This window comes from Stenella coeruleoalba (genome assembly GCF_951394435.1).
Source record: "Stenella coeruleoalba genome assembly, chromosome: 15".
Lineage (NCBI taxonomy): Eukaryota > Metazoa > Chordata > Mammalia > Artiodactyla > Delphinidae > Stenella > Stenella coeruleoalba.
In genome coordinates this window covers 22,189,507-22,305,298 of record NC_137161.1, presented here as the reverse complement: position 1 = coordinate 22,305,298, position 115,792 = coordinate 22,189,507, and the positions used below count along the sequence as shown (strand labels likewise).

The 115,792-nt window shown below is 39.8% G+C and overlaps 1 protein-coding gene and 1 pseudogene across 8 annotated transcripts; both read right to left on the bottom strand.

Annotated features, from left to right (window-relative positions):
* Positions 1-14,318: 14,318 nt before the first annotated feature.
* Positions 14,319-15,869, bottom strand: LOC307198732 (glucosamine-6-phosphate deaminase 1-like; annotated as a pseudogene). Its single transcript has 2 exons — positions 15,188-15,869; positions 14,319-14,808 (listed from the first exon to the last, which is right to left on the bottom strand). The product of its transcript is annotated as a glucosamine-6-phosphate deaminase 1-like (transcript).
* Positions 15,870-21,713: 5,844 nt separating this feature from the next.
* On the bottom strand, positions 21,714-97,363 carry RBL1 (RB transcriptional corepressor like 1; the record flags this gene model as incomplete). 7 transcript variants are annotated; one of them, XM_079945876.1, is made up of 22 exons in its annotated part: positions 97,161-97,363; positions 93,979-94,112; positions 84,927-85,127; positions 84,615-84,679; positions 84,387-84,515; positions 84,115-84,275; positions 78,676-78,725; positions 77,870-78,056; positions 76,874-77,040; positions 71,785-71,897; positions 71,491-71,594; positions 66,420-66,557; positions 64,432-64,611; positions 61,684-61,816; positions 57,397-57,663; positions 55,610-55,821; positions 43,007-43,183; positions 38,432-38,503; positions 36,474-36,564; positions 27,405-27,553; positions 25,043-25,207; positions 21,714-23,553 (listed from the first exon to the last, which is right to left on the bottom strand). In XM_079945876.1, exons 1-22 carry the CDS (start codon positions 97,314-97,316, stop codon positions 23,383-23,385), a joined length of 3,222 nt encoding a protein of 1,073 aa, XP_079802002.1. In that variant the 5' UTR covers positions 97,317-97,363. The 7 variants fall into 7 exon arrangements, with proteins under 7 accessions (XP_079802002.1, XP_079802003.1, XP_079802004.1 ...); XM_079945877.1 differs by having other exon boundaries at positions 64,432-64,596; XM_079945878.1 differs by lacking the exon at positions 66,420-66,557 and having other exon boundaries at positions 64,432-64,596.
* Between the last annotated feature and the right edge of the window lie 18,429 nt (positions 97,364-115,792).

Sequence of the window (115,792 nt, the reverse complement as noted above, 5' to 3'; positions counted from 1 at the left end):
GAGAGGTGACCTTGCCCTCCTCTGCACAGAAGGGCCAGGCCCAGAAAAACAAACCTTTAAACCACAGAATATTTTGAGAAAAAACAGACAGTTTTCAAGACTTGTGAAACCAAAACAAGGGGAGAGGGGTCAAAGAGACAACAAAGAGCATTTAAATGTGAAAGACGTATTTATACTTGGAAATGCCTATTTGAAAATTTGTGTTTATAAGACTTGTGGGAAAATCTGCCCTGACAGCAAGGTTTCTTGGGCAGTAGAAGGTGATATAAGCAGGGTTTTAAGTTTAATCAGTTGGGTTTGTTCAAAGCAATTGCTTTTGAGAATTTAATTTTTTTTGTTTTTCCTTGTTAAAGAGTATAATTTAATGCCATATTTATTATGTTTCCCCTAATCTCCTACTTTGTAGGGGCCCTAGATCTTGCACAAGGTGGTTTCTTGAGCAGGGTCACATGGCTAAGTGACAGATCAACATTCAAAGCTGACTCCAAAACTTGGGTGGTTCCTAGTTTGCCACTTCACTTCCACTTGGTCCTGGTGATCCTATTCCATCCAGTCATTCCACAACGTGGAAACAAATGCCTACTAGACACAGGCCCTCTGCTCTGGTTGTACTGAGAGAAATGACTATTCAAGCTCTCCTCTGATGTCAGTCTCACCATAGTTAGGACTAGAAAAGATTCTAAGTTCAATTAATTTAAGGCCCATTGCTTAATGACCTTGACTACCCCCAGCAGTTCTTCCTTGCCCTTCCTTGCTTCTACCCACCCAGCTGAGTTGGGCAATTTTACCTCTGGCAGTATTAACCTTGTGGTTTTACATCTCTGCACAACTTCCTCTTAAACAAGTGCCACTAGTTCTCAGTGCCACCTACCACCAATCCCTGGTTCTTTCCTTGAATCTGACCTCCTCAAGACATTCTTTTTTCCATCTGTCAAAATCCCAAAGCAAGCCAAAATTCTTTTTTAAAAAAGTGTTGGTTTTCTTGTCTGATAAAAATAATGCTCAAGAAAGAAAACTTGTAAAACAAAAGGTGTATACACACACATACAGATCCAAAGATCACCTCCTGGTGTGTGCCCCATAAGTCTTTTTCTTTTTTCTTCATAAGTCTTTTTCTGTTCGTAGATGTAGAAACTTGTCTCCAGATCTGTCAAGGAATTCTTTGAAAACAAACAAAAAAGAGACCTGGCAAAATGATAATAGCTACCATATTTGAGTACCTACTATTGATCTTGGATGGCCACAGCCTGCAGCGGCTTGAAGCAGGGTTTCGATTCCTGGTCAGAGATTGAGGTTGGGCAGCGGCAGTGAGAATGCTGAATCCTAGCCACTAGACCAGTGGCCAGGGACAAGGACCTGGCCCTTCGGCTTTGCAGAAATAAATTCCCACCATACATGGAAAGTAGTGAAACAAAGTGTTTAGTAGGAGGAAAAAGAGTACATGTGGATGGACACATGGGCAGACTCAGAGAGAGAGTCGCACTCCCGTGGTAGTTTGAATCACTCTTATGGGGCATTTCTTCCGGGTTTCCTTTGGCCAATCATCTTGCTTTTCCTGGTTCTGTGCCTGTATTTGGTATATCTCAGGGTTTTCCCATGTGTGCACACGCATCTCTTAGCCAAGATGGAGCAGGAGCATGCAGGAGCATGCCTGGTGTTGAGAAATAGCAGAGAGGCCCGTTTGGATGGGCAAAATGAGTAAAGGGGAAGAGTTAAGCGATAAAGTCAAGGAGGGTGCAAACCATGTGGGAACATGAGGGCTACCGCTGCAAGCAGCTTTGAGGTCCCATCTTTACGGCTTCACATCTAGAGATGAAAGAAAGCCTCTGCTCCTCCAGTTCCAACATAAGTGAATGACTTCAACAAGTCTGATTGCATTAATTCCTGGACCAATTGCTGTGTTATAAAATGATTGACCCAAACAGGTCACATGTTACCCATTGGGTTAGAGGGTAAGGTCTAGTATCAGGAAGAAGAGAATTGGTTTTGGATAAACACCCCAGGTGTTATTTAAAAGATTTGGAAATGAAGCCCAGGGAGGTGAAATGATTTGCCAAAGGTCACACACATGTGTTAAGTGCTTTGGGATTTTAACCTAGGTCAGCCTTGAAAACCATTGTTCTTTTCTGTAACTAGAGCTGGGTACAAGTTCTATTGCTTTTAGGCAGTCACAGAGAGAGGCCATCCCATCCTATAGAGTTTTGCTTGTGGTGACTTCCTGGGCGTGCCTCAATGTTTGGGGTGGGGTGACCATGTATTTGGGGGTTGGGATGCTCAAACACATGAGGGAGTGGCCAGACTTCAGTGGGGCACTTCTGAGTAAACATAGTTGATGAATCCTTTTAAACTCATTGCTAAGAGCCAATCTCAACACATATTTCAACTCATATTTTAGGAGCATTGGCTCCTAAATTCAAATGGTAGTTGCATCAGCCAGGCTGATTCCAACATAGATTTGCTTGGGAGCCCCTAAGATATGACAAAAGGTGGATTTGCCATTGCTATGGTTAGCTCTCCTGAAATCATTAGGAGGAAAGCTTCTGATAGAAGCCAAAACTGTGGAACAGACTTTGGGTTTTGATGAGACTATTCAGCCATTTGATCAACCAACCCAAAAGTGTACCCTATCTCTGCACTTTGTGAAAGGAAAATCAAAATGCAGTCAGTATCACTAGGAGAGCTCTCTAAAATGGAGCTGAGAGGCCACTGAGGAAGTGGGATTTTTGCATGTCTCAGCCTGGATGAAATCTGAACTTCGGCCACTTATTGTCTTAAAACAGTGATCCAGAACATCTGCACAATGTTCTAGAAACTCAAGATACTTATGAGACCCTTACCCTAAATAACCTGTCACAGTCTATGATACTTACCAGACCATTACCCTAAGTAATTCATGAAAGCTGTCCCTTAAGGATGAATATTTCCTTTTTGCTTGAGAGCCAAACATAATTCTTACAACTTTAAAAACCTTGTAGCTTTTGCCCTGATTCTGTCTGTTCCCTGGAACACTCTTTTGGTTTTACCTGAATCTTAGGCATCGCAATTTTTACCAAATTGCGATGCCTAAGACCCCAAATAACACTCTTTGTGCTGTACGGCCTTGAAACTGATTATTGTTGGACATTACATGGTGTCAGAAGTGGGAGCCAAAGTGACTCACTTCTACCCATGGAGCTGCTGCAGGCACAAGTAAGGCACCTACAGGAGTCCTTTGTACTCAGTCATCTCTCAGTGGTCTTGGGTCTTAGGGGTAAGTCTTCTTGGTTCTGAACCTCCCAATATGGTTGAGGTTCTGAGCCTTTACTTGGGTGTCCTCTGTTGCTGGCTTTATCTGGGAAGGGAATTGTTCATCTTGGTGAGTACTCAGTTATGGGGAGTTGGGTTTCTACAGGCACTGCCACCATCCAGAACTCCAGATCAATTTATGTTTAAAACTTATGGGCCTTCCTCTTCTAAATTTCTTTCGCATCGGACTAAAATCACCCACAAAACTTGAAACTCTGTTGGTCCACTTGTGGCTCATTCAAAATTTCTAAATTAGTTTGTGTGCTCAATTGGAGAAAAGCTATAGAACAAGACAAAGAGAATGGGAAGCATATTTCAATCGGTATTTTGAGGCCTCCAATTGTAATAATGAATCCACTATTGCTTCCCCCAGAGAAACTAACTCTCAAAAAATTTCCAAACTAGAAAAATCCTCTGAGGCTTCTGAGAACTCTCTCTCTCCAAATCTGCTTTTTTCTGTCCCTCTGAATGTCCGCCATAAGGCTCTCCTTTCTATCCATCTCTCTCTGAACTTCCTTTTTTATAGCACTGAGGTTGATCCCCTGAAGAAGACCATCCATACTGCCCATCCTGTAATGGCAGCCCCTTTTAAAGCCAGGTCCAATGAGGACGGCACCAACACCATCACATATACCCCCTGGACTAAGGCATGTAAATCCGCCCTTCAAGCAGTATTGATTGGACGTGCTAAAGGGAACCAACAACATTGCCTGGGCAAAACATAAACATTTTTTGACTTACATCTCAGTTAGAAATCTCCCTAATATAAAGAAGCAAATTGAGGATAAAGTAGTTGGATGGGTGGATCAGCCTGTGATGTCATTTGAATTATACCTTATGAATCTTTGTGAAACTGGAAATGCAGTTCTAGAGACAGTTCACAGTTCACCCATTTCTTTTCATCATTCCCCACACCTCCCTTATTTATCTCAAAAGGCTTGTAACCTCTCTGGGAACTCTTATCTAGACCATCTCCAATTCCTAAAGTCGGAAGAAAAAAAAAAAAGAGAGAGAGCGAGCGTGAAAAGGACTTTTAAAAACACAAGGTGCTATAGAAGCACCTTTGCCCAGAAATCTAGTTCAAGGAAAATTTTAAAACAAAAACTGTAAGGCCTCTGTTTGCATCTGTCTGTATGTTCATGTGTGTCTATATATAAATATGTTGTGGCTATGTGGTATGTTTTCTTTGGATGGTATCGCTAAAATTAATTTGTAAAAGAGTTATATGTAATTGGCTTAAAACAAACAAGCAGTATATAAATTAAGTATACTTGCAAAAATATAATAGAAACTAACTGAAATGTTTCTCAAGTTCACATGATCTGGGATGAATCTTTAGTAAATAAAAGCTAGTTTAAGTTTGTTGGTTAAATTAATACAGACATATCTTTAGCATTAGCAACATTAAGTATAACACTTTTTTTTAAAAACATTATTTATTTATTTATTTATTTATTTGCGGTACGCGGGCCTCTCATTGTTGTGGCCTCTCCCATTGCAGAGCACAGGCTCAGCGGCCATGGCTCACGGGCCCAGCCGCTCCGCGGCATGTGGGATCTTCCTGGACCGGGGCACGAACCCGTGTCCCCTGCATCGGCAGGCGGACTCTCAACCACTGCGCCACCAGGGAAGCCCCCTATGAAGTCTTTAAGTGTTCCTTTGGTTAAATGGATAACTAAGCATTGTTTCCCAGTGACCTATGATCCTATTTGACTAAGTGTTTTAACACCTTTTAGATATTTTTGACAAACTTCCCCAAATTGAATTCTAAATTAATTCTTTTTTTTTTTTTTTGCGTGGGCCTCTCACTGCTGTGGCCTCTCCCGTTGTGGAGCACAGGCTCCGGACGCACAGGTCCAGCGGCCACGGCTCACGGGCCCAGCCGCTCCGCGGCATGTGATACCCTCCCGGACCGGGCACGAACCCGCATCCCCTGCATCGGCAGGCGGACTCTCAACCACTGCGCCACCAGGGAAGCCCTAAATGAATTCTTTTTGACTTAGAACTAACTTAGAGATATATTTCACAGGGTCTCTGAAATATCTCAAAGGTTTGTTCTTTCTCCTTGTAAAGAAAGAGATATTAAACTAATTAGGTATATTTGATATTTTTAAATTATAGGGGAAGCATTGTCAAATAAGAAGTAATGTTAAGACTTCTTTGTGTTGTGTCTGTATAGGTATTTGTTATAAGTGTTCCAGAAATTGTGTGAAATTCCTGTAAGTCTGATATGTCCTGATGTAAAATGTTGTCTGTCATCAAACTGAGGCTAACACTAAAAGAATAGAGTACAAGGGAAATGCCCTGGCTGACTTTCATGCAAAGTCAGCAGCAACAGAATCTGTGAATATTGTGACACATGTAGATGAAGTCCATTCTGCTTCTACAGAAGAATTGACCCCTTAGTGCCAGACTTTCGCCATCCTGATAACTTGTAACATGGCAACAGCCTGCTTCTGAATCAGATAAATTAAGATGGGTAAACAATGGCTGTAAATTAAATTGACAGTGGGGGCTATGGGAAACCCAAGACAGCTGCGGCTCCCTGGCAAACTCATTTTTTTAGTCTTTGCACTCCTTCACCTACCATAGCGCATTTACGATGACTAATCATTTAAGCTGCTGTGGCCCAAAGTACTGCCTTTGGTTTTGCTTAATCTCAGGTCCACTCCCTCAGGAAAAAATAGACTGGTGACTATGTCTATTGGAAACTACACCTTCACAAAGATGTCCTCCAATCTTGTTGGAGGGGACCTTTCCAGGTATTGTTAACTAAACTTGTGCTGCTAAACTTAAGGGCATTGACTCATGGATTCATGTTTCTCATTTAAAGGAGGCACCATGTCCTGCTTGGACTTCACAACAGTCTAGAGACCTGAAACTGAAATTAACTAGACAAAGGCCAGGATAATGAAGCAGATGACATCCGTTGTAGACAGCTTTCCCAAGATTCAGGACCAGATGAATCATCTAATGTCATCCACTTAATGAGCCATATGAAAAAGCAGATAACTGCTATGAATGATCTAATACCAAGTCTTGGAGAAATACTAAAAGGAAAAATGATAGCTAGACATCTGGAGATGATTGACCACTCCTGTAAGATTCTAACTATTGAAGATTTATGAACTTCTCTTACTTTGAATGCCACTGAGGACTTGCTTCCTATATGACTCATTGTTGCTCAAATATGGCCATAAACTTTCTAAAAGCATACCTTTCACACAGCCACCTCTTTCCCTCCTCTGTGGGACATGACTCTCTGGGAATGAGCCTCCCCAGCACAGAGGAAGTCGAAGCCAATGACATATAACCAAATGGTCGATCATTGATGCCTCCCAAAGAAAGATCTTGATCAAAAGGGGGAACATGAAAGAAAAATAAATATGGAGTAGGTATTGCTAAGAGAGGTCTCTAAAATGGACCTGGGAAGCCACTGAGGAAATAGGACTTATGCATGTCTCAGCCTGGATGGAATCTGAACTTTTGACCACTTATTGTCTTAACACAGGCATCCAGAACATTTGTCAGAAACTCAAGATACTTATTGACCTCACCCTAAACAAACTAGTGACAGTCTATTCCTTAAGAACAAATGTTTCCTTATTTGTGTCAGAGTCAATCACAATTCTCACCAGACAACTCTAACAACCTTGTGGCTTTTGTCTTTATAAGCCCTGACTCATTCCTTCTTCTGAGCACTCTTTTGGTCTTTACCCAAATCTGTGTCCCCTGAATTGCAATTATTTTTTTAAAATTTTTATTTATTTATTTTTTGCTGCGTTGGGTCTTCGTTGCTGCGCGTGGGCTTTTTCTAGTTGCAGTGAGCGGGGGCTACTCTTCGTTGTGGTGCGCAGGTTTCTCACTGCAGTGGCTTCTCTTGTTGCGGAGCACAGGCTCTAGGCGCGCAGGGTTCAGTAGTTGTGGCTCATGTGCTCTAGAGTGCAGGCTCAGCTTTGGCGCATGGGCTTAGTTGCTCCATGGCACATGGGATCTTCCCAGACCGGGACTCGAACCCATGTCTCCTGCATCGGGAGGCGGATTCTTAACCACTGTGGCACCAGAAAAATCCCTGAATTGCAGTTCTTTTTTTTTTTTTTTTTTTTTTTTTTTTGAATTGAATTGCAGTTCTTAACACCCCAAATAAAGATCTTTATTCTTTGCAGCCATGATACTGATTGTGGTTTGACAACTTCCAACTACGTGAGCCAAGAAACTTTCTTAGTTCCTAAGCCAGGTTGAGTTGGATTTTCTCTTTTGTGTGTGTGTTTTGTTTTTTTTCTATTTATTTTTTTCATAAATTTATTTATTTATTTATTTATTCATCTTTGGCTGTGTTGGGTCTTCGTTGCTGCGCGTGAGCTTTCTCTAGTTGTGGCGAGTGGGGGCTACTCTTCATTGCGGTGTGCCAGCTTCTCATCGCAGTGGCTTCTCTTATTGTGGAGCACGGGCTTCAGTAGATGCAGCACGCAAGCTCAATAGTTGTGGCTCATGGGCTCTAGAGTGCAGGCTCAGTAGTTGTGGCACACGGGCTTAGTCGCTCCGCGGCATGTGGGATCTTCCCAGACCAGGGTTCGAACCCGTGTCCCCTGCATCGGCAGGCAGATTCTTAACCACTACACCACCAGGGAAGTCCCATGTGTGTGTGTTTTGAATTTTTGGATTTTTCTCTCATTTATAGCCAAAAGCATCCTTGATACACAACTTCAGCATCCAACAGGACTCTGTTTCAGATATTCAGTGTTATCTGGCTGATTTTTAGCTTGTAGTGACACTTGTATCCAGTCCAGTCTAGTCAAGTCCTCAACACTCATCCCCTACAGTCCCTAGTGAATACCACTGCCTGTCAGCCAAGTTCACAAAGATCATTTTCTCTGAGAACGTCACTGTGCCACGCAGTGAGTGGATCCATGGTATTACGGACTGAATTGTGTCCCCCCCCCAAATCACATGTTGAAGTCCTAGCCCCCAATGTGACTGTATTTGGAGACAGGGCCTTTAAGGAGGTAATTAAGATTAAATAAGGTCATACAAGTGGGGCCCTAATCCAATAGATAGGACTGGTGTCCTTTTTTTTTTTTTTTTTTCTTTGCGGTACACGGGCCTCTCACTGTTGTGGCCTCTCCCGTTGCGGAGCACAGGCTCTGGACGCGCAGGCTCAGCGGCCATGGCTCACGGGCCCAGCCGCCCCGCGGCATGTGGGATCTTCCCGGACCGGGGCATGAACCCGTGTCCCCTGCATCGGCAGGCGGACCCTCAACCACTGCGCCACCAGGGAAGCCCCAGGACCGGTGTCCTTATAAGAAAGGATGAGATAGCAGAGATCTCTTTCCCTTTGTGCACACAGAGGAAAGGCCATGTGAGGACACAGCAAAAAGACAGCTGTCTGGAAGCAAGGAAGAGAGATCTTATCAGAAACTAATAAACCATGCCCTGTGGAGTTAACAGAAGCTGATAACTAATAGAAATTGTTGAACTTTTTACAGAACAACACATAAGGGAACAGCTTGTTAAAACTGCCTTCATTGATTAATTTCACTTTCATTTTCTTTCTTTCTTTTTTCCTCTCTTTAATTGCACACCTTCCAAGCTTCACAAAGCCCAGTTGTTTTACAGGAAGTTGGAGTCAGCTCCTGCCCAGTATGAGCCAGCTGGGCATTGGTTGGGACCACCAGCCCTAAAACTGGGCCTGCACAGCTGTCCAGTGAAGGGCCTTTTGATGTTAGAGGGCTGGAAACCTCCACCCTCAGATCATGCTAAGCACCTCCATTTTGAATATGCAGAAGCATGTCACCCAGAAGCACCTGTGCAGAACACTGATTACCTCACCTTTTTCCCTACCTCAAGTCACCTTTCCCCATACCTAAGACTGTTACCAAAATGAATTTCGGTCCACTCACTTGCCGTACAGCAAAACCAATTTACTGACACCCGGTTGTCATGAAGGAAAGTACAGCTTTTATTGCAGGTGCCAAACAAGGAGCATGGGAGGCTCATGCTCAAAAGGCCCAAACTCTCCACTGACGGGTTTCAGAGAAGAGTTTTTAAAGGCAACTTTTGGGCCGAGGGCTGCAGGATGCATAGCTTTCTTCTGATGGGTGGATGGTGAGGTAATGGGTGGCGTTCCAGGAATCTTGTGCTCTGCATGAAGTCACCATCCTCCACTTGGGTGGGGGCCTTAGTTCCTATAAAACAATTCAAGATATGTATCAGATTGTTATGAATATCTCTTGAGGAGGAACTAGGACTCTGTTTTATTGCTGCCTGTTGTCATTACTTTTCTTACTTAACTGCTTTTCCTTTGTTTTTGCATTCCCTCATTTCTCTAATTAGTATCTGCTTGAATCTGCCCTTTGGATCTCAGGGAAGGTCTAGGAGGCTGAAGCCTTTTTCCTACATATGAAAAGTGGGGGACATGGAAGGGCTTTTGTACCCAGGAGGGCACTGCAGTGTCCTGCTCAAGGTGGTTTCAAGACCACCTTGCTTATCCAATAAATACTTCAATCCTCTTGCCTTCAGGGAGGTGGATCTGAGACTTGTTCTCCCATCTCCTTGCTTGGCTGCCTTGTGAATAAACTCCTTCTTGGCTGTAAACCTTGGCATCTCAGTGTTTGGCTTGCTGCACATTGGGCAAATGGACCTGGTTCAGTAATGCTAACTGTGCTAGCACCTTGATCTTGGGCTCCTAGCCTCCAGAACTATGAGAAAATAAATTTCTGTTGTTTAAGCCACCCAGCCCGTGGTGTATTGTTATGGAAGCCCTAGCAGACTGATACACACAGCCAACATGTTTGTACTATGTGACAACTACTCCTGAGTTGATGGACTAAGGTTGGGCGTTTTGTTTGTTTGTTTTTGTGGTACAAGGGCCTCTCACTGTTGTGGCCTCTCCCGTTGCAGAGCACAGGCTCCGGACGTGCAGGCTCAGCGGCTATGGCTCACGGCCCCAGCTGCTCCGCAGCATGTGGGATCTTCCCGGACCGGGGCACGAACCCGTGTCCCCTGAATCAGCAGGCGGACTCTCAACCACTGCGCCACCAGGGAAGCCCAGGTTGGGCATTTTGACTTAGTGGTTCCCAGTCTTTGGGCCCCAGGCTTCTGCTTCTGATGACTATGGAGCTGGTTACAACCAGGAACCCCTGTGCTATTGGATATCATGCAAAATAAAGTCTCATATATACTTGTCTATTCTTCCACTCTAAGTGTGCTATCATTAACAAAGTAGATATTAATTCAAATGTTAAGGAAGGCTTTGATGTTTTATTATTTTTTTTAATATTTTGGCCGTACCACACAGCATGTGCGATCTTATTTTCCTGACCAGGGATCTAACCTGTGCCCCCTGCAGTGGAAGTGTGGAGTCTTAACCACTGGACTGCCAGGTAAGTCCCTTGATCTTTTAAAAAATATTCTTTTTACATAGTAATCCTTCTCATCTAAAAACGTGACCCTTATCTCAAGGAGAAGGTCTGAAGGCATTCTAGTGTTTGGGACTTGTTAATCACTGTGATTAACAAGGAAAATAGTTTCAGAATTTTTATAAAGGTGGGGTTTAAAGCCAGTAACCTGGGTGGGACTGGAGGGTTGTCTTTGGGCATAACAAGTATATTGTATTTCCCTATATTGTGAGTTAGAGTACACCAATACACATAGTAGTATTTAACGTGCTCTTATTTACATTGTTTATAAGACTGAGAAAACCTCAATTATTCCTACTAGTGAGAAGTATAATTTACATGGCTTCAAGGTGGCTTCAGGGAATTGAACTTTCCCCTATCTACTGTGCTCTGAGTATCTGGGAATAAGCTCGCAGTAGGTTCTGAGAAGGAGAGCAGTGTTCCTTGGAGAAAAAGACCCTTTTCAGTGCCACCTTGACTCAATCTTCAGGACATTGGTGAAAGCTGGTGCTAAGGCTTCTAAGGTGGAAAGTTTAGGGAAGATGTATTAAAGGCAAGTAATCTAGGGCTCCCAGGAGGCAACTGGGAGAGAGGGTTTGGAAGAGAAGGATTAAGTGAAGGGAGAAGATTGTTATTGGACCATATTAATAACCCCTCCGCCCCCCCCCCAAAATATTTGTTGTAAGCAACTTTTTGAAAGGAAATCTTTCAACAAGCTGAGTTTCCTCTGTGTGTGATGCATGTGAGAAGATCTGCTCCAAAACAGAAACAAGAAATGAGAATGTTTCACATGGCAAAGGAAGAGAGAAGCTTAAGGAAGACAGCCCAGGACTTCCCAGAATACGGAGGATATAAATCTGTCAACTCAAGATTAATATCAAAAGACACAGTATAGCTTACAGATTAAGATTGAGCTGTAGTCCATCTAAGGGTGAATGGATAAACAAAATGTGGTCCTATACACACAATAGAATATTACCCTTAAAAAGAAGGAAATTCTGACACATGCTACAACATGCATGAACCTTGAGGATATTATGCTAAGCGAAATAAGCCAGGCACAAAAGCAAAAATACTGTATGATTTCACTTACATGAAGTATCTAAAGTAGTCAAAATAATAGAAACAGAACGTAGAATGGTGGTTGCCAGGGGCAGGAAGGGAGGGGAAAAAGGAAGTTGTTGTTTACTGGGTATAGAGTTTCAGTTTTGCAAGATTTTTGAAAAAGTTCTGGAGATTGGTTGCACAACAATGTGAATGTTAATGCCGCTGAACTATATACTTAAAATGATTAAATGGTAAGTTTTATGTTATACATATTTTGCCACACAAAACCCCCCTAATTTCATTGAATTAAAAAAAAAATTGGGGAGCCAGAGTGCTTGGGTTTGACTCTTGAGACCTTGGGCAAGTTACTTAAAATCTATGAGCTCTAATTTCCTCCTCTGTAAAGTTTTGTTACAGGGCTTTATGAGAATTGAGTCTGGCACATAGAAAATGCTTAATACATGTGAGATATAATTATTATAAAAAGCAACCCTGGGGGCTTCCCTGGTGGCGCAGTGGTTGAGAGTCCGCCTGCCGATGCAGTGGACACGGGTTCGTGCCCCGGTCCGGGAAGATCCCACATGCCGCGGAGCGGCTGGGCCCGTGAGCCATGGCCGCTGAGCCTGCGCGTCCGGAGCCTGTGCTCCGCAACGGGAGAGGCCACAGCAGTGATAGGCCTGCGTACCGCAAAAAAAAAAAAAAAAAAAAAAGCAACCCTGGGACTTCCCTGGTGGTCCAGTGGTTAGGACTCTGCGCTTCCACTGCAGGGGGCACGGGTTTGACCCTTGGTGGTGGAATTAAGATCCCGCATGCCGCGCAGTGCGGCAAAAAAAACCCCTCCAAAACCAAGACAAACCACCCCCCAAAATAAAAACAAAAAGTGTCCCTAAGCCTCTTTCTTCAATTCACGAATTTGACAAATGTCAAGCCCATACTTCCTTCAATGCATCATTCTGCACTTTGGGAAAACTACAGAAAAAATGTTCCACCTACATGGAGCTTAATTACTAGTGGTGGATTCAGATAATACATGAGTAGATTATAAATTCTGGGAAGAAAAATAAAACATGTTAAGAGTATAAGAAAGGCTGGGAAGTGCTGTGACCTGACACTTGAGCAGAACGCAAATGAAGTAAGGAGCCTGTGGGGTACTCCACTGTGTAATGAATATCTAGTATTTTAACAACCTTGCATCATAATGTTATAGATTAAATAATGCCTAATTCTTAACTTTGCGAACATTAGACTCACTAAACAAAATTAATTCCAAATGCCAGTATCTGAAACAAATTCAGCAAAGAAATAACAAAATTCCAAAACCTTTTAATCTTTCCTGTATTTTTTTTCTTGAAAATACTAGATTTAAAAGAAAATGTCACATTGTAAACAAGTCCAGTGATCCATTAGCTTAAAACAGAATGACAGCACAATCACATTATAAAACCTAAAAATGAAACACTGGTACCAAACACAGCAGTTAAAGAGAGGCCTGAGCCAGGCTCTGAAAGATCTTTCCCGGAAATAGAGGCAGCAGCAGCTTCAAAGAGGCACAAAAATTGGAAGAAGGAGGAGGCAGCATTCAAACCATCAAGGCATAAGAGTACCAAAAAAAAAAAAAAAAACAGAGCAATAGACTCATCTTGTGAACAAGAGGTGAAGGATAAAAGGGCAAAAGCATACTTCCTGATGTTCTGGGAACATCAGACCACGCCACATGAACCCAGGAGTGTTAGAAGGGCAGTTTTTTAAGTGGGGAAAGGATATTAGTCAACTTTAGAAGCACTTGGGTCTGCTTCTTGGCACTCAACTCTCAGGGACACAGGAAACACGTCACTCTAGTGTTGTTTCTAAACTCATAATTGAGCTGCTTGCCCTGACCCCATCACCTTGGCTGAACATAACATCGAATCTTGGCTGTGTCTGTTGCTCCCATGGATGTCCTACTTATGAATGAATATGTATAAGAGAGGTGCCACGGTGAGACCTTGGAACAAAACACAGGGCTCTCTTGGGAAAAGGGTTTCTGTCTTCCTCCTGGTGCTGGAGGGTCCCTGAGGGATAGGAGTTTGATGTGGCTTGAGGCTCCGAGTTCATCAGCAAAACTTTCTCTTTCTCTTTAGCCCCACCCACCCAAATCCTTCCCCAAGGAGGCCTCTGAGTTCATGGAAAGGCCAACTGAGAGAGCAGAAAAAAACAGCTGGGGAAAGAACGTAAGGGATAGTTTTCTTCCTGTGGCACTTGTTACTGACCAGAGTGACTACTTCCTTATAGTGACTTTAGACATTGAGAGAGTTTGTTCCTTAATCTGGAACACTGATTCTCAGATAAGGGGCAGGCCTTCCCAAGAGGGGCTCTTAAGACTCTCCGAAGCGGTTTTGTCCAACATAAGCCCCAAACTCTCTCTCAACTGAGATCAGTATATGTAATGACAGAAATTCCTGATGGGAGTATATTGTACATCTGAACAGTGTTAGAGGCACAACAAAAAGCTAAAAACCCCTAATCTGTGGGACAGACGTCAAAATTATATAGTGATTTTTTTTCTCATTAAGTTACAAATAAGTAGCTAAATTCCATGACTAGACTCCACGCTGAACAGCCAAGAACGACAAGTTCACCCATTCAACTAGTAACCACACTAGATTAAAGCAATACAATTCTGTCCTCCTAAAGACAATTTCCAGAAAGACCCGCCTGTCCCAGTGAGGTAGTTGACACTAGGATTAGCACAGGCTAATCACTGTACGGTTTCTTAGAAGACTGGCTTTTCTCTGTTCCTTTCTCTTTCATAGTGCACAAGGGGTCCACCAACTTGTTATGAACAAGCATTAAGCCTCTGAAATACTTGACAGTCTTCACTTTCAACTCTAGGGTGGCATCCTCGTCGCACATAAACACCGTGTGGGGATGCTACTGGAAGGCAGACATATGGTTCACTCCCTCCTCCGTGGCCTTATACAGAGCAAACGCCTTGTGAGCACCTGAGATGAAGATTATCATCTCTCTAGCATCCATCACAGTGCCCATGCCCACCATCAGGGCCATGGTGGGCACCTTGGTGAGATTTCCATCAAAGAACCTAGCAAGGGCTTCCTTGGTGTCTCAGTGGTTAAGAGTCCACCTGCCAATGCAGGGGACACGGGTTTGAGCCCTGGTCCGGGAAGATCCCACATGCTGCAGAGCAACTAAGCCCGTGCGCCACAACTACTGACCCTGTGCTGTACAGCCCACAAGCCACAGCTACTGAGCCCACGTGCCACAACTACTGAAGCCCGTGTGCCTAGAGCCTGTGCTCTGCAACAAAAGAAGCCACTGCAATGAGAAGCCCGTGCACCGCCATGAAGAGTAGCCCCTGCTCGCTGCAACTGGAGAAAGCCCATGCACAGCAACAAAGACCCAACGCAGCCAAAAATAAACACATAAATTTATTAAAAAAAATATATATATATAAAAAGAACCTAGCATTGGCCAGGATGGTGTCCATGGCCAGTGTCTTCACATGGTCCTAGACAATAGACTGGAGCCCAACTCGTAAAAGGCAATGTGTCCACCAAGGCCGATGCCTCCCAACAAACAGCTCAATCCCTCCCGCAGCCTTGATCTTCTCTTCAAAGGCATCACACTCAGCCTGTAGGCCAGGTGCATTCCCATCCAGAATGTGGGTGTTTTCTGGGTGGATATCAGTGTGTTTGAAGAGTTGTTCCACATGAAGGCGTGGTAGCTCTCTGGGTGGTCTCAAAGAAGGCCCACATACTCATCCATGTTGAAAGTCTTCACATATCTGAAGGACAGGTCTCCATTCTTATAGTACTCAATCAGCTTCTTGTAGCAGACAAGTGGGGTGCTCCTAGTGGGGAGCCCCAGGGTGAAGTACTTGTCTGGCCCTTGGCTAAACTGGATGATGCAGTTCCTGATGTATTTGGCCACCCACTCACTGGCCTGAGAAGAGGGGTCCAGGATGGTGAGCTTCATCTTGTTGAGGACACCTCCTGTGGTGGCTGTAGAGACTGTGCTAATCTTTCCTTGTTTAATGATAACATAAATAATTTATTGGAACACAAGCATTAAAATTGTCAGAAAGGTAACATTTAGACATTGCAAAGATGATATATTAAGTGACATATATGATCCATTTTTACCTTAAAAATACAACGATTTTTTCAATATGCATTGAAAAAGTCTAGGAAGATTCATATCAAGAGGTGGCTACAGTGCAGCCATTATGGAAACCAGTATGGAAGTTCCTTAAAAAACTAAAAATAGAGTTACCATATGATCCAGCAATCCCACTCCTGGGCATATATCCAGAAAAGATGAAAACTCTAATTCGAAAAGATACATGCACCCCAATGTTCATAGCAGCACTATTTACAATAGCCAAGACATGGAAGCAACCTAAGTGTCCATCAACAGATGAATGGATAAAGAAGATGTGGTATATATATACAATGAAATATTCCTCAGCCACAAAAAAGAATGAAATATTGCCTTTTGCAGCAACATGGATGGACCTAGAGATTACCATACTAAATGAAGTAAGTCAGACAGAGAAAGACAAATGTCATATCATTGATATGTGGAATCTAAAATAATGGTACAAATGAACATATTTACAAAACAGGAACAGAGTCACAGATGTAGAAAACAAACTTATTGTTACCAAAGGGGAAAAGGGTGGGGCAGAGGGATAAATTGGGAGATTGGGATTGACATATACACACTACTATATATAAAATAAACAACAAGGATTTACTGTACAGCACAGGGAACTATATTCAGTATCTTGTAATAAACTATAATTGATAAGAATCTGAAAAAAATATATGACTGATCACTTTACTGTACACCTGGAACTAACACAGTATTCTAAGTTAACTATAATTAAAAAAAAGGGGGGGGGCTGTAATGTGGAGCAAATGGACCTCTTACACACTGCTGGTGGGAATGCAAAATGATCCACTTTGAAAAAAGACGTGTATATCTTACGAAGTTAAACACGTACTTACCATTTGGCCCAGCAGTGCAACTCATAAAGGAATAAAAGAGAAATAAAATTATATGTTCAAAGACTTGCATACATATGTTCATAACTATTAATAGCCTCAAACTGGAAACAACCCAAATGTCCATCAACTGGTAATGAGATAAAACAAATTGAGTATAACCAAGGTATGGAAAATTGCTCAGCAATAAAAAGAAATATTTATACATACCACATGAATGAATTTCGGAAACATTATACTAAGTGACAGAACTCAAATACAAAAGATTACATGCTGTGCATACATATATTTATATGAAATTCTAGAAAAGGCAAACCTATGGTGACAAAAAGCAGACCAACAATTGCCTGGGTAAGTGGTAGGGAGGATATGCAGAGGGTGGGGAATATTAGAGGGAAAAGAAAACTTTTTAAAGTGATAGAAATGTTCTATATACGCATACCTCAGAGATATTGCAGGTTCAGTTGTAGACCACTGTAATGAAGTGAGCCACACAAATTTTTTTGGCTTCCCAGTACATACAAAAGTCAGTTGTTTTTACACTATGCAGTAGTCTATTAAGTGTGCAATAGCATTGTCTAAAACAACAGTGTACATACTTTAATTAAAAAATACTTTCTTGCCAAAAAATGCTAGCCATCATCTAAGCCTTCAGTGAGCTGTAATCTTTTGCTGGTGGAGGGTCCTACCTTGATGTTCATGGCTGTGGACTGAGCAGGGTGGTGGTTGCTGAAGGTTGGGGTGGCTGTGGCGAGGTCTTTAAGACAACAGTAAAGTTTCCCACATCGATTGACTCCTCCTTTCACTTGAACACTTAGAGGCCATTTAGACTTATTACTTGGCCTATTTCAATATTGTTGTGTCTCAGGGAATAGGGAGGACTAACGAGAGGGAGAGAGACTGGGGAATGGCAGGTCAGTGGAGCAGTGAGAACACACACAACATTGCCATCTTATATGGGTGTGGCTCATGGCACCCCAAAACAATGATAATATCATACGTCAAAATCACTGATCACAGATTACCATAAATATAATAATGAAAAATTTGCAATATTGTGAGAATTACCAAAATGTGACAGAGACATGAAGTGAGCAAATACTGTTGGAAAAATGGCGCCAATAGACTTGCTTGATGCAGAGTTGCCACAAACCTTCAATTTGGTAAAAAAAACGCAGTATCTGTGAATCACAATAAGGCAAAGCACAATAAAATGAGGATTGTAGTGGTAGTTATACAATCATATATAATTATGATTATACAAACTATACACTTAGACTGGGTACATTTTATTCTATGTAAATTATACCTCAGTGAAGCTGGAAAAAATTCATTGTAATATAAAACCTAAGATTTACACAATTTTCTTCATGTGAAAAAATAATAAAAATTAAAAAAAATTTGAACAGGTGACCTCTGGTTGGTGGGAATATAGTTTTTATTTTTTGCTTACATATATTGAATGTTATACAATGAATGCTATTTTCCATAATTAATCAATTATTTCTTGAAGTGATGATGACCTAACTGAAGTAAGTAAATAAGCCCAACTTGGTTTGGTGAGACAGCGTCAGGGTGGATGTTTGAACCTGGATCTCTATACTCTTGGCCATTATACAGGTACATTCCAAGCTTCCCAGATAAGAATAATAGCCTGGGATGCTTAACAAAACTGTTTGTATACTACACTTTTAAATCTGCATAGTTAATAAGTCCTCAAAGGTGATTCTTACCACGGGGAAATTTGATGGAACCATTGCCTACATGCAGAATCTGAAACCTCAGGAACATTTTCTTTTATATTAAGGGTCTGTCATTGATGCCAAATAATCCCACATGTGTATTAGTTACCCCACCTGGAATCTATTAGCATTAATCTTTCCTGGAAAGTCATCTTCCTTATGAAGCTATCCCTAACTGGGACCCCATGCCTGCCCAGAGTTGGGTGACCCTTGGTGGTTCCTTTTCTATCCCCGTTACCCGTACAGTAAAGCATATAGCTCTTCTTGCCCAGGTCTTTACTTAATTGGCACAACTGACACTGGGGCTGGATAAATTCTTTGCTGTGGGGGCTGTCCAGTGTACTGTAGGATGTTTAGCAGCATCTCTGGCTTCTACCCTTACACACCAGTAGCACCAACCTCCCATGCCCAGTTGTGACAACCAAAAATGCAAAAATGTCTCCAGTCATTGACACATGTCCCTGAAGGTGGCAAAATTAACCAAGTTAAGAACCATTAACTTGTCTCCCGTGTCAGTCTAAATAAACATCTTCTAATCAATCCTCTGCATAGATTCCAGATTTCTAAAACTTGCAGTTCAAAGCATAGTCCTTAGCCCAGCAGCACTGGTGTTAGGTATAAGAGCTTGTTAGAAAAGCAATATCTCAGGCCCAACCCCAGGCTCTGCATTTTTAACAAGATTAACAATCCCTGGTGATTCCTATGCTCTTAAAGTTTGAGAAGAACTGCCAGAAAGTCTCTAACTTGCCTGAGGGTTAATATCACTTGGAACAGAGGTTAACAAAATTCCTAAGTCCTTCTCCTGGAGATTTCATTCCATTGGTCAAGGGTGGGGCCTAGGAGCCTGCATTGTTAAAATGTGTCTCAGGTATCCTTATCTTTGGGCAAGTTAAGGAACTGCCAAAATAAACATTAGGGAATTCCCCGGTGGTCCAGTGGTTAGGACTCGGTGCTTTCTCTGCTGGGCCTGGGTTCAGTCCCTGGTTGGGGAACTAAGATTCGGCACGCCGTGCAGCTTGGCCACAAAAATAAATAAATAAATAAATAAATTCAGATTTTGTCATTATCCACATAAAATTAAAACCTCTGGGCTTCCCTGGTGGTGCAGTGGTTGAGAGTCTGCCTGCCGATGCAGGGGACGCGGGTTCGTGCCCCGGTCCGGGAAGATCCCACATGCCGCGGAGCGGCTGGGCCCGTGAGCCATGGCCGCTGGGCCTGTGCGTCCGGAGCCTGTGCTCCACAGCGTGAGAGGCCACGGTGGTGAGAGGCCCGCGTACCGCAAAAAACAAACAAACAGAAAACAAAACCTCCTCTGTGGCTCCCCATGACCTGGAGCAGTGGTTCTCAACCTTAGGTACTCACCTAGGGAGTACTTAAAAATCCTAATACTAGGTTGTTCCTCAAACCAATTAAATCAGAAATCTCTGGGGTAGAAACCCATTCACTGATGTGTGTTTTAAAACTCCCCAGTTGCAGCCAATGTTGAGAACCACTGGAAATGACCAAGCCTGAGCTCCTTAGCCTGGCTTAAAGCCCAACTAGAAAGGTCCCTTTCTAGCTCTGCTTTGCACTGCACTTTTATATATGTACACTTTACTCCCGCCTCACTAAACTATCTGAAATTCCTACACCTATAGTACTTTCAAGTCTCTGGGACTTTCTACTGGTTATGCTGTCTTCTACTGCCCTGGCAAAGAGTTATTCATCCCTAACGACTAAATTACCACTTAGCCCCCACTTTAGAGTTAATCAATTAGTTAATTAATTAATTAAGGCTGTGCCGCACAGCACACGGGATCTTAGTTCCCCGACCAGGGATCGAACCTGTGCCCCCTGCGGTGGAAGTGTGGAGTCGGAACCACTGGACCACCAGGGAATTCCCTAGAGTGATTTTAGATTTCCCTGACAAACTCATTCAGGCAGAGTGAATCATTCCCTTCTCTGTGCTAACACCATCCGTCTTTGTGTAGACTTGTATTACTATATTTACCCCAGTATATTAATAGGCTACAAATATTATATCTTGAGGACAGGAACTATGCCTGGTTCACCTTTATATACCTAGCACCTAGCAAAGGGCCAGGCATACAGTAAACAGCCAATAATATCTGTTGACTTAGTGAAAGTACTGTAAGCAACAAAATAAAAACAAGCAGGATATTACCTTCTTTAAAAAAATTTTTTTTTGATTTAACATAATCTAACTACATAAAAATCTTAATTAGAAAAGAACTTTTGTTGGGAGGGAGACGCAAGAGGGAGGAGATATGGGGATATATGTATACGTATAGCTGATTCACTTTGTTATACAGCAGAAACTAACACACCATTGTAAAGCAATTATACTCCAATAAAGATGTTAAAAAAAACCAAAAAACTTTTAAGCTGTGATCCTCAAATGAAGAAATACACCTGAAAGCACTCCTAAGAGAGAAGCCTTTTCCTTGATTCAGAATCATAATTTGGTCCATTCCAAGGCTTTGAAATAATTGTTTTTTTTTTTTTTTTTTTGATATGCAGGCCTCTCACTGTTGTGGCCTCTCCCGTTGCAGAGCACAGGCTCCGGATGCGCAGGCTCAGCGGCCATGGCTCACAGGCCCAGCCGCTCCGCGGCATGTGGGATCTTCCTGGACCGGGGCACGAACCCGCGTCCCCTGCATCAGCAGGTGGACTCTCAACCACTGAGCCACCAGGGAAGCCCTAATTCTGTTTTTTTATATGTGTCTATGGCACTTTTTCAATTTAGGTGAAATTTACCTAACATAAAATTAACTATTTTAAAGTGTAAAATTTAGTGTCATTTAATAAATTTACAATGTTATACAATCACCACCTATATCAAGTTCCAAAATTATTTTCATCACCTCAAAAGAAAACCCTATACTCATCAAGCAGTCATTCACTCCCCATTCTCTTCCTAGCTCCTAGAAAGCACCAGGAACATTAACTTTTAAGTTACACTAAGATATTTAAAAGATATAAAGCAGATAGTTAAAGAGATACAGATTCTAGATGGTTGCACAATTGCATCTCATCACACAGAAGAGCTCAAGTGTAGTTTTTTCAATAATCTCAAAAAACTCCAGTATTTTATTAACCATTTTATGTACATTGATATTCAGTCTTGAAAACTGATAAAAACATGTCCAGAGTTTCTTATAAAGACAACGTACAAATGCTCATTTACATTCTGCACATTAATAACGATGATGAAAATGACACAGTATTCATAGCTACATAAAAATATATACAAGGATTCAAACAGACGATGTTATTTGGCTTATAACATGTGTAGATACTACACAAAAAAATGAGGATGTAATTTTCAGAAAAGTAAAATGTGACCAAAATCACTTTTCGTCTTAAAATTTAAAAATAAAATTCCTAACAATCATAATTACTAGTTCATACTCAAATCTCAGACTAATTCAAATTAGCCACGGTTAGACATAGGTTAAGTTAAATATATATATATATATATATTTTTTGCGGTACGCGGGCCTCTCACTGTTGTGGCCTCTCCCGTTGCGGAGCACAGGCTCCAGACACGCAGGCTCAGCGGCCATGGCTCATGGGCCTAGCCGCTCCGCAGCATGTGGGATCTTCCTGGACCGGGGCATGAACCCGTGTCCCCTGCATCGGCAGGCGGACTCTCAACCACTGCGCCACCAGGGAAGCCCCGGTTAAGTTAAATACTTGTTAAATATTTTGCATTTAAAAAAATAAGGTCTGTGGTTTAAAAAACATACATTTGATAAGATTTTCTCAAAATTAATTAAGAATGGCTTATCCATGTCCTTCCAGATTCTGGAAACTCACTAGAAAAAGTGAATACCGAACAGCTGACTCTTTGGAAAGTTGCACCCCAAGCCCCGGAAAACACCCTTAAGGGGCCCAGTGATCAAACCCTAATGGGAAACTCATAATGCACCGATGATACTGAGAACAAAGAGGGGGAAGTAATATGGCATGAGGTGACATTAATGTGGTTTTGAAAAAGGTTTCAACTATTCTTAGGGAATCAATTATACATTGAGAATGACCAATCTCATGATAACCTCAAAAACAGTATCTCACATATTATCATGGTGCTACCTCACTAGTAGGAATATGGTTTCTAACAACTCTTTTCTGTATTTTACTCTACTGGCTTGAGAAGCAGCTTCCTATTTTGAGAATTATATGACATGATATAATCATACATAACTAAGTTAATGGTTTGGAAAACAAAATGATAGTAGTTTTAAAAAGGAGCAAGTATCTCTTTTATCAGGTTGTGACACCAGGCTAAGAGGGCTTAGGGCTGCAAAGCAAGGAGTGGGGGTAGTGCAGGGGTTCAGGTACAAATCTGCTTCTGCTCAAGGAGAGGAAGGGCACGAGAAGTGTCTGGACAACCCACAATGGTCTTGGCACCTGGATGTGGAGCTACCACACTGGGTCAGAGACAGGCTGGGCATCATCCTCTGGCCCAGATGCCATGGAACCCAACCCCTACTTAATACTAAATTAGGAACACAAACCCCTCAAACGACACTTACCAAAAACAGATTATTCACCCTCATATTACAAAGCCCAGAAGAATAAGACATTTAATTATTTTAAAAAGTGAGCCAAAAAATTATGAGGTTTCTCCTTACTTCACCTGAATAACCCAGGAACAAATATTTTAACAATTCTATGACTATTAATATGTTTAAAAGGCACTTAAAACATTCCTTTACAATCCAACTCAAAATACATCTGTCAACTACATTTTGGATAAATGTAAAAAAAACCCAACTTTGGTGTAACTTTTTTTTGTAACTCAGTGATATTTACTACCTACAGGGCTGAATGTTTTGAAAGATAGAGCCCCAACTTTCTGCAAAACAACTTGAAAGTGCTTTTATCATAGAAATGGGAAGGGCACTAATGATTTGCTCTTTCACTGACAACATCCTGTAGTCGTTTAAGTAAAACGTCATCATTTTCTTGACAGAGGCGTTTGGCAGGTGATTCTGCATCACCATCGATGGCTATTGCTCGCTTCTTGGTTCTCTGCTCACCTTGCCTTATCATGTTGTTGATATCTTTCAAACTCTGTGCAAAAATAGAGGACATGTGTGAGTAAAAGGGGAAAAGGGAGAAACAGCAGCCAAGAACTAAGCTAACTGCTTTTTCCTGCCCTTTATCCTCTATCCAAAGCTGAACACTGGGGTAGAGATTATTTTTTGAATCTAGGCCAACCTAATAAGGGTGATTAGAACTAATCTTTTCAGGTGATTTTAAAAATTGGATTTACCTTATAGCAGTAGTTTTCAAAATGTGGACATGAGACCAGAAGCAGCAGAAGCATTTGGAAACTTATCAGGAATGCAATTTCTCAAGCCTCGCCCTACACCTACTGAATCAGACATTCTGGGGGTTGGGCCCAGCAATCTATAGTTTATCAAGCCTTCCAGGTGATTCTGATACTCCCTAAAGTTTGAGATCCTCCTCCTGAAGCAGTGCTTTTCAAACTTTAATGTGCTTACTAATCGTCTGGGGAATATTGTTACTATGCAGATTCAAATTCAGTTGGGCTGGTGTAAGCCTGAGAGTCTGCGTTTCTAACAGGCTCCCAGGTGATGCTGATGTTGCTCGTCTGTAAGGCAGCCTTAGAGAAGTTGCTCCTGAAAGCTGTGCATCACAACAGTCTAGGAGACCTGCCTGCCAGAGCTCTGTGATACAGGAAGTCTATGGGACAGGTATCTGTGTTCAACAAGCTCCCCAGATTCTGACCTATGACTGTGAAATCACTGCCTTACAATTCAATTGGTCCCATTTCTGATTTTATGCAAGAATTTCTTCTAAAAGTCCTCATATAAAATCAACTTCTATAAAGAAGAAATGCAAGCCTGTGCAGTATATCTCAGTCAACTTTGTTTGCTAAGCATAGCAGGAACTTAATAGATGTCTGTGGAACTAAATGAGAAACTAATGAGTTAAGGAGCTGCCATGTATTTGGACTGAGTTACAATCTGTCCCACTACAGTTTCTTCCAGTTAGTAGTGATTCTGGCTTCTGGAGACATACTGAGTGTATCTACTTGATAGCCCTTGAATTATCTGAAAACAGCAATCATGTCCCTATCACATCTTCATCATTGTATGGGAATAAAGATGGAGATAACCATAGAGCTGTCTGTGTAAGTAAGAAGAGGCCTCTGTTTTCAGACCTTTCACTATCCTGGTTGCCATCCACCAAATGAACTTTCACTTCTAAGGCCTTCCTTTACACAGTGTTTCCCATGTCTGACCACTTGCAGGTGTTGCCTTACTGGTCCTTCTCAAGATCGTGCTTGAGCAGGGACACACTGGGCTCTTGGACTGAACTCCCCCGATACCACATCAATCGTAAAGGATTAAACTACCTCAACTGAATACACTGCTCTTGATCACAGGAAACTTGCCATAGTAATAGTTCATATTTATTAGCAGTAACTTTGCAAAAAAAGGGGTAAGATTAAAGATTACTAATTGGAAATCTGAAATCCAGTATTTAACACATGTACACCATTGTTTTGGAGTAAAGTTTGTGTGCAACTTACCTTAGAAGGGCTGCCATTGAACTTATAGAGCAGAGCACTCCTTGGTGTAAGGCCTGACCCATTCTTGTGTGGGGACACATAAATGGAGTGCTGCTGGGAAATGCGGCGCGGAGAGCCTGGCTGTTGCTTAATATGTGGAAAAGGAGAGAGTGGTGGAGCTTCCATCTGAAATAATACAAAAGTAAAGTTTTTATAAGATAAAAGGTTTTCTTTCTTTTTTTGAATCCCACCATTTTTATTCTGCACTATCCACCCTGTCCCACCCCAGCCCCAAGCCAGGTGAAGGGTCAACATGGAACTTTTTTTTCTTTGCCATGTTTTTATTTTAAAAAAATATATATATATATTTATTTATTTTTGGCTGCATTGGGTCTTCGTTGCTGCACATGGGCTTTTCTCTAGCTGTGGTGAGAGGGGGCTACTCTTCATTGTGGTGCATGGGCTTCTCACTGCGGTGGCTTCTCTTGTTGCGGAGCATGGGCTCTAGGCACATGGGCTTCAGTAGTTGTGGCTTGTGGGCTCTAGAGCGCAGGCTCAGTAGTTGTGGCACGCGGGCTTAGTTGCTCCGCGGCATGTGGGATCTTCCTGGACCAGGGCTCGAACTTGTGTTTCCTACATTGGCAGGCGGATTCTTAACCACTGCACTGAAGTGAAAGTTCATTTGGTGGAAGCCCTGGTTTTATTCTTTTTTTATTTTTTATTTTTTTTTGCAGTACGCGGGCCTCTCACTGTTGTGGCCTCTCCCATTGCGGAGCACAGGCTCCGGATGCGCAGGCTCAGCGGCCATGGCTCACAGGCCCAGCCGCTCTGCGACATGTGGGATCTTCCCGGACCGGGGCACGAACCCACGTCCCCTGCATTGGCGGGCGGACTCTCAACCACTGTGCCACCAGGGAAGCCCATGTTTTTATTCTTATTGCTATCTCCTAGTTAGGAGTCAGTTATACTGTAAGAGGTTATTTATGGCTGAAGAAAATCAAAAAATGGTTCATTAACCCTTGTTTTTCAACAATTACTAATAGATAAACTAAAATTTATTTTCCTGGATCTTTCAGGAAATTCTGAAGAATTCTGAGCAAGACACCAGAAGCAGTAAGCCAGGAGCATAGGAACCTTATGTCAATGCTCAGAAAGTGGAGCAAAGAGTAATCTATGTCCTAACACTTGCAATAAGAATCTCTCTCCACACGCACATACCCACAACCAAATTAGTAGCACAGAAAATAAAAGAGAGGCAGAGCATTCTGTGGGCCAGCAGGATGAGCCCAATATGGAACAAATCTCTTAATGAAATGGTTAAGACTTTATACTGAAATGCAAAAGATTTAAAGTGAGAAGGGACTCACTTTTAATAATCTATACAATGTTTCTATTCCAAGAATGGAGATGACTCCTTAATTAATATTTCATTCAGCATCTTCACTTGAAGCTAGGAAAACTAGTTTTGTTTTTGTTTTTTTTTTGCAGTACGCGGGCCTCTCACTGCTGTGGCCTCTCTCGTTGCGGAGCACAGCCTCCGGACGCGCAGGCTCAGCGGCCATGGCTCACGGGCCCAGCCGCTCCGTGGCACGTGGGATCTTCCCGGACCAGGGCACGAACCCGTGTCCCCTGCATCGGCAGGCGGACTCTCAACCACTGCGCCACCAGGGAAGCCCTAGTTTTGTTTTTTAATTGGCTGATAATAGATATATTCACAGTATAGCACATGGTGCGGGTGGTGGAACTGAGGGAACAGACTGAGTAGTCATGGCTTCTGAGGATAATCATAGACCATATTCCTTGAAAGGGACAAAGACAGAAATATAGAGAGATACATAGACACATATATGGCTACTGCCTGGATGCAGCTTCTACTAGATTCCTCTTTCTTATAACTGAAGTCTGGTCTCCTGTGAACCAACTTCAGCTTATACACTGATAATACTTTGAAAGGCCTGCTGGTACTGTCAAATCTAGAGTCTGAATAAAAATTTCTTAGTGTTGCTTCTATTATTGATTCAAGCCTATTTATTTCCTTTTCTTTTTATCTTGAGAAAAACACTTATCTCAGAGATATAACAATAGGAATCAAAAACAAAGGAAAAAACCACCAGAACTGTTTTCATTTTTCCATGTTCCCATCTAGTCCTTGCCCATATGCATTCATAATTTCTAACAACATAATCACAGTGTGGATAAAATTTCCATGATTTCCTCTGGTCTCTGTTGTATCACAGCCTTAATCACTCTAATTACTACTATGTTTTCTCCTATAAAATGTATCAGTAAGGTTTTAGCTTTGAAACACTTACTAGCAAAATAAACTCATAGTAATCCAATTATGAGTACAGATGTTAATAAAGTAGTAAAATATAAAACATACCACATGGTCCTGATTTGACAAGTCGTATTTCAATGCAAATGACTTCACTCTTTCTACATATATTGTATTGTAAAATTTGATAAGATCACCTCTTTCCTCTTTCACTGGTCCACTGGAACAGTCAGGTGTTTTTGTAGCATCTTCCAAATCTGTTAAAAGAATTCAGTGTTGTACAATGTAATATTACTCAGCCATAAAAAGGAATGAAACCAAGTCATTTGTAGTGAAGTGGATGGACCTAGAGTCTGTCATACAGAATGAAGTAAGTCAGAAAGAGAAAAATAAATACTGTATATTAACGTATATATATGGAATCTAGAAAAATGGTACTGATGAACCTCGTGGCAGGGCAGGAATAAAGATGCAGATGTAGAGAACAGACTTGAGGACACAGTGGGGGAAGGGGAGGCTGGGACGAAGTGAGGGTAGCATTGACATATATACACTACTAAGTGTAAATTAGATAGCTGCATATAGCACAGGGAGATCAGCTCGGTGCTTTGTGATGACCTAGAAAGGTGGGGTGGGGAGGGTGGAGGGAGGCTCATGAGGGAGGGGATATGTGTATACATACAGCTGATTCACTTTGTTATACAGTAGAAACTAACACAACATTGTAAAGCAATTATAGTCCAACAAAGATGTAAAAAAAAAAAAAAAAAGAATTCAGTGTTGTGATAGGTGTACCTTAATCTATAAGTTGGCGATTTGAATCACAACTCTCTCTACAATATAAAAGGAAAAAAAACCAAATAAACCCACATCTTTATGTAAGACAATTAATATTTTTAGAAAAGGTTCAGAAATCCATCTATATTATGGATAAATTAGATTGGAATCATAGAAATGCAAACACGTAAACTTAAGCTGGTACTCTATTCTCTAGATATCACTTCAGCAAGAATGTTTTCACAACCCTACCTTTTGAGCTCACTGTCACCGGTGGCTCTTAGAGGGGCACCAGCCCTGGGTTGAAGTTTACCTAAACTGAGCTTCCGAGTATGGGTAGCAGTGGCAAACCCTCAGTTTCAGATAACAAAAGCCTGCAGATATTCATACTGACTCTTTGAAAAAGGTGGAAAGACTCTAAAAGGTAAAGTGTATCCTCATAGTTTAAGGAAGAAGCAAGGTGAATTGCTTATGTTTATTTTTCTGCAAATACATGGCAGGTGACAGGTGTTCAAAAAGTCTTATTTTCCCACGCACAACAGGAACCTTAGTGCTGTCTATAACTGGCGTCCTCAGTTGTAAAATGATAGCTTGCCCCAAGGTGCTTTCCTGTTTATTACTGTAATTCTGGTGCTTTCCTGTTTATTACTGTAATTCTGGTGCTTTCCTGTTTATTACTGTAATTCTGGTGCTTTCCTGTTTATTACTGTAATTCTGGAGTAGCTTGTGACACCAGGCAGAACTTTATCCTCTTCTTTTTTGGGAAAGAGTATTACAAACCATCTTCTCCTTGTACCTACAAGAATCATCTATGCACAGGAGCTAAGAAAACTACCAGCAATTAAAAAGAATTCAACATGTGAAAAAACTTTCTCATTTTCAATTCTGAAAACATGGGTAGAAACATGCTTCCACCTTTGGAAAACCAGAAAAACTCAAACATGGTCTAAGGGCCAGGCAGCCACAGGGAACCTCCATAGGGATCTCCATTTGGATGTCTTTTTTACTCTTGCTATTTTTGCAGCATCTTAATAGGGCAGAAAAAAGCTATGTGATCAAATAAGTTGAAAAAATGTTGCATAGTAGTATATCCTCCTCTTAGGAATTCAGAATACATGTTAGTATATTAAAGGTTCTGAGAACTTTTGCAATTAGAAAAAAACACATGTTCACTTTAATTCCATACTTCTCAAATTTTCTACGTACAGTCGCTCTTCCCCACAACAGTTACTACCATCCTGGGGGACACTGTCCCAAGGCAGTAAACAATGGCTTAATAACAGCTGTTGTAGGTTATTCTTGTTATACAGATGAATTAAAATTATTATATGTCCTCCTTGGATTAGAAATTTCTGGAGGCAGTTACTTCTTCATGTTTCTGTGTTATTCCATTTCCAGTTGTTAATAGTTACATAAGGTAAGGAGCTATACTTAATTTGAAGGAACCAAACATTTAAAACTCTCTGGGACCTTGGATTCTAACTAAACATGATTTTATTTAACTATTTTTCATTTAGCTGTTTAGTATTTTTTCATTTCAAAACAGAAAACAAGATGTCAGTTGTCCTTTAAGCAGGAAAAAGATCTCTACCTTCCCACCTCTTTAAGGACTTTAGCACTCAGAAATCAAAGCCTCAGTAGGCCGGTGACCATCTTATCACATATACATTAGGAGATGGAACTTATGAAAGACTGGGAAAGAGAATGAGATCTCCCTGCCTGGTGCTATAATTGTTTCAAATCTGTTTCCCCTCAGAGGGCAGGAGGGACCTCTGCCTAACATAATTTGAGGCACATGGTATACATTTGATATACTTCATGAAACGAACCAATGAACTATTATGGTTTCATAATTTTCCCTACTGTTCCCATGAATAAGAGGAATGTCTTTTTTGGATTATCATACAACACTGTCAAGCAATTAAAATGTGGTTTTATATAAAGTACCAGTGAATGAGACTAGCCCTTAGAAAAAAGGAGATATTATCTGCAGAGCTCCAGAGAGACATGCTGAAATTTTTAGCCTGGATCTCTGGCTTCAGAATTTTCCAAGGATCTGAAGTGAAAGTGGGAAGGGAGAAGGCAAATTACCCCAGGGCTGCAGGTGGCCAACAACTGCAACCATAATACATGCTTAATTTTATATCCCAGGACAATATAAATGCATTCAGGGGAAAAGACATTGAGGGCACCGTAGATACCCATTTCTCAGGGGAACTGGTTTCAGAGGATGGGCACGCCCAAATTGTTTGGGATGCACAAATTAATGAAACCCCCATCCATCACCCCCAGAGGAGCTGCTCAAGTGACTGATGCTGGTTTCTTTGTATACTGTCATTAGGCTTCAGTCTGAGAAGAGGCATAAATAGTGATTCTTACCACTTAAAAATGGAGAAAGTAAAGAAGAAAAATTATTTTAAGATGAAAGTAAGAAAGAAGATCACAATTTATTTATAAATTCAAGGGTCAGGTTGAGATATGATGGGCTTGATCAGCACAGCAGCACTCCCCTGGAGTAAGCATTTAGTATTTATTTTATATTTCTCCTACCACGTCCTTCCTTACCGTTTTTGCTCCTCACCGTTAACAGTGTGCAGTAATATTTCAGACTGGCTTTTGGATTGAGAGGGCAGTGCCATTTAGCTCCAGTTATGCAAGAGCCACTGACCACACACCAATTCAAAACTACTACAGTGGTTTTAGACCATTTTGGCAGTTTCTCATGAGCTCTAAAGGGCATCATTATAATCTAAAACCAAGTAAATCTTGTTTAGATTAAACAGTCTAGAAAGAAAATGTGCTCCATCCGTATCTTGGTTGTCTATCTGGTGACTATAAAATAGTTTTAATGTGAATAAAGTCACTTAATTATCAATTTGCAGGTATCAGTGTTATATATCTCACATGGAAACAGAATTTTTGTCCCTTGAGAGGATTTGCTTTAACTGTTTTTGTGTGTGTGACCTAGTTTTCAACATTTAAAGGATTTTATGTAAGGAATATAGCCTTAGAAAAATTAGCTTAAAAAAAAAGACATTTAAAGAGCCATATACTCATGAATAAAATACAATAAATTTTATATTGCTTATAAACAAAATAATAAATAATAACTACTACTTACTGAGGCCTTACTATGAGCAGGCCTTGTATTAAACACCACACACATGCATCATTTTTTTTTTAATTCTGAAAACAAGCCTCTGAGGAAGTACTGTAAAGTTTTCAATTTACTATCATACACTTGGGCATTATGTTTGTGTTACTTAATTAAGCTATAATCTGGGTCTCTCAAATGTTCTAATCAAGAATGCCAGTCTGGGGACTTCCCTGGTGGTCCAGGGGTTAAGACTCCGTGCTCCTGATGCAGGGGGCCTGGGTTTGATCCCTGGTCAGGGAACTAGATGCCCCATGCCACAACTAAAAAAGATTCCACATGCTGCAATGAAGATCCTGCGTGCCGAAACTAAGACCCAGCGTGGCCAAGTAAATAAATAAATATTAAAAAAAAAAAAAAGAATGCCAGTCTGGGGTGCTCTGCTAATACGATAATGAATGCACAGTCCATGAGTATCCAGCTAGTGTTTTAATCAGGTAGCTCATTCTCCACAGGTGGCTACTATAGGGCTTCTGTTAGGCATATCTCCATCAATGACCAATGCTCAACATCACTAATTATTAGAGAAATGCAAATCAAAACTACAAACTTACATGGGTCAGAATGGCCATCATCAAAATATCTACAAACAGGGTTTCCCTGGTGGCACAGTGGTTAAGAATCTGCCTGCCAATGCAGGGAACAAGGGTTCGAGCCCTAGTCCAGGAAAATCCCACATGCCGCGGAGCAACTAAGCCCGTGTGCCACACCTACTGAGCCTGCGCTCTGGAGCCTGTGAGCCACAACTACTGAGTCCATGCACCTAGAGGCCATGCTATGCAACAACAGAAGCCACCGCAATGAGAAGCCCACGCACCGCAACGAAGAGTAGCCTCCGCTCACCTCAACTAGGGAAAGCCCATGCACAGCAACAAAGACCCAATGCAGCCAAAAATAAAATAAAAGAAACAAAAAACAAAAAAAACCCCACAATTCACTTAAAAAAATCTACAAACAATAAATGCTGGAGAGGGTGTGGAGAAAAGGGAACTCTCTTGCACTGTTGGTGGGAATGTAAATTGGTACAGCCACTATGGAGAACAGTATGGAGGTTCCTTAAAAAACTAAAAATAGAACTACCATATGACCCAACAACCCCACTACTGGGCATATACCCAGAGAAAACCATAATTCAAAAAGACACATGCACCCCAATGTTCACTGCAGCACTATTTACAATAGCCAGGACATGGAAGTAACCTAAATGTCCATCAACAGAGGAATGGATAAAGAAGATGTGGTACATATATCCAATAGTATATTACTCAGCCATAAAAAGGAATGAAAGTGGGTCTTATGTAGAGACGTGGATGGACCTAGAGACTGTCATACAGAGTGAAGTAAGTCAGAAAGAGAAAAACAAATATCGTATATTAATGTATGTATGTGGGATCTAGAAAAATGGTATAGATAATCTTATTTGCAAAGCAGCAAGAGACACAGATGTACATAACAAGTGTATGGATACCAAAGGGGAAAGGGGGGTGGGTAGGATGAATTGGGAGATTGGGATTGACATATATAAACTACTGATACTATGTATAAAATAGATAACTAATGAGAATCTACTGTATAGCTCAGGGAACTCTACTCAATGCTCTACTGTGACCTAAATGGGAAGGAAATCCAAAAAAGAGGAGATATATGTATACACATAGCTGATTCACTTTGCTGTACAGTAGAAACTAACAAAACACTGTTAAGCAACTATACTCCAATAAAAATTAATTAAAAAAAATAAAATTGCATTAAAAAAAAACTTAGGAATAAACCTCACCAAGGAGGTGAAAGACTTACATGCTGAGAACTACAAAACATTCATAAAGGAAACTGAAGATGATTCAAAGAAATGAAAAGATATCCCATGCTCTTGTTTTTTTTTTTTTTTTCATGCTCTTGGATTGGAAGATTTAATATGGTTAAAATGACATGGTACCCAAAGCAAATATTACATCTATAGATGTAATATGATCCCTATCAAATAACCCATGAATTTTCCACAGAACTAGAACAAATAATCCTAAAATTTATATGGAACCATAAAAGACCCAGAATTGTCACAGCAATCCTGAGGAAAAAGAACAAAGCAGGAGGCATAACCCTCCCAGACTTCAGACAATACTACAAAGCTACAGTAATCAAAACAGCATGGTACTGGCACAAAAACAGACATATGGATCAATGGAACAGAACAGAGAGCCCAGAAGTAAACCCACACACCTATGATCAACTAATCTTCAACAAAGGAGGTAAGAATATACAATGGGGAAAAGACAGTCTCTTCAGCCAGTGGTATTGGGAAAGCTGGACAGCCGCATGCAAACCAATGAAGTTAGAACACACCCTCACAGCATACACAGAAAAACCCCTCAAAATGGCTTAAACACTTAAATTTAGGACATGACACCATAAAGCTCCTAGAGGAGAACATAAGCAAAACATTCTCTGACATAAATCATACCAATGTTTTTTAAGGTCAGTCTCCCAAGGCAACAGAAATAAAAGCAAAAATAAACAAAGGGGACTTAATTAAACTTATAAGCTTTTGCACAGCAAGGGAAACATAAACAAAAAGACAATGTATGGGGAATTCCCTGGCAGTCCAGTGGTTAGGACTCTGCGCTTCCACTGCAGGGGGCACGGGTTCGATCCCTGGTTGGGGAACTAAGACCCTGCAAGCCACGCAGCGCAGCCAAAAAAAAAAAAAAAAGTCTACAAATAAAAATGCTGGAGGGGGTATGAAGAAAAGGGAACCCTCCTACACTGCTTGTGGGACTGTAAACTGCTGCAGCCACTATGGAAAACAGTATGGCAGTTCCACAAAAAACTAAAAATAGAGTTGCCATATGATCCAGCAATCCCACCCCTGGGCACATATCCAGACAAAACTATAATTTGAAAAGATACATGCACTCATATGTTCATTTACAATAGCCAAGACATGGAAACAACCTAAATATCCATCGACAGATGAATGGATAAAGAAGATGTGGTATATAGACACAATGGATTATTACTCAGCCACAAAAAAGAATGAAATAATGCCATTTGCAGCAACATGGATGGACCTACAGATTATCATACTAGCAAAGTAAGTCAGAAAGAGAAAGACAAATACCATATGATATCACTTATATGTGGAATCTAAAATATGACAGAAATGAACATATCTACAAAACAGAAACAGACTCACAGATGTATAGAACAGATTTGTGGTTGCCAAGTGGGGGTGGGGGAGGGAAGGATCGGGAGTAGAATTAGCAGATGCCAAACTATTATATGTAGGATGGATAAATAACAAAGTCAGATGCAAACTACTGTATGTAGGATGGATAAATAACAAAGTCCTACTGTGTAGCACAGGGAAATATATTCAATATCCTATGATAAACCATAATGGAAAAAAATATGAAAAAGAATATACATATGTATTAAAAATAAAAAAGATTGATTAACATATTTGAGACACTACCCGCAACAGCATGATAGTCATGAGAGATCCAGTGAGGTCTGTGGGGCTTTACTATTACGAATGATGCCCAGGCCTGAACTCTGACGCATGTTGTTTGCTTGATCTTGGCTTTAAGTTTAACAGAATCCTGCTCTGGAATCTTGGCATCTACTTTGAGTGAACCTTTTATGTGAGGAGGTGGTTGGTCAGGTGGCATAGGATGCATAAACTGTGTGTTTTTTTAAATAGTAATTATTTTATTCCTAATTATGAATTTGTTTATAGAACCAGAACTCTTCTTCCCAAGGTGGTGTTCTTTGGTGTGTCCAAGTCTAGGTCATAGCATCTAGCCACAGCTCCAGGCACTGGAACTTGTCTTATCTGAACACAGACTTGCGAGACTGTATCCTCCTCAATAACTTTGTCCCTTTTTTGGTGCCGGAATTCCTCAGTCTATTATCACTGGATACTCTCCCTGCTCTGTGCCATCACCACTGGACAGGATCTTAAGAATGGTTTTTTGTTTGCCTGCTAATAAATATCTAGTTAATAAATGTATATAAAACAGAACTGGACCTGAAACCTTTATGTTGTAGAGAGAGTAGCTAACCTTCAGTTACCTCAAGCTTTATCATCAAACTTAACAAATTCTGTCTTGAACTTCACTGCTCCTTGTATCCCAAACACTCGCTAGCAGTTACTTTGTTTCTCATAGAACACACAGTTTCCCAGCTAACCTGATGCCTGGTTTTGCAAGGACAGAAAAACCACCCAGGACAGGTGAGCAACATGTATAACAAAAATAGGTAGGTTTTTTTTTTGTATTTTGTCAGGTTTACTTCCTAATGTACTTCTTCTCATTGCCTTGAAAAGGCTCAGGGATAATTTATCTATGTAAAAAGAACTGAGTTTGGCCTGTGTAACCTTAGATGGGATCAGATTCTAGGACATTATTATTCAAGAATTTTTTGTTAAGATCTTAAAAGTTCAGATCCCAGTAGACACCATAATTATCATGGATATTTGGGTAATTAAAAAAAAATGTCTTTGACCCAGTCAATTTTCTCTAAGAATTTACCCTAAGGATGTGGACCAAAGATCAACCTACAATGATGTTCCTTGCAAAGCTGTGTATAATTGGAAACAAGCTAAAAGTCCCACACTGTGAAATTAAATAAATTACAGTACTTATATACACATGTACACATATATATACATTAAGTGATAGAAAGTGAGACAAGGAAAAGGAGACAGATGAGACAAGGAAAAGAGATGGGCTGAAAAGGCATTTTTACAACTTATCAACATATGAATACTGAACATTTGATTCTTCTTTCTTTCAAAAAAATTATTAGTGCCTGAAGTCTTAGCATGATGGTAGTAACAAGGTGGCGACCTTGCTTTTGCTGATGGTGGCAGAATACCTATACACTTATTAATGAACAGGACATTTCCTTAATGTTCTCCACAGGCAAATCACTGACAGCTATCTTACTTTCCCTGTCATTCAGATTTAGTTTTGAATTTTATTGTCTTTTATGAGTTTTTATTAATGTGTATAAGTATACTAGAAAACTTCTAAAACACAGTTAACATGCGATAAATTAATGGTTTCAATACACAACTTCTGTGGAGGGAGGTACCTGACCCATATTTATCTCAAAGTCATTTGCTTCTTTCCAACACATATGCATTATCCACCCCACCTACACAATTAACTCCAGGACATCCACTGTATTATATACAATGTAACCAACAGTGTACTACATATAGAATCTTAAATTGGGCAACTTACCACAATCTGTCATTTCAAAATCACCATTTAGGTTTTTATTGTATGTCACAACTTCTCTTGGAATACTTTTCAACAGTACACTTCTGTAAACCTATATAGATCAGAGGGGACAAAAAGGACTGCTGAGTCACAAAGAGGCACAGGTTAAGCAAAACCAAAATAAGAACAAGATATCAAGCCAATTAAAAAGTATTTGTCTGTACGGGTGATAATCAAGGGCAAGATGTTAGTAGCCCTTGGTAAATGCAGATTACGGCAAACATCTTAGAAGAGGGGATACTGAAGCAGAGCTTACCACCTGAAATATAACCACTGCAGAAGGTTACAAAATAGAAGAATTAAGTAAGGAGTAACTAAACACTGATGAGAAGATTTTGCCAAATAAAAGCAACTTAAAAGATATGAACCTATTCCTTCTTCTTTTTAATTTCTTACATGAGACTCATTTGATCTCACTGGGGCTTGTTTTCCTGCTTCCATCCCACACCCATCTCCTTTCACATGGCCACATGAAAATCTGTTCCCCTCCCTGCCCCTAAACTGTTTTTAACCTCCAAGGTAGCTGAAAGGAATGATCCATTCCCCCTCATCCTATGGATATCGGTATTGAGAGAATATTTAGGAAGCTGTGGCTTAAACCATTTTTGACCCACATTAACTTAATGATCTTAAGGGATACTCTGAACCTCTCTAAGCTCTGTTCCTAAGGGATTTTTCTGAAGAGGCCTGGAAACCAGGCCTCTTCCACCCTGTCACAGGGTGTAAGAAATGCCTATACTTGGCTCTTCTAATATCTCTATATTGCTAGCAGTGTATCTGGGGCTTAAGTAAAGAAGTGAAACTATCTGTGGGGCTCTGATAGAAGGGGGTATGGCTACTGGTACTGGGGCCAGGGATATCTGAGCTACCACATCTCTCTTTTTGTCTAAGGTGGCAGATCACTGGGCCAGAGAAGAGGCCATTATGCTCCTTTAGAGCAGAGCAATCAGGTTCTTGAATGACCAAGGCCTTAAGGTAACCTAATCCTGTGATCTTCAGCTACAATAATAACAATAATATAGAGCTAACAGTTATTAAATGCTTACTATGTGCCAGGTCACGCCAACATTTTATATTTCCATGACTGAAAGACTGTACAGAATTCTCACCAGGGCTATTATATCAGAAATGCCTGATATCTATTCAAAGATGCAAACATTAAGATTCTTATCAGATGGAAAAAGAAGCTAGACTTAATTTAATATATCCTCAAATTTCACTGGATTTAAACATCATCAGAGAATCAAGTCTTATATGATTAAAGAATATTATTATTATAAATATTTTTCATTAGTGAAAAATGTCCCTACTCAAATAAATGAACAAATGGAATAAGAGAACGTGTGAGAAGTATATGCATATATAATATATAGGGACTTCCTTGGCGGTGCAGTGGTTAAGAATCCGCCTGCCAATGCAGGGGAAACGGGTTCAATCCTTGGTCCGGGAAGATCCCACATGCGGTGGAGCACCTAAGCCCGTGCGCCACAACTACTAAGCCTGCGCGCTAGAGCCTGTGAGCCAACTATTGAGCCTGTGTGCCACAACTACTGAAGCCCGTGTGCCTAGAGCCTGTGCTCCGCAACAAGAGAAGCCACTGCAACGAGAAGCCTGCACACCGCAACAAAGAGTAGCCGCCACTTGCCGCAACTAGACAAAGCCCATGTGTAGCAATGATGACCTAATGCAGCCATAAATAAATAATAAATAAATAAATAATATAGATTAGTCAGAAACAGCAAGATTTTTGGCTTCCACTGAAACTGTTTTTTAATTAAAACTGTCTCGAGTTTAATGGTGTCCATTAAACCAAAAAATCTATAGTAAAACTAGAAAAGAAGTTTACCTTTTACATGACTTGTCAGCAGAGAAATAGTACAAATCTATTTTGGGACAGGAGGAAAAATAATGTAACTCACATGACTATTAGCTTGAGGCTGATTCCTATAACTTTTCATTATTTCTTGAAAAGTTCTTTCTTCTTTTGTTACCTAAGGAAAATAAGAACTGCATTTATCAACTGCTTTTAAAAGAAAAATGGCTCTGAACAAAAACTTCAATTACAGGTTAGCATTGAGAGGAGTCTTGCAGAAAGCCATTAACCCCAGGCCACTCAATAACTAAAATCCACTACCATTCATGACTTTTACTACCTTAAAAGTTCAGGTTTGGGGACATCCCTGGTGGCGCAGTGGTTAAGAATCCACCCGCCAATGCAGGGGACATGGGTTCGAGCCCTGGTCCGGGAAGATCCCACATGCCGCGGAGCAACTAAGCCCATGCACCACAACTACTGAGCCTGCACTCTAAAGCCCGTGAGCCACAACTACTGAGCCCATGTGCCACAACTACTGAAGCCCATGTGCCTAGAGCCCATGCTCCGCAACAAGAGAAGCCACTGCAGTGAGAAGCCCGAGCACCGCAACGAATAGTAGCCCCCACTCACCGCAACTACAGAAAGCCCACATGCAGCAACGAAGACCCACTGCAGCACAAATAAATGAAAAGTAAAAAAAAAAAAAAAAAAAAAAAGAAGTTCAGGCTTTGTGGCCTGTGGAGACTCAGCTAATAGTTTCATTAATCAAAAGCACTAAGATTGCTATGATATAACTACCAAAAATGCATTTCTTTATAAAAAAGAATGATATAAGAAAACTCAGATCTGCTGAATCCCTTGCAGTCTCCAGTTGTATTAGTTTTTAAGTACTTATTTAAAATTAACCACATACTAAAGGATAGAAAATGTCTTGTGATTCACAATAAGACAGAGGGTATTACAGGATTAGGCTTTTAATAGTTCAGAACAGACTATAGGGTTTTAACACTTAGAAAAGTCACAGTGGTGGCCAAAAGAAAGAAAATAAATTAGTGATCCATAAAGGAATCCCTTCTAGTCTATTTATTATCACAGAGTTCACTTAAATTACTCTTTTCTTCTCCTTCACTGTCCATTAGCACTAAACCTGTTCTCCATAATGATGTTCTCCACAGAAATGGCAAAGCCTGAGCTATGGTAGTTTTCAAAAAAACACAAATGATTATTTAAGACGGTAGACAGCAGAAGCGAGAAGAACTACAATCCTGCAGCCTGCAGAATGGAAACCGCAATCACAAGAAGTCAGACAAAGTGAAACGGCAGAGGAATATGTCCCAGATAAAGGAACAAGATAAAACCCCAGAAGAACAGCTATAAGTGAAGTGGAGACAGGCAACCTTCTGGAAAAAGAACTCAGAAAAATGATAGTGAAGATGATCCACGATCTCAGAAAAAGAACAGAGGCAAGGATAGAGAAGATGCAAGAAATGTTTAACAAAGACCTAGAAGAATTAAAGAACAAAGAAACAGAGATGAACAATACAATATCTGAAATGAAAAATACACTAGAAGGAATCAATAGCAGAATAACTGAGGTGGAAGATTGGATAGGTGACCTGGAAGACAGAATGGTATAAATCACTGCCGTGGAACAGAATAAAGAAAAAAGAATGAAAAGAAATGAAGACAGTCAAAGAGACCTCTGGGAAAACATTAAATGCATCAACATTCACATTATAGGGGTCCCAGAAGGAGAAGAGAGAGACAGAAAGGACCTGAGAAAATCTTTGAAGAGATAACAGCTGAAAACCTCCCTAACATGGGAAAGGAAACAGTCACCCAAGTCCAGGAAGGGCAGAGAGTCCTAGGCAGGATAAACACAAGGAAGAACACACCGAGACACAGAGTAATCAAACTGCCAAAAATTAAAGAAAAAATACTAAAAGCAACAAGAGAAAAATGATACAAGGGAACTTGCATAAGGTTATCATACAAGGGAACTTGCATAAGGTTATCATACAAGGGAACTTGCATAAGGTTATCAGCCGACTTCTCAGCAGAAACTCTGCAGGCCAGAAGGGAGTGGCATGATGTATTTAAAGTGATGAAATGGAAGAAACTACAACCAAGAATACTCTAACCAGCAAGGCTCTTATTCAGATTTGATGGAGAAATCAAAAGGTTTACAGATAAGCAAAAGCTAAGAGAATTCAGCACCACCAGACCAGCTTTGCAACAAATGCTGAAGGAACTTCTCTAAGCAGAAAAGAAAAGGCTACAACTAGAAACAAGAAACTTACGAATGGAAAAGCTCACCAGTAAAGGCAAACATACAGTAAAGGTAGGAAATCATCCACATGCTAATATGATATCAAAACCAGCAATTACAAGAAGGGGAGAACACAAATGCAGGATATTGGAAATGCATTTGAAATTAAGAGGCCAGCAATTTAAAACAATCTTGTTTATATATAGATTGCTATATCAAATCCTCATGGTAACCGCAAATTGAAAATCTACGATACACATACAAAAAAGAAAAAGGAATTGAAACACAACACTAAAGTTAGTCATCAAATCACAAGAGAAGAGAATAAAAGAGGTAGGGAACAAGAAAAAATGTTTCGTAACTCTATGTCTCTTGATTTTTTGTATTTTCCATCTCTATGTGATATGCTGTTTTTTCGTTTCCTCAGCTCTACATTCTAATCCATTGAGTCTTTTGGCTTGGAATTTGTTTCCATTACAAGTTTCATTCAGTTCTTTTTGACATCTTTCAGGTCCTTTTTAAAGTGACTTGGCCTTTGTTCATAAAAAGAATTTTCCTTTATACATTGAATCATTTAAAACATATAATTGCATAATTTGAGATCAATAATTCCATTACCTGAAATTTTTGAATATCTAACCTGCTCTAAATTTTATCTGTTGACATACTCACATTGGCTTATTTCCTTGATTGTTTTATAATTTTGGATTTTTTAGTTCTGTTTTAATAAGGATTTAATTTGTGTGAATACTGAATGGCTTCAGGGTTGAGTGTTTCATACCTCAAAGTAGTTTGCTTCTGCTGGGAACCCCAGTGATATTATTAGCTCTGGGACAACTTTTGGTTTTGTTGTTGCTGTTATTGTTACTGTTTTGACTTTGCAGATTCTTTTTCTTTGGCCATGCCATGTGTCTTGTGGGATCTTGGTTCCCTGACCAGGGATTGAACCTGCGCCCTCGGCAGTGAAAGCACAGAGTCCTAATAACCCTAGAGATTCTTGGAATGGTAAAATAAATGAGGTATGCAAATTGGTGTGGTTTTAAAAGAGGAAAGAGTGATACCAATATAAAGGATTATTAGTATGGATGCCAATGTAGAATGTGACTATAAAAGGGGAGTAACTATGTGGTCTTTTTCGTGCTGTATGTTATCTAGTTGTTGTGGAATAAATGTATAAAAACTGTAACCACAGAAGGAAATATTTGTAACTCTCTGTAAGTTATAAACCCAATGCTGCTTTTTAGGGTTCTGGTATCCTTAAGAGAAATAATAAAAATAGTAACAGCTTAAAAAAAGATTAGTTAATAACATTTATTAATACCTATTTTGTATAGAGATTTTAAAGATGTAATGTGAGAAGGAAGTCACAAAGGAGTTTGAGAACATGTCCTCTGCCTCAAAAAGCTGAAAAATTAGGTTGTAACATCTACATCTGCTAGGACTGGTAGTGTGGCCAATATGATCAAGACCAAAGGTACAGATGATTGTTTCAGACCTATTAGAATTTTTAAAGACAAGTAAGATATGCCATTTTATGACTTAAAACATATTGTAGCAACTAGAAAGTAAAATGCTCTTCTGAGGCAACAGAATAAATCACTGGAAAGCAATAAAGTATAGAAGCTATTTTATACCAGATTCTGAATCAGGAGAACATAGGTTGTCACTTACTGTGTAACTTTGGCCAAGTTACTTTCACCTCTGGGCCTCAGTTACTCGCCTAAAATGTAACGATCATTTTACTTTAAAGTACAAGATTAGAGGTGTCACGGGGTGATGGTGGAAATGGTTCTCCATTAATAGTGTGGAGCACCATTTTACCAAAAATGGTCTCTAAGATCTTTTCCAATTTTTTTTTACAACCAGTGTATTCCTATGAAGCAAGAAGGCTGATTACTATGAAAGTAAATGAAAGACTTCCCTGGTGGCACAGTGGTTAAGAATCTGCCTCTCCCAATGCAGGGAACACGGGTTTGATCCCTGGTCCGGGAAGATCCCACATACCATGGAGCAATTAAGCCCGTGAGCCACAACTACTGAGCCCGCGTGCTGCAACTACTGAAGCCTGCAGGCCTAGAGCCTGTGCTCTGCAACAAGAGAAGCCACTGCAATGAGAAGCCCACGCACCACAAGGAAGAGTAGCTCCCGCTCTCTGCAACTAGAGAAAGCCCGCACACAGCAACGAAGACCCAACACAGCCAAAAATAAGAAATAAATAAAATAAATAAATTTATAAAATAAAAAAAAGAAAGTAATGAAGAGTCCATAGAAATAGATACAGTAGCTGGAATTTACCACTGTTGGCTTGTAGCACTTAAGGCAAACTAACAATCAAGTGCAACAGATTTTCACCTCAGGCCTCAAATACAGGTAACTACGGCAAAGAGCTTCCCCCAACTTATACGTTACCTTTGCCATGATGTAGAAGGCACAAAGGAGGAGCTGATCCAAATGTCTGTCTTTCATCAGATCAGGGCAGTGAACTAAAGTGAATTCAAAACATGTCCATATCTTCCTTCTTAACTCATTTGAAACATCCAGTTTTAAACATAAATCACGTAAGCGTACACTTGCCAAATGATAGACCTAAGATGAAAGATAGCACATTGATGCAAAAAATCAAGTAAATAATTTCTCAAATTTATGTCTTACCATGAACATGGGCTTTTAGGCCAACATTAATAAACACCTAAGGCTGCTGATGCATTAAATTACATAAAATTTTTATTTTATAGTACTAGTTCACTGCTATGGCAAAAGAAAATATATTAAAACAAAATTTTCTTTGGAAAACTACCTTAAACATTTTTTTGGTAAAGATGTTATATGCTATTATTCTATGCTGTCAACTATGTAAAGTGAGAAATACTAAAATTAAATGCTTTGATTTACCAGCATCATGATCATTATGAATACATAATTTTTCAAGTATTCAGAAGTCTCTCTCTTTTTTTGGTTCAGGTAAAATGACTAGAAAGCCTAAAATGTCACATAATACACTCAAATGTTTGACTCCAAAATAAGTCAGAAAGCAAAATCATTTAAAAATTTCCCCAATAGTCTACATTGTTTTTATGAGCACATGAAAGGAATGTTAAGCAAACGAGATACCAGATTTTGTTGTTGTTTATTGAGGTATAACTGACATACAACATTAGTTTCAGGTGTACAACATGATTCAACATTTGTATATGTTGTGAAAAGATCACCACAATACGTCTAGTTAATATCCACACAGTTAACACAATTTTTTTTTCTTGTGATGAGAACTTTTAAGATCTAGTCTCTTAGCAACTGTAATATGGAATAAGCATTACTAACTATAGTCACCACGCTATACATTATATCCCCATGATTTATTTATTTTATAACTTGAAGTCTGTACCTTTTGACTCCCTTCATCCATTTCACCCACCCCCTCGCCCCCGGCAACCACTAACCTGTTCTCTGTATTTATGAGCTTGTTTTTGATTTTTAGATTCCACAAATAAATATCATATAGTATTGTCCTTCTCAGTCAAGTTGTTGTTTTTAAGTATGTCAGAGTAAATTCAGTTCAATACCTTCAACCTTTCATATATAGAGTCTTTATATGAACTGATACTAATGCAAATGCCCCAAAGGTCCTAAAAGATTCTAAAATGATTTCTGATCATCCAAAAAGCATTGTTTTATTATCTTAAGAACTGGTAATGCTACTGTGATATTCCTAAACTAGACTATTCTGTTTGAACTAAGTCTTTAAATCTAAATGTTCAGGGTAAAAAAAATGAAAAAGAGTAAGGCATTCTTTATAGCAAAGTATCTTTTGAGAGGGAAAAAAAATCCACAAATTAAAGCTGAAAAATGAACTTTAGCCGTCCAATACACTAATCTGATAGAAAGAGAGATAAGGGTTGACTCCAAAGCCACCAGTGATTCATTTTATAACAAACTCATTTTCTGCATCCAACCCTTTGTTTCTGGTCTTGCTGGCTAAGAGATAAACGGGAACCACTGGGGTCAGAGCAGTGGGAAAGATGCTGGAACTTTACATTTGTGATAGAAGATAACAGATACAGTCCTAGGTAGAAGGATTAAGAATGTCATTAAGTAATATTTGTGGGGCTTCCCTGGTGGCGCAGTGGTTGGGAGTCTGCCTGCCAATGCAGGGGACACGGGTTTGGGCCCTGGTCCGGTAGGATCCCGCGTGCTGCGGAGCAGCAAAGCCTATGTGCCCAACTGCTGAGCCTGCACTCTGGAGCCCACGAGCCACAACTGTTGAGCTCATGTTCTACAGCAGGACAGGCCACTGCAATGAGAGGCCCACGCATTGTGGCGAGGAGTGGCCCCCACTCGCTGCAACTGGAGAAAAGCCCGTGTGCAACAATGAGGGCCCAATGCAGCCAAAAATAAATAAATAAATTTTTTTTAAAAGTAATACTTGTTAAGTATCTTTTACAAAGCTAATCCAATGCCTTAAAGGTACACATACTCTGGAAGGCTTCTAACAAAAAATTCACAGTAAATTCTACTCAGGCATAGGATATCAGCATCACACTGAGTTCAGCATGGATAACATCTGCAATTTACTCAAGAAATGGTTATTTTGAACTCATTATAGATATGGACGCTTCAATTTCCTTTTAGGGTAAAATTTTTCTAGCTTCTAAGTAGGCTATAATTAAAAGGAAAAGGACAAGCTAGATTCTGAAATAAATTCAGAACTAAAAATTCATAAATAAAGCCTTATTTTTGTCAATCTTAGATTCATTATCAAAGGCAGCAATTTGTCATTTTGAAAATTAAAAATAGGGAATGAATGGGGAAAATACTACAGTTGGAGCTCTGTTTTTAAAACAGGCCTTAGGCACAAGATGTAGGCAGGAGTGGAGACGGTGGGACAGAGTAGAGAAAGCAGTGGGAGGTGGAAAAAAGGGCAAGTGTCTCAAGAATTATTCTAAGAAAGACTAGATAGAGGAAATAAACTTAAATTTGCATGAAGAGATAATTTGAAAAAACAAACATGAATTTCTTAAAAATTTTAAGCCTTAAACCCTAATCATAATGCTAAAAAGAAACAAAAAACAGTGCCTTTTTTTTCATTTACAATTTTTCAGAATGGGCTAAATAGCCACTAGTTACAGGGTGGACTGGAGAGGTATCTTCCAATTCTGGAATTTATTTTAGAGAAGCGGCATGTTTGGTCACAAATATCTGACTAACATGTCTATGTTATCAGAAGCTTTATGGTGCTTATAAAAGCTAGGCAGGATAAGCTGAAATTATTTCTATGTTAAATCTTTGCATTAATACTAAAATAATCTAGGCATTATAATGAGAACTGGTCAATTCGTAAAAGGTAAAAAACTAGATTTATGATAAAAATTATGTAGACTCCCAGCAGTATCTCACCAATCTTAATAATGAATCCTCAGTAATGTAAACTTATCCATAAGATCCAATGTACCTGTCCCACAATAAACTCCAATCTAAAGCAATATAACACAATGGAGTTCCTGTAAATTCCACAGGATGGCCAATTGCTTAATCAAAGTTATGTAAAACAAGCCGGCAGGAAATGGAATTAAAACTCTATGAGTCTGAGTCCAAACATTAGCTCATCAAGATCATAATGTTCTTTTAGAATGTCAAATATGTTTTTAAAAAAGGCTAAAGGTACATCACCTGATACTAAAGCTAAACAAAGACACTCTAAGAAAACTACAGACCAATATCTATGATATTGATGTGAAAATCCTCCACAAAACCCTAGCAACTGAATGGAACATCATACACTAAAAGGGTTATACACCATGACCAAGTAGGAGTTATTCATGGAATGAAAGTATAGTTTAACATATGAAAATCTATCAGTGTAATACACTACATTAGCAGAATGAAGAGAAAAATGATATAATCATCTCAAAATTTGATGCAGAAAAAAAGCAATCGACAAAATTCAATACCCTTTTGTTACAAACTAGGAATAGATGGAAACTACTTCAACATAATAAATACCATATATGAAAAATCCATAGCTAAGATCATACTCAAAGTAAAACAATGAAAGCTTTTCCTCTAAGATCAGGAACAAGACAAAGATGCCCAATTTCAGTACTTCTATTCAACACCATACTAGAAGTTCTAGCCAGAGCAATTAGGCAAGAAAAAGAAATAAAAGGCATTCAAATTAGAAAAGAAGTAAAACCATCTCTGTTTGCAGATGACATGACTTTATGTGTAGGAAACCCAAGCACCCTGGAGTCCATAAAAAATGTTAGAACTAATAAATGAATACAGCAAAGTTGCAGGATACAAAATCAACACACAAAAATCACTTTTATTCCTAAACCATAAACAATGCACAATCCAAAAATGAAATTAAGAAAATGATTCCACTTACAATAGCATGAAAAAGAATAAAATACTTGGGAATAAACTTAACCAAGGAGGCAAAAATTTGTACACTGAAAACTGCAAAGCATTGCTCAAAGAAATTAAAGAAAACATGAATAAATGGAAAGACATACTATGTTCATGGACTGGAAGACTTAATATTGTTAAGATGTCAACACTACTGAAAGCAATCTACAGATTCAGTATAATCCATATTAAAACCCTAAAGATTTTTTTTTTTTTGCAGAAATAGAAAAAAATCCATCCTAAAACTCATATGGAATGTCAAGGGACTCTGAATAGTCAAAATAATCTTGAAAAAGAAGAACAAAGTTGGAGGTCTCACATTTTCTGACTTCAAACCTTACTACAAAAGTTACACTAATTAAAACTGTGGTACTGGCAAGAAGAGACCAATGAATAGAATACAGAGCCCAGAAATAAACCCTCACATATACAGTGATGAGTAACTTGACAAGGGTGTCAAGACCATTCAATGGAGAAAGGCAGTCTTGTCAACAAGACTTACTGAGAAAACTGGATATCCACATGCAAAAGAATGAAACTGGGTCCTTACCTTATACCATATATAAAAATTAACTCAAAATGGATCAAAGACCTAAATGTAATTTCTAAAACTATAAAAATCCTACAAGAAAACATAGGGGAAAAGCTTCATGACACTGGCATGTGCAATGATTTCTCGGATATGACACCAAAAAGAACAAGACAACAAAACAAAACATAGATAAATTAGACTTCATCAAATTAAAAACTTCTGTGCGTCAAAAGACACTAATATATAACATAGTGAAAAGGCAACCCATGGAATGGGAGAAGATATTTGCAAATCATGTATCTGATAAGGAATTAACATCTCGACAATATAAAGGACTTTTACAACTCACCAATAAAAAACTCAAAAAATGGGCGAAGGACTTGAATAGACATTTCGCTGAGGAAGGTAAAAGGATTGCCAATAAGCCCATGAAAAGATGCTCAATATCACTAATCATCAGGGAAACGCAAATCAAAACTGCAGTAAGGAGATAGCTTCAAAATGGTGGAGGAGTAAGACGTGGAGATCACCTTCCTCCCCACAAATACATCAAAAATACATCTACATGAGGAACAGCTCCTATGGAACACCTACTGAACACTGGCAGAAGACTTCAGACTTCCCAAAAGGCAAGAAACTCCCCACGTACCTGGGTAGGGCAAAATAAAAAAGAAAAAACAGAGACAAAAGAATAGGGATGGGACCTGCACCTCCGGGAGGGAGCTGTGAAGGAGGAAAAGTTTCCACACGCTAGGAAGCCCCTTCACTGGTGGAGATGGCGGGTGGGAAGCTTTGGAGCCACAGAGGACAGCGCAACAACAGGGGTGCAGAGAGCAAAGCGGAGAGATTCCCACATAGAGGATCGGTGCCGACCAGCACTCACCAGCCTGAGAGGCTTGTCTGCTCACCCGCCGGGGCGGGTGGGGGCTGGGAGCTGAGGCTCGGGCTTCGGAGGTCAGATCCCAGGGAGAGGACTGGAGCTAGCTGCGTGAACACAGACTGAAGGCAGCTAGTCAGCCACAGCTACCTGGGAGGGAGTCCGGGAAAAAGTCTGGAACTGCCTAAGAGGCAACAGACCATTGTTTCAGGGTGCGCGAGGAGAGGGGATTCAGAGCACCACCTAAACAAGCTCCAGAGACGAGTGCGAGCCGTGGCTATCCGCGTGGACCCCAGAGACGGGCATGAAATGCTAAGGCTGCTGCTGCAGCCACCAAGAAGCCTGTGTGCAAGCACAGGTCACTACTCACACCTCGCCTCCCGGGAGCCTGTGCAGCCCGCCACTACCAGGGTCCCGAGATCCAGGGACAACTTCCCCGGGAGAACACACGTCATGCCCAGGCTGTTGCAACATTATGTTGGCCTCTGCCGCCGCAGGCTTGCCCCGCATTCTGTACTCCTCCCTCCCCCTGGCCTGAGGGAGCCAGAGCCCCCTAATCAGCTGCTACTTTTTAACCCCGTCCTGCCTGGGAGGGAAACAGACGTCCTCAGGCGACCTAAACGCAGAAGTGGGGCCAAATCCAAAGCTGAACTCCAGGAGCTGTGCGAACAAGGAAGAGAAAGGGAAATCTCTCCCAGCAGCCTCAGGAGCAGCGGATTAAATCTCCACAATCAAACTGATGTACCCTGCATCTGTGGAATACCTGAATAGACAACGAATCATCCCAAAATTGAGGCAGTGGACTTTGGGAGCAACTATAGACTTGGGGTTTGCTTTCAGCATCAAATTTGTTTCTGGCTTTATGTTTATCTTAGTTTAGAATTTAGAGCTTATTATCACTGGTAGATAGGTTTATTGATTTGGTTGTTGCTCTCTTCCTTTTTTTAATATACATACATTTTTCCTTTTTCTCCTTTTGCCAGTGTGTATGTGTATCCTTCTTTGTGTGATTTTGTCTGTATAGCTTTGCTTTTGCCATTTGTCCTAGGGTTCTGTCTTTTTTTTTTTTTTCAGTATAATTTTTAGCACTTATTACCATTGGTGGATTTGTTTTTTGGTTTGGTTTCTCACTTCTTTTTTTTTTTACTTTCTAATTTTTTATTTTTAATAACATATTTTTAATTTTTATAACTTCATTTTATTTCTCTTTCTTTCTTTTTTTCTCCCTTTTCTTCTGAGCCATGTGGCTGACAGGGCCTTGGTGCTCCGGCCAGGTGTCCGGTCTGAGCCTCTGAGGTGGGAGAGCTGAGTTCAGGACAGTGGTCCACCAGAGACCTCCCAGCCCCACATAATATCAAATGGTGAAAGCTCTCTTAGTGATCTCCATCTCAACGTGAAGACCCAGCTCCACTCAATGACCAGCAAGCTACAGTGATGGACACCCTATGCCAAACAACTAGCAAGACAGGAACACAACCCCACCCATTAGCAGAGAGGCTGCCTAAAATCATAATAAGGTCACAGACACCCCAAAACACACCACTGCATGCAGTCCAGCTCACCAGAAAGACAAGATCCAGCCTCATCCACCAGAACACAGGCACCAGTCCCCTCCACTAGAAAGCCTACACAACCCACTGAACCAACTTTACGCACTGGGGGCAGACACCAAAAACGAGAACTATGAACCTGTAGCCTGCGAAAAGGAGACCCCAAACACAGTAAGTTAAGCAAAATGAGAAGACAGAGAAATACACAGCAGATGAAGGAGCAAGGTAAAAACCCACCAGACCAAACAAATGAAGAGGAAACAGGCAGTCTACCTCAAAAAGAATTCTGAGTAATGATAGTACAGATGATCCCAAATCTTGGAAATACAATGGAGAAAATACAAGAAACGTTTAACAAGGACCTAAAAGAACTAAAGAGCAAACAAACAATGATGAACAACACAATAAATGAAATAAAAAATTCTCTAGAAGGAATCAATAGCAGAATAACTGAGGCAAAAGAACAGATAAGTGACCTGGAAGATAAAACAGTGGAAATAACTACCACAGAGCAGAATAAAGAAAAAAGAATGAAAAAAATCAAGGAGAATCTCAGAAACCTCTGGGACAACACTAAACGCACCAACATTCAAATTATAGGGGTCCCAGAAGAAGAGGAGAAAAAAAAGGGACTGAGAAAATATTTGAAGAGATTATAGTCGAAAACTTCCCTAATATGGGTAAGCAAATAGTCAGTCAAGTCCAGGAAGCACAGAGAGTCCCATTCAGGATAAATCCAAGGAGAAGCACGCCAAGACACATATTAATCAAATGATCAAAAATTAAATACAAAGAAAAAATATTAAAAGCAGCAAGGGAAAAGCAACAAATAACATACAAGGGAATCCCTGTAATGTTAACAGCTGATTTCTCAGCAGAAACTCTGCAAGCCAGAAGGGAGTGGTAGGACATATTTAAAGTGATGAAAGAGAAAAACCTACAACCAAGATTACTCTACCCATCGAGGATCTCATTCAGATTTGATGGAGCAACTGAAACCTTTACAGACAAGCAAAAGCTAAGAGAATTCAGCACCACCACACCAGCTTTACAACAAATGCTAAAGGAACTTCCCTAAGCAGGAAACACAAGAGAGGAAAACACCTACAATAACAAATGCAAAACAATAAAGAAAATGGTAACCGGAACACATATATTGATATATACCTTAAATGTAAATGGATTAAATGCTCCAACCAAAAGACATAGACTGGCTGAATGGATACAAAAACATAACCCGTATATATGCTGTCTACAAGAGACCCGCTTCAGACCTAGGGACACATACAGACTGAAAGTGAGGGGATGGAAAAAGATATTCCATGCAAATGTAAATCAAAAGAAAGCTGGAGGAGCAATTCTCATATCAGATAAAGTAGACTTTAAAATAAAGAATGTTACAAGAGACAAGGAAGGACACTAAATAATGATCAAGGGATCAATCCAAGAAGATATAACATTTGTAAATATTTATGCACTCAACACAGGAGCACCTCAGTACATAAGGCAAATGCTAACAGCCATAAAAGGGGAAATCGACAGCAACACAATAATAGTAGGAGACTTTAACACCCCACTTTCGCCAATGGAGAGATCACCCAAAATGAAAATAAATAAGGAAACACAAGCTTTAAATGATACATTAAACAAGATGGACTTAATTGATATTTATAGGACATCCCATCCCAAAACAACAGAATACACTTTCTTCTCAAGTGCTCATAGAACATTTTCCAGGACAGATCATATCTTGGGTCACAACTCAAGCCCTGCTAAATTTAAGAAAATTGAAATCATATCAAGTATGTTTTCCGACCACAATGCTATGAGACTAGATACCAATAACAGGAAAAAAGGTGTGAAAAATACACACACATGAAGGCTAAACAACACACTACTAAATAACCAAGAGATCACTGAAGAAATCAAAGAGGTAATCACAAAATACCTAGAAACAAATGACAATGAAAACACGACAACCCAAAACCTATGGGATGCAGCAAAAACAGTTCTTAAGAGGGACATTTATAGCAATACAATCTTACCTCAAGAAACAAGAAACATCTCAAATAAACAACCTAACCTTACACCTAAAGCAATTAGAGACAGAAGAACAAAAAAACCTCAAAGTTAGCAGAAGGAAAGAAATAATAAAGATGAGATCAGAAATAATGAAAAAGAAATGAAGGAAAAAATAGCTAAGATCAATAAAACTAAAAGATGGTTCTTTGAGAAGAAAAACAAAAATGATAAATCACTAGCCAGACTCATCAGGAAAAAAAGGGAGAAGACTCACATCAATAGAATTAGAAATGAAAAAGGAGAAATAATAACTCACACTGCAGAAATACAAAGGATCATGAGAGATTACTAAAAGCAACTATATGTCAAAAAAAGGACAACCTGGAAGAAATGGACAAATTCTTAGAAAGGTATAACCTTCCAAGACTGAACCAGGAAGAAATAGAAAACATGAATAGACCAATCACAAGCACTGAAATTGAAACTGTGATTAAAAATCTTCCAACAAACAAAAGCGAAGGACCAAATGGACTCACAGGAGAATTCTAGCAAACATTTAGAGAAGAGCTAACACATATCCTTCTCAAACTCTTCCAAAATATAGCAGAGGGAGGAACACTCCCAGACTCATTCTACGAGGCCACCATCACCCTGATACCAAAACCAGACAAAGATGTCACAAAAAAAGAAAACTATAGGCCAATATCACTGATGAACATAGATGCAAAAATCCTCAACAAAATACTAGCAAACAGAATCCAACAGCACATTAAAAGGAACATACACCATGATCAAGTGGGGTTTATCCCAGGAATGCAAGGATTCTTCAACATACAGAATCAATCAATGTGATAAACCATATTAACAAATTGAAGAATAAAAACCATATGATCATCTCAATAGATGCAGAAAAAGCTTTTGACAAAATTCAACAGCTATTTATGATAAAAACTCTCCAGAAAGTAGGCATAGAGGGAACTTAACTCAACATAATAAAGCCATATATGACAAACCCACAGCCAACATTGTTCTCAATGGTGAAAAACTGAAACCATTTCCACTAAGATCAGGAACAAGACAAGGTTGCCCACTCTCACCACTATTATTCAACATAGTTTTGGAAGTTTTAGCCACAGCAATCAGAGAAGAAAAAGAAATAAAAGGAATCCAACTTGTGAAAAAGAAGTAAAACTGTCACTGTTCGCAGATGACATGATACTATACATAGTGAATCCTAAAGATGCTACCAAAAAACTACTAGAGCTAATCAATGCATTTGGTAAAGTAGCAGGATATAAAATTAATGCACAGAAATCTCTTGCATTCCTATAAACTAATGATGAAAAATCTGAAAGAGAAATTAAGGAAACACTCCCATTTACCACTTCAACAAAAGAATAAAATACCTAGGAATAAACCTACCTAAGGATGACAAAAGACCTGTATGCAGAAAACTATAAGACACTGATGAAAGAAATCAAAGAGGATACAAACAGATGGAGAGGCACACCATGTTCTTGGACTGGAAGAATCAACATTGTGAAAATGACTATACTACCCAAAGCAATCTACAGATTCAATGCAATCCCTATCAAGCTACCAATGGCATTTTTCACAGAACTAGAACAAATATTTCACAATTTGCATGGAAACACAAAAGACCCCGAATAGCCAAAGCAATCTTGAGAAAGAAAAACAGAGCTGGAGGAATCAGGCTCCTTGACTTTGGACTATACTACGAAGCTACAGTAATCAAGACAATATGGTACTGGCACAAAAACAGAAGTATAGATCAATGGAACAGGATAGAAAGCCCAGAGATAAACCCACGCACCTATGGTCACCTTATCTTTAAAAAAGGAGGCACGAATATACAATGGAGAAAAGACAGCCTCTTCAATAAGTGGTGCTGGGAAAACTGGACAGCTACATGTAAAAGAATGAAATTAGAACAGTCCTTAACACCACACACAAAACTAAACTCAAAATGGATTAAAGACCTAAATGTAAGGCCAGACACAATAAAATTCTTAGAGGAAAACATAGGCAGAACACTCCATGACATACAACACAGCAAGATTCTGTTTCACCCACCTCATAGAGTAATAGAAATAAAAACAAAAATAAACAAATGGGACCTAATGAAACCTAAATGCTTTTGCACAGCAAAGGAAACCATAAACAAGATGAAAAGACAACCCTCAGAATGGGAGAAAATATTTGCAAATGAAGCAAATGACAAAGGATTTATCTCCAAAATATACAAGCAGCTCATTCAGCTCGATATTAAAAAACCAAACAACACAATCCAAAAATGGGCAGAAGATCTAAACAGACATTTCTCCAAAGAAGATATACAGATTGTCAACAAACACATGAAAGCATGCTCAAAATCACTAATCATTAGAGACATGCAAATCAAAACTACAATGAGGTTATCATCTCACACCGGTCAGAACGGCCATCATCAAAAAATCTACACACGATAAATGCTGGAGAGGGTGTGGAGAAAAGGGAACCCTCTTGCACTGCTGGTGGGAATGTAAATTGATACAACCACTATGAAGAACAGTATGGAGGTTCCTTAAAAAAGTAAAAATAGAACTACCATATGACCCTGCGATCCCACTATTGGGCATATACCCTGAGAAAACCATAATTCAAAGAGTCATGTACCACAGTGTTCATTGCAGTTCTACTAACAACAGCCAGGACATGGAAGCAACCTAAGTGTCCATCGACAGATGAACGGATAAAGAAGATGTGGCACATATACACAATGGAATGTTACGTAGCCATAAAAAGAAACAAAATTGAGTTATTTGTAGTGAGGTGGATGGATCTAGAGACTGTCATAAAGAGTGAAGTAAGTCAGAAAGAGAAAAACACTTGTATTTCACAATATTGTGGAAAACCTTGTATGTTGCTAGCAGGAATATAAATGGTGCAGCCACTGTGGGAAACTGCATAGCATTTTCTCAAAAATTAAATTTAGAATTACTATTCCACTTCTGTATGTACCCAAAAGAATTGAAAACAGACTTGGATACCTGTACACTAATGTTCATAGCAACACTATTCACTCACAATAACCAAAAGGTAGAAACAACGCAAATGTCCATCTATAGATGAATGGATAAACAAAATATGGTATATACATACCATGAAATATTAGTTTTAAAAAGGAAGGAAATTCTGACCATGCTACAATATGGAAGAGCCTTGAAAACATTATGCTAAGTGAAATAAGCCTGTCAAAAAAGGACAAACATTATATAATTCCACTTATATGAGGTACCTAGAGTAGTCAAATTCATAGAGACAGAAAGTAGAATAATGGCTACCAGGGGCTGGGGGTGGGAGGAAGAAATGAGGAGTTACTATTTAATGGGTACAGAGTTTCAGTTTAGGAAGATGAAAAAGTCTGGAGGTGGATGATGGTGGAAGCTGCACAACAATGCGAATGTACTAATGACATTTAGCTGTACACTTAAAAATGGTTAAAATAGTAAATTTCATGTATATTTTACCACACACAAAAAAAGAAGGCTAAAGCTGCCCTCTGTTACTCAATCTTTCTTGCATTGATTAAAGGAGACCTTTTTAGATGCTATAAAAACACGTACCTTTCTATAAAACAGTGCTAAGGACCCAGTTCTCTTTGGTTTGCTTATTCCAACTGAATGTACCTCTTGTGCTTTAGTCAAATGGGTCTGTTTTGGAGAAGCACCAATTAATGACTGAGCCGTAAGTGATACAGGACTCTCGACTTTGGACTCCTGAGTTGTATTCATGGAAATTGGTATCAGTGTGATCTCTCCAGCATCATTTGCAATACCTGAATGTACAAGCAAGAGTTCTTAGTTTTAGAAGTGTGTCCCAGAAAAGTTGTCAATTCTTCCTTCCTTGCTTCCTTCCTCCCTCTCTCCCTCCCTTCCTTCCTTTACTATCTATCTATCTACCTACCTATCTATCTATCTATCTATTTATGCATAGGAATATGTTAGAAGAAAGCCACAAAAATAGTAATTCTAGGTTATGATACTCTTATTTTCTATTTCTGCTCTGAAACAATAAAATTGTTCTTTTGAGCTCTAAAGGAGATGTTTTTAATCAATAAACAAAATTCTTCCTCAATGCACTTATTTGTAAAACTCAGATAAGAAAATAAAATAAGTCCTAACAAAGAGGGTTGTAAATTTATAAAATGTGAAAATTCAAAAAACAGTGCAGGCATACCTCAGAGATATTGCGAGTTTGGTTCCAGACCACTACAATAAATTGAGTATCATAATAAAGTGAGTCACATGAATTTTTTGGATTCCTAGTGCACATAAAAATTATGTTTATGCTATATTGCAGTTTATTAAGTGTGCAACAGCATTATGACTAAAAAACAATGTACATAACTCAATTAAAAAATACTTTGTTGCTAAAAAATGCTAATCATCATATGACAACAGAGGGTTGCCAGAAACCTTCAATTTGTAAAAAAAAAAAAAAAAAAAGTATCTGTAAAGTGCAACAAAGCAAAGTGCAATAATACTAGGAATGCCTCTATAGGTTCAAAACAAAACAAAAGGGTGGAGCACAGAGGATCTTTAGGGCAGTGAAACTATTCTGTATAACAGTATAATGGTAGATATGTGTCATTAGACATTTGTCAAAATTCATAGACTGTACAACACCAAAGAGTGAACCCCAATGCAAACTACGGACTTGGGGTGATAATGATGTGTCCATGAAAGTTCATCAGTTGTAACACATGTGTCTCTCTGGTGCAGGATGTTGATGACAAGGAAGGCTCAATTTTGCCATGAACCTAAAACTGCTCTTAGAGAAAAAAAAGTATGGGTTCAGGGACTTCCCTGGTGGCGAAGTGGTTAAGAATCTGCCTGCCAATGCAGGAGACACAGGTTCGATCCCTGGTCTGGGAAGATCCCACATGCCATGGAGCAACTAAGCCCGTGCGCCACAACTACTGAGCCTGCACTCTAGAGCCCACAAGCCACAAATACTAAGCCCATGTGCCACAACTACTGAAGCCCACGTGCGCTCGGGCCGCAACTACTGAGCCCTCGCGCCGCAACTACTGAAGCCCGTGTGCTGCAACTACTGAAGCCCGTGTGCTGCAACTACTGAAGCCCGCACGCCTAGAGCCCGTGTTCCGCAACAGGAGAAGCCACCGCAATGAGAAGCCCGCGCACTGCAATGAAGAGTATCCCCTGCTCCCCATAACTGGAGAAAGCCCATGCACAGCAACGAAGACCAAACGCAGCCAAAGAGAAAAAAAAGTATATAGGTTCAAGAAAACATACTGGAATAATAAGACCATGTGATCAGTCCAATAAGACATTTCTTAAATTTTCACCCAACTCAGAAAAAATATAAAATAAATGCATCAAAATGTTACCATGCAATGGGATTGTAACTTTATGTCCTGTTGTCCCTGTTACTATGGCTGTGGCCATTGTTAGAAGACTTTGCCCAGGTGAAATTGATATATTTTCAGCAGTAATGCTTGAAGAAGGAGCAATTTTCAATTTTGTTCCTTCTGTTATGATCCTGTCCATAAGCATTTCCTTTGGGGGGTCTTCCCCAAAAAGTCTTCTCTTAGCACTCCCAGCAGTAGGAGAACTGTAGCGTTCATGGACAGAAATTGGAGACAATGGTTGCGTATCTAATAAAGAGAAAAATTTATAACAGTTTGACATGTATTCCAAAATAATAAGTCAGGTTTACTCACTCATTCAACAAACAGAGATTGAGTTACTATGCTAATAACATGGCCTCTGTCCTCATGGAATAATCGAGTCTAGTGGGAGAGAGAAGAATGAAGTAAATATTAAAATAAAATTATGGGGCTTCCCTGGTGGCGCAGTGGTTGGGAGTCCGCCTGCCGATGCAGGGGACGCGGGTTCATGCCCCAGTCCGGGAGGATCCCACATGCCGCGGAGCGGCTGTGCCCGTGAGCCATGGCCGCTGAGCCTGTGCGTCCGGAGCCTGCGCTCTGCAGCGGGAGAGGCCGCAGCAGTGAGAGGCCCGCGTAACGCAAAAAAAAAAAAAAAAAAAAAAAAGGAAAATAAAATAAAATAAAATAATAAAATAATGAGAGCTCACCTTCCTGGTTTCTTGAACCTCTGCCTATATTAAAGAAGCAAAATATTAAGGGTAAAGTAGAAGGTGAGAAGTAGAATGTGGTGACTGCTAAATTTCAGAAGTAGTCCAACTAGCTTCTGTCTCCCAATCTTATCTAGTAAATAACTCCTGATTAGAAGGAAAAATCAGTGATTTGGTTCACAATTTTGCCTTCACCACATGCCCACACTTCAAATAGTTTAAGGCAGTAGCTGTGGCTTTCTGATATAGTAGAGGCAGAATCATCTTTTATAAGTCCACTAGAAGATAAAGATGAGTAGAAGTGTTATGACTCTGCTTAACTTGCCTTAATCTGAGGCATTAGTGTGTTGATCAAAAAGAAAGTAAAGTATGGATTAAACCTCTTTTCCAGTGCTATCCTTCTGCAGAAACTGCTCTCCTTTCCATCTCCACTAGGTGCAAAGCCTCTCCTAGCCAATCCTACATCTTTTCCCACCATTTCCCCCCTACTTCCCTCAACCCACTGTTTCTTTACAGGTATATAACATGTTTTTAAAGTAAAAACATTTCACTAATTATTTTTACAATTACTAGATAATTAGACAGCCATGTCATCTATTTTCAAAACATGTTTAAATGGTATAAAAATTACCTCTGGCAATAATTTGACAGCTCTCTGTATTACTGAGGTAAGTGAGGAATAGTCATGGTTTAATAAAAATCTCTCCATAATTCTGGAGGTTATAAAAGCAACTCTGACTCCCAGTCTTAGTAAAAAAGTGGAAAGTTCTATTGTAGCTCCCATTACCCCTTAACAGAAGTCTACCTGGATACCTTATATCTAAGAAAATCAATGCAGCCCTTGAATCTGACTTGGAATGTTCAGAGCTGAAATTTCAAGGGAAAACTCATGTTATAGCCATGAAGTTAGCTGCAAGCCCCTTGAAATGATGCTCTGCCTAGCACAGTACTGGAAAAGCTGCAGTAGACAATAAAAATTTAACAAATATATAAGTTAATAAATTGTCTTTTTTCTCCCAGAGTCAAGGCTCAATATTATTGTTTTCTAAGGATTTTCCATTATTTGATTCTCTTGCCTGAACCCCTATAAGAAAATACCGTTTTCTTCTAATTATAAAAATAATATATCACCTGAATGTTCACAGCAGCGTTATTCATAAAAGCCAACAAGTGGAAATAATCCAAATGTCCATTAACAAACGAATGAACGAACAATATACAGTATATCCATACAATGAAGAATTATTCAGCGTAATGAAGTGTTGACACATGCGACAACATATATATCTTGAAAACATGATAAGTAAAAGAAGCCAATCACAAAGGTCACATATTATATAATTCCATTTATATGAAATGTCCAGTACAGGAAGATCCATAGAGACAAAGAATAGATTAGTAGTTCCAGGGTCTTGGTAGAGGAGGAAATAGAGAGTGATTACTGTTGGATACAGGTTTTTTTTTTGGGGGGGGTGGGGTGATAAAAATGTTCTGGAATTAGATAATGGTGATAGTTGTATAGTCTTGTAAATATACTGAATTGTATATTTTAAAAGGGTGAATTTTATGCGATGTGAATTATATCTCAATTTTTAAAAGCTCACTGAAAAAACTCAAACGATACCAAAAAACTGTAATGAAAAAGGTAACACTCAAAATTCCACCACCAGGACAGAATTACATTTTAGTGACCATTTCTTCATGATCTTAGTTCTGATATCTCTAGCTAGGCTGCAAACACACACACACACACACACACACACACACACACACACATATATAACATATATTATATATATAATATATATTATACATACATACACATTATAGTCAGATACACACACATGCATACGCACAGAGTTCATGCTTTGTACAGTTAAAGTATGCATGAGTTTCAGTTATCATAGCATAAATTAACGACAGCCTTAACAAAAAGGTTCAGATTTCAGTTGCCATGGTATATTAACTGTGAGTAACTGCATAAACTACAAACTTTTCCCATGAGGATTTACATAAATCACTGTGTGAAAAATAGATGTGCATCATGATCAGTGACCAATCCTGTTACTTCTTTCAAAGTCTGTTGGTGATTGTTCAGGGCAAATCTGCTGGTTCAATTCATGCAGGCAGCAAAGCATATGGTTATGTTGTCTCCTTATTTCCCAGTGATAAACCCGCATTTTACAAAATAGACGAATGAAAATAGACAAATGAAAGAAGGAATGGCCCCCCCAAAAAAGTGAAAGTTCAACAAAGAATTGAAAAGTGATAATGCTGAAAGTGAAATTAAAATTGTTAATGAAGTTATAGAAGAAATAGCTGACCCTAGGAATGTTGACACTGCTGCTATTCAAGAGATTAGATATACAGCCAGAAGAGCTGTGTGAAGATGAGACTTATTGATATAAATGCGAAAAGTTGTTAAGATAAATAGGATGAAGACATCCAACAGGAAGTTATGATGGCAAAAAACTTCACTTTAAAGGAACTTTCAGAAATATTTCACAACACTGAAAGCACAAAGGATAAAATGTTAAGAGCTGGTCCAAACTTAGAAAGGAACACGACAGTTCACCAAGGCACAGGAAAGAAGCTCACTCAGTATTGTAAGTTATATGAGAAGAAAGTGGCAAGCACCATTTAAACTATTCTTTATGACTTTAAAAAACAAAACACTTTCATTCTCAATGTTTCCAATTGTAGTGTACTAAGTAAATATTTTTACTATTTTTAAATTTGTTTAAATATTAATAATTGACAGTAAGAGAGTTTTTAGCTTTGACAAGATTTTTAAAGGTCATAAAACAATCCTAATTATTCCCCTTGCTTAATGAAGACTGTTTTGCATGCACAGTGTGCACATTTTCATGACCTTATACTACGTGTAAAGCAAGACACACACAATTATAGTCCAAAAGTGGGTCTTGAGCTACCTTACTATATAACCTGAATACTTGTACATCTGAGGTTTATTTAGGGATATTGTCATCAGAAGATTTTAAGTGATTTTTAAAAATCCAAGAGTTAAATAATCCAGAAGATGCACACATCAGTTTGCTACACCACAAGAGAAAATAAAGAATAATGCACTAAAATCTTCCTATTAGTAAGGCTCAAATGAACTATTTTGAGAGAGCATAGATAAGTAATTTATTAGATGAATTTAATATCCCAAAGAGTTCTTTGTTCTGCTTTAAACATTTATTTTTCTATAAAGACTTAGAGATAAAGAATATAACTTTTATCACATTTGGAAAAGTAGGTATTTAGCTTAAATAGTTTTCCATTAGCATTGAGGAAAAGTTGTGTATATTTATGAAAAAGCCAAAATACTATTTCCACAATAATAGACATTGCAATTTAAAAAATAGATTAGATTCAAAATCAGAGTGGAAATCTTATTACTTTAATATAAAAAAGTATACAATGAGCCACACGGGGTATTGGCATAAACATTAATCCCCTTTCAAATCTTGATAAAAAAATTGTATTTCTTAATAATACGTTAGGCAAGACCTGAAATTTTCTCTAAAAAAAGATGTTTGTTATTTTTTCATTGTTTTACCAATGTTGAACCTACCCTTTCGAAGACTCCCACTGTCAGTCCGAACTTCTTTGACCCTTGGATGCATCAGAGGAGACATTGGCATCATGGGAAGATGTCCCTGTACATTTCCCCCATTTCCTGTTTCAAAATTATTTGGGAATATAACCTGTAGAAAACAAAAACCCTCTGCTTTACACACAGATAAACCCACTGATCAAAACATAACAGAAAAAATGAGAAAGAAAGTCTTCTTAACTTTTTACTGTTTTATTTCCCTGTCCTTCACAAAATATACCAGCTTGCATAAAGTGCTCAATAGTTAACATTGTTAAAGATATGTAAAGAGTTCAACTCACTTAATCTTATAATATATCTAGTAAAGTTTACTGACCACTAGAAGTAAACCTATGAGGTAGGCACTGCTATTCTTCACTTATGGATGAGAAAATTGAGGCTCAAAAATGTGAAATCTGCCCAAGGACACAGTACTACTAAATATTACAGCAAGGGCTTCAACCCAAATCCTTCTCTTTTAAGTTCATAGCTTTTTTTTCCACTTCCCAATGGATTCCATAATGGAAATATTGATGAATACTGAAGATTGCCCAATTAATCATAGTCTGCTGCAAAAGACCAAAGAAGCATGGAAGAGAGGCTTTAAGAAATCATCTTTTCAGTTCTTCCTAAATAGTTCTTTCAGTTGTTTGAGATTAGAGAAAAACTCAAGAAGATTAATGAAGTATAAGGAGACACAGAAAAGCAAAGTAGGATGTATAGACAGGAGTTAAAAAAGAATAACACAGAGGTGAAGGGAAAAAACTCAATTTCTCATGATACTAAACTGTTAAATGTGCAATTTGTGTGCATTAGGTAGAAGCTTTTAATCTTTTTATTGTAAATACTACTAATTAAAAGTGTTTAATTCTTTATATGGATATTTAAAAAATTAAAAATGATGGGATTAATGGTTTCTTAGATCTGATACTGAAAGCACAAGCAACAGAAGAATAAACTGGATTCATCAAAATTTAAAACTTTTGTGTTTCAAAGGTCATCATCAGGAAAGTAAAAAGACAACCCACAGAATGGGAGAAAAGTTTTACCAATCATATATCGGATAAAGGAGTGTATCTAAAATATATAAAGAACCTATAACTCAATAATAAAAAGACAACCCAAATAAAAAATGGGCAAAGGATCTGAATAGATATTTCTCCAAAGATGATAAAGAAATGGCCAATAAGCACATGAAATGATGTTGAACATCATTAGCCATCAGGGAAATGCAAAAAAAAAAACCACAGTGAGATAATACTTCATGCCTACTAGGATGGTTAGAATCAAGAAGACAGATAATAGGCACTGGAGAGGATGTGGAGATATTAGAAACTTTATACACTGATGGTGGGAACGTTAAATGGTGCAGCCACTTTGGAAAACAGTCTGACGGTTCCTCAAAAGCTTAAAAAGAGTTACTATATGGCCCAGCAATTCCACTGCTAGCCATATACTCAAGAAAAATGAAGGGCTTCCCTGGTGGCGCAGTGGTTGAGAGTCCGCCTGCCGATGCAGGGGACACGGGTTCGTGCCCCGGTCCGGGAAGATCCCACATGCCGCGGAGCGGCTAGGCCCGTGAGCCATGGCCACTGAGCCTGGGCGTCCGGAGCCTGTGCTCCGCAACAGGAGAGGCCACAACAGTGAGAGGCCGCGTACCACAAAAAAAAAAGAAAGAAAAAGAAAAATGAAAACGTATGTCCACACAAAAACTTGTTCATGAATGTTCATAGCAGCATTATTCATAATAGTCAAAGGGTGGAAACAACACAAGTTTATAAATAAACAAACTGCTATATCCATACAATGGGATATTAGTAAGCTGTAAAAAGGAACAAAGTGCTGATACATACAACAACATGGATGAACCTAAAATCATTATGCTAATAAAAGAAGTCAGTTATACTCAGCCATAAAAAGAAACGAAATTGAGTTATTTGTAGTGAGGTGGATGGACCTAGAGTCTGTCATACAGAGTGAAGTAAGTCAGAAAGAGAAAAACAAAATACAATATGCTAACACATATATATGGAATCAAAAAAAAAAAAAGGTTCTGAAGAACCTTGGGGCAGGACAGGAATAAAGACACAGATGTAGAGAATGGACTTGAGGACATGGGGAGGGGGAAGGGTAAGCTGGGACAAAGTGAGAGAGTGGCATGGACATATATACACTACCAAATGTAAACTAGATAGCTAGTGGGAAGCAGCCGCATAGCACACGGAGATCAGCTCAGTGCTTTGTGACCACCTAGAAGGGTGGGATAAGGAGGGTGGGAGGAAGATGCAAGAGGGAGGAGATATGGGGATATATGTATAGCTGATTCACTTTGTTTTAAAGCAGAAACTAACACACCATTGTAAAGCAATTATACTCCAATAAAGATGTTTTTAAAAAAAAAAAAGAAGTCAGTTTAAAAGGACCACATATTGTATGATTCCATTTACATGAAATGTCCAGAACAGGGAAATCAATAGAGATGGAAAGTAGATTACTTGGTTGCTTAGGGGCTAGGTCAAGAAGACAGAGGTTAGGGAAGTGATACGTAAAGTTTCTTGTTGAGGTGGTGTGTTCCAAAAGTGACTGTGGTGATGACTGCACATACCTATGAATATACTAAAAACCACTGAATTGTATACTTATGGGTGAATTGTATGGTATGGGAATCACGTCTCAATAAAGCTGCTTTCATAAAATGATGGGATTATTAGCCTTGCCCTAACTCACTTCTTCACAGGTAGGAACTCTGTTTGCAGAAGCCTGGAGAGCCTCCCACAGAGCAGAGTCATGACTCCATGCTAAACTCTCCAAAATCTGTTCTTCAATGCTGTTCAGGTGTTTCACCATGTCCCTGGAGAGTCCTTCCTCTGAGCGGATCACCACCTCAATAACCTGGAGAAGAGAAAACTGAGAAAGTAATGTGGTCTCAAGTAGTCAGTTCTAGACTAGGCTGACATGTATGGCTAGCTCTGCTGTTATTAATGACACAGAACCAAGACTATCTTTGAACCATAATTCTATGGCTTATTAATATATTTTTAATTTATAAAGAAGTTTTTAAGATTTTCAAAATACTTGCACGTACATTTCTGGTTTTCATGTTTTATTTTACACATGGAAAACAGAGGCAATGATAGGTGAAAGTGGTCAACAGCCCAACAGTGGTAGAAGTCAGGTCTTGGGTTCCCAGTCCAATGCTATTTTGAATTCACTGCCCCTTCTCAGACTATTCCTCCCAACAGCTCAAAAGAAAGAATGAATAACATATTTAAAAGGAACTTTGCTTATATACACTATAGTTCCATTTTAATAAGAGTAAATATCTAGAGCAAAGTCTGTAAGCATATATATAAAAATATTAATAGTGATTATTATTTGTAATTAGGATTATAATATATGACTTTAATATCTACATTTGTGTGTATTTTCTGTTTTTCTTCAAGGAGTATATATTATTTATGTGGTTAAAAAACAACGGCATTGGGTTTCCCTGGTGGCGCAGTGGCTGAGAATCCGCCTGCCAATGCAGAGGACACAGGTTCGAGCCCTGGTCCGGGAAGATCCCACATGCTGTGGAGCAACTAAGCCCGTGCGCCACAACTACTGAGCCTGTGCTCTAGAGCCCGCCAGCCACAAGTACTTAAGCCTGCGTGCCTAGAGCCCATGCACAGCAACAAGAAAAGCCACCACAATGAGAAGCCCGCGCACCACAACAAAGAGTAGCCCCTGCTGGCAGCAACTAGAGAAAGCCCGTGACCCAACGCAGGCAAAAACAAATAAATAAATAAATTTATTAAAAAACAACAACAACAACAGCATTTAACTTCTTGAATGAAAAAAGGATGTTACAAAAAACAATGAATTGTTATTAGGTGAGGGCAAAAACTAAACTTTTTCCTCAGATAAAATTACATATATTTCCTAATGGAAAATCTGAAACACATACATAAACATTAAAGTAAATATAGAGAAGCAATTTTCCTTACAAAACTAAAAAGAATTTAAATTCCACTCAATCAACAATTAAAATGGATAGGGTTTTCAGTGATCTGCATTTCTGTAACTTTAGGTATAAAAATTTAACTCATCAAACTAACTTTTCTATAATCAATAATTTTCAAGTAACACAGATGACAAAATATTAACTAAATTATGCCAACCAGTATAATAATAGCATCAGTCTTAAATTCAGACATCAGGTAACATTAGTTACTGCAGCTGTGACCTCTGTGTTCTGTAAGAAAAAGGTTCTAGCAGGTAAAAAAGGGTAAGTAAGTTAAGATTCATCCACAGTGAATTAGCTCAAATTTGGGGAAGGAGCACCATCTGTTATTACAGCCTCAGTAGCTAGACCATGACCACAATTAATTTTAGACCTTTTCTTTCTCCTGAGAGAAAGAGTTTTTGTTCTTCATCACACATCTATTTAACAGGATTATGATTTTCATTCATAATATGGAAATTCAAACTTAACGACCTAGTTCCTGGCCACATTTGCAAGTCAGTGATGGAAAAACTGAAGCTATGAGATTGGCTTAATTTACTGATCCCCTCTCTTCCTCTCCCTTTTGTCCTTGATTCCACCCTAAAAGGAATGCTTTCACAATACCTCTGGAAATATTTTCCAGACATCACTACAGCTCACTTCTTCAGCATTAAGACAAACAGAATGTTTACCTGAGGCACACCATAACAGAACTTTGCTCTCATCTCACCTTATAAAAATAAAATGGTCGCAGATTAAGAACTTGAATAATCCAGGGAAAAGTACGAGGTGAGCTATAGGCAAAGAGCACAATTTCCAAACAACAGGCCATCAAGGAATGATGAAATATATCCTGCTCTAAAAGAACCTTGGGGAAGAGAAAGACCACAGTTTAATAAATTTCTCAATTTTAGCCTCTGCCATTATGTAAAGAAGACTATAGAAACAAGAAAAAATAACATATCTTATGTAAGTTATAAACCATAACTTATATAAGTGTACATTATATTATACTAGATTACCAGAGATAAAAATCTGAGTTCTTAAACTGATAGTTTTCTTATGAGATACAGTCTCGCTCAGTGACAGATGTTGAATTCAAATGAGGCATAAGCAACAATCTACTTTGAAACTGGAGTAAATAATAAAATAATTAATATTCCTGCCAAGAGAAAAGCATAAGAATTGGGCTCCTTTATTTAAATGACAGTTTTATGTCAACTGTTTTGTCAACATGAGGGCAGTGTTTATTAATCAAAACACTAAAATCAAAGGTGTAGTATATCACAGCTAAGATTTTTAAAAGTTCAGAGAAAGAAATATTTTACTAAGATAAAGTCTTGGGACTTCCCTGGCAGTCCAGTGGTTAAGACTCCATGCTTCCACTGCAGGGGGCATGGATTCGATCCCTGGTCAGGGAACTAAGCTCCCGATGCCACGTGGCGTGGCCAAAAAAACAAACAAACAAACAAAAGATAAAGTCCTATTTCACCACTGAGTTTAAAATTTAACATAAGTTTTCAGTTCTATAAATGGTGTTTGTTGCCATCCTTCTTTCAAATACCATTCCAAATCAACAAAGAGAATAAGCAATAGAAAATATCTTGGATAGAACAAGGAGTTAATTGTAACCGCAAACCATATATGAAAACTGAAACTGGATGAAAGGATGACAAATTACTCAGCAGAAAGTAGGATGGTCAAACATAAGGGCCTGAAGAGAGACACTTAAAACAAATGAATCTGCTGCACTCTACTCGGGAAAAACACAGCAACTGAAGGCACAGGCAGAATGAAAAGTACAGGTTAGGCAGGGGCTGACATGGATGGGTGATTTTTAAGTTTATGGTAGTCAGAAGTCCTCAGGTCCCCACCCAACATCCACTCTAAGGAGTCAGATGATAGGTCTCTAGTCTATCCCAACAAGGATCTAGAGAATTATTCTCTACAGAAACTGAACTAGAGAGAATCAGAGCTTGAGAACACCAGGTATAGAAGAGACCGTGGTTTTAGGTGAAAGTCTGCAGACTGAATTGTGAGACCAAGTTTCCCTTCCTTGCTCTGCTCTATAACACGAACAGCCAGGCAGATACTTTTCTAAAGAAACTGAAATATTCCAGAGAAGTCTTAAAGACACCAACAGTTGAGGGTCCCTATACTACACGATCACTTGAGGCTACTGGACTTTTATTCTCACTCTTGCACACAGAGCTTTGAGCCAAACTGTTTTGTCAACATCAGGGTTTATTAATGTCTCATTTTTAGTGACTCATTCAGAAAGTAGACATTTGAGGAAAGCCTCCAACTGAAAGACAAAGGTGTAATCCAACATTTGAGGAATAATCCAACATTTGAGGAAAGCCTCCAACTGAAAAACAAAGATCAAAACAAATGGAAAAGAAACTCAGAGGAAACAGAGACAATGCAGGCATCAGAAGAAAACCTCAAAGAAATCTAAATTAACCTCAAAGAATAAGTCTTAGAAATGAAAATACAGCTAAAATAAAAAATTCTTCAGAATTGGATGGTGAAAAATTGAGTAAATATCCTTAGAAGTAGCACAAAAAGACAAAGAAATCGAAAATAAGAGGATTAATCCAGAAGGTCCTTTATCTGAATCATAAAAGCTCCAGAAAGATAAAATTGTGGGCAATACATTATCTAAGAAATAATGCAATAAAATGACCTAGAACTGCAGGACGTAAATTTCTGGACTAAAAGAGGAACTCTGTAGGAATGCCCAACACATGAATGAAAAGACCCACGATTAAGGCACTCTATTATAAATTTCAGAACATTAGTGATAAAAGAATGATAACTAAGATTCCAGAAAGTAAAAACAGGTCACATACCAATACAAAGAATTAGAATGCCACTGGATTTCTAACTAGCAATACTGGAATCTAGAAGATAATGGAGCAATGCCTTTAAAATCATAAAATTATACAAAGACAACTATTAATCAAGTGTGAATCTAAAATAAAGACATTCTGGACTTCCCTGGCGGTCCAGTGGTTAAGACTCCACGCTTCCAATGCAGGAGGTGTGGGTTTGATCCCTGGTCAGGGAACTAAGATCCCACATGTCGCGTGGTGTGGCCAAAAAATAAAAAAATACAATAAAATAAAGACATTCATGCAGTTTTAAAAAAGACACTTAAGGCAAGGTAAGGTTTCCATGCTTTACTTGAGCTGATAAAATGTCTATACCACTGGATTGTGAAATTATGTATGTATAATGTAATACCTACAGCAACCAGTAAAGAAACAATCTATACAAAGATACACAGTCTAAAAATGTTCAAATTGACCCACAGGAAGGTAGGAAAAAGAAAACAGAAAACAAAATATAAAATGGCAGACTTATGCCCTAACAAATTAATAATTAAATTTAATGGGTAAATTAAATTTACCTATTAAAACAAAAAGCCTGACACAGTAGATTACAAAAAACATGACAACTATATGCTGCCTACAAGAAACTAATTTCAAAGGATGTTACAGGTAGATTGAAAGTAAAAGAATGGAAAAAGAGGGCTTCCCTGGTGGTGCGGTGGTTGAGAATCTGCCTGCTAATGCGGGGGACACGGGTTCAAGCCCTGGTCTGGGAAGATCCCACATGCCGCGGAGCAACTAGGCCCGTGCGCCACAACTACTGAGCCTGCACGTCTGGAGCCTGTGCTCCGCAACAAGAGAGGCCGCGATAGTGAGAGGCCCGCGCACCACGATGAAGAGTGGCCCCCGCTTGCCACAACTAGAGAAAGCCCTTGCACAGAAATGAAGACCCAACACAGCCAAAAATAAATAAATTAATTAGTTTTAGAAAAAAAGAATGGAAAAAGATATACAGGCATACCAGGTTCCAGACCACTGCAATAAAGTGAATATGCAATAAAGCAAATATCGCAATAAAGTAAGTCACACAAATGTTTTTGGTTTCCCAATGCACGTAAAAGTTATGCTTACACTATATTATAATCTATGAAGTGTGCAATAGCATTATGTCTAAAAAAATAACTTAATTAAAAATTACTTTATTACTAAAAAATGTTGACCATCACCTGAGGCTTCAGTGGGTCGTAATCTTTTTGCAATAGTAAAGATCACTAATCACAGATCACTATAACAAATACAATAGTAGTGAAAAAGTTTGCAATATTGCTACAATTAGCAAAATGTGACACAGAGAAATGAAGTGAGAAAATGCTGTTAGAAATATGGCACCAATAGACTTGATGCAGGGTTGCTGCAAACCTTTAATTTATTAAAAAGTCACTATTTGTGAAGCACAAAAAAGTGAAGCACAATAAAACTAGGTATGCCTGTATAAACATCAGCCAGATGACTTCAGAACAAAGACAATTACCAGACTCAGAGAGGGATGTTCTGTCATGATAAAATGATTAATTCACCAAGAAGACATAGTAATCCTCAATGTCTATGCATCAAACAGCAGAGCTTCAAACTATATGAATTAAAAAAAAATCTGATAGAACTGAAAGGAGAAAGAGACAAATCCACAATTTTATTTGGAGACATCAATACCTTTCTCTCCTCTCAATAACTGATAGAACTAAACCAAAAATTAGCAAGGATACAGAAGAATTCAACACCATTAACCAACAAGATAGAACTGACATTTACAGAACACTCCACCCAAACAACAGCACACAATCTTTTCAAGTGCACAAAACATTTACCAAGAAAAACCACATCCTGGGTCATAAAATAAACCTCAAAAAATATAAACAAAAAGAACTCATAAGAGTGTATTATAAAAGTTTAGATATGGAAAATAAATTAGTGGCTAAAGAGACTGAGTGTCACTTAAAAAGGGGTAGTATGAGGGAGATCTTTGTGGCGAAAGAACAGTTCTGTATCTTGATTTTGGTGGTGGTTACCTAATCTACACATGTGATATAAGGGTAAAGAGCAAGACACATACATTGTTCTAATGTCAATTTCCTGGTTTTGATATACTATGTAAAATGTAACCACTGGGGGCAAATGGATACATGGGATCCCTCTGTACTACTTTTGCAACTTTCTGTGAATCTATAATTATTTCAAAATAAAAAGTTGAAAATTTACTTCTTTCTCCAGAAGCTATGGGAGCATATGCTCTATCAAGTATTAGTAAATCATGAAAAAGAAAGACGTGGAATCCAGGAAAAATGGGGAACCAACATAGAGGAAAACTTCCAGGGTGCAAACACAGAGAAATTTTATTACACTAGTTAAGCAGCACCTCCAAACATCAACTTGTTCTTACTGGAATTGAAGGTCAGAAGGCTTCAAGAGTGACAAGAGAGAGGAGGAGGAAACAAAGATCATATGATAAGTTTGACTTCTTAGAAAAATTCCTTTACATAGCTATTGGAGAGAGTGATCAGACTTGATCAAATGTCCAAAGAAAATGAAGCAAAAAAAAAAAAAAAAGCCATCAACATTTTATTCCTCAAAACTCCCTGAGTGGTATGGCTAGATATTTTAATTATCAGTTGGTTTAATAGTTGGGGGATTTCATTATTAGCTAGCTAGGAACGAAGGACAAAAAAACTGACCAAAGGGAAAGGATAATGACGGTGCATCAAAGAAAAACTTTACATATTTCACATTTCTGCCTAGAGGTGGCTAGCACTGGGTGTGCCAAAGACAACTAAGGCCAATTAAGATGTCATCATGGGTAAGTTTGCCATTAACTGCTGAGCCCCACAATGAACTACAGAGGCTCTCAACACATTGCTTCCAAGCTTACGTTCTGTAGACCTCGCCAGTCGCTGGGAGAGTGAATTTACTTACTGACATGTCCATTCCATGAAGTCTTCGTGTCTCCTGAACCATTACAGTCTCTAATATTTTATAATACAAAATTTCTGCAAGCTTTAGTCTGTTTACAGCAAAATCTACGGGGGGAAACAAAGGGAAAACACGTGCTAAATAAACGTAGCTGTTAAGAACTAAAGAACAAAACTTATATAAGCTTCAATCAGATATATTAAAAATTGCAGGGAAAGAAAAAACTTGAGTTTCTATTTTTCTTGGAACAATCTATCTACTTTCAATGCTTTATCAATTTCAGTTTTGTCTTCTTACCTATGTGAGATCCTGGCTGTTCATCTGTTGATTGGGTATAGTGTTGGCAGAAAGTCTCTCCTATTAGTTTCACTGTTTTCATAATGTTTTCCATAGGATTACGCATACAAGACCTAAAAAATACAAAAGGAACCTAATTAACAGAAAAAAAATTCCAGAGTACCAACATTTCTTCATTCAAGAATTAGTCTAGTTTTTAGTGACCAAAGTCCTATTCTCAGGTGTAAACCTAGATATGTAAACACAGCATATTTCAAACCAGTCTACAGCCTTTACATATAATCATTTGGCATATTGTTTTGGAATTTCAACATTACGGGAGTCAATGTTCTCTCTATTATGCTTCTATTTATATGAAATTCTAAAAAGGCAAAATTCTAAGGACAGAAAACATATCAGTGGTTTCCAGAGGCTGGGAATGGCATAGGGATTGACTACAAAGGGGCATAAATTTGGGGGGACTGTTCTATGTCTTGATCATGGTGGTGATGGTTATACAACTGTATACATTTGTCAAATCTCATACAACTGTACAGTAAAAAGGATGACTCTTGTATATAAATTATACTTCAATAAACCTGATTTAAGAAAGATTTCTTCATCTGATTTAAGAAAATGATAGGCAGCATTTATGTATATATTGTGCTGGAACAATAAACTGCATTTAGTTCTTATCAAAGCCAAAAGAATAACAAATTAAAAAAATGTAGCATTAAAAAGGAAGATGGACTTCCCTGGTGGCACAGTGTTTAAGAATCTGCCTGCCAATGCAAGGGACACGGGTTCGATCCCTGGTCTGGGAAGATCCCACATGCTGCAGAGCAACTAAGTCTGTGTACCACAACTACTGAGCCTGTGCTCTAGAGCCCGCAAGCCACAAGTACTGAAGCCCGAGCGCCCGAGAGACTGTGCACTGCAACTACTGAGCCCACGCACCGCAACTACTGAAGCACTAGCGCTCTAGGGTGCACGTGCCGCAACTACTGAGCCCAAGTGCTGCAACTACTGAAGACTGCGCGCCTAGAGCCCATACTCTGCAACAAGAGAAGCCACCGCAATGAGAAGCCAGCATACCATGACGAAGAGTAGCCCCTGCTTGCAGCAATGAAGACCGAACGCAGCCAAAAATTAAATTAAAAAAAAAAAAAAAGACATTTGGCAAGAAGCAATTAATCCTGTTACTTTTATATTATTAACTCTGTTACCTTTCTATCAATAAAACACAGAATACAGGTCTTAATTCAGAAATGACAAACAAATCCAAGACTGTGAGAAACAATGTGATTTGCCCAAAGCCAAATAACTAGTGCAGGGTTCAGAATTCCCGGTCCCATGTTCAAAAAGACCAGCATCATGTGCAGCATCATGTGCCATGTAGCATATATGGCAAAAACATTTTATATTCTTATCAAGTTCTTCTAATGCAAAGCTGTGCCTCTTGAGTTATATTTTCTTCCAAATAGGTTGTCTTTTTAAAATTTTATTATGTGGTAAAAACACATAACAAATTTACCCTCTTAATTTTTAAGTGTACATTACTGTCAACTATGTGCATGTTATTGTATAGTGATCTCTAGAACTTTCTCATCTTGCATAAATGAAACTCTATACCCATCGAACAACAACTCCCTGTTTCCCCCCTCCCCCAGCCCCTGGCAACCACCATGCTACTTTCTGTTTCTATCAGTCTTATTACTTTAGATACCTCATATAAGTGGAATCATGCAGTATTTGTCTTTTTGTGATTGGCTTATTTCACTCTGTATAATGTCTTCAAGATTCATCCATATTGTAGCATATGACAAAATTTCTTTCTTTTTAAGGCTGAGTAATATTCTGTTGTACATACCACATTTTCTTTATTCATTCATTCAACAGTGGACATTCAGGTTGGTTCTATATCTTGGCTCTTATGGGTAATGCTGCAATAAACTTGGGTGTGCAGCTATCTCTTTGAGATCCTGTTTTCAACTCTTTGGGATATATACCCAGAAGTGGGATTGCTAGGTCATAAAAATTCTATTTTTGAGAAATCTCCATACTGTTTCCCATATCAGCTACACCATTTATAATCCCACCAATGGAGTGCCAATTCTGATACTCACCAACACATTTATTATTTTGTTTTTTTGATAGTGGCCATTCTAACGGGTGATATCTCATTGTGGTTTTAATTTGCATTTACCTGATGATTAGTAATGTTGAGAATTTTTTCACATGCTTGTTGGTTATTTTTATGTCTTCTTTGGAGAAATGTCCATTTAAGTCTTTTGCCCCTTTTTCAAATCAGGTGTTTGTTGTTTTTTTGTTTTGTTTTTTGTTGTTTGAGTTGTAGGAGTTCTTTATATACTCTGGCTATTAACCCCTTATCTGATATATGGTTTGCAATTGCATTCTTCTATTCTAGTAGGTTGCTTTTTCATCCTACTGATTATTTTCAATGCTGTACAGAAGTATTTAAGTGGGATATAGTCCCATTTTTCTATTTTTGCTTTTGTTACCTATACTTTTGATGTCACATCCAAGAAATCACTGCCCATTTCAGTGTCATAAAGCTTTTCACCTATGTTTTCTTCTAGTTGTACAGTTTCAGGTCTCATGTTTAGGTTTTTAACAAATTTTGAGTTAACTTTTGTACATGGTGTAAGATAAAAGTCCATCTTCATTCTTTTGCATGTGCATATCTCAAAGAGATATTTGCATACTCAAGTTCACTGCAGCATTACTCACAGCAGCCAAGATGTGGAAGCAACCTATATGTCCACTGACGAATGAATGGATAAAGGAAGTGTGGTATGTATATATATACAATGGAATATTATTCAGGCTTAAAAAGAAGGAAATCCTGCCATATGCTACAGCATGGATGAACCTTGAAGATATGATACTAAGTGAATCTGACTTTCCCCATAGTGTAGTCTTGGCACCCTTGTCAAAGATCATTTAATGATATATGTGAAGGTTTATTTTGGGACTCTAGTCATTCCATGTCTAGTCTACATGTCTGTCTTTATGCCAATACCATACTGTTTTGCTTACTGTAGCTTTGGAATGTGTTTTGAAATCAGAAATGTGAGGCCTCCAGCTTTTTACTTCTTTCTCAAGATTATTTTGGCTAATAAAAGTCCTTCAAGGGCTTCCCTGGTGGCGCAGTGGTAGATAGTCCACCTGCCGATGCAGGGGACACGGGTTCGTGCCCCGGTCTGGGAAATCCCACATGTCGCGGAGTGGCTGGGCCTGTGAGCCATGGCCGATAAGCCTGTGTGTCCGGAGCCTGTGCTCCGCAACAGGAGAGGCCACAACAGTGAGAGGCCCGTGTACCGCAAAAAAAAAAAAAAAAAAGTCCTTCAAAATTCCTTATGAATTTTAGATTTTTTTTTTCTATTTCTGTAAAAATGCCATTGGGATTTTGATAGGGACTGTACTGAATCTGTAGATTGCTTTGGGTAATATGGACATTTTAACAATATTAAATCTTCCAATTCATAAACATGGAATGTCTTTCCATTTATTTGTTTCTAGGTTCTTTGTCTTTTGCATTCTATGTTTTCTTCCTTCCTTCCTTCTCTTGTGCTTTAAAATGTCTGCAAGATGCTTTGCCATTTCTTTTTAACTTGTTCATGCTAAATGGATAGTTCAGTTCAGATCTATTTATTCAAATGCTATGAGGGTAGATCTTTATGAATCTTCCTACTTTACATGCAATCTGCTTACCTTCTGAGCTGTGGTTGAGGCTGGGGCTTCTTCTGTCCACTTTTCTATAGACTGAGGTTTGGGGACTAGTGGGAGGGCACAGATGTGCTATGTTCAGCTTTTGTTAGAGGATCAGGGCTTTGCTTTCTCTTCTGAGATTTAGTTAAATGTCCCCATTCCAGGGTTCACTATACCTTGGTCAGAGATATCTTCTAGTTCTATGAAGATCTCTCCCCAAATAAGCTAGGAATCTTGGAAAATGGTAGGTCCTGAGAATTTTTCATATTTCTGCTATCTTGGTGGTATACAGGGACTTTCACTTGGGGAGGTTTCTATGACTTTTTACTCATATGCCTACTCATGCCATTTGTTTCTCTCCACATCTGGGTTATTAATGAGTATTTTCAAGATCCTATCAATAGGACTTCCCTGGTGGCACAGTGGTTAAGAATCTGCCTGCCAATGCAGGGGATGTGGGTTCGAGGCCTGGTCCGGGAAGATCCCACATGCCGCGGAGCAACTAAGCCCGTGCATCACAACTACTGAGCCCGCGTGCCACAACTACTGAAGCCCGCGCACCTAGAGCCACACTCTGCAACAAAAGAAGCCACCGCAATGAGAAGTCCGTGCACCGCAATGAAGAGTAGCTCCCGCTTGCCACAATTAGAGAAAGCCCACGCGCAGCAACAAAGACCCAACGCAGCCAAAAATAATAAATAAGTAAAATAAATAAATAAATAAATAAAAAGATCCCATCAACACACCCTTTCCCCCCAGTAACGCTTCTTGGGGATAGGCATACCAGAAGCAACCATTTCCTTTCCTGACCACCACTTTGGAAAATTATAGCATGAAATCATATCCCTCTCCTCATTTGGTTTCTGCTGATAGATAGTCTGCTGATTTTTACTATTCTGTTATTAGGTATTAGGAAATAAGGTTCTCTAATCTGGCCTCACTTTATCATCTTTACTATGAAATATGCTTCTTTTTCTTAGACAATTGCATAAAATTCCATGTTACAGCTGTACCATCAATATGTAACCAGTCTCCCATTTGATGGACATTTATATTGAACCCATTTAAAAACAATGTAAAAAGAAAAACAGTAATGCATAAATTAGGGGTGTTACCAGAATGGAATGTTGGAGCTAAATAACCTTTAAGATACATTTAACCTTGAAAGTCTATAATAATACGAAATAAAATTTATATATAATTTTTAATAGGTACTTCTATCTGATTTTAGGTCAACATACTTTGTGATTGAAATGGTACAGTAAAACTTGCCAGATGTATATCCAGTATCTCCAGAATTCAGAAATACTGAAAACAGAATGGAATACAGAATCTAATTTAAAAGAGACATTTGGGAAAATACTAGTATTGTACTCACTCAAAAATGTTTATAAGTTGTTCACTTGGTGCATTTTTCAGTCCGGCCACAATACTCTGTAACCGGCTCACACTTTGGGTGGCTGAAGCAACAGGAGTAATGACTGCTTCTTTTTCTCTTAAATATCGTCGTCCTGTCAGTGGTGTAGAAGGTGCAAATGATGTTTTCTGTCAGAAAATAAAATTATGTGAGATTAAAAAGCTACCTTCTTCCTCATTATGTGTTTAATTCAGTACATATGCCATCTTCTCTATTCACGTTTAATAGGTTACTTTCTCCCCCTCTTCTGGTTACCCACCAAAATTTTAGCAATATTATGCTAATAACATCCTACCTTTGAATAACACTTTCCCAAAGTGCTTTCTATCTATAATCTCATTTTATCTTCATAACATTCATTTGAAATATAACAGGCACATTTTCATTTTACATATGGGGCAATAGGCACAGAGAAGTTATAAAACTTGTTTAAGCTGACAAAGGTAATGGCAGAGCTGGGACTAAAACTTAGGTTTCCATCTTCTGGACCAGTGAATTTTCCATTAGACCTCATCCTCCAACCTACCTAAGACATAAATACAGAATTAAGCCTTGGCTATTAACAATCAAATCAGAGTTATATGGCTGAAGTTTGGGAAGAGCACATAGTTCGTCATGGGTAGGAAAGCAAACTAAATTTTAAATCAAGAGAAGAGTGGCTAAAGTGATGCAAAGAAAAAATAGGAGGAAAGCATAAATCCTTCTTCATATCCAAAGACACATACTCTACTGAAAAGCCAGGCATTCTGGGAAAATATCCAAATATGGAAAATTGCAAGAAATGAGGTAAAAATACTAAATGCCACAGTTTTGAAAGCTACCTTTAAGGCTTTCATGGGAAATATGAGTTAATAGAAGAAACTCAAGATTTAACTTGAAAGATGCTGCTGCTGTTAGTAGAATCACACACACAGAGAAAAAGATCACTCAAGACTGAGGCCAGGCTAGGTTAATTACTTTTTCAAAGTGTTGTTGAAGGTTACACTCCACATTAGCCTGTGCTGTCAGTTTCCCTAATGGGGCATCACCAGTGAACTTTCGAGGAGTTCCAATTTCCTCTTCTGCATCTGCTCCCAAAAAGATCCTCTCATCAAAGTCACCAACAGTTAAAACATATTCTTCATACTCCTTGTTCACTGCTTTGCTGAAAAGAGAATTATTTTAAGCTGCTAGAACAAAACTAAGTTACACAATGGATTTATCTTGACTTGAAGATAGATTTTGACTCCACAGACTAGAAAAGCTCATGACTTTCTAGTTTTTATTAACTTTGCCCATCTAACAATATCAGAGGTTTCTATCCGATCACAGACATTCTTCACATTCACATACATGGCAATAAATTACTTTGAAAGGTGAGTGAAAAGAATATACACTTAATCTGGAAACTAGTTGAACCTAATTAAGACCTGATCATTGAGGAAACAATTGTGTGTGGCCTTGAAATATAAGCACATTCTGAACTTGCCAATATTTGATTAATTTGCCAATATTAGTTTACAAAGAATGTAAACTCAAATACAGAAGTCATTGGGTCTGTTTATGAGTTTCTTAGGAGAGCAGCTGTTTTAAGAGCAAATGGGATCTTAAAATAAATGTACTTAAAGACAGCAAGGCTTAGTGATAACACCCACTCAGCCACGGAAGCAGAAGGAACTTGAATTTGGAGCAGTTACCTTCATACAACATTTCACTTAACAAACTGCAACAAATCATATTGATAACTTATGATATGCCAGATACCATCAGTGCTAGACACTTACCTATTATCAGTAAAACTAGAAAGGTCCAGAAGGCATTCTCCCTTTAAAATCTGGGGAAAAAAACCCACTTTGTGACTTCATGTAAGTAAGCATATTAACATACACACAAAAATACTACATTTATCTAAATTTTCACATTGGTAGTTATAAATAACACACACACACACAAAACAGAATTACTAAATATTTCTTTCAGACCTGTAAATCCTATTTAGTATGCAAATAAAATATTAAAAAACATTTAAAGTCAAGTTTTGAAAATACTTTGTAGTCTATAGCAGTGGTTTCCAAATTTTAGTGACATAACAATCATGTAGGGGAACTTGTTAAAAATGCAGACTGACAGACCTCAAGGTCTGAACTAAGGCAGCAGTTTGTTTGTTTTTTGTTTTTGCGGTAGAGGGCCTCTCCCGTTGTGGAGCACAGGCTCCGGATGCACAGGCTCAGCGGCCATGGCTCACGGGCCCAGCCGCTCTGCGGCATGTGGGATCCTCCCGGACCGGGGCGCGAACCCGTGTCCCCTGCATCGGCAGGCGGACTCTCAACCACTGCGCCACCAGGGAAGCCCAAGGCAGAAGTTTTAACAAATTCTTAAGTAATTCTCATGAAAGCTGTCCAATTTTAAACATTGGTCTATGGAAAATGGAAACTAACAGTTACTGAATGATAATATATGTCAGGCAAGCAAAAGATTTGAAAGGAATATAGGTACTGTTACTGGTGACAGAGGAAAACTACACTGTTATCAATATTTTCTGTGTATCCACACTATACTTAGATTACTACATAACAAGGGTTGCAAACTCAAATGATTTCAGGGGTCAGGGATCAACGTACATAAATGAAGATGGCAGAAAGCATGCTTCCCATCCTAAAAGAGGTGGCCAAAAGACGTGGCCATCATTTAGCTTGACAACAGTTACCATGTAGAAATTGCAAACTGGTATTGCCATAGCTTCTGATTTTTAAAAAATTTTCATATAAAAGATCTTTATGTGTAAGTTAAAAATTGAACAAAAGAAAAATGAAATAAAAAATTAAAACACCCTAAACAGGCCAAATAAAGCGTCTGGCCCATGGTCAGGAGAACCACTGTCCAAACCAGGATACTTTTGGAGTGAAAGAAGACACTATAATAATTATGCCAAGACAACAGCCAAAACCCAGATAATTCAGGCAAACCAAGATGAATGGTCATCATAGGCAGGGGCCACTAGTGCCTTGCACAATAGACATAATCCTTGAGTTCCTTTAAAAGTTTATTTTGCTGGAGATTAAAGTTTTACAAAAAGATATTTTACATAGATATACACACAAAAATATATACTGTGTATATATACACATAAATAAATACTTGTTTTTTTGCTGAAAGATAAGACTAAATACAAAATGATGTCCAAGAGGGACTTCCCTGGCAGTCCAGTGGTTAAGAATCCCCCTTCCAATGCAGGGGATTCAATCCCTAGTCGGGGAACTAAGATCCCACATGCCGTGGAGCAACTAAGCCTGTGTGCCACAACTACTGAGCACACAGGCCACAACTACAGAGCCCATGCACTCTGGAGCCCGTGCACCACAACTGGAGAGAAGCCCTCGTGCCGCAGTGGAGGATCCCTCATGCCGCAACTGAAACCCAATGCTGGAGATTGGTTCAAGATGGCAGAGTAGAAGGACGTGCTCCTACTCCCTCCTGTGAGAGCAGCGGAATCACAACTAACTGTTGAACAATCATCAACAGGAAGACACTGGAACTCACCAAAAAAGATACCCCACATCCAAAGACAAAGGAGAAGCCACAGTGAGATGGTAGGAGGGGCACAATCACAATAAAATCAAATCCCATAACTGTTGGGTGGGTGACTCACAAACTGGAGAACACTTATACCACAGAAGTCCACCCACTGGAGTGAAGGTTCAGAGCCCCACGTCAGGCTTCCCAACCTAGGGGTCCGGCAATAGGAGGAGGAATTCCTAGAGAATCAGACTTTGAAGTCTGATTTGACTGCAGGACTTTGATAGGACTGGGGGAAACAGAGACTCCACTCTTGGAGGGCACACACAAAGTAGTGTGCACATCGGGACCCAGGGGAAGGAGCAGTGACCCCACAGGAGACTGAACCAGACCTACCTGCTAGTGTTAGAGGGTCTCCTGGAGAGGTGGGGGGTGGCTGTGTCTCACTATGAGGACAAGGACACTGGCAGAAGTTCTGGGAAGTACTCCTTGGCATGAGCCCTCCCAGAGTCTGCCATTAGCCACACCAAAGAGGCCAGGAAGGCTCCAGTGTTGGGTCACCTCAGGCCAAACAACCAACAGGGAGGGAACCCAGCCCCACCCATCAGCAGACAAGCGGATTAAAGTTTTACTGAGCTCTGCCCACCACCAGTCCCTCCCATCAGGAAACTTGCACAAGCCTTGTAGATAGCCTCATCCACCAGAGGACAGACAGCAGAAGCAAGAACTACCATCCTGCAGCCTGTGGAACAAAAACCACATTCACAGAAGGATAGACAAGATGAAAAGGCAGAGGGCTATGTACCAGATGAAGGAACAAGATAAAACCCCAGAAAAACAACTAAATGAAGTGGAGATAGGCAATCTTCCAGCAAAAGAATTCAGAATAATAATAGTGAAGATGATCCAGGACCTCGGAAAAAGAATGGAGGTAAAGATCGAGAAGATGCAAGAAATGTTTAACAAAGATCTAGAAGAATTAAAGAACAAACAAACAGAGATGAACAATACAATAACTGAAATGAAAAATACACTAGAAGGAATCAATAGCAGCATAACTGAGGCAGAAGAACGGATAAGTGAGCTGGAAGACAGAATGGTGGAATTCACTGCTGCGGAACAGAATAAAGAAAAAAGAATGAAAAGAAATGAAGACAGCCTTAGAGACCTCTGGGACAACATTAAATGCAACAACATTTGCATTATAGGGGTCCTAGAAGGAGGAGAGAGAGAGAAAGGACCCGAGAAAATATTTGAAGAGATTATAGTCGAAAACTTCCCTAACATGGGAAAGGAAATAGCCACCCAAGTCCAGGAAGCGCAGAGTCCCTTACAGGACAAACCCAAGGAGAAACATGCCGAGACACATAGGAATCAAATTGGCAAAAATTAGAAACAAAGAAAAATTATTGAAAGCAGCAAGGGAAAAACAACAAATAACATACAAGGGAACTCCCACAAGTTTAACAGCTGATTTCTCACCAGAAACTCTACAAGCCAGAAGTGAGTGGCATGACATACTTAAAGTGATGAAAGGGAAGGACCTACAACCAAGATTACTCTACCCGGCAAGGATCTCATTCAGATTTGATGGAGAAATCCAAAGCTTTACAGACAAGCAAAAGCTAAGAGAATTCAGCACCACCAAACCAGCTCTACAACAAATGCTAAAGGAACTTCCCTAAGTGGGAAACACAAGAGAAGAAAAGGACCTACAAAAACAAACCCAAAACAATTAAGAAAATCATAATTCTATCAAACATTTAGAGAAGAGCTAGCACCCATCCTTCTCAAACTCTTCTAAAAAATTGCAGAGGAGGGGCTTCCCTGGTGGTGCAGTCGTTGAGAGTCCGCCTGCCGATGCAGGGGACACAGGTTCGTGCCCCGGTCCGGGAAGATCCCACATGCTGCGGAGCAGCTGGGCCAGTGAGCCATGGCCACTGAGCCTGCACGTCCGGAGCCTGTGCTCCGCAATGGGAGAGGCCATAATAGTGAGAGGCCCGCGTACAGCAAAAAAAAAAAAAAAAAAAATCTACAAACAACAAATGCTGGAGAGGGTGTGGAGAAAAGGGAACCCTCTTGCACTCTTGGTGAGAATGTAAATTGATACAGCCACTATGGAGAACAGTATGGCGGTTCCTTAAAAAACTGAAAATAGAATTACCATATGACCCAGCAATCCCACTACTGGGCATATACCCAGAGAAAAACATAATTCAAAAAGACACATGCACCCCAATGTTCATTGCAGCACTGTTTACAATAGCCAGGTCATGGAAGCAACCTAAATGCCCCTCGACAGATGAATGGATAAAGAAGATGTGGTACATATATACACAATGGAATATTACTCAGCCATAAAAAAGGAACGAAATTGGGTTATTTGTAGAGACGTGGATCAATCTAGAGAGTGTCATACAAAGTGAAGTAAGTCAGAAAGAGAAAAAACAAATACTGTATATTAACACATACATGTGGAACCTAGAAAAATGGTACAGATGAACAGGTTTGCAGGGCAGAAATTGAGACACAGTTGTAGAGAACAAACGTATGGACACCAAGGGGGGAAAGCGGTGGGGGGCGGGGGGTGTGGTGGTGTGATGAATTGGGAGATTGGGATTGACATATATACACTAATATGTGTAAAATGGATAATAAGAACCTGCTGCATAAAAAATAAAATTAAAAAAAAAGACCCAAATCTACCAAAAAATAAAATTAAATAAATAAATTTTTTAAAAATATATTTTAAATAAATATTTTTTAAAAAGTATGTGTAAGAGAAGAAACCAGTTAGGGAAGACTTTATGCTCAGAGGAAAATCTCATAATAGTATTTGCAAAGAGGGGAACTATAATAATGACCTAATCCATATTCCTATTTTTTTTTTCCAACCAAAGAGAAAACTCAAGTCGTAGCTGGATTAAATGGCTCAGCGTTGGGGAAATAAATTGAGACCCAAAGGAAAAAGCCAGGGCTTCCCTGGTGGCGCAGTGGTTGAGAGTCTGCCTGCCGATGCAGGGGACGCGGGTTCGTGCCCCGGTTCGGGAGGATCCCTCGTGCCGCGGAGCGGCTGGGCCTGTGAGCCATGGCCGCTGAGCCTGTGCGTCTGGAGCCTGTGCTCTGCAGCGGGAGAGGCCACAGCAGTGAGAGACCCGCGTACCGCAAAAAAAAAAAAAAAAGGAAAAAGCCAACTCAAACATATAGAAAGAGCGAGGTAAATTATTGAGAAAAAAATCCAGAATGCATGTAGGTAGCCCACAACTGTAAGGGATTTTCTGTTCTACTCATATTGAATTAAAGTTACAGTTGTTATATTGATACATCATCCTACTTTTAATAAACAGTCAGCGAGTTATTCAAATTGTGGCAATAAACTAACTTACTCTGACCTCCTGCTTTTCATAATTCTTTATCAGGCTTACTCTGATGTTCTGTTCTTTATAATTCTCTATCAGAACCTCCTATAGTTGCCTCTGACAGTGCATTTACTTGACAGTACATACAGATGGTCATTCTTCAACAGCTCAGTTTTGCACATCACAGAAAATCACAGGACAACTCCACATCACATCAGAGACTGAAACCTGGGAATCTTGACCCTGAGTCCTATAATGTTAAGAACTTGCTTAAAATATTGCTTTTCCCCTTGAGGCTGCTGCTGCTGACCCCCCAAAATCTGAGTCATTTAATTGTAAGTATAGTACCTTCCTGTCAAAGAGCTTTGAAATATATGGCTTAAAGTAGTGCTCCTTTATTCCTTTGGCTTCTACCAGAAGTCCGTCATGTAGTTCACACAGTACAGGAATGATGCAGGGAGGTTCTTCAGAAGCCCTAAAGTCAGCAGTATGGAAATCAGATGGTAACCCTAGTTTGACAGGGTATAAAGAGCAATGGAGGGAAAAGAGAATATGGTCAATTTTTGAAACTCTTTTTCTAAAAATTGATAATCAGTTTTCAAAAATACATAAGGTCTTACCTTTAAATGACGGATTTAGCAAGTCTCGTCTATTTGGGCACATAATGGCATTGGCAAAAATCAGATCCAAGCAGCACAGAAGTAAATGATAAGAGTTTACTAAATCATCTCCAATCATACGAAAATTACCTTTAGAAGAAAAGAGACATAAAACCCAGAAACCTTTCAGGTCAAATAGCACCAAGTTCCCACAGTAGAAATGTAAAACACCTGAAAGTGTCACCTTACCCTTAGTATAAACAAAGAGTGTCCAACAGAAATTAAAGAGCTCCTTAACACTGCAAGGAATCCTCCTAAAAGGGGGGAAAAAATGTACTTTTTATCTGACTTACTAAATATCATTCCACATTTGTCACTTAAATTGAAACAGCAAATATAACAAATAGTAAAGTCAAATTACATATAAAATCTCATTCACAAAGGACAGACAACTATGTTTTATTAAATGGAATTAAAAAGTAGACTTTTAAAAATGCAAATTCCCTTAATAAGTTTGTATCATAATTTTTATGTCAATTATATGAGGATTAAGTGTCTCACCTCTGCTTCCTGCTTCGTGGTAACTTTGGTGGCTCTTCATATGGATTTTGAAATATATCTAAAAAAATTGGCTCAAATTTTTTGAAAATTACAGTAGACACCTCAAAATTTCTTTCTAGCCTTTCTATACGTTCACGAAATTCTTGTGGCAAGTTTGACATGTCCATCCACTTCTTCATTTTACTAAAAAACTGTATTAAACTAAAAAAACAGAAAAAAAGCAAATTTAAAATGAGTCCATATAATGGAAGGAAAAGAAGACACTCTACTTATGCCTAAAAATCTTTATAAAATGCCTGATTTTATTTTAAAAAAAAAAGAGAGAGAGAGAAAACTAAAACCTCACTCCAAGTGCTATGAAATTACTTTGGTTCCCAGAATCACTGTGGAAATGTAGATTTTGAATTAGTAGTCAATACATAAAATACCTTCTACTATGCAGGGAGTACCTATCTACTTCTTTTATTCCCTGCAGCACCTAGACAATACTCTGCATATAAATTACAAAGTAAATGTTAGGCAACAGACTGATGAGTTCACAAAACTAGTTTGAGGAAAGACAGAATCTCCCAATACTGGATTCTGGAATTTGATCACAAAGCACCAGACTGTTACAGGGCAGGAATAAAATTCAAATGTTTGTGTTCCAACGTGTGGTTCTACCTCCAAATATAAACTAAGAAGGTAGTACATAACCAGAAAATCACTTAATGGATAATGGCTCTACCTTTCTGGCTTATTTAATTATGAGTGCATTTTTTTTATGTCCTCATGTTAGTATGGTCTTAGACTGAAATTTTGTAGTGTTAAAGCTCACTTAAGTGTCTAGGGCTATATACAGAATGATACTTGTAATTTTTTTCTTAAAAAAGGTGGTGGAAGAAGTCATTAGCTAGTTGTCCATAGGTGTTCAAACTCCAGACATGCTGATTGAAATCTAAAAATCTGAGTTTTTTTTAAAAGATCTTTATCAGGGCTTCCCTGGTGGCACAGTGGATAAGAATTTGCCTGCCAATTCAGGGGACACGGGTTTGATCCCTGGTCCGGGAAGATCCCACATGTCGCAGAGCAACTAAGCCCGTGCACCACAACTACGGAGCCTGCGCTGTGGAGCCTGTGAGCCACAACTACTGAAGCCCGCATGCCTAGAGCCCGTGCACAGCATCAAGAGAAGCCACCACAATGAGAAGCCCGCGCACGACAACGAAGAGTAGCTCACGCTCGCTGCAACTAGAGAAAGCCTGTGCACAGCAATGAAGACCCAACACAGCCAAAAAAAAAAAAAAAAAAAAATGTATATCATGATACCCTGTGTGTGAGAATTCTCCTTTTTGGTTTTCTTTTTTTAACGGGTAATATGCATAATTACAAAATTTAAAAGGTACTAAAGGATATATGATGTCTGCTACCACCGCCCTCCCAGTTTTTTTCCACTAAAGCAATCAACTTTGCCTTAGTGACTAATTACATTGTTACTAGTTATTTGTCCTTGCAGAGCTTTTTAAGGCATTTATAAACATATACCTACTTAAACGTTTTTCCCACTCATACGATACCATACTACCTACAATATTCTGCACTTCATTTTTTCCCTGTAATTTATTTTGGAGATCTTTTTTTTTTTTTTTTTTTTTTTGCGGTACACGGGCCTCTCACTGTTGTGGCCTCCCCCATTGCGGAGCACAGGCTCTGGATGCACAGGCTCAGCGGCCATGGCTCACGGGCCCAGCCGCTCCGCGGCATGTGGGATCTTCCTGGACCGGGGCACGAACCCATGTCCCCTGCATCGGCAGGCGGACTCTCAACCACTGTGCCAGAGAAGCCCTGGAGATCTTTTTATATCAGTTCATGTAATACTCCTTCCATAATTTTAAGAGCTGCGTTTTATTACACTATATGAATGTACCATAAATGTATTTAAACATTCCCTTTTATCCCTTAATCTTTTTATTTTGAAATAGCATCAAACTTACAAAAAAGTTGCAAGAATAGTATACAAGAACTCCTTTATTCACCAATAATTAACATTTTGTGTATTTGCTTTGTCATCCATCTCTCTCTCTCTCTGTGTATGTATGTGTATACAAGTGTTCCTTGATTTATCATGGGGTTACATCCCGATAAACCCACTGTAAGCTGAAAATATTATAAGCTGAAAATGCATTTCATATACCTAACCTACCGAACATCATAGCTTAGCCTAGTCCACCTTAAACATGCTCAGAACACTTCCATTAGCCTACAGTTGGGTAAAATCATCTAACACAAAGCCTATTTGATAAAAAAAAGTGTTGACTATCTCAGGTAGTTTAATGAATACTCTATTAAAAGTAAAAAACAGAATGGTTGTGTGGGTACAGAATGGTTGTAAGTGTATTGGTTGTTTACCATCCTGACTGCATGGCTGACAGGGAGCTATGGCTCACTGCTGCTGCCCAGCATCATGAGACAGTATCACACCATCAAGTCACAAATCTTAAGTCGAATCATCATCTGTATATGTATCCACATGTGATGGTTAATTTTAGGTGTCAATTGGACTGAGCCACGGTGCCTAGATAGTTGGTCAAACATTATTCTGGATGTTTCTGTGAAGATGTTTTTTGGATGAGATTAAAATTTTTTAGAAAAGTTATATACGGGCTCATGGATTTCCACTGCCTATCTGGACCAAAGCCAACCTGCCTACAGTCACTGCTGAGTGCCCAATCAGCCAGCAGCAGAGCAAGGTTCTTTAGGAGGCTGTATATGCTCTGAATCAGCAAACAGTATAGTGCTGTTTCTTCCATAGCCAGGATTCACAGGTCCAGGAATCAAGAGGTGGGGGGAGAGTGGCACCACTCACTATTACCCCTACTGACCCACTAGCAAAATTTTTGCTTCCTGTCTCTGTCACATTATACTCTGTTGGCCTAGAGGTCTTAGTTCCAAAGAGAGTAATGCTTCCACCAAGAGATACAACAATATCCATTGAACTAGAAGTTAAGACTGCATCCAACCACTTTGGGCTCCTCATGCCTCTAAAGCAACAGGCAAAGAAGGGAGTTACTATGCTGGCTGGAGTCACTGATCCTGATGACCAAGGAGAAATTGGATTGCTACTCCAGAATGGAGGTAAAGAAGAATAGAATACAGGAATCCCTTAGGGTAGCTCTTACTATTACCATCCCCTGTGATTAAAGTCAATGGAAAACTACAACAACCCAACAGGCAGGACTACTAATGGCCCAGACTCTTCAGGAACGAAGATTTCGGGTCACCTCACCAGGTAAAAAAAACCACAACCAGCTGAGGTGCTTGCTGAAGGCAAAGGAAATATGGACTGGGCAGTGGAAGAAGGTTATTAATACCAACTACAACCACATGACCAGTGAAACGAGGACTCTAATTGTAACGAGTATTTCTTATTTTGCTACAAATATGTTTGTGTGCGTGTATTAAATCTTTGTATTCCTTCCTCTCTTACCCACTTGTTACATAACATAGCACGTACTGACTTTATACCACAGTATTGTTAACTTTACTTCCGAGCATTTAAGTTATAGGATATCAAGAAGAGTAAACATCACCCAAGGATTTTGCATCCTCTTTTGGGGAAAGGGTTAGGGTATTTTGGGTTGTACAAAGTATACTTATCTCATGTTAGGCTAATGTATGATCTTGTTATGGCTTTTATTTGCAGATTAAGTATGGCATAAGGAGATGTGTATGGGCGCCCAGATATTCAGTCAAACATTATGCCAATGTTTCCATTAAGGTATTTTTTGGAATGAAATAAACATTTGGATTGGTGGATTCTGAGTAAAGCAGATTACTCTCCATAATGTAGGGGGGCCTCATCTAATCAGTCTGAAGGTCTTAACAGAAAAAGACTGACCTCCTCCCAAGTAAGAAGGAATTCTGCCAGCAGACTGCCTTTGGATTCAAACTGCAACTCTTTCCTGGGTTGCCAGCCTGCTGGGCTACCCCATATTTTAGACTCTCCAAGTCTCCACAACCATGTGAGCCAATTCCTTAAAATCCCTCTCCCTCTCCTCTTCCCAACCTGTGCATGTGTGTGTACATGCTATTTTGCATGTGTGCTCGCTCGCTCTCTCTCCATATATGTGTGTGTGTGTGTGTGTACACACACACACACACACATTAACACATTCTATTGGTTTTGTTCCTCTGGTGAACCCCAATATAACATACATATAATTTTTTTCTGAAGCATTTGAGAGTAAGGTGTAGATACCATGCCCCTTTACTCATAAATACTCTTCTATTTTCATAAAGAGAAAATGTATTTACTCAAAAATATAGTTTCTATTTCCTGAGAAAGAGGTCTTACATGATTAAGTGCAATTATCAAAATCAGAAAATTTTATATTGATAAAATACTATTAGTTCATATTTAAATTTATAATTCACCAATTGTCTCAAGAATGTTCTTGATAGCAATCTTAAATTTCCCAGTCTAGGTTGTAATCTAGTAGCATGAACTGCATTTATGTGTTATTTCCTTTTAGTTTCCTTCGGTCTACATCAGTTCTTTAGACTGTCTCTTGTGACACCAACATTTTGGAAGAGGACAGGTCAGTTATTTTGTAGTATGTCCCTACATGCTTCCCTCATTATTAGATTTAGGCTATGTATTTTTGACAGAGTACTACATAAGTGATGTTATATCCTTCTCAGTGGGTCATAACCATTTGTCCCATCATTGATAATAACTCTGCACTTGATTTAGGTGGTATCTGCCAGGTTTTCCACTTCAAAGTTACTATTTTTCCCTTTGTAATTGATAAGTGACTTATAGGGAGATACTCTACAATTATGCAAATATTTAGTTGGCATTCTAATATAAGGAAGATATTTCCCTTCTCCCCTATTTATCATCAGTATAGATTTTATTCAGTGAGCTATAATCCATTACTGTCCCTATTCATTCTGATGCTCAAGTTATCCCAGGTATGATTACAAATGGGAGCCTTTTCAAACTAGCTCCTATGCCCCCTGGACATGTCCCCAACATTTTTTGAGCACTTCCTTACTTTCTGGCATAAGTTGTTCTAGGTTCGTTAGAAAAATAGGTCTGCCCCAGCTTCTGAATCAGCCATTTCTTTGAAGACATTATGCTAAGTATTCATTTGTTGTGTCCTTCCTTGGAGATATTATGCTGTTATTTGAAGACATTAGGCTAAGTGAAATAAGCCAGTTACAAAAAGACAAATACTGTACGATTCCACTTATGTGAGGTACCTAGAACAGTCAAATTCGGAGAGACAGAAAGTAGAATGGTGGTTGTTGAGTGCTAGGAGGAGGAAGAGGGAAGCTATTGTTTAAGTGGTATGGAGTTTAAGTTTGGGAAGATGAAAAGCTCTGGAGATGGATGGTGGTGAGGGTTTAACAACAATGTTAATGTATTTAATGACAATGAACTGTACAATTAAAATTGGTTAAAATGGTAAATTTTATGTAATGCATATCTTATCACATACACATACAATTCCCCCCAACCCTGCTGCCAAAAGCAAAGTATAGAGTAGGGATGGTAATATGGAACATACATTCCAATAGTGGCACACTACCTAATTTTAATGGCACTCAAAAGATAAAAAAGAAAATTACTCTGTAAAAATTAGTATCATCAATGTTCCAATTAAAATTATGAAAAATCATTTTTCATTCAGGTTCTATTATACTATGAAAATAATGAATGAATGAAAGTTGTCTTGATTTAAGTTACTGAAAAACTTGTAAAAAATTAGTTCTCAATACTTAAAACAATAAGATATAGACAACTGTTTTATTAAAATGAATTGAAAATTCAAATTATAAAATAGATACAATTTTTTAATACCCTTAATAGCAGAATAAATTTTTACATGAAACTTTCTTTTTAAGTTGGAAGTTGCTTTGGTTAAATTTTTTTTGTTTTGTAGACTGAAGCTGAATATAGATACAGTTCAAAAGGAGACATACTAAGGTATACTTGTATATAGATACATATGTAATACAGCATGACTTGGGAGGCTCGCCACTTTCTTAGGTATATAACCTCTGGGAAGTAATTTAATCTCTTGGTGACTTGGTTTCCTCATCTTTAAAATGAGATTTATTTAATACAATTACTGTGAGGATTAAATTAATAAAGATATGCAAACTATTAGCACATATTGTCTGTCACACAGGTAAATATTCAATAAAAATTTGCTAGTTTTACATGTTTATGTATAAATCTATACTTAATCAGTATTTTGCAGTATAATTTATTAACAATATTTGATGGATATTTTCCCATATCTATAAAGATCTACATAGTCATTTAAAATTACATTTAAAGTTGAAATTTTGAAAATAGCCCAAATTATTATAAATCAATGTAAATAATAATCATCACTTGAAATTCTTTTTTATTTGCCTGAATGAACATACTGATGTTGGTCAACAGCTCTTTTAGCAATTAGGAATGTGACACTTAAAAAAATTTTTTAAAACCAATCCACATTTTAAAAAGTATCTTTTGGGCTTCCCTGGTGGTGCAGTGGTTGAGAGTCCGCCTGCCAATGCAGGGGACACGGGTTCGTGCCCCGGTCCGGGAAGATCCCACATGCGGCGGAGCAGCTGGGCCCATGAGCCATGGCCACTGGGCCTGCGCGTCCGGAGTCTGTGCTCCACAACGGGAGAGACCATAGCAGTGAGAGGCCCATGTACCGCAAAAAAAAAAAAAAAAAAAAAAAGTATCTTTTGACTCATCACTACACTTTTAGGAATTTATCTGAAATACACACTTACAATAATGTTCACTTGTCTGTAATCACAAGGGACTGGATATAATCTAAATGCTCATCAATAAGGGGGCTGGCTAAGTATATAAAACATCCTTATAACTTAAAATATCCCACAGTCACTAAAAAAAAATTAATGAGGTAGAGCTATACATAGTGATATAGAAGGATTTCCAGAATATAAAGTAAGAAAAGCAACAGAAAAATACATTTAGCAATGATCTCATTTATGCTTAAAAATAAAATGCAAAAAACTAAAAAACAGATTTTTTCCTGCTTAAAAATTTAATAACAGTAAATTGCTAATAGTGGTAAATTCTGGGGGATGGAAAAAGAGACATCTTTCTATTCTTCTATTCTTCTATAGACATTTTCTATTCTTCTTCTGTATTATTTGAAAAATTTTAAACCTTTTTTCTTTTATTGTGGTAAAAGTATATACAATGTAAAATTTACCATTTTCACCATTTTTAAGTGTACAGGTCAGTGGCATTAACCATTACCACTATATACCTCCAGAACTGTTTTCATTATTTGAAATTTTTATCATGAGCTTGTACTGTTCAGTTTCCGCAACAACTTATTATTACAAAGATTTAAAAATTTAGTATGGTCAGTGATGAGAACCATCAATAGAAAAAGATCATATGACAATGGACAAGGTTTTGCTCAATTAAAAAAAATTACCTTAACTCCTTTTATCTTAGTTATATTTTCATTTTGTTTTTATCATGAATGACAAAAATTATATTTACTAAAGTTTTAAAAATTGTCTTGACTTAATTCTTTTTCCATTTATAGAAACCAAAATTGTTCTGAAGATTTTTTTTTTTTTAATTTAGCATGAACTGAAACTTAACCCTTGCTGGATAGGGCTTTACACTTTCTCCTCTGTCCTGGAAACCCAGGATAGCAAATAGACAATGACCTCAAATAGTCATTATGAACATTAGCAACTATCCAAATCTGAATCACTCCATTTCTGTTGTTTGGTATTCAGGCAAATAGTTCCATACAGTTGATACCAGAGCAAGTAAAAGCTATAGCTAAGACCCACCAATTGCTTAGTATTTGCAAGGGAAAAAATATCAACCATACAGTAGAGCAACAAGAGAACATCGTTAGCAGATGATCAAAATTAACATCACCAGTGAGAGGCAGAAGGATATCATGTGCCTCTAGATGTGATATACTGAGGACACAAAATCATTTATGTAGTTTTCCACCTAGGAATGTAAAACCTGCACCTAATCATAAGGAAACATGAAACAAAACGAGGAACAATCTATTAAAAAGGGGGGCAGGGTGATTGTGAACTATACTCTTCAAAAATGTCAATGTCGGGGCTTCCCTGGTGGCGCAGTGGTTGGGAGTCTGCCTGCTGATGCAGGGGACACGGGGTTCGTGCCCTGGTCCGGGAGGATCCCACATGACGCGGAGCGGCTGAGCCTGCGCGTCCGCGTCCGGAGCCTGTGCTCCGCAACGGGAGAGGCCACAGCAGGGAGAGGCCCGCGTACAGCAAAAAAAAAAAAAAAAAAAAAAAGTCAATGTCATAAAAGACAAAGGCTGTGGAAATGTTCTTGTTTAAAGAAGACTAAAAAGACATGGCAAGTGAATGCAATACCTGATCCTAGATTGGATTATTTTTTTTTTAAGATTGGATCTTGAAGGAAGAAAATGCTATCAAGAATGTTACTGGATCAACCAATAAAACTACAATAGAGATGCTAGATTATACAAAATTACTGTATCAATGTTAACTTTGTTGACGTTGATAACTGTACTGTAGTTATTTAAGGAAATACACACTGAAGTATTTAGGGGTAAAGGGCTACAATGGACACCACTTAAATTGAAATAGCTGAGGAAAAAAATACTATTTAACAGAAAAAGATCAAATGATAAAGCAAATGGAGTAAAATATCAATAAAAGGTGAGTCTAGGTCAAGGGTACATGGATGTTCTTTGTCGTTTTCTTATTTCTGCAACTTTTCTGAAAGCTTGAAATTATTCTCAAATTTAAAACATTAATGAAAAAGTTACAGAGAAAAAAGATTTAGAACCTCTAAATCTAAAAAGATTTAGAGGCCTCTGGTTTAAGTAAGTTAGAATTTAAGGAAGAAAGGCAGAGAAAGAATGTGAGAATTGGGAAAAGATACCTATATGGATAACAAACTTCGAATGGGATGAAGCTAAATGATTTAAAATAAAGAGAAATTAAATCCCAAAATTACATTTAGGACTTATAAAATAATGTTTGAAAAATCAAAGTGCTTTACCTTAATTTAGCTGAACGTAGTATTCTGGTAAGTGAAACACAATTTCCTTCCATGATACCCTTTCCAACTGTGGGAATAATGCTTTTGCGGCAAGCGACATATAATGAACATGCCAACCAGTGGATAACTTCTCCCTGGCAGACAAAAGATAAAACAGCAAAATGGATACACTATGTTAAAACGCCTGAATTCTAGAATCAAAAGAGATCTTAGAATTACCTGATCTAATATTCATCCTGTATTAACAGGCCAGAGAAATGAAGATATTTGCCCAAGGTCACAAAATTTAGTTGGTTGCAGTAATGGGTATAAAACTCCTTACTCTTAGTCCTGTGTAACATGCTAAATCCGTATTAATCTAAAGATAGATCTCTCACCTATACCCCAAATCTAATATTATTGAAGAGTTTTCAATTTCTCAGCATTAGCTTTCTCAATATTATAACACCAGTCATGGCCTTGATGATGCTGAAGTTCCTACCATTTTAGTTTTAGGTTTCTTTTTTAACCAGTTTGGCAGAGAAAGGAAAGAACTGAGTAGAAGATGGCAAGAGAATTACACATATAAAAATTAACACCCATCACAACACAAAGGAGACTGTCAGTTTTGTGAGGTAAAAATTTGGGGAATTATTTACCCTAATCTTTAAAATAGTAAGTATGGCTCTCTATCTTAGCAGACACTTCAATTTACAATGCTACAAAAAAGGTGTCATTTGGGAATTCAACACTTAATTCTCTGCTTTAGGCTTGAGATATCCAAGCTAGATTCACTTTATGACTTCACTGATGAGTTTTACATAAAATTAAGAACTAGACTCAAATCTCATAGCACAACACAATACTGTTGTGCAGATCCTCTTTAAGATCAGACTCTAAAAGAATAAAATGATTGATAAAGATTTCTTGTAATAATCCAAAAGGGGTGGGTAGAGATGGGTAGCCACCAATAAAGCTAAGACCTAGTGTTCCTACCCTAAAGTACTATAGTGAAAAGTCTCATTTGCTCAAGGCATTAAAGGAGGCAGGTAAGCTTAAGGTTGAATACTTTTAGAAGCCTTGATTAACGAATTGTTTGGGTATAGCATCCAAGTACTCTACAGCTTTTGGATACAGGCTATTAGATGAAAACACTATTAAGACAGAGAAAATTTAAGAACCAAAATTACTGCTTTGATTTTTTTCCTTAAAAAAAAAGCACCTATAGTATTTAATTTAGTTCCTTTACGCTAGGCCTTAGAAATACAAAAACAGTTTCTAACATCAGGGTACTCCAAGTGTAGAGCTAAGAGGAACAGATATTATACTATTATCTATAATTGGTGAGATATATGTTTTAAAAAGAATTTAAGAGAAAGTGTTTTGGGAGAATATAGTGTAGTTACTGATTTTGACTGGGGGTCTGGGAAGGGTTCACAGAGGGAGACAAAAGTGCTAAGTGGTGAAAAATCACCAGAATGTACGGGGGGGAAGTGGGGTGGGTAAGCAGGAGCTAGTCAGGTAGACTAGAGGGGATAGGGGCTGGGCAGAGGGGTTCTTAGGAAGCAGCAGATATATGAAAATGCCCTCCACCAAAAACAAAGCATAAAAGAAAAGGAAAATAAAACACTCTAGATAGAATAAACACTCACAAAATCTCGATTCACACAGCTGTGATTTTGGTCAAACATTTAAGATATCCTGATGAACTCGGCCTAACTGGAGATTCAGCTCTTCAACTTTCTCTGCAGTTGGGAGTGAGGGAAAAGTTTCCAGGCAGAGGGAGCGGCATGGAGAAAGCACGCAAGTAGGAACAAGCTTGGCATATTCAAGAATCTGAACGATGTGCCCAGGTTAACACCTTGACCTCCATCTGCACTCAGCAGTGCTTTTTCAGTGACAGACCAAATGAGGACTCGATGTCAGAAATGCTTTCTCAGACTTTAAAAGTTTGTTTCCAATCTAGAGACCATAATTTATAATCTCCCTTAGCTTCTTATTCTTTCCTCAGCTTTCCAGTCGTGTCACCCAGAGATGCACATCACTGTCCTTCATCCAGTCTATCCAGTCCTACCCTGGAGACATACAAGAGTCTCTCTTCTCCTCTCTCTCTCTCTCTCACACACTCACACACACACACACACACACACACACACACACACACACATTCAACTCCAAATTTCCAACTCTATGCCTTAGAGCCCACCGATTATTTCACCAGGTGATGAGTCAGCAGAGCACTCTGGGTGAGACCAGCTCTCTTGGATCACGAAAACCTTTGACCATAAGGCTACTGGAGTAATTGCAAATACATTCCATCACAATTCTACCTCTATACTGGGCTTATGCTTGTCTGGGTTCCTATGACAATTAGCAGAACGACCCTGGGCAAGACAATCCTCTGGGCCTTGATAATATTGCCTGGAAAGCAGGTTTAATACTCGCTGCCCTGCCACGTTCACAGGGCTGTTGTGAGGACTTAATGCAAGAACGGTTGGGGAAAATCTAATGATAGCCTACATTTATTTTGGTTAGAGACAGACACTGTGATTAGCATCTGGATAATCTAATTATCCCCATCTGAGAGGAGGAAACTGTGGCCGAGAGATAAGCATTGTGTGCACACTGGCTCTGATCAAACTTTTGTACAGTGGCAATACTGCCGGAAGAGCAACCCACACCTCGAGGCGGAAGGGTGAAGAGATTATGGCTCAGACTCCTAACTCCGGCTCCACCTCTAACGGTGCGACCTTGCGCTTAACCTCTTCGGGGCTCAGCTTTCCCATCTGTGTAACGGGGATCACAACATGTTCGAAGAGGTGTGGCGGCGAGAACCAAGTAAGATGACATATTTAAAGCTCTGGGCACACAATTCACGTAAGCTTCTGCCATTAGAGTAACTGTTTAAGCAGATTTAAGGGCAGTCCCATGACGTTTGTGGCACTGGTCTGAAGACTAGGGGACCCCTGAGTGGCATGTGACCTTGGACAAGCCACTCCTTTTCCGGACTTCGGTTTCCCGCCTCAAAATAAATGGAGAGATTGATCTACACTCGCCCTTCCAGCTTCGCACTCCTCGGCGCGGGGCTGGGCAGAGACCCTTCCCGGTGAGGAAACTCCCACCGCCCCATAGGGTGGGGTAGGGGCGGGGCGGGGGTGGGGCCTGGCGAGCTCGGTCTCGCCGCCCCACCTGCCGCCGCTCACCTCTAGGCTGTAGTTGCCCCGGATGGCGGTGAAGTCGTCCAGGGCTTCGGCCGCGCTCCCCTCATCCAGGTTCAGCTCCTGGCACAGGGCCTGCAGCGCCTCCCCGGCCGCGGCGACCACCGCCGCCCCCTCAGAGTGGGGATCGTCCTCGTCCATACCCTCAGGCCCGGCGGGCGGCGCGGTCACAAACCCCCCAGCTCCCTTCTCCCTCCTGGGCGCGCTACCCACAACCACCCGCGCCAAAAGCGCGCGAAAATCGGGAGCCGCAGAACGACGTCTCTTCGATGGTCTGCATCCGCGTTTCTCCTCAAAAAGGTCCGTTTCTCCTCCAGGGCTCCTAGCCTCCCTCTCCGGAAATGTGATAAGAAGACGGACTCCGGGGCCTAGAAAACCTGGACTTGGCCCTTGGCGGACAGCGGTGCACACAGCCGGCAGGGCAAATTTGGAGCGGAGGGATCGGCGGTCCGCGCGCAGGGTCTGCTGGGAGTTGTAGTCCATATCCTGCCTTGGGGCCGGCTGCGTCTCCCTTTCTTGGTGGCTCTTTGGTTTGGGCTCCGCTGGGCTGCCAGTTGCGAGGCGGCCCCGTTCATCTTAGGGGGAAACCTCTTCTCTTCTGCCCGGCCGACCCACGGGCCTGGGTTTGTCACTGCCCCGGGACGCCATAGTCTGATCGAGAATTGCCCCTTGAGTTAGAAGATGGAGGAGGGACCTGAAAAAAGTGGTCTCTCGACAGCGAGGGCGGGGGAGGGCCTCGTCGCCCTCTCCTCAGTGTCTCCAGCGCCTAGTGAGTGGTCTTTTGAATGACTGAAGGGTTGGTGAGGCAAGGTTTATTGGGGGACACCTGTCCATCTCTTCTTGATCGCTAGACGAGGCTTGACCTGGGCTGAAAGAAATGCAGTAAGGAGGCACTTTCTCAGCTTCCTGGGAACTGGGACCCTGGAACCCAGTAAAGACTGTTATTCCAGACTTAGGAATGGCCTGAGCATAAGCCTGAAGGCGTGGAGCTGGTCTCGAGGCTTACCCTTCCGCTTCACCAAAAACACCTTCTCCAAGAGCCAGAGTGATCATTTGAAAAGGTAAATCAGAGCACGTCAGTACTTCACACAAGACCCTTCAGTAGATTCCTTTTGCCCTTAAAATAATGTCCAGACTTCTTGACCTGGCCTATAAGGCCCCATGTGATCTGGCCTCACCAGGGCATTGTCCCCCTCCTCAGGTATATAATAAGATCCAACCTCACTGCTTTGTTTTGGAACCTTGGAAATGCCAAGCTGCCAAACTAGTTCTTGCCTCAGAGCCTTTTTCCCGTGCTGCTCAAACGGCCCCCCATACTCTATGCCAGATCTTTGCTTGTCTGGCTCCTCCTCATCCTTCAAGTTCAGCTAAAAGTCATCTTGTCAGGCCACCCCTAAGCAGTGTATTTAAAATAGCTGACCCTGGTGGCGCAGTGGTTGAGAGTCCGCCCGCCGATGCAGGGGACGTGGGTTCGTGCCCCGGTCCGGGAAGATCCCACATGCCGCGGAACTGCTGGGCCCGTGAGCCATGGCCGCTGAGCCTGCGCATCCGGAGCCTGTGCTCCGCAATGGGAGAGGCCGCGGCAGTGAGAGGCCCGTGTCCCGCAAAAAAAAAATAATAATGAATAAAATAAAATAGCTGACCCGCATCTCCCCCCATCCACCCCATTTCATTGTCTTCATAGCATCTTATCATTATCTGAAATTATCCTATTTGTTTATTCGCTGGCTCTTCCTACTAAAATGTGAGTTGCATGAGAGCAGGGGCCTTCCTTTCATGTTCACTGTATTCCAAAGTTTATAGATGAGTGACCAACTCGTAGTTGGCACTCAGTACTTAGCATGGTGTGTTTGAAAAATTACAAAGAAAACCTTTGTTGCTTGGATGAGGGAAGGAGTCACCAGAGATGAAAATGGAAGACAGGTCAAGTTAGGTTGCAAAGGATCTTATAAAGGTAAAAACGTGCACATTATCAGGGATTTTAATAAAAGGAGGTGAATGATCAGTATGTGTTTTGGACAGGTTCCTCTGGCTGCAGTGTCACACGTGGAGTGCATGGGGTAGAGAGTAGAGGTATGAAGATGGTGGGAGGTTGGTCCAGCGTAGAAAGGAGCCAGTCTGGAGAGACAACTTTGTCCTAGAACTGAAGGGGGCACTACTGAAGGGGAGGCGTCTCCAATACCAGGTTTCCATCTGGGCCAAGAGGGTGAAAGGTGATACTGTCAACTAGAATGGGAGTACAACCAGAGGGATAAGATCAGTTCTGGAACTGTTGTGTATGGGATGCTTGCAGGCAGTTTAAAAGGAGGCTGTTGGATCCTGGAACGTAACCCCTCTCTCCTGGGCAATTTCCCAGTCTTCTACATTCTCCACACGTGGGGAGGGGTGGGACTTGGCAACCAGTGGCAAGCTGGGTCTCAAATGAGTAAAAACTCAAACTCCCCCTAAAAATTCAGACGCAAACTGAACCGCCCATGTGGAACTTCCAACTCTGCTTTCTTCTAGCTGACTTCAGGGCCATCTCATTATTATTTTCTGAAAGGGATGTTGGCACATAGTGTCCGTACAGAGACTTACCTCCCATGAGATTTTACTTAGAGGTTATGGGCCGTTAAGGGGAGGCCTATCTCCAGTGCCAAGGGTTCTGTAACAGGGCTTATCATCCCTCCTTCTAACTTCCTTTCCTGTCAGCAAAGAAATGTCAGGATTAGTGGAGGTGAAATGGATGAAGGTCTTCCTGTACTGGCTCATTTGTTTTCTAATTAACCTACTGTGCTTCTTTAAGAGAGAGCTCCAGGAGTGGAGACAGCCTAGACATGAAGATTTGGGAATTTTCAGGCAGTACCTGAAGCTAAGGGAGCAGGTTCATATCACTCAGGGAATGTGTTGGCATGAGAAGAGACTCAGGGGTAGAACCTCTAGGAACACCAACATTTCAGGGATGGGCAAAACTTTAGGAGTGAATGAAAAAAAAAAACTGTCCAGAGAGGTATAAAAACAAGGCGAAGTAATTCAGAGGCCAGGAAAGACTTACTCCATAGAGTACTACCAACACGACAGAGAACTCAGATAGGATGAGGAATTCAAAGAAGATACCTCATGTATTATCTTTCATATGTTTTCAGTGACCTTTGCCAGAGACAGCTGCCTTTAGCACAGTGGGAGTGGAAGCCAGATTACTGTGATTGAGGGGCTAATGGGAGGAAGGTCAGAAAGTTGAAGTAGGAAGTAAAAACTTCTCTTTAAGTAGTCCGGTGGAGGAGAGCCAAATGGAAGGGTATTTTCTAGGACTGGGAAACGCAAGCATGCGAGTAATCAGAGACAGGCAGCAGGCAGAGATTGAAAATAAAAAAAGATCATCAATATAGTCAGGCTCCGGAGAAAGTGGCCAAGCCGGGGATCCAGAGCCTGCCCTTCCTCTTCACAGCTCTTGTCTGGAAGTGGGTCACCTCACATCTAGATTAAGCAGAATGGCTAGGTGCTCTGGTGAGAGCAAAATAGCAACATACAGTCGGGTGTTGAGAGTGGGGAAGGTTTGGAACAACTTGAGAAATATCACTGGCTCTGTCAAATGCAGACATCATGGTTGGAATTTTTTGAGGAAAAATGCAGTAAAAGTACGTCTACCCCATGAGATCCTGGGTTTCGTAGCTAGTCCTGGACAAGGTCACAAGAGCTGAGAAGCCTCAAGTCTTTTGCCTTTGCCATAACTAATCAATCTCTTTTTTATCCAGATCTGAACTTCAGAGGGTCATTCTGGCCTTGAAAAGAAACCAAGATAAAAGGAAACAGCTCTCAGGAATTATAAATCAAATAGAACCTGAGACTCATTGCCCCGTTTTTCATCCCTTTAGTAAGTAGTTGGGCTTTCAGTGAGTTACAGTATACGTACTATAGCCCATTTCTTCTTTGCAGCTGGATTTGATTCTCCTGATTCTTGTCCCACTTCATGCATACTAAGTCCTGAAAACCCTTCATTTCTTCATTCCAAAAATGTTTACTGAATGCCTGCCATGTGCAAGATACTGATTCTTCCTTTGTTGTGACTTTCAGGTCATCCAGACTTGGACTGAGGGGCATTGCTGGCTTGAAAATGATCCAAGAACAAAAGAAACACCTCTCAAAGGTCATCCACCAAACAAACAAAAACTGAGAAACACTCTCTGTTGTTTTCTCCTCAGGAGTGAATCTGGGCTCTAACTTTGGATTTTCAGTAAGTCATATCCTATCTATGTAAAGCCTTCCATTTTCCCCTCCTATGTTTTGATTCATCTGATCCGTAACCCTTTACATCCAATTAACCACTCATGTCTATGACTTTTCCGTTTGCCATGTTGTAATTCTCAGACTGTCGTGAATTGAATTATTAGGAAGTGCAGGCCTTGGAAATGAGGCCACGATAAAAGGAAAATACTCTTGAGTTCCCTTATTTCCCTTATGAAATAAAGCAAATTTAAGCAGTACTCTTTTTTTTTTTCCTCTTTTGGATTGTAACTAAACTATATCATTGTTTTGTTTTGTTTTTTTACATCTTCATTGTAGCATAATTGCTTTACAATGTTTTGTTAGCTTCTGCTGTGTAACAAAATAAATCAGCTATATGTATACATATATCTGTAAATCCCCTCCCTCTGGGGCCTCCCTCCCACCTCCCTATCCCACCCCTCTAGGTGGACACAAAGCACTGAGCTGATCTCCCTGTGCTATGCAGCCTCTTCTCACTAGCTATCTATTTTACATTTGGTAGTGTATATAAGTCATTGCCACTCCCTCACTTCGTCCCAGCTTACCCTTCCACCTCCCCATGTCCTCAAGTCCATTCTCTATGTCTGCATCTTTATTCCTGTGCTGCCCCTAGGTTCATCAGAACCATTTTTTTTTTTAGATTCCATATATGTGTGTGTGTGTGTGTGTGTGTGTGTGTGTGTGTGTGTATTTGTTTTTCTCTTTCTGACTTACTTCACTCTGTATGACAGACTCTAGGTCCGTCCACCTCACTACAAATAACGCAATTTCATTTCTTTTTATGGCTGAGTAATATTCCATTGTATATATGTGCCACATCTTCTTTATCCATTCATCTGTCGATGGACACTTAGGTTGCTTCCAAGTCCTGGCTACTGTAAATAGTGCTGCAGTGAACATTGTGATACATGTCTCTTTTTGAATTATGGTTTTCTCAGGGTATATGCCCAGTAGTGGGATTGCTGGGTCATACGGTAGTTCTATTGTTAGTTTTTTAAGAAGCCTCCATACTGTTCTCCATAGTGGCTGTATCAATTTACATTCCCACCAACAGTGCAAGAGGGTTCCCTTTTCTCCATACCCTCTCCAGCATTTGTTGTTTGTAGATTTTTTGATGATGGCCATTCTGACTAGTGTGAGGTGATACCTCATTGTGGTTTTGATTTGCATTTCTCTAATGATTAGTGATGTTGAGCATCCTTTCATGTGTTTGTTGGCAATCTGTATATCTTCTTTGGAGAAATGTCTGTTTAGGTCTTCTGGCCATTTTTGGATTCGGTTGTTTGTTTTTTTGATATTGAGCTGCATGAGCTGCTTGTATATTTTGGAGATTAATCCTTTGTCAGTTGCTTCGTTTGCAAATATTTTCTCCCATGCTGAGGGTTGTCTTTTTGTCTTGTTTATGGTTTCCTTTGCTGTGCAAAAGCTTTTAAGTTTCATTAGGTCCCATTTGTTTATTTTTGTTTTTATTTCTATTTCTCTAGGAGGTGGGTCAAAAAGGATCTTGCTGTGATGTATGTCATAGAGTACTCTGCCTATGTTTCCCTCTAAGAGTTTTATAGTGCCTGGCCTTACATTTAGGTGTTTAATACATTTTGAGTTTATTTTTGTGTATGGTGTTAGGAAGTGTTCTAATACCATTCTTTTACATGTAGCTGTCCAGTTTTCTCAGCACCACTTATTGAAGAGGCTGTCTTTTCTCCATTGTATATTCTTGCCTCCTTTGTCAAAGGTAAGGTGACCATATGTGCATGGGTTTATCTCTGGACTTTCTACCCTGTTCCATTCATCTGTATGTCTCTTTTTGTGCCAGTACCATACCATCTTTTTTTTTTTTTTTTTTTTGCGGTACGTGGACCTCTCACTGTTGTGGCGTCTCCTGTTGCAGAGCACAGGCTCCGGACGCGGAGGCTCAGCGGCCATGGCTCATGGGCCCAGCTGCTCCGCGGCATGTGGGATCTTCCCGGACCAGGGCACAAACCCGTGTCTCCTGCATTGGCAGGCGGACTCTCAACCACTGCGCCACCAGGGAAGCCCAATACCCTGGGCTTGATTACTGTAGCTTTGTAGCATAGTCTGAAGTCAGGGAGCCTGATTCCTCCAGCTCCATTTATCTTTCTCTAGATTGCTTTGGCTATTCGGAGTCTTTTGTGTTTCCATATGAATTGTAAAACTTTTTGTTCTAGTTCTGTGAAAAATGCCATTGGTAGTTTGATAGGGATTGCACTGAATCTGTAGATTGCTTTGGGTAGTAGAGTCATTTTCACAATATTGATTCTTCCAATCCAAGAACATGGTATATCTCTCCATCTGTTTCTATCGTCTTTGATTTCTTTCATCAGTGTCTTATAGTTTTCTGCATACAGGTCTTTTTTCTCCTTAGGTAGGTTTATTCCTAGGTATTTTATTCTTTTTGTTGCATTGGTAAATGGGAGTGTTTCCCTGATTTCTCTTTCAGATTTTTCGTTGTTAGTGTATAGGAATGCAAGAGATTTCTGTGCATTAATTTTGTATACTGCTACTTTACCAAATTCATTGATTAGGTCTGGTAGTTTAGTTTTAGTTTTAGTTTTCTGGTAGCATCTTTAGGATTCTCTATGTATAGTATCATGTCATCTGCAGTGACAGTTTTACTCCTTTTCCGATTTGTATTCCTTTTATTTCTTTTTCTTCTCTGATTGCCATGACTAAAACTTACAAAACTATGTTGAATAATAGTGGTGAGAGTGGGCACCTTTGTCCTGTTCCTGATCTTAGGGGAAACGGTTTCAGTTTTTCACCATTGAGAATGATGTTGGTTGTGGGTTCGTCACATATGGCCTTTATTATGTTGAGGTAGCTTCCCTCTGTGCCCACTTTCTGGAGAGTTTTTATCATAAATGGGTGTTGAATTTTGTCAAAAGCTTTTTCTGCATCTATTGAGGTGATCATATGGTTTTTATCCTTCAATTTGTTAATGTTTTGTATCACATTGATTGATTTGCGTATATTGAAGAATCCTTGCATTCCTGGGGTAAACCCCACTTGATCATGGTGTATGATCCTTTTAATGTGCTGTTGGATTCTGTTTGCTAGTATTTTGTTGAGGATTTTTGCATCTATGTTCATCAGTGATATTGGCCTATAGTTTTCTTTTTTTGTGACATCTTTGGTTTTGGTATCAGGGTGATGGTGGCCTCGTAGAGTGAGTTTGGGAGTGTTCCTCCCTCTGCTATTGTATCATTGGTTTTTAGTAAACAGTACTGCCAAAATCACCAAAAAGAAAACCCATCCCATGCTGTCCTCTTTGTTATCACTGACTCCCCTGCTCCTTCATCCTCTATACCTAATTACTAAGTCTTGTGGATTCCTCCTCCACCAGATTTCTAGCTGTCTTTCAACATGTTATATTTTCTCTTACAATCCATCTTATGTTTACTTACTAGTCTAGTCTTTCTCAAGGAGCATTTGTAACATGTCTCTTTCTCAGGACTCTTCAGGGCTCCCCTATTACCAGTTGAATCAATTTAGGCAGCTAAGCATTAAGCACATCTGTCAGGTCCAGCCTCACCTGCATGCTTTTTTTTTTTCTTTTGTCGATATGCTCTCCCTACTTTTTCTCAGGGTACATGTTGGGTTTTATTTTTCATTATTATCCAATGGCCTGCCGTGTTAACACTCAACTGAGTGTTATTCTATTTTTTGAATAGAAAATGAAGTATGGGTGGTTAGATAGATTTACTCTGCCCTTCATTTCTGATCCAGATACATCATGAAGGTTGTTTCTGTTTTGATCCCACTGTCCCTCTATGATTAGCCTCCCAGTTGTGGTTTAGTATTTCATAGTTCCCCAGAGCATGTGTCGAGAGCCTGATGAAGACCTTTAGAGGCTCCAAGACTAAAAAGATGATAGTATACAGCCTTCCAAATGTAATTCAAAATATAAACAATTCCAAACCCCAAAGTAAGGGTAAGAAAGTACAACAAAGTTCTGATTATTTTTCCCAGCATGAATATTTCATTTTGAAATTCTTTATAAAAAAAAAAAAATTTTTTTTTTTCCCCATCTTTGTTCTGCCCTAAGCAGCTACTTAGTCTGCACATGCCCCTCTTAGGAAAAACTACTCACCAGCTAACCTTCTAACTGTCAAAAAAAAGCAGTTAATAGTTGTTGGGGAGGGGCAAGACCAGCCCTCATCGTTCTTCTGGTTCTTGTTCCTCAAAGGAAAAACTAACGTGGTGGTCCTTAAGCTGAGTCCCTACAGAGAAAGTAGTGCCAGCCCTACTCGAAAGGATAGTTAACGATTTTTCTACCTCGCTTAGACTTTAGATAAAGAAATTAAAAACCAAAAAGCCCAATTTAACCTAATGTTAATTCTAAGGCATTTATCCATCAAAATCTATGTCCAGGGCACTCAATTTAGTCACAAGAAGATATTTCAGAATAGCGTTTTCTTTGAAGTTTTCCTCTAAGAGACTGTCCTGACACTTCATTCTACCTAGAACCAAAACTTAGGATCACTTTTGTTTCCTGAATGTATAATGTTAATCCCGCTCTGCTGTATTCCCAGAGAAGTTGGAAAAATGAACACTGGTTTAACCTACCCCCTACCGCCCCCCAGAGAATAGCCTTTTAATCAGAAGGTCTTGGTGGAAAAGTCATTCATATGAGAGGGATATATGTAACACCCAAAGATAGCAAGAGCAGGAACAGTCTTGGCGAGATTATCCCTGTTGCTTTTTTCCTCATTTCGATTTCCTCATTCAGTTTAGAGAAATTGGTATTTTCCTTTTCTTCTTTGAAACAGCTAAAGCTATTACCTAGGGAGCTACTGAAGAAGGTACAGACAATTGGAATCAAGAAATTTGAGTCGGGCTTCCCTGGTGGTGCAGTGGTTGAGAGTCCGCCTGCCGATGCAGGGGACGCGGGTTCGTGCCCCGGTCCGGGAAGATCCCACATGCCGCGGAGCGGCTGGGCCCGTGAGCCATGGCCGCTGAGCCTGCACGTCCGGAGCCTGTGCTCCGCAAAAAACTATACACTTACATTAGGTGGATTTCATTGTATATAAATTTTAATATATAAATTATAACTCAATAAAGTCAATTTAAGAAAAACTATGGACCTTCCTCGGACTGCACCACACAAAATTCTGCATACAACTTTCTAGATGTTCACAGACCCCAATGGCACCTAAGTTAAGCACCCTTACATTAGCAATTCTCCCCAGGAAGAAAATGTTAAGGAAGATCTGCAGGGCCTAGAGAGAGATTATGTATAGGAAGGAGTCTTTTGAAACTCTTGTCTTTAATCTGCAGCCAAAATTAGAGGTTGAGGAAGAAGGAGGCATTGTTGTTAACAATAGAGTAGTCAGTGAGGACAGAATAAGGTAGTCAGTGATAGCCACAAGTCACTTGCTATCACTGACTAAACAGAGAAAAAGGGAAGTAGCATAGTTTGAGGGACTGAGCTTCAATAGGAGGTGGAAAGTTTGGATATGCTTTCAATGGGAGAAATAAGAAAGTTAGTGGAATGCTGTCCTTTTAAACATGACTGTTAGAATATTTATATCAAGGGCAAATTCTCTAAGGAATTCTGGCATAAAGACCTAGTATTCCTACCCCCCAACTTCTCTTCCAGTTCCTGGGCCTTATTATGCAGATTGGAGAAATGATGGATAGAGAACAGAAGAGGCTCCAGTGCCTAGAAGATCTACTGGGGAAAGAAGAAAGAGATTTGCGGATGAAAAAAGGAACAGATTAGGAGGGAGGATCCTAGTTTTGGGGAATTCTTTTTGGGAGTTATGGGAGAAGATTCAGAACAAGTGAGAAGTGAGAGTGAAAGAGGGAAATGAGGGGATTTAAAGAGAGGTACAATAGAACCATTTTCTTTGAGGTGCTGGGAGATATTTATTTATTTATTTTAACATCTTTATTGGAGTATAGTTGCTTTACAATGGTGTGTTAGTTTCTGCTTTATAACAAAGTGAATCAGCTATACGTATACATATATCTGCATATCTCCTCCCTCTTGCATCTCCCTCCCATCCTCCCTATCCCACCCCTCCAGGTGGTCACAAAGCACTGAGCTGATCTGATGCTGGGAGATATTTAAATTGATTCATACACTTATATTTGCCTGCTGGACTTTACTACTTCAAATATAACAATGCACAGAGGGCTTCCCTGGTGGCACAGTGGTTAAGAATCCACCTGCCAATGCAGGGGGCACGGGTTCAAGCCCTGGTCCGGGAAGATCCCACGTGCCGGGGAGCAACTAAGCCCGCGAGCTGCAACTACTGAGCCCGCGTGCCACAACTACTGAAGCCCACATGCCTAGAGCCCATGCTCTGCAACAAGAGAAGCCACCGCAGTGAGAAGCCTGTACACCTCAACGAAGAGTAGCCCCTGCTCGCCGCAACTAGAGAAAGCCCGTGTACAGCAACGAGGACCCCACACAGCCAAAAATAAATAAATAAAATAGATACATAAAAAAAAAAAGCAATGTACAGAGACTAGGCCACTGAAGGCGCTCAGATATTTTCAGGTTACATTTATTTACGCATTCATATGAAAACGTATACTCTGTTGTTATGTACCAGCTCTTGTGCATCCCCATGAGGATGCAAGATTAATACACAGTAGCTGGCCTCAAGCTGTTCAGTTATGGGAGAGGAGCAGATATGTGAATAATGCTAAGGGCTATTATGTAAGCACCAAGAAGTCACCAGTTTGGGGAGTCATAAACAGGAGGGGAAATAGGCAGTAAAAGGATGGCTCTGGATCCTTCATCCTCAACTAAAGGGCTGCTTACCTTCAGGCTGAGATTTCTGGATAAATACTTCAGAACTTGAGCCATGCTGGCTGTGGCCTGTTCCCGCTCATGGTCTTTGACTGACTGTAACCAGGGGTCCATGTGCTGCGAAAAATAAAGGGGGCCTGAATGGTTTATCAGAATGATCTGGGATAACACCTATATTCTTTTGGAAGAAAGTGTGGAGGGAGAAGTCCCACATGTCACTACTATGTCTGAAAATATCTTCCTAAATGATAAACCAGTTTTGTTTGCAAATGAAAGTAGTGGGATGACAAACAAGGCACAAAGATCTAGGGCATCAGGTGGTCAGGCTTCTACAGGGGCTTATTGTCTAGGCTTATTTTCCCTTCATCCACCTTTCTTCAATTATTTATTCTATTCTTCTGTATGTTTTTAGCCTTCTGAAATCTACTTTGGAAAGAAATAAAATTAATGATGTGCTATAAAGGAACTCTGAGGATGGGAAATTGCATCTGCCTGAAACAGGGAAGGATTCATGGAGGAAATAATATTCATGAGCGGGAGCTTCATAAAGAGGGTGGCATTTCAGGTAGAAGAAACGGCTTGTATTAAGCTGCCGAGACAGGAAAGTACAAGACACAAGCAGATAAAGGAGAGAAACCCAATCTGGCTGGAGTGTTGATATATAAATAGAAGAGGAATGAGAAATAACGTTAAGGTTGGTGTGGCAAAGACAAATGTCCACCTGTATAAAGGCACAAATTATTAATAATAGTTTAAAGGGTTATCCCTTTCTGGAGTATTTGCATCTTAAAAAGGGCAAAGTGAGCAAGATGCTTGAACTGCAGTGAATGCACTCCAATGAATAAATCTCTATTGGTGGAATGGCAGCTACTGGAACGGGTACAGGTGAGGGCAGGTAGTTATTAACAACCTTTGAATCTCGCAGGGTAGGCAGCTGCCTATTTACTCACTCACGAGGCTGACTGTTCTCCTGGTCACTGATTGAAACCCTTCTATAATAATAAGCAATAATAATTTAAGGAATAATTATAGCAACCACTTAAATCATTTATTGAAGGCCATTTATTCAACACTCATAGTAACTGTTATCTCCATTTAAAGGTGAAAAGACTGAGAGATTAAATTCCTTGCGAATGTATAGCCGATGAATGGCAGGGAGTCAGAATTTGAGCCCAAGTCTGACTCAAAATGGACAGCTGATACTCCACTATTATGCTGTCTCCTAAAACTTAATCCTTCCATATTTTCTTCTTCCACTTTCACCAGTTAGTAGCAATAGTTTCCTGTTCTCTCCTGATATCCTGTTTACCTTAAAAATGATGTCAAGATTTTTCAAATGTGGGTCTTTTATCACCAAACTCTGGAGCCATCTCAGAGAACGCCTGAAACGTCTGCCTGTAGAGACACTGCAAAGGCACAGGGTTAGTGAGGACCGCCCCCCACCCTGTGAAGTTCCCCAACACTGTACACTTGTAAGGCTCTCCTTGTTATCTTCGACTTTACTCAGAGGTGAAGGACTTTTGAGTACAGTACTAGCAGGCAGTGTGTGACCTGAGATGAAACAATAAATCTTCATTTCAAATGGATACCTCGAAGGGGCATCCCTGGTGGCGCAGTGGTTGAGAGTCTGCCTGCCGATGCAGGGGACATTGGTTCGTGCCCCGGGGCACGTGAGCCACGGCCACTGAGCCTGCGCGTCCGGAGCCTGTGCTCCACAACAGGAGAGGCCACAGCAGTGAGAGGCCCGCGTACCAAAAAAAAAAAAAAAAAAAAATAAGGATACCTCAGCCTTACTGGGAACACAGTTAACTGACTCTCACTACATTTGAGAAATTACTTATGGGTCAAGAAAACACTTTCAAAGTTTGACTTGTGAGTCTTTCTGACACCTTGAAACCTAGGGGAACAAAGTCTCCTTGGGCAGTTGCTTCACCTTCCAGTTTACCAGCTGCAGAAGGAAATCCAGGCCTTTGCACTTCTTTCCTCTTCTCTCTGCCTAAAATCTCTTCCAGAGATATTCACGCCCTCTCTCTGCAGCTGTCATCTCATCAGGAAGGCTTTCTCTGGCCACCTTATGTAAAAAAAAAAAGCCCCTGGGCTTCCCTGGTAGCGCAGTGGTTGACAGTCCGCCTGACGATGCAGGGGACAAGGGTTCGTGCCCCGGTCCGGGAAGATCCCACATGCCGCGGAGCGGCTGGGTCCGTGAGCCATGGCCACTGAGCCTGCGCGTCCGGAGCCTGTGCTCTGCAACAGGAGAGGCCACAACACCGAGAGGCCTGAGTACCGCAAAAAAAAAAAAAAAAAAGCCCCTGTGCCTCCCAAACACAGTACTATGTATCCTCCTCTTTCCCTGTTTTATTTTTTCATAGTATTTCTTACCACCTAATATTATATTTATTTATTAGTAGTTTGTATCTCTGCACTAGAAGGTAAGCTCCCTGATGAGACAGCGTACTGCTGTATTTCTGCTGCCTGTCATGATGCTTGGTATCAGTACATGATAACCCTATATATCTGCTAAGCATATGAACACTCCCACCTTATTTTAAATATTTATTTTTTTGGCTGCTCCAGGTCTTAGTTGCGGCATGAGGGATCTTTTAGTTGCGGCATGCAGGATCTTTAGTTGCGGCATGCGAACTCTTAGTTGTGGCATGTGGGATCTAGTTCCCTGACCAGGGATCGAACCTGGTCCCCCTGCGTTGGGAGCGCGGAGTCTTAGCCACTGAACCACTTTATTATAAGTCCTTCCTACCTTATTTTAAAGCCAAAAGCAGGGAAAGAAGGAATGAAGGGAAGAAGAAAGAAGAATAAAATAAAGTGGAATAAAAAAGCTATTTAATTTAACCACTTATTTTATTCACCAGACTTGGCTTAAATGGTTTTTTGGCTAGTTCCAAAAAATCAAATGCACTTTCAAAAGGTCAGCATCAGCTGACCTTGTGGATGGCAAGTTACTAAAGCAAGGTGTGAGCTACCTCAGAGTTGTAGGATCCACCTGGCATGATTTCCTGCAGCTGGGTAAGAGTCTTTACAGAGGGCAATTACACTTTTGATGACAAGACTGAACAGGTCAGCTCGCTCTTCAGAGCCAAACAGCAAATAGACATCTTGGTAACTAAGAAAAGACAGATTGGGAATAGCAAGCTGGAGGAGTTTGGTTTGAAGTTGATAAGCAGGAATCCAAGTAACCCAAAAGGGAAGGAGAGACTGAATGGTGTATCATCCTGATGGAGGAGATAAACGGCATGTTTGTCATTCTGTATAAACCAATCTTGCAAAAGGTTAGAGGAAGAGTTTCAGGCTCAGAGCCTCTACCCTTGTCCCCTTTCCCTCTCCATCCACAAGATGTCACCAGAGTGACATCTTTCAGGCTTTCCTCCAATTCAAGCACAGAGGGAAGCTGCTACAATCTGGTATAGTCAACCATGATCTTCCAAAGTGTGTTCTGCTGAATGCTTGTTAGTTTGGGTGGGCTGACCCAAGTCTCAAAACCTTTTAACTATAGGACTTCTTGGGACCTTTAGTCAGTTAATGTGCAGTACTAATCTCTAAGAGAGGTAAACAGCAGGCAGCCCTTCCAAATTTCTCAGGCCATGGGCCTCTACTGTTAGGATGCGTATATGCGAATAACTTTCCACTGAATATACTCTGGACAAAACTGAACTCCACAGAGGTTCCAGTGGGTCTTTGAGATATAGATGGTAGAACAAATGAAATCCAAGTTCTTACATAAAAACATGGATTTGGCTTCCCCTACCTTATCTAAATAGTTTTCAGAAGTTAAAAATATGAAACACATCTGTTGGCTCTGGTATTGACCCTGAACGAGAAACCAGGATGCACGTGTAGGGGGCATATGGGCATCACCTGAAGTTAGTGATAGTGACAAAGATCTCCTAGCGCACAGGGCTGAAGAGAGAATGCAGGGGCTCCTTCTCCACCAGCGTCTGCAATGAGAGGGAAAGAACTTTAGAGAGTTGGAAATGGGCCAAGCCATTAGGCCAGATGACAGGAGACAGGGATGGCCTGCAAGAACAATGGCAGGTCCTTCGGCAGGCCCTGCTCCTGGGCTTCACAGGACTGGCAGCAGGACCGTGGCCAGGCTAGTTTAGTTCCTGGGGCCTGGCTCTGCCTCTTACTAGCTGTTTGAGCTGATACAAGTTATGTAACCTCCTTGTACCTCAGTTTCCTTACCTGTAAAACGAGATAACAGTACTACTTACCTTCATGGGTTGGTTGTGAGAATTAAATGAACTAATTCATAATACCCAGTGGCCCACAGTAACTGTGATAGTGTCTGTTAGTCATTATTTTCATTACTAGTGATTATTTCCAGTTTAGGAATCCTAACTCCTCTTTCTACTACACCAGCCATTTCTCCTCTAGTGCCTAATATTATTCTAAGTTAGTTGTCCCAGAAAGGGAACAACGTTCCAAATTCCAAACTGGCAGAGAAAAAGTAGCTTTGCACGGCTGAATAAACCTGCAGAGTGATAGGAAAAACAGAGGCTTTGGAGCTGGACACACTTGGGTTTGAGCACTGGCTCTGCCTCTCACTCTGTGTGACCCTGTGTGTAGTATTTAACTTCTCTGTGCCTGAGTTCCTTATCTGTATGGAGGAGATGAGCTACATCTCAGGAGTTGATGTGAAGAGCAAATGTAAATGGTTGTAGTGGCCGCCTTACTGGATTGTCTACCCAGCCTCTCTGGAAACTGCCCTTGGCCATCAGGAATGGGCATCTCACAGCCACATTTCTGCTAAGTCATTGTGTCCCACTAACCACAACTCATCTGTCTAGGAGTACACACCAAGGTCCACTAGATTCTGTCTCTCAGGAATCTGGAACTGAGACAAGGAGCCTTAATCTCAGTTTGGCTGGTCTATTAAAAGGAGACAACTTAAAATTTGGGAACACTGCCCTATGGACAGGGGAACTGAGAGAACAAATTTTGGCAACAGAGAGAGAGAGAGAGAGAGGAAAGGAGAGAGGGAAAGGGGAGAAAGAGAGGAAAGGGGAGAAGGAGGGAGAAGGAGGGGAAGGGAGGGAGGGAGAGGGAGGGAGTTGGAAATGCATGCAAAGGAGCAAAGATAAGAGATGGAAAGTTCTCAATGAGCATTCGGAAATTTTTTTTTCTGGTTTCATTCCCTTCCTGGAGCAGGCTGCTCTTCCTATCACAGGATCCTAGGGAATACTCAGTTAACCTAAGAACAAATCTCCCCTTTTGTGTTTCAGCTGCCTCTAGTAGATTTCTCTTACCTGCCACCAAAAAGACCTCCTTTGGAACTTAGCATGGTGCCCAGGAGGCAGTGCTCAGCAAACATTACTGGGTTTTCTTTTGAGCCCCTTTCTGAGTTTTCTCTTTCTCTCCTCACTTTCCAACTCTGGTCAGACCTTGCAGGTGGCCTGCTTGCTTTTCTTCCTTATTTCCTCATGGAGCTTACTTATTTTTATGGTTTTATAGTCTGGAAGGGATAAAGCATAAGACTCTGCCTTCAGCCTGACAGGCCTCTACTCACCCAAATTTAGTCATCTCAAGGGCATCGCCACTAAGATCACAGCTACAACCTGGCATTTTGCTGTTAAAAGGTGAGCTCATTATTGTCCCAGTCCAAAGGACATACATTCTCTGCCTTCAATTGCTGTTGATGGTGCCCTTTCCCAGGGCTCATAAGATAGATGATTTATGACTCCTTTATTTATTCCCCACATCCAATCAATCACAGTGATAGTTCCTCCCTGCTCTGCACAGATTCTGATTCTCCATTCCTGTAGCCATACTCCTCACATGTGGATGAAGGCGGTACATCTTAGCTAAACCACCAGGCCTGCAATTCTTTCTGACTTCAATCTACTTGACCACTTCCGTCAGAATAATCTTTCGTTTTTTTTTTTTAATTTTTATTGGAGTGTAGTTGATTTACAATGTTGTGTTAGTTTCAGGTATACAGCAAAATGAATCAGTTATACATGTACATATATCTCCTCTTTTTTAGATTCTTTTCCCATATAGGTCATTACAGAGTATTGAGTAGAGTTCCCTGTGCTATACAGTAGGTCCTTATTAGTTACCTATTTTATATATAGTAGTGTGTATATGTCCATCCCAATCTCCCAGTTTATCCCTGCCCCCCACCCCCTGGTAACCATAAGTTTGTTTTTTATATCTGTGATTCTACTTCTGTTTTGTAAATAAGTTCATTTGTACCCTTTTTTTAGATTCCATATATAAGCGATATCATATATTTGTCTTTCTCTGACTTACTTTACTCAGTATGCCTTTTGTTTTCTTTTTTTAATCAGTTAGGTATGAATGGCTTATTAGATATTCACAATTATGCTAACTACTGTGGGGAATCAGAAGTTGAGAGGCTATTTTTTGATTGTAAGGTATTTGTGTAGCAGGGACCTCCTGGGAGGTGACTTTCCAGACCATAGCAATCAATCACCCCTTCTCTGGGAACTGCCTCTAATACACAGGGAGGGATGCCCAGAAGTCATGTCATCACTATACAGTGCTGCCCTCAGACGCACTTGATTGACGCAGGAGTGGAGAAGAGACCCAGTCTGGGCCAATCAGACTCTCTCTGTCCCAGAATTTGGAATTACAGAGTGACAGACACAGACTGGGAGCTGCCAGAGGTTAGGGTCATAGTGATGGCAGATCAGCCCCTGCCTTTGAAATTCCTGGAGGTGTCCTGGAACAGACTCCTTTAGAGGCTTGATTGTTAAACATCTTCCTTAGACTCTAAGGGAGATATCCCAGCATCCTTTTGTTTCTAACTCAAGTGAGCCAGAGTTGATTTTTGTTGCTTGCCTCAAGAAGAATCTTTACCAATCAACAAAATGAGACATTTGTCTCAAAGTTCTTAATGAAAGCCATACAGATATTACTATCTCCATTTTCCGGGTGGAGCTAGAGGTTCAGAGAAGCAAAGTGATTTGTCTAAGATCACACAGGTTGTGCTTGACAGAACTAGAACTAGAAATTGCGTCTTTTGATTCCTATAGCTCCCTTTCTTCTCCATCCTTCTGCTTCAGGGAGCTCAAACTCCTTCTGCTTTAGGCCAACTGGACACATTATTTTCATATCAGTTCAGTCCACTGTAAACTGTCTGTCCTCTGAACTCCTTCAGCATTTATTGTTCGTATCACTGAAGAGTCTTCCTGAAACATCATTCTCATCCATTTCCTGCCTCAGTGCTCGAGTAACACAGTGACTCTTCAATGCTGAGTGCACCATTTAACTATTTACCAAACAACAACATAGTGGTAGGGTTTGGTGGAGGACCTCAATGCAGAATTAGGGTGGAGCCCCAAGCTGGCAGAGGAGAATTAAGAGGCACTAAGGACAAGTCTGGCTACATTAAAATTCTGTAACAGTAGTACCGGTGCCTGTGTCTGCTGTTAGCTAACAACAGCACCTAAAAACCACACCCCCGGCCATTCTGCCGTATTTCAGGATGTACAACCCTGGCCTTGCATAACCAGGTATTAATTTACCAATCAAAGCCCCTACTCATTGATTCCTTCTCTCAACCCTATTCATCACATCCTTTGAGGCTTAGATCAGAAGATCTATCTGGATTAAT